This window comes from Oryzias latipes, chromosome 7 (assembly GCF_053564925.1).
Source record: "Oryzias latipes strain Hd-rR chromosome 7, Olatipes_Hd-rR_3.1".
Classification (NCBI taxonomy): domain Eukaryota; kingdom Metazoa; phylum Chordata; class Actinopteri; order Beloniformes; family Adrianichthyidae; genus Oryzias; species Oryzias latipes.
The window spans coordinates 10870026-10992075 of record NC_136243.1 but is presented as its reverse complement, the minus strand read 5'-3'; the positions used below and the strand labels follow the sequence as shown (position 1 = coordinate 10992075).

The following is a 122050-nucleotide window of genomic DNA, read 5'->3' as shown; positions in this document are numbered from 1 at the left end:
TGCATTTGTACTAGAACGAAAATATGTCAGTGTCAGCTGTGCATATGACAATAAATCTCCTTGAATCCTTCTACTTTTTCCTAATATTGCTATTTTGGGTTAAAATATTTGGTCATACTTCACTATATCCAAATTCTCTTTTTTCTCTATTTTACTTCTAGTTTATTTTATGATAAAATAACCATGTTCTTTTATTTAAAAGTGTCTATACAAGTAAATTTAGTGTGTGTTTTTAAATTAAAGGGCCTGTATCATCAGTGTAAACTACATTGATATGATAAGAAATTACCTTTGCCACTCTAAAGAACACAGTTTTTGTAAAATATGAGGTATTTTCACAGCTCATTTTCCTACCCGGAAGTAAGACAACTGGATCTTAGAGGCTCCACCTTTTGCTCATTGTAAGTGCCACCCATTTCATGATGTCATCCTAGAGCCGTCCGCAGCAGCGTGTCTGTGTTTTTCCCCACGAAAACAAACAATATCCGGACTTTTGCAAAGATGCATGTGCATGTTGTGCATTTGATATAAAAGCGTTTAGCCGATCACCTCTAGCTCCGTAAAGAAAGTGGGTGTGGATGTTAGATTGGGGAGGGTGTTGGCAGCGCAGACTCTTCCTGGAAGGGGCTGTTCTCACTGGTCTAACCCGCTTGTTTTTTCATGGATTGGGAGGGGCTCTTTTAGATGAATACTCAGAAATACAATAATGGGTCAAAATATTGCTTTGGGGTTGTTTTTAGTGAGAAATGAACATTAAAATATGATCAAAGCTCAAAAAAGAATTAAGTAGAACCGATGATATGTTGTGAAGGTTCACAATTAGTCAATGGACAAAGATCGGCTTTCTTGCAAGATCTTTTAATATATATTGTTTGTTGCGTTTTTTTTCTTCTTTTTTTGTAAAGGAGGATGAAAAAAGTACAAATGTATAGTTGCAAAACTAAAGTTATTTGGCCCCAACTGAAAAACATGCCTAAATGACACAAACAAGTGGGACTAAACTGAACAGGCCTGACCAGACTCAGCCACCACCTGACACACTGAGGAAGCTTTATGGACAGGGACAAACCAGAAAAAAGAAAACAGAAAAGTAAAATGTATACAATATAAAAGTAGTCTTCAACAAAAAGTGGACCAAATACTTTCTGTTAAAGAAGCAAAAATAAAGTCCATGAGGAGAGTTGGTAATCCCTGCAGTTCCCAGGTAGAACTTCCCAATCTCCTCTGTTGATTACTATGGATGGCTCTCCTGGGATGGAAACTCAGAAAACAAACTAAAGTGAATAAACAAATTTTTTTCTTAAAAAAATAAAAGTAATCAAATGTGTGCACCCATTGTTAATTTATTTTAAGTAAACAAAGTAAATGTGAATGTTTTATTTTTATCAGGTTTTTCCTCTGAGGGGTCCACAGTGGTGCAGTGGTTAGCACTCTCGCCTCACATTCTAAATTGCTCCTATATGTGAATGTGAGAGAATGTGTGTGGCCCTGCACTGGACTCACAACCTGCAGGGTGTACCCTGCCATCACCCAACAGGATCCGGGATATCCCCCAGTAATCTAGTGACCCCAAAAGGGATCCAGCAGGTTTGAAAAGAAGATGGATGGAGGTTTTTGCTCTTTATTGCAATTAAGTGAAATGTTTGGGTCAAATTTGGAAATAGAAGGTTTGGGCCAAGGTGAAAGATGATTCGCCTATCTCCAGGTTCATAAGAACAAGTTCAGGTTGGAACACAACTAAATTTACGACATTTCATTTTATTTATCAGACTTTCATGAAATACACACCTTTATGTCTTTTAACTTTAAAGACCCACTCCAATGAAAATCATGTTTTTGGTGTTTTTAACATGTCACTGTGGCATTTCTCTCATGTTTGAGGACATATATAATGAAAATTAGGCTTAAAATTGAGCTACAAAAAAAAAATGGTTTTCAAAACAAAAACGTCCATTTCCTTTTATGAACTTTGTGGAGTTTGGACAATTACAGAAGAACAGTGGATAAAGGCTCAGCAACAAGTTCACTCCTCATCAGTGTGCAGCAGACTTCAAAATTCTTCACAGACTGCACTTGTCCAGAAAAAATGATCAATGTTTCCAGGAGTGGACCCTTCATGTGAACGTTGTGGACATGTTCCAGTCCCACACATTTTGGGACAGCAAACAGATCATTCCCTATTGAAAAAAAAAAACATTTGAAATGTTTTCCCTGATTTTTAAGCTTAAGCTTCCTTTGGACCCTATAGAGTCTTTGGAGTGCCAACTACTGGATTATGTTTAAACAGTAAATAAGAAAACGTCTTAATTTATGTTACCCTATTGGCTAGACGTCTAATCCTACTTAATTAGAAAATAAAATTTCCCCCAACACATCTTCATTTGGTAAGAAAAATAATGCAATATTTACATTTAGAAAAGATTAAATTGTCATTTAGACAGCAAAAAACTTTGTTTATGAAACATGGCAACCCTTTATGGATTATTTCAACAGTATATATACAAGCCAAACATTACTTACTAAACATTTAATTGTAAAATCTGCGGGGTATTTTTTTTTTTGTTGTTTATTTTTTTTATTTTATTGTTTGTATTGTTTGCTAAGAGAAGAACAAAAAAAAAACTATGTCTGCACTATGAATCCTTCCTTCTAATAATCCTCGTTAAATTAGGAGTGCTCTACTCTAGATCTGTAGGACAAACAGCAGGAAATATAGACCAGAACATTATCAGCTCTTTTTACTGGAGATGCTAATCCAAGAAATGAAGTGGAACTAATCTGCGTCAGCATAAAAATCACCCCTAAAATCTGCAATTTTTTGTGTGTCTTGCTAATTCATGTTCTGTCAACAGGGCACATCTTTCTATTCATGGAGGCCAAAACAAGCGTACAGTAGTCTGGAAAGTGACATCCCATGAGCTCTGGATTCACTGTTTTGCTTGGCTGTACCCGTTCTCCAGAGAGCCGCAGTCAGGTGCAGGCCTGCTCCTCTGCAGGGAAGTGTTGCCGCCACTGAAGAAGGCCACCCTGACAACATCTCCTTCCCCGCAGAAACGCCTCCCGGCTCTGGGATTCGGTCCTGGGAGGGTTCCGTCAGATGGCGAGCAGCATCCCGCAGTCTCTCACGCCTAGGCTTCGGTAGAAGTTCAGCCCACATGAGACACCATCATTTGAAAAACATCTGTCACTCTGACAAATAATAAGTGCGCGGTGCCTACAGGGAAACGGGACGAGCGGGCTCCATATTTTATTCCGTTCTGTACGGCGCTGTGACTGACTGCTGTTTTTCTCTGAGCTGATGTGTGTTTTACATGCAGTGCAATGCAGGGCCTTCACCGACAATTGACATTTTAAGGACATTACCCTTCATGAGCCGACCTGGATAAAAGGCAGGAGGATTTGTCTTGGGACGGCCAAAATACATACATATATATATATATTTTACATAATGCACTTATTTCTGTGCGCTGTTTGATGTGTCTGCTGCAGTTCCAGGCTGCACAGCCTCTCTGCAAAATAACCCGATGACCAGGGATCAGGTAGGGATATGTGCCCCCAGGGGAGGCTTGAGAAGCCAAGACAGCACCGCTCTGCTCTCCTTTTTCTAATTCTACCGGATCCTCCCGGCTTAATTGAGGATTTGAACAAACAAATTAATCACTGCAGCCCATAAAAATGACAGGATTCATGCAGTAGCATTCTTCATTCTCTCTAATTTGTTGTGTTGTCGCCCCCTTCCAACCCCCTCTTCTTCTTGTGCCTTTTCTCAAACCCCTACAGTATTTTTTTTGTGCTGAATCTGCTGGTTTACCCCCACCACCACCACCACCTCCACCACACCACCCTTACAAAAATTACAAATACTTGTCAAGGTTAACGAGTTAATATTCTCATTCAATATTTATTTTATGGGCGAAAGAAAAGCGTCTCCCTTCAGCGCGTCCTCCTCCAATGCAAGGATGGGTTTGTTAATCAAAATGACAAGGACAGTGTCCTTTTGATAATCCCCTGAATCATCGGGAATAAAAAATGAACTTTATTAATCAGCGGGCTCTGATTAATTGTTATGAAGTGTTGCTCATCCATTTCCCCTGCATTTCCGTAATTTTCGCAGAAGCCTAACAATCTCCCAGATGATTTGGAGCCTTTTGAGCTGGCGTTGCATTCAGCGGCGCGGCAATAAATAGCCAGGCAGCACACTTCCCCTCCAGAACGAGGCCCTGTTACAAAGCACAGCGCCTGCCTGTGTCGCTTCTGTTTACTGAATTGCTCCTTCACATGACTTTTTAAAGTCTTTAAGTTTGTCCCCCCCCCCCAAAAAAAACATCAATACTGACACTAACAGCACTGTAAGCAGCCATAAGGCACCCCATGTTTCTACCATGCATCAGTACTGCAGCTCTGGCTGCTTAAATGCAGTTAACCCTTGTGCCATCCAAGGCACTTTAATGTTGGGAGTTGGGTCATCTAGACCCACTAGACAGTGCTCTGAACCTTTATTCTTCAATGATTTGTGATCTTCACTGGTGTCCATGGATTACATGAAATCTTTCCACCTTTGTCATGGTAGGAAGAGCACGTCAATGTGAGGATCGGGTCATCTGGACCCCATAGGATAGCACAAGGGTCAATGCTTCTGCACCAGGTTAACACTGAACGTTAGAACATAGCGTCCTCCATATCTGTTGTTGCGTTTGCAACTCATTTGCTAAAACTGAATGCAGTGCCTAAAGTGACGGGGCACCACCCAGTGTTTTTTTGTGTGCCCGTCCTAAGCGTGTTTACATGCAATGGATTGTGTCAGGAAAGGCATTCAGCATAAAACCAAATCCATATTAATCATGTATATCCGACTCAGATTGGTTAACAATGACCACCACCACTTTTGTTGACCCACCGCACAGGTGTCAAACTCCAGGCCTCAAGGGCCGGTGTCCCGCATGTTTTCTAACCAACCTGCCATTGAAGCTCCTTATTGGCTAAACACACCTGACCCAGGTAATCAGCAGCAGTCCGGGATTTTGAAAGCAATTCGGGCACCATGCTCACTACTTTTGTTTTGTTTTTGAGCGGGGACATCATCAATTTCACAAAGTGAAAATCTCAGTGATATGAGCGTTATACGACAATTATTTAAAAATCCACTGTGTTCTGAAGATGAAAACGTTGATGGTTTATTTAAAAAATACATTTAAATACATTTTCTTTGGAAAAATTGTTCAAACGCAATGCATTGTGGTCTTTATTCGCCAATCTAGTGAGCATCGATTTACACTGGTTTTTTGCAGAGACTTCTTCCCTTTCAGTTCACGGAAGTATTGACGGTTTAGAAATTGATCATGGAGGAGAATGTAATAATTCCGGTTTGTGCCCGGCTGGAATTCTATGACACCAAGTCTTTCATACAGTATATCGGAATAGAACTGTAAAAGCAAAAGATTGAAGCCCCGCTATGGAATTTCGCACTAAGCCTCTTCCAACTGTAGGTGGTAGGAATGCGCTGATAAACAGTAGCAAAAAAACAAGAACAGGCCGCTTCCTGCATGTCCGCGTGTTTAGTGGGTTTATGTGTGCGCGTCACATGACCAGTGTAAAACACTAAGAGAACAGCAAACAGAAGTACAAGGTCATGGAGCATAAAGTGAAGGTGGCAAAGACCAGACAAAGGTTGTATGTAGACTGGGATGGAAGGGGGATCTGTTAAGGTGAAGGCGAGAAACAGATGGGATGTTGTACTGTAGATTATGGTGAACAAGGGATGGAAATTTGTTGACAGGTCCTACAAGTTGTTGTGTTGAATGAGGCTGGCCCCAGAAGCAGGACAGAAACAGCAGGTGGATGCATTAATAGTCTTTATTGAATCCCAGTAGTGGTGGAGGGTCCTGGCTTGGATGAATGACAGAATGGAAGCGCTGCTGGTCTGGTTGAGGTAGTGACGACTGAAGAGTGGAGCCTTGCTTAGTGTCCCGATGGATGGCAACCGGTGACCAATGGTGGAGGTGAAGCTGGTAGCAATCCCTGAAGGGGTCAAACATAGAGCGGATAAGCGTGCAGGTAGAAAGTTGCACCGAGCAGAGACCTTGGCTCAAGGCTTGGCTTAGAGCTTAGCATGAGTCAGTACTCTACCGCAGCAAACCAACGGACTGACGTCGGCTGAGAGGTGAGGAGTCCTAGATGAACGCTGCAGGCGGATGCGCTGATAGATGGCAGGTGTGCAGATCCGGAGTGGGAGGAGGCCAGGATCCTAACACAAGTGTGATGGAAAGATGGAAGGAGAACTTTGAGGATCAACAGATATTATCCAAAGACTGCTAATCATTAGGATGCTAAATCAATCATAGCAACGATTTGCAAACTTGGAAAAGAAACTACTTATCAATATAAATAAAACACACCTGTGAGTGTAAACTTTGCCATTGTTGGTAACATTAAGGGCTACACAAACACTGGGAGGTTAATACAGGTGCAAAAAGAGCAGCAGAGCACACACAAGTCTCTCTGTAGAAAGTAGGACAATTAATAAAGAATATATTGATGATGTTTATGATTAATACATAGCAGTAAATGTCATTTTCCTAGTGACTGGAGTAAGGCTGGGATTCTGATGTAATTTACATGAGCATGTGAGACACGTGGTGCTCATTTTCTCTGAAGTGATGGTCATGAAAGAGAATAGACAAACCACTAGCAAGTTCCTTATCAAAGAGGGGAGGGGGGTCTATTCTTTTCTATTCTATTTGTCGTTTCAAGGAAGGTTAATGAAGAGAGGATATTTCATTCCACCGTCATTCCACAGAGGGCATCTTATACTGTATTTACCTTGAGGTTATTGCTTTTATATTCAGGTCAATATTTCAAAAGTCCAGTGCATGCATGCATTTAACATCATGAATTTCAGTCTTTTCAAGAGATTGAAGGGGGCTGGGCGGCACGTGTTCAATTAATTGTGGAGGTGTTTTATCCATCAGAATGAATAATTTAAAGGGAGTGTTAATAGGTATCCTGGACTTGGCCGAGGAGACAAAGTGTTGTTGAAAGACGTTTCATTACTTTCTGTCTGATGCTGCTCTCCATTTGGTTTCCTCTGCCTTTTTTGGGAAGCAATCAAAAATGAGTAGAAGTGATCTTTTTTTTTTTCCTTTTTGTAAGATGAGAGGAATTTTTAGATTCGAGCCATTCATGACCATCACATTTTTAAAACTATGATATTCGAAACATGTAATTAGATTTTTTTTATTATTTTATTTCAGGAGATGTAAAATAATTTTTGTTGTTCAAAATAATTTACACTACACCACTGTAGGAAAGACAGTAGGAAAATAATTCTTAAAAATGTGTTTTCACTGTACATAAACTTATTAAGGAACAAGACTGTTTGTTACAGTAAAATTAGATAAGAAAAAATCACAGAACATTGTTGCATATTAGCTATAAAAAATTATTTTGTCTATTATCTTATCATATATTATTTATATATATATATATATATATATATATATATATATATATATATATATATATATATATATATATATATATATATATATATATATATATATATATATATATATATATTCGTGTAGTGTAATATCCATTACAATTACCTGCTGTCCATCCTGTTAAAGTAGTTCGGACATTTGTAAACATTTGAAAATCTAACTGATGTGTCCAATGACAAGAATTTTGAACAAACAATTTTTCTGATTCCCCAGACTTTTACAAAAAAGAACGTCATTGATTCTGACAGACTGATCCAAATCCTGTCAAGTTAAAAGCAATTCTGGAACTTTTTCAACCACTGCGGACTTAAAATGTTGTAAATGAAAAAAATGCTCAGATTTATTGAATTATTTTGTGTGATTACCTGTTTTGTAACTAAACCATGGCTAATCATGTCAACTAAAAATTCATTTTTCAACACGGATATACAGAATATGTCAAATTAGGGGAAAAGAAGACATTCAGAGGCCCAGTATCTTAAGGGAATTTCTGAAAATGTTATGAAAAGATATTTTTGGCCACAAGACATCATCTGCAGAGGACCGAATGGTCTATTAATCTGGCAGTATTTACAGTGGGGCAAAATAGTATTTAGTTGGCCACCAGTTGCTCAAGTTATCGTACTTAAAAAGAGGAGACAGAGCCATAAATTTCATCAACCCTCAACTGAGAGAAGAAATGGAAAAAAAAATCACAAAATTTCATAGTCTAATTTTTAAAGAATTTATTTGTAAATTATTGTGGAAAATAAGTCTTTTGGTCAATAACAAAAGTTCAACTCAAACTTTGCTATATACTCTTTGTTGGCAATAACATCAGTCAAACATTTACTCCTGGTTTTCACACTATTCCTGGTATTTTGGCCCATTCCTCCATGTAGTTCTCCTCTAGAGCAGTGATGTTTTGGGGCTGTCGATGGACAATGCAGACTTTCAACTCATTCATTCATTTGTCTTCTAAACCCGTTTTGTCCCTTTCGGAGTCACAGGGCTGCTGGAGCCTATCCCAGCCACTTGCGGGCGAAGGCAGGGGACACCCTGGACAGGTTGCCAGTCTGTTGCTGGGCCACAATCACACACACTTATTGTGGCAAGTGTGGAAGACATGAAAACAACAACCCAACCCAAAGGCGCTTTGACAACAGGCGCGCAGATCATTTTTCAAAATGAGGCCAAGATGCAGTACCAGTTAAAAGTGATTTTATTAAGCTAAAATATATGAAAACAACAAGGGACACAATTACACTGGGGGACGGAAGATTGGGGAGGAGACCCTTCAAAGGCCGAGGCTTACCAGTGGAGCACTGGGCCAGAGGAGCGTGTCCCAGGAGGCAGACCCAATGAACAAATATTAAAAACCAAAACAGGCAGAGGCACAGACAAACTAAACTAATCACCTGAGTAGTGAGGAGAAATCATCCACACCTTAAGCTTGCTTGGGCATAGAGGGGAGCTCCAGATGCCAGAGCTCTTGCTTTTTCCAGCTGGAAACACAATTTGTTTAGAAATCCACAGCAGGTTCACAGGGAGACGGCATCACCACACTTACCAGGAAGCCCAAAGGGTTAGCCACCAGGAAATGGGCGGGGTATGAGCACCGAACACCAAGTGCTCAAGTGTTGGGCCAAACCATTTTTATACTGCTCCCAGGTCAGGGGGATTGCCTGCAGCAGTGCAGCATCATCCTGCTACACTATGGACAATTTAGAGAAACCAAATAACCTATGAAGCATGTTTTTGAATGGTCGGAGGAAACCGGAGTCCCTGGAGAAAACCCACGCGTGCACTGGGACAACATGCAAACTCAGTTATGTTTCAGGTCCCACAACCGGGACTTGAACCAAGGGCCTTCTTGCTGTGAGGCAAGAGCGCCAACCGCTGTGCCCCACTTTCAACTCCCTTTTTTCCTGTGGGCTCAGGATCTGGAGACTGGCTTGGCCACTCCAGGACCTTGAAATGCTTCTTATGAAGCCATTCCTTCGTTACCCGGAAAATGTGTTCGGGATCAATGTCATGCTGAAAGACCCAGCCACATTACATCTTCAGTGCCCTTGCTGATGGAAGGAGGTTTTCACAAAAATCTGATCATACATGGCCTCATTCATTCTTTCCTTTACACGGATCAGTCGTCCTGGTCCCTTTGCTGAACGTAGTTTGCTGCTTACCTATTGCAGATTCAGTCTTCCCAGCCTGGCGTAGATCCACAATTTGGTTTCTGGTGTCCTCAGACAGCTCTTTGGTCTTGAACATAGTAGAGTTTGGGGTGTGACTGTTTGAGGTTGTGGACAAGTGTCTTTTATATTGATAACCAGTTCAAAAAAAGGGAAGGACAGAAGAAGTTAGGTCTGTTAGAGCCAGAAATCTTGCTTGTTTGTAGGTGATCAAATACTTATTTTCCACTATGATTAACAAATAAATTCTTTAAATATCAGGCAATGTGATTTCCTGGATTTTTTCCTCATTTTGTCTCTCAGAGTTGAGGTAAAGCGATGATGAAAATTACAGGCCTCTCTCATATTTTTAAGTGGGAAAACTTGCACAACAGGTGGCTGACTGAATACTTCTTTGCCCCACAGTAACTATTAGCTTAAACCATGATAACCGTTATGAAAACCAGTCTAGAACTTTTACAGACAATGTGATAAAACAAATTTGATGTACAGAAATTAAAAACAAAGTAGTACCTAGAGTCTTTTGTTGACATCCAATTGGCGAACCTTAAAGTGAATATTCAAAAATTAAGTGTAAATTGGAAAAACAAACATAAATGTTGAGGAAAATAGTAAAAACAAATGTTACTTTTTATAAACATTGCCTTTATATTGTAGCTGAAAGGATGTTGACAAGATGAGAAAATTTCACTATCTAGCATTTTATTATTTAAAAAAAAAAAGAAATTCAAATGAAACTGTGAATGATCATTAGTCTTCACTTTATTGTTATTTATCAATTATGTTTTAAAACCCATTTTTTAGCAGTACCCCAAACCATCGTGTAGTCCTCCCCTCAGCAAAAAGTAGTCTATCTAAGTGTACTACAAGTATACTTCATCTGTACTAAAAGTAAGTCGGCATAAGTGACATATACTTTTTATATACTATTTTAAACTTAAAATGTTCCAATTTAGTCTGAAGAAGTATCAAGTTACTTTTTACATTACATATACATGGTCTACAGTACCGTATATCTTCCAATGGTCGCCCAAGCGTTTATTCCAAAGATATGTCAGCCGGCACAGCATTTATCAGAAACTGCCGTCTATTGGAGACCGGCGTTTATTCCATCACAGAGAGAATGGTGATGGCTAATTTGTTCATTTTGTGGAAACATTCAGTCACAAAATGCAGACAACACCAGATGAACATTTCAGGACTTATTGAAACGATGAGAACAATGTATTATGTATTAACGTTTCTTTTCTCTTTGAAGCGTCATCAATCTCTGTACAAAAAATCCTCCTCACTTTCATTCCGACCATTTTCCTAAGATACGTGCAACTTTCCGTCGTCCCTCAGTAATCCATATTATAACCATTTCTTCAAATTCGTCGCTCGCTTGCTTTGCACCTCCACCAGTAAATAGTTTGCTCTTATTTCTGCAGCTTTCTTCTCAATATCATCCATCTGCCTGCGCCATTCTCTGAAATGTTTAGGAGCCACCCCAAAACATCGTGCAGATGTTCTTTCTCCTGTGCCACCTCGCAAAGTTGAAATCCAATGAGCGTTTGTATTGTTTTCCAATACAAATACCACAGACACCTGGAGTCTGCACGACTGTGAGCAAGGGGGGATTTTATAGGAGCCTGGCCACTTCTAGGGACTGGTCTCTAAAATAACAAGCACCTCTTAGACCCGATGTTTATTAGAGACCAACCACCTTTGGAAGACATGCGGTATACTTATACACAGTAAAACAATACTTTCTGCTCGGGATCAAGGTGATCGCCTTTAATGTTTACAGAAGTGAAAAAATACTACCAACAAGTACCTACGCCTTTAAGGAGTAGGTACTTCAGAATAAACCAAGCTTCACAAGCTCAAAGTTTTGCAGATGGTGGCACATTTATCACACTGACTGGATAACATTATCTCGGCCCGCATTACCATCCACTCTTCTGACACAGTTCCCGGTGTAGGAAACATTAATTCGATGCTGCTGGAGACTCCCGTCTCAGCGTTGACTGATCCCTCCTGAGCGTGTGTCTGCTCTGGTGGGAAACAACCTGAACTTCACAGACTCCCACATGCACGCAGGGATGACACTGGAGAGAAATCGTCTCTGTCAGATGCAATAAAGGAACGTCCACATGTACGAACCCCCCCCCCCCCCCCCCCCCCCCCCTCCACCCCTCCAATCCTGGGCTCTTTGTGCACATCTAACCCACAACATGAATTACCTATGATGATTCTCCTTATTTTAAGAGCCATCCAAGACCCTCCACAAAACTACCACATCTGAAAAGGTCATTTAAATGAGACCAAAAGGAATTTTCCAACACTGTGCGTTTCCCCTTTGTAAAATGTTAATTTTTTACAAAAGGATTCACAAATACACCAGTCCTTTTGTACGGCTTCCTCTGATGGAGATCTGTGGCACTGTGAACAAAAAGGCACTCCTTCAATGACAAGTGCCAAGTGCATCAGGCAGGCCTTCTTTTCAAGTAATTCCAAACCCGGCTATTCAGGGTTTGCCCTGTGGCGAGACTGAGCACTTCGTTCTCCAGAAATAGCCATAGCTCATCTTTCACAAGGACTCAGGTCGTCTTATCACAGGCGGAGAGGTTCATTTGAATTTCTGTCTCTTCAATATGCCTGGCAATCATGAGTCCCCCTTTAATATTGAAGTTTGGGGAGTGCTTGTGTTGTTCTCCCTCCAGGCTCTGCAGCAGGCACAAAGAACTTGTAACTTGCCATCAAATATCTCATCACATGACTTTTATCTGGCAGAAGTGGCAGACAGTCCCACCTCAGCAGATCTCAATCTTGAGCAAAGTGTGTTTACTTTCCATGTGTCCTGATGGCACTTAACCTAATTTGATTTTTTTAACCATAAAAAAAAACCTTTAAAAAAAAAATATTTTATGCTAAAGACAGAATAGTTCCAAAAAGACATAGGCATGTGCTGCTTTGTTGAATTTGTATTTATTTTTTTGCACTGCAGCTCATCTTTTGTTATGCAGAAGGGGGGGGAAAAATGGAAAAAAAATGACTTCTTACATCTAATTAACACCCAAATACACCTTGACAACTTTGCCTGACACTCATTCAGCTAAAATCTTTTTTAGAATCTCGAAGAAGAAGAAAAAAAGGAAAAGCAGACTTGGAGTAAAAAGAAAAGCGTTTTTCTTGATAAATTTCAGATAAAAGATGTGGCAGTCACTTCCTTGCATGACATATTTGTTCTTTAACAACAAATCAATGGCTCTGAAAGCTTGGCACCTGAATACAGAACAATGGGGAGATGAAGCGAAGATTGTCTTCATTAGGCACATTAATATTCATAGAAAGTAGAAAATCTGACACCATGGAGGACTTGGTAACCTTTTCTCATATTAGATTTTTTTTTCAACTTCTTAACACAATTAAAGTCCAGCAATGACTTAATTAATGCGGCTTTCTGTCAGGCGCTTTAAAGAACTGTCAATTTGGCCCTGGTCTGCCTGTCAGCAGGAAAGAAAGACAGTCATCCCACTCGAACAGGAGACAGTCGGAATCACAGCGCTGCATAAAGTCACATTCTTAGACACCTTGCCAAATTGATTCTTTTAAGGGTTTTCAAGCAGATTACCGTTTTTTTCTCTCCCGTCTCGTCTTCAGCACAATTGTCAAACGTGAAAGAAAATCTGAACCTAGTTTAAAGCACTTCTTACTGTCATTTCCACTGCTGTTGTTGATTTTTTTTTTACTGTAAATTGGTGGCTAAAATACTGACAAACTATAGATTGGATGGTGCACATGGTGTTAGAACATCAACCATTTACACAATTAATGATTTCCATGAGAACAGAAATTGTTCATCTCCTTACAGGAGATTTTACAAATTAAGACCAGATGAGATGTGGCCTCATGTTCTCCTATTGTGAGGAATTTGTCAACATCAAAACAGCACCGGAATAGTAAGGGAAAAGACATAAAAGGTTTAAGAAAATATTTACTGTAACAGAAAAGTGTAGATGTATAAATGTGCCCTTAATTATCTTTTTTACTTAAATGTGTAAATAAATGGCAAAACTGTAAATACATTTTAAAAAATTTGGAAACTACAAAAATACACAACAATGTTTTTACTCCCATTTGTCATGAGATCTACTCAAAGATCAGAAACATTTTCTAGAAATGCACACTAACCATTTCACTCTAGGCTTCGTCACACAGCCAGTGCGAATATTTGGCGCATGTTGCACAGATGGAAATTGGTCATATAAGGGATAATGGCCAATGAACGCACGCCGTGGAAGCCTGCTTCCGCGAATACACCTGCCCATACCATAACCCTGGCACCACCATGCTCACTTAATCAACTGTATGAGACAAATGGTGGTCACACCAGGTACTGACTGGTTTTCTGAGTCCCCAGACCCCCCCTAATTAAATAAACAGCATAGTTCAGAGTGGCTTTTTATTGTGGCCGGTCTAAGGCACACCTGTGCAATAATCATGCTGTCTAATCAGCATCTTGATATCGCACATCTGTGTGGTGGGATAGATTATCTCAACAAATGCTCACTATCACAGATTTAAACAGATTTGTGAACAATATTTAAGAGAAGTTGTTGTTTGGTGTTTGTAGAAAATGGTTCAGATCTTCAAGTTCATCTCATGACCAATGGGAGCAAAAACCAAAGAGTTGTGTTTCTATTTTTGCTCAGTGCACACATTTACAGCAAAAGCCTTAGTCACATGCACCCGTGACGGGGTTTGACGGGTGCTGTGGGTTTTTGGGTTGTCTGGGCCCACGGAGGGTCGTAGAGAAGAGTGGTTGCATCTCATGGGGTCCAGATGACCCAACTCCCAACGTTGACTTGTTACACAAGACAGTGCGCTGAACCTTTTTTCTTCAACGATTTGTGATCTTCACTGGTGTTCATGAAATCTTTTCACCTTTATCCACCTTTGTCATGGTAGGGATAACACGTCAATGTAAGGGTGGGGTCATATAGACCCCACAAGATGGTGCAAGGTGTGTCTTGCAGTTCCCTTGAGGCTCATGCTGCCACCCCTACAGGCGTCATGAAAATGGAAAGTAGCATTTTCGTACGTGTTGTAAATGTATCGTTAGGTATCCGTAAAGATAATGTAAGCGACACGCACTTATGATGTACTGGTGATGCTGTTGTACAGTGCCCTTACGCCACACTTATTCATGAGGAGCAAGTAGTGGCCTCTTACTGATTGCGCACAAAATGCTGCACACACGGGGTATGCAGATGATACGCAAGTGCCCGTAGGATGTTTGTAGGATGCCCGTACAGACTACACTCTGATTGTCTAAGTTCCTTTATTCTAACACTCATCACTGGAACAGCACTAATGGACTGTGTTAAGTGTTTGCTATGACTTGTTGTCTGCATGCCCACAAAAAAATAGCATAAACGTTTTTGCTCTTTGGGCTTACTGACCGGTCCACAACTTTAATTGTTTGTGCGGGCCAACTGCGTCCCCCATACAGGTTTGCCCATTGTTGGTTTGTTGGAATGCAGATTTATGTCCAGACAGAGCTGCAGTCTGGTAGCTCCAAAAAGGGACTCCTTTTTATCAATTTGTTATCAAAATTGCTCTACCGAACATGTGAAGACAACAAGGAAGCCAGGATTCAAAAATGTTAAATGGAGAGTTTTCGGCAACACTGCCCCAGTTTAATCAGTAACTTACTTACATACACAAGAGAGACAGAAAATCACTGAGACAAATTCGGGATTTCACGAATTTCGTGGTCTTGCAAATTTAGCCGGATGGATGGCCCTTAGAGCTGTTGGCGTAGCAAAGCCCACCCGGTGTGACTTTCAACTGAACAACGCTGCTCTGCACACGCTACGTCCTGAAACCACAGACGGTGTGTTCCAGCTTTTGCACTTTGCGTGTTTAGGTTGGCTGCATTGCTGCTCTCAGTCACTGTCACAGCCGCTTTCGGTGAGTAATCCCAGGTGTTTCTGCTCTGAAGATTTTATTCTGTAAATATTCAAGTCCATGTTTTCAGTTTCTCTGTAACTCTGTTGATGTGCACTTCACGATCGAAATAAAGCACTACCTCTGCATAGCATGGAACAACAAGACCATTAGTATTGACATGTTTTCAATCTTATTTTGAGAAGTTTGTTACGTTGAAAGACCACAGCTGCAGTCTCTCTGTGGAAATCAAGCAATGATAGTCAAGCCATTGAGTTATACCAGTGTCTTCAGACTGACCCACAGTCTCCTGCCCAGAGAACACACTTCTGTTTATAGTTCAGGAAAACCATTAAAGTCGCATTGCAAGCAATGTCAAGAACTTTTTCTGGCCCATAATTCACACCCAGATCGCCCAGAAGTTTAGCTTTGCAAAAAAAAACTATACATTTTGTTCAGCAAACTTTGACAGCTGATAGAAAAATATTTTAAAAAATCACTTGAAAACAACAACAAAAAACCCTTCTGTGTCTCCTTCAAAGGTTATTGGAAATGATTAAAAATGACAAATTCTACACGTTTTATCCAAATGACCTCATTCCAGCTAAACTGATCAGCATGAACTTTTCCAGTATATTAGATTATTTGGGATGAGGAAGGGATATTTGTGGTCATGTAAACATGGTCAGTGTTTCCTCATGCTTTAGTTTAGTCACATTTAGGCTTGGAGCAGCAGTATGTATTTGTTTGTTGGGTGAAAAATAAGGTTTCTGACTGATGGAAGGATCTGTGCAACATCAGCAGTTGTGAGACCTTTGGGTGGCTGGACTGATCCAACTATTGCTAGTATCGAGGACGCCATAATTGCGAGTGAGTGGGTGTGAAATTCTTGCACGAGTTGATGGTAAACATCAGCAAAGCACAACACGCAACTGCTTTTTTAGATAAGCTTATAAGTGGATATAGTTACAGTTTTTTTTATTCGGACCATAAGGTGCACCAGAATAAAAGACACATTACGTGAAAACACTACACTACCCAGAATGCCTGGAGAGGCCAAACAAGCAAGTGATTGGTCAAAGGGTTAGATGGGAAGTTTTTCTACCAAACTGTGTTTTTATTCATGTCTGCCTCTTAATCTGCAGTAATCAGCCTTTGCAAGGAGTGTCACACAAAAAATAAATCAAACTTTATTGACAAATATCTCTAAATATTTTTCAATTGTAACACATAAAATACAAAAAAAATTACTTTTTCAGTGCATTTTGTTGTAGTGGAGTGTGTATCATTCCACAAGGCTCCTCCAACAAATGCTCACTATCACAGATTTAAACAGATTTGTGAACAATATTTAAGAGAAGTTGTTGTTTGGTGTTTGTAGAAAATGGTTCAGATCTTCAAGTTCATCTCATGACCAATGGGAGCAAAAACCAAAGAGTTGTGTTTCTATTTTTGCTCAGTGCACACATTTACAGCAAAAGCCTTAGTCACATGCACCCGTGACGGTGTTTGACGGGTGCTGTGGGTTTTTGGGTTGTCTGGGCCCACGGAGGGTCGTAGAGAAGAGTGGTTGCATCTCATGGGGTCCATGACTACGGTACCCATAATGATCCAACATTCCACCTAGCAGTACAGCTTTGTTGTTTACCAAAGTGATACTAAAACGTTTTGACTGATTGTACAGCGCCATGTACCACAGAACATTGGGTCCAGATCTGAAAGTAGAACTAAAAATCATACATAAGAAACACTGTTGATTTCTTTTTAAATAAAGGATTTTAGGAGTGTTTTACGTCCAAAAATGTCTGTTTATCTGCTGGACCGTAGCAGGCCTTGTTAAACTCTACAGAATCATTTATTCAGTGCTGTTGGAACGTAGCAGGGCAGCGTACACCAGTGGTACATATGTGTGCAGTGGGCTCGGAATCCTTTAGTGTTGAACTATTAATATTACACCAATCAGCAAGCAAGCAGTCAGAAAATAAGCTTTGTCTAAATGCACTGTAGGCCAAAACACTGAGATGCATTAGGGGCATGGCTGAGTTGCCAGTATACCTGAACAGTGGACTATGAGTCAGAGAAGTGTGGCTTTTGTCAAAAATAATTGGATTAATTTCAATGATGTCAGGCTGCAGTTACACATTCACATCAAGTAGAGTTGGGTGGACACTTGGCAAGAGTACCATCCACCTAATTTCTCATTGAGTTGTTACATGTCTAACCACAAAGAGCCCTCACTGCAGACCATACTGAGAGCATTGGTTAACCAACCTAGCCTGGGAACCTTTCTTTATACTCATAGAAAACTGGAAGAGGTGGCCAAGAAGAACAAGGTCTTCATACTCCTATGCTACATTCACAGCAGGCATGTGTTGCGCATTCTTGAACGCACATTTAGTATCTGGTGTTCACATTGGACTGTTGCTGTTCAATACTAGTGCATCTGCCTGCAGTTGAAAGAGGCTTGGTGCAAATCTTGTAAATCTTGCTCCAGGGTTCTATTTCGTTGTATGAAAGACTTGGTGTCATATAATTGTGATCGGACACAAACCGCAATTTCTCCCTCATGATCAAGAGTTAGCATTTCTCCCCCATGATCAACAGTTAGCACTTCCAAGAATCGAGTCCCTGATTGGTCATTGGTGCATGACCAAAATGGACTTGCATTTTCTACGTAGAGCCCAAAATGGCTCTACGTGAAAACTGCGCTGTGAGTTCTGAACGCGGAACCTTAAAAGGTGCATACTGCATACTATGCACGTTTACACTTGAAGTGGTCGCTTGAACTCGCAATGCCGAGCCTGGTGTGAATGTAGCATTACAAACACTCCTCCCCCCATATCCTGAGCCTTTTAAAGACAATATAACAGAGATGTTAAGGTTTGCCCTGCAACAGACTGCACCCTGCCTTTGTCCAACAGTAGCTGGGATAGGCAGCAGCAACCCCATGACCCCTACAGGGAATAACCCTTCAACACAGTGTCACAGTGTCACCGGTGTTAACACCCTCTTTAAACTACCGTAACACCCAATTAACATAATTCCAATAGAACCTGACGTGGAGAAAAGCAACTTTTGCTTATCAGTTTTGCGCATACTAACACAAATTGCACCACTTATCACTTTAAAGGTTCAACAGTCTTTGATGATAAACTTTTATAATAATAGTTGGAACAAAAAATTTAGTGTTGCATGACGGCACGAAAGCTGCTTTTGGTTCCATGACAGAATCCGCTGATTTATATTTATTGCGTAAACGGTTGAAAGTTACGGTGGTCAAAAGAACGTCAACACTAGAGCTGAAGGTCTGCAGTTAAAAGGTTAAGGAGGTTTGGAAGATGGATGGATGTAAATGTTTAGTTCTGTGGTTTTGAGGTCTTCTTAGTCTTTTCCTTTGACTATTTGTGTTTCCTACCTCTGGGTTTTTATGCCCCCACACAAACCGCAGTCCCACGCAAATAATAATACAAACTAACACATACTATGATTTAAAAGCATTTAAAGAAATGAGTGGGTTAGCATTTGTTAATCATTGTGTCTGTATAGCAGAACAGTTAAATAAAGCTGTTCTCTGAGGGACAAAGTGGGTGCCTTTTCCTCTGCAACACAAGCGGTTCGCCGGTGGAAGCCACAGGCTGTCCAAACAGGATGACACCATAAACATGTCTTGCTAATGACTGATTCACTGCCTGTTTTTTGATCAAAAATAGCTTCTTCTCCTCCCTCCCTTTGAAAATGGCAGCATTCAAAATTGAGGTAATGGCCCTTACACTTTGGAGGGTGACGCAGCTGTGGGATTTATTATCGCGTTCGCTGACATCAGTCTCACTCTAACAAGAAGGAGCTGGAGGTTTTTGTGCAAAGAAGAAGTGTAAGACGGTGTCGGCGTTGTGGTTCTCAGACGTGCACCCCCCCACACACACACACGCACACACCACACACACACCTTTACCATCCGGCTGGTTTATGGTGTAAAAGCTGCAGCCGGGAGACAAATGAAGCCAGAACCAGATTATAACGTTCACTTTTTCATCTATCTACAAGGTGTGACCGGAGGAGTGTATATATATACGCTGGCGTTCTTTGTATTAATGAAGCAGTAGCTGTGATCATTCTGCAGGAGGTGTAACTGTCTTGGCAGGTGCGCTGCCACTGGGAAACAGATTAAAATAGTCAGGGTTCCTTTCGAGGCTTGTTCAGAAAACAATGGAAGCTTCACAAGGTAATCATGCCATTATATGAGACGGAGGAACTAATTGGAATTATACTAGAACAGGCAGGGAGCTCATTAAAACCTCGAGCACTACCTCATGATAAACAGTCGCTTTAAGGGCTGGCACTAATATGATGAGGCAAAGTCTTTATTTCTCGCTTTCCAATGAACACAACTGATGTTTAAGCTCCCTTATACTCACTCAGCAGGTACCGAGTGGAATGTAAGACTGTTTAATTGCCAATGGAAATTAGCGGCACGGCTGTGCAGTCAGCTTCGTCGTCACGCAGACACACCATTTTTAAACCTTCGCCTTTTTCTCTTTCGGTGTGTATTTTTGGTGAACTTTGCTTGTTACAGCCCAAACACAGATTCACCGACAGATAAGCATAACAACACAGAGAGCTAGTTATAAACGCCGACAGCCTGCGATTAAAATCAGACTCATTTTTGCTTGATGAGAGATTGGCTTTACCCAAAATAACTTTATATCCCTGTGCTTTCCAGCCTCACTTCATTAGCTCCATCTTGCTCCGGCAGGATCCTTTCTGCCATTTTGACTGTATTCAAATCTCTTTAATGCCATCTCATGTTTAAAGACTGGCCATAAATCCCATATCAGTTCTTAATGACCACTGCTGGCCAGCCGGTAATATGTCATTGTTCACAGGCGATCACCCAGCGGGGAATAGACCATGCCAGTCTTTGTAATTGCACACCCAGAAAGATTTATACTGCCATTATGTGCACCCATAAGAAATAATTCAAACATATCATTGAAAAAAAACACAGCCGGCACTGTGCTGATCCTCAGATTTCCACTCAGCATCTAGTAACTACACTGCTTCTGTGTTCACCATGCTCCTATGCTGTTCAAAAAGGGAACATTTCTGTTCCATGTTTCTCATTCACGTCTAAATTGGCCGATTAAAGAGATTGAAGACTAAATACGCACCTTTGTGAGTGTGTGTGTGTGTGTGTGTGTAAAAAGAAGATAGCAGAATTTTGATCTCCTTAAGGAACATTTAAATTTTTAAAATTGCTCAACATATTTTACTACACTCTGTATGTAAAGTATTGCTTAGAGGTGTAACAAATACTCGATGAATTAATCCATATTCCAATCATCCAACCAGATCGAGTTGTCTGAGGCAAGTTGTTAATCGATTTAACTTATACCAATATAACCAATATATACCAATATTTCAGAATAAAATAAGTCGATTATGTTAATATTATGAAAATACCACTTGGGTTAAGACACGGTAGGTTTATTGGGTAGGTTTATTTTACTACAACGTAAAAACGCCACTTATTATCTTACAAGAAATACAAGGGATCTGGAAACCTTCACCTGCACTGTTCAGTACTCAGACATTTGTCTCTGAGTCACACTGGTTGATTGTTTGGATGGATCGATTTCTGGTCAGTGAATCTGATCGTTCAAAATGAACCAATATCGACTATCAGCGAGTACAGATTATGACATGTATAAAACCGTTGTTTATATATGCGTGAGTGCGTGTGTATATATATATATATATATATATATATATATATATATATATATATATATATATAAAGCATGGAAAGTGAAGGTGACACTGGTGCCTGTGGTAATTGGAGCACTCGGGGCAGTAACCCCCAAGCTGGAGGAGTGGCTACAACAGATCCCTGGAAAGACCTCAGACCTCTCAGTCCAGAAAAGCGCAGTGCTAGGAACAGCTAAGATACTGCGCAGGACCCTCAAGCTCCCAGGCCTCTGGTAGAGGACCCGAGCTTGGAGGAGAAACCACCCGCGGAGGGTGAGAGGGGCGTTTTTTATATATATATATATATATATTGGTAGAAGCAAGCTCGTGATAGGACGTCGTTTTGTCTACATCACACGCACATAAGGCAAAGTTGGTAGAGACACAACAGGAAGAGACACTAAAAAAGTTTACCAGAAATGATCATTTACTTCTCAGTTCATATGAACAGCATAATCTTGTTCCTATCTGTGGTTTTTTTAACCAATGCAGCTTTTACTCAAAAACTTTGAAACACATTGCTTTAGTTTTGGCTTTCACTGAACTTACTTTTTGATTTGATCAAGCAAATGTTTTGCCAGTGTGTGTTCAGTTCAGTTCATTTCTATTAGCAGTGACAGGTGAGGTCATTCTGTTAGGTACAGAGCGGCACTGTGGTGTAGTGGTTGGTGCTTTCACCTCACACCAAGAAGGCCCTGGTTTGAATTTGAGTCCTTTCTGTGTGGAGTTTGCATGCTCTCTTCGTGTGGATTTTCTCCGGGAACTACCAAAGTCTAAATACATGTTTCAAAGGTTGATTGATGTCTACACACTTTGTCTACATTTGAATGTGTGTTATCGTGTGTCCCTGCAACAGACTGATGACCTGTTTACTGTATACCCCACCTAGCTGGGATAGGCTTGAGTTGACCCCATTGAAAGGCCTCCGGTTAAAGATCATTGATGCTTCTTGTTTTTGTTTTCTGTGTGAAATCAGATCTGTTTTAAAAGTTGTGGGTCCCTCTGCCTTTTTTGTTTTGCCCTTAGAAAAAGCTACCATAATTCATAAGATGCACAAAATTTCATTGAAAAATAAGCACTTTCTACCCAATAAGTATCTATAAAATACTGACTCCTAAAATAACTCTTGGTAAACAGGAAGTAAAATTAATGAAAAACATGGCAAGGTTAGTTTTTTCCAGACACTTTACTTTTTGTTATTTTTATTGCTTTTTCATGGAAAGTAACTGATAAAAAAGTCGATATTTGGCACATGACTGAACCGGCAGCTGAACAGTTCTCACTTCAGTCAGCTGGCACAGCGTGTCCACAAACAAGCCCGTCTCTTGGATCTTCTGATTGTTCTGAGATGTGATGATGGAAGGCGCCGTTTGCTGAGCTGGCATAAGTGCACCTGCGGAGCTTTTGTGTCGGCCCGTCTGTCCCGCCGACTCGTGAGAGGGCAGGGCAGGTGTTCTCGAGCTGACGCAGGTTTGATCACCTTGGTGAATGTGGACCTCAGTGGCTTCTCGGTGTCCGCAGGGAGGGTAGCGGCATTGACTTGCTTCTAATGAATTGCCTGGTTGAACAGAATTGCATCATGCTTGTTGTCTTTAAAAGGGTTTGACAGGTGCTCAAATGTGCCGGCTGATGTTGTAATTTATGCTGCGGCGACAGAATGAGGACGGAAACGGCGGCTGCAGATTGAGAGACGAAAACTGTCTTTTTTATTCATGAACAGCAGAGGTGAAGCCTTAAGATGCTTGCTTTTATTTTTCCAAACAGTGGCTCTAACAATGGACCTCACTGGCTGTCTTTGTCCTTGGTTAGCGAGCCGGAGAAGTGAAGGGGAAGTTGAAATGCCCCGCTGGAGTCAGCCATCAAAAGCAGGCCGGTCATTCGGAGTCCTGTTTCGGAGTCCGCAGAGACCGCTCTTAGGGACTCTTTGTTCCCCTTTCAAGCAGACTGCTGCTGTCTCCACGCTCAGGGGGCTCACTCACCAGTGACAGCCCCCGTCAGATCATACCTCCACAATCAAATACAGTTTTATTAGATCTGTCTTGCAGCGCGGCACTCCTCAGCAAAAACATGTTTTGTTCTCTTTAACCTATTCCACCGGGGACACAAACCAACAGTGACACTGTCATTTGTGAGCAATGCGGTATGACTCCCTTGTGGTACAAATGTCAGATTATACCGCACAGTACTAGTTATCCTCCCTAAATATAACCTCGCCGGTATCATAGACTGTCGCAAGAAATTCATGGCTTCACACACATGGCCTTTAGAGAAACCCCAGACACTGTCACAAGCCTGAAAAAGTCGCCCGGATGAGACTAATTGTAAATTCATATCTGTCTGAAAACTCTCTTTGTAATTCGGAGAGGAGAGGCACCTGCCCCCAGCTTGATCCCTGCTCGTAATATGTGATGTGCACTTTTCAGTCCCTGTAGATATCAAATTGATTTGCACATGGAATTGCCGTCTTTTATTACGCTGGCATTTAAGTAGCGTAGAAGATTAAAGGAGGCATGTGTGTTTTGAGAAGAGATGCTTGGATGCTGGTCAGTTTCACTCCTCTCAGAGGTTACGGGAGATATTTTTAAAACCCTCAAAAGCATATTCAACTGAACTGCTGCTGAACTGGGTTGCTCCGGCAAACCTCTTTGGAAAAATGGGTTGCACATCTCCAAATGCACGGTTTCTTTGGGAGTGAAGGTTCCTGATCATCAGGACATCCCATATTTGATCTGAGAGGTCTCCATCTGAACCCAAACTGCTCCGTCCAAAGTTCTGATGAAAACCGATCATAGAAATAAAGGTTGTAACGAGTATCCGAAAACTCGCATATTCCTGAGCTGTCAGCGAAAAATCAAGTATGAATATTAGTGATGTCCGAGATCACAGATTCACAATCTTTATAAATATAGTACAGTATAGTAAAAATACACTTGACACCATGTACTTATTGCTCTAAAAAGTGCAAACCAAATGCGCTAGAAATTTCAGAAATGTCGAAAAAACACCATTTTGCAGTTACACTGTTTCCATTAAATTAAAAATATGCGAATAAACACAAACCAACTCGTGCAAAAACATGGAGACGAATGTGAACAATATTCTTTGATTTACAGCAGATACATTTTAATTTCTGCACTCGTCATCACCTATCAAAGGAGATGTCGCCGCCTTTTCCAGGCCATGGAGTGGCAAGATTCTTACACGTGGGATGAAGCCATTTCAGGAAATCGTAGTTGGTGGTTTTACAGAGGAGCTATAGATCCAACAATTCCACTAACTATAAAAAAAACACCTGACAGCACTGATCTAATAATAAAATGTAGGCATATTAATCTACCTTCACACTTCCGCCAATAACCCGCGTTCAAGCGGACACTTGCAATGAACGTCTATGTAAACGTTGGTGCAAGTTTTTACAACCGGTTTAGGTTCTACAAACAAAACATGGGGCCACTGAAAGTGCGTTGCCTGTGAAACCAGGTCGACCTTTGACCAATCAGGGACACCGATTTGGTAGTGACGAATGGATCTAGTTAATCTGGTGAACCCAGACATGGTGATGAGCCTGACAACTTTTGCGTTGAACCGCAATGAACCAAACGTTTCTATTTTCTGCCCAAATTGCGAGAGTTGAACTACTTTGACATTTTGCATGAAGCCTCATCCAACTGTAGTTGGCGGACATGTGCTAGTGAACACTAGGAAAGGAAGAAGAGGCCCCTTCCTGCTTGTGTATGTAGCTTGATGGCTGTTATCCTTGCATTTTGTTCACCTTTTGGCACAAGTGGTTTAGCAGAGAATCTTCTTCCTGGCAGAACCCTGTAATTTATCCGTTCTCGGGACTGGCACAGGGAGACCCTGACTAGGGCCCCCTTGTGGCTTAATAGTTAGGCAGGAGTTCACATGGTCTTACCCAAGGACCCACACTGGATGAAGCTCATCACGCCTCCTGGGGATTGAACCAGGGTCATGTTATTTATTCATGTTGTTTATTTTTTCCTTCTCAGTACAATACTGATCCCAAAACAACCATCTTTTTGTCTGACATTTTCCAGCAGTTTGGTCCACTCTCAATGATGCACAGCGAGGGCAAACTAAGCCAAAAAAGAAGCAAATGTGATATTTGTTTAAATTTCCTTGCAATCCATAGGAGTCTGCTGGACTATACCTGTTAGAAAACACTTTAACAGCAAAGTTCAATGTTTTAATTTTATATTTATGCAAACTTTCAAAATCGAAACCTTAAAGAAATTGTGAAAAAATGTCATTTATGACAGTGTTTTGTATATTTTGAATGCTGGTTATCTTTCTCTACTACTATTATGCATTTTCATTATAGCTCTTAATTTTAAGAAAACATTGTATGACTTTTCTTTAATTTTTCTTCACACTTAGACCCGTCAAAATCTATACAGCATTAAAATAAATTCACATTAAAATAAGTTTTGAAGCACAGGTTTTCACACAGACATCATTCAACAATAAAGATGAATCCTGACAGAAACGCTTCTGAAAGCTGTATTTTAGTTAAGTTATTTTGCCTCATTGTCTCTTTGAGACACTTAAAGTCTGATTATGAATAATTTATTAGACTTTGCAAACATGTTTTTACAAATCCCTTCCACTTCCCAAATCAATCACAAGCAGGGATGTCAAGGATTGTCACTTTCTTCCAGGACGAAGGTTACCTGGTAACAGTCTGTGATCAAGTATGAAAAACAGCAATTAAAAATTACCTGACAACTTGACGCAAAAAGAAAGAAAAACTATTTCAGAAGTTCTTTTTTTTTTCATGTAATTACAGTCGACCTTGCATTGTATTTACTTTTTGGATGTTTATTTATCAACGAATATTCATTTTTTTTAAGGATGATTTGAAGTTTTAGCCTCTTGTGAGGTGAGACAACAAACCCGTTCAAGGCTGCTTCATCTTTTTACATTTTTTAAGGATTGGGGGAGGGGGGATCCTGATTACACAGTTTGAGGAATCAAAAGAAGAATTAATGAAACATGAATATTCCAAAAAAACTCATGAATAATTTTTTTTCTCTTTCATTAAACTAAGAACAAAATATTTGACAATCAGCATCAAGGTGAACTGAAACACAGACATGCGTGTCTCACAGGTCAGATCACATCAGGATGTAAGATTTGAAATCTTTTTATTATAGAATGTGGTCTTTTCTGCCTGTAGAAAGCAAGAAAAGTTATATATATCACAATGTAAACTGAAAACATCAACATCCTTACAAATAATAATCTATCCATTTACTGTATAAATGTAGCCTATATATTTAGTTTATATAAATTTATATGCAAAGTTCAATTTTATTTTTCTTTTACTCCTCAGACATTCGTCTTATAAATTATCGAGGCCTTTTCTGATCCCTGAAAGTAATTATCTGTGTTCGCTGACAGCCAGGGGCAGCAGCAAACTGACAGGCCTCCATGAGGGAGATGTTGTGTAAATTTTATGAGTGACAAAGGAGATTAGAGGAGTGACTTTTTACATGCAACTTTGACCTCCCCAGGGCCGCGGGAAGGTGACGGCAGGAGAGACGGATGCAGAAAATCTACCGTTTAAAACAAAATGCGTAGAGAATCAGTGATTCCGATAATGAGGAGGACTTTTTCTGAAAATGTTTTCCTCTAAATTCAAGTTCTGGTGTGTTTACTGTATTATCTGCACTAAAGGGCAGGTCAGGTCAATGAATGGTTTATTGTTTAATTTATGTCAAATATAAGGCACATTAAGTGAGACAAAAGAGTCAGAGCTACAGTAAATCCATCTGTAAATCAGACATTTTTAGCTACGTTCAGGGTAATTCTAGAATTTTAACAAGCGAAACGTGTTATGGATGTGGGTTAATTTAATTCCTTACTTAACTATTACCAGGTTCTGTTTCATCAATTGGAGACGTATGGCAGAAGTTACAGCACGAAAAAAGTCTCCTGACAAAATCTAAAATCTGTACTGATTTGAATTCTGATTCTTATTGTCTTCAAAATGTGATTTTATGAAGAAAAAAATAGGTTTTATTTGGATTGACAGATGCCTATGGATGCATCTTCCAAACCTACTAATTCCCTTTTAGGGTAACAGGGTTGCTGGAGCCTATCCCAGCTAAAGTTGGGCATGACCCTGAAGAGGTCCAAAGTTGGTTGCAGGGCCAAAAATAATCAACCTAAGACTATGGGACTGTGGAAACTGTAGCTCCCAGAGAAAACTCCAACCAAAAAGATCATGGCCGGGTTTGTGTTTTTGAACAGAGGCCTTCTCACTGTGCCCACCATGCAGTCGCTTCCAGACAAAGTCTTCTGACAAAACCAATAACGCTTATACTGAGATGGGTTTTTATTGTTGTCATTTTATTTTTGATTGACAGATTACAGGATTTTCCAATTTGGGAAAATTTAGTTTTTTTCTATGTTCTATGTTTTGAAAGGTCGTGTTGATGCAAAAAAAATCTACGACTGCCAATTCCTTCACATACCGCCATGATCCTTTTGGGGTTGGAAGGAAGTAAAGACAGGATGAGACGGACACAAACATATGTGCCATTCAATTCACAGTTGACACATAGTGGTTTATTAGATGATGATCTTCATGTTTCTGGTCCTAAAAAGTGTCTGATGTTTTCTAACTGTGCTCCCATCCTGTCATGTTTTGGCATATCCCTCAGATATTGTTGGATTTGGAAGACAGCAATACTTTTTCACAGATAAAGTGATTCTGAAGAGGCACTTGTTGGTTGAATAGCAACCTACCTCAACAGTTTCGGCGTGGGAACTCCCCCTTCATCTCACCCCCATTGTGTGTTTCTGTAGACGGAGCGACCCTAGGCATTCTTTGCTCAAATTTTTTTCATTGACAGTCTTTTATACGGTGAGTCGGCTCGCGGAGGGCTTTGTTCCCCGTAATTACAGGGACTGTGATGTCGGCACGCACGTATGTCTTTGCCTCCAGCTCTGTGATTGTCAAGGAGAATTGATGAGGGGAACACATGTGAGTGAGGCGTAGGGGGGGAGTGGGTAGTGCGGTCGTGCCATAACACCCTCAGAGACAAAGCAGAGGAGGTGGGCCTCGCCAGATTCCTCCACGTCCCTCCCCGTACATCTGCCTGTCTCTGTGGGCACGTTAGCGGAGGTGACGATAACTGCATGGCGTGTGGAGCTGGGGCGGCCACACGGCGCCGCGAATCTCCCTGGCCATCTTGCTCGGCTCACGCTGTTCAAACAGGTTCAGCGCCGGCTTGTGTCTTGTCTTGTCAAGTGGCTGACATTCTGATTTAATCAACATCCACGCCTGCCAGATGAATTAGATCACTATCAAAAAAAAAAAAAACGCACGGGGAGCACACATGTCCCTCAGTTGTCAGCCGCTCATTCATTTATTACAGCCTCCATGAGAGGAGTGGGGGCTGCGCTGTGTGGTCTTAAGGTTGTCGGGTGCGTTGTCAGACTTGGACGAACCCCAAGGACACAAGATCATATCTCCGACTCACATCTATTGAAAACACATAACGGTGGTCTGGAGAAGGAAAAGCAAACACGGCATTCCTTCATCCTGTCTTCTGAGCATCCGACTCCAAGAGGGCAACCAGAGTCCACATTAGGTTTTGATTTCCAGCCTCTCCAGAAAACAGATAGATAAACGCGTTCCTTGCTGTTATTTGATGAATGACTTGGAAATGGAACAGAGCACTCGTTGGACTTGGTGATCTCAGCTGATGATTAGGACAGGACCGGATCACGCTGACTAAACAAATGGTTTCTGTCAGATTTGGAGCTGAGAAGGAGTGACGGTGTGTTTGCTTGATGGTATCAAGGTCGAACGTCTCATCCTCTGAGTGGGGATCATTTCTCGAGTTGAGTTCTCATAGAGAAAATGCTCCTTCTCTTTCCCTAACTCAGGCTTTTTCATTACATTCCCAATTTTTCTTTTTGTTCAATATTTGAAAGGAGAGACTGTGCCAGGGCCCCCATTGGATTGAATTAATGCTCATCGTGTGCATCAGTGCGATGGCCGAGTCTGAGAAATAGCAAAAAGAAAGAAATCCATTTGATCTGGAGTTTAACTGAATTACTGAGCGTGATGTTGCTGGTGTATAACCACATGAAGGAGTGGAGTGTGCAGCGACGGTTCGCTGTGCTCCTAATGTGAGTGTATGTAGCATGAATTATCAGTGGGAGGACGGCTGTGCTTTAGCTGAGCTGAGGAGATTCAGATTGAGACGTCCACTCACGCCTCGCTGGTTTGATATTTCCATCATCGACAGCAAAGGAGACTCTGACAGTTGGGCTGCACAAAGCCAGCTGTTTTCATGGTTAGAAGCGTCCCGAACGAGCACCCAAGTTGAAAGATCGGTGGGAGATTATTAACCAAAGTGACACCCAGAACGCAGGCATCCACAGTTGGAAAATCACTGGGTGTCTCTCTCCCTCCCTTCCCTCCTGCATGTTTTCTGGCTCCAATGGAGCACAAGTGCATTTGTGCTCGGAGGCTCAAATCGGAAAACTACCATACTTAAAAGTATTTTAATGTGCTTCTGCTGACTAAATCTATTCACACACAAATAGAGAAAACAGAAGAGCTCTCCAGTCCACTGCCAGACCACACAGAAGTGGGTTTTCTCAGTCTTGCCATGCATGTTTTGTGACAGAAATGGCCCCCTGGCTGGGATTTGAACCAGAAAACCTTCTATTGTCAGGTGAGAGTACAAACTGAATACAAACAGACGCAGAAAACTAAAGCAGCTGCCTTTTCCAAAAGTCACAGTCCTCTGTATCGGTGTCACTGCCTGAGAGGAACCCGTTCAGTGGTTGGCATCGGCATTTCATTGGTGCCCACTTCCATCAAAACGATAATGTTGTTGTTTTTAACATGTTCTTCTGGCATTTTTCTGATGGGGGACATATACAAAAAATTCATTCATTCATCATCTTCTTAACCGTTTATTCCCTTTCGGGGTCACGGGGTTGCCGGAGCCTATCCCGGCCACTTGGGCGAAGGCAAGGAATACCCTGGACTGGTCGCCAGTCTGTCGCAGGGTGGAATATCCTCAATCACACATCCATTCACTCTCACACTCACACCTATGGACAATTTAGAGTTGCCAATCAACCTATGAAGCATGTTTTTGGACAGTGGGAGGAAGCCGGAGATCCCGGAGAAAACCCACGCATGCACGGGGAGAACATGCAAACTCCACACAGAAAGGTCCCCCATTGATATTGTTTTTCATGTCCCCCAGCCGGGACTTGAACCGGGGGCCTTCTTGCTGTGAGGCAAGAGCGCTAACCACTGCGCCACCGTGCAGCCATATACAAAAAAAACAAGCTTAATATTTAATTTCTGAGTATTTCTTTATTCAAATCATTGTGAATCAGGAGCAGATGACAAAATGCTCTTTGAAAAAGAGTTTTCAGAGTTTCAGATTTTTGCTCTAAAAAAATATTAGCACAAGTCCACAGTAATCTTCCAGCATCATCAATCACAGCACCACTGTCCAATCACAGGACACTTGATTATCACGCCCAGCATACAGGTTCCAAAAGGCGCAAAGCCTTTCTGGTGGCTTTGGCATCATAAACTGGAAATCTGATTGGCTAATACAACAATTTCCTTTTGGTGCTCACAGAGCACAGCAGCCTGCTCTGTAAATGTTGAAGGCCTTCGGCAGATTATATTATACCTAGCAACACAAGTCAGCTGAAATATGATTGGATAAAAACTCAAATGGATAATATATGACACAAAGAAAACTGAGTATAAATTATACTGTACATTATATACCCTTGTAATTCCTGACCAATGAGTGAAGAGATTTTCATTTTCTTGGTTTAGTTTTCAAGCTTTGGTTTGAATCAGGAAAGCCCCATTAATGGCAGTCTGAATACAGACCAAACATAAGGTTCAGTGCTCGACTCGGACCAAATTAAGTGGACTGCGTCCGGAACAAACAGTTTTCCAAGTCTAAATACACCCTAAAAGACCACTGGGATCACTTTTACATTAGATCAAAAGATGATTGGAGTGAGACATTAACTTTTTTTAATTAATTTTTTTAGGATTTATTAAACTACACCATGTACTAAAACATCTAACAAAAGTCTGTTATTAGACCAATCCTCTCTGTTTTCCAATAATTTTGATCACCTTTTTTATCACTTAACCCTTTATCAACCCAACTAAGAAAAAAAATCGTTGTTTCTTTATTTGTCCATTCCCTCGGCTGGGTAATACACACAATCAATGTTTTTAAAAGTGTGTTTTTTTCATGTGTTCCACCTTCTAGTTGAGCAGGCGGTTGAAGAGTTAGGTCATACAGCCTGTGCTGCTTGGTTGTTTTGCTATGCGGGTCAAGTTTAGGTCATCCCTGAATGTGATCTGAGAAATGTAGCACTCCTCCATCCCTGGTGTGTACACCGGGGGGGAAAAAAAAGCCATCTGGCTTCCACTGATCTGCATTTTTTTTTTTTTTCAGAATACAATATCCTTCTTGAAGATTCATCTCTAAACCGGCATTTCCCCTAATTCACAGTTTTAGCCGCCTCACAGAAACAGAAGAAGGGGAAAAAAAAAGTCGTAAGGTTCAGGAGGAAATGAAACCCCCAGCGCTGTTCACTCATCTAAGAAAAATTAAATGTACAGTTTGTTTACCCGCATGTGCACTTATGAATCCCAGGGGTCCCGCAACCTGTGTATAACTCACTCTCAGGGCCTTGGAGTATTTTTCACTATGAAATGAAATTTTATAGCATGCGAGATTAGCCGACACTAATGCAAGGTCAAAAATAATAGAATCAATAGGCAGGCCTGGCGATGTTAACATTTACAGAAAATAATGGGCTGAAAAGGCAGCGTTGAAAACAGAGTGAAATGAGTCTCTGCAGAATTCTTATTGATGGCTTTTCATTATTTCTAATAATTTGACTTTCTTTTGTGTGCTGTTGCCAAGGGTATGGCCCAAGCTCTCGTGCACGGTTCATCTCCGTAATCGTGTGTCTGCTCTTTGATGTAGACAAGCATTCTGGTCAGCAACCAGCTCTTTTGTGCCAAAAGCTTTCGGCTGCACATCAGATCGCAGGTCGTAACGATGCACTATGTGGCTTGGAGGGCGGATCTCTGCAGCTCGCCTCACGTTGGAAATGATTTCCAAAATGCCGGAAGTTTATTGCTTCAGACAACTTTTATTCACCGCAGAGAGCTGGCCAACACGTAATGAAGTGTCCAAGATAAACCCAAATAAGTGTTCTCTGTGACCCTGTACTTTACAGTCTTTTGAAGCGCTTGCTGTATCTGCAGCTAATTCAAGTGTGATTACAAGGAGGTCTGAGATCCCTCTTCAATATAACCCCGCTCACATGCTATTGTCTTCCTCTCAGACTAATGAAAATAATGGTTATGAATGTTTTTGGTGCACTTTGATTGTCACATCAACTGTTTTTATTGCTGTCATTATGGTTTAACATCGCACTGTTAATTCTGTTAATTAAAAAGCTGATTGCTTTTGCCAGTCTGTGAACTCCATTTGGTGAGTCCATATGGTAGAGATTGCTTGTTGTAAATTTCAATGAAGCCTTATCGCGGCGTCGCTGCGTATAATCAAGCAGTACAAGAGGCGGAATTGCCCAGGAACCTCCATCTTCCTCCTCCTCCTCCTCCTCCTCCTCCTCCACAGCTGTAGTCCCATCTTCACTCAAAATGCCCTTTTCTTTCAGAAGTTTCCTTTGAAAATCAGTGCAGAAATTACCGGCTCATTGTTTGTTAATGCATACAGCGGAGTGCACAGTACGAGATCTATCTACATAATAACTTCTCTGGTTTTATTGGAGGAACAGGAATGCAAATGGAAAAAAGCTCCATCCAACTGCTTTAATGAAGTCAAAGTTTAGATTACTTCTGGAAAATAATAATTAAAGAGAATGCTGCACAGTAACTTCAGTAAAGGCGGATTTCCACTGGTCCGTCTGAGGTGCGTTGACACAAACACAGAACATATTATTGATCAATCATAATGTTTACATCGCTTCCATCATGTGTGCGTTCCACGTCTGTCCCACCGCACAGAAAGCCAGCTTTTTGCAGTAGTCCTATTTCCAGTCCCGTGAAAAAAGTCAGAGAAACAGGAAACAGCTCCGGGTTTCGAAATAAACACATCCGTTGTACTTTCAAAATAAAACTTTATTTTCTATTTGAGGTAACGTGCCCACACAATGACGCACGTGAACACTGCAGATAACACCTGCGTCTATTTTCCACTTAGACAATGACAGCGACGTTTTGGATGTAAAAAGACATACATAAATGACTTAAAACATGCATTTGACAAGGAACCAGTGAGGAAGGAGTGGGCATCAGACTGATTGCTTAGGTTTTAGACGAGCGAAGAGAGCGGGATGAGCTACTCGACATGATTCAATTCAAATTCATGAATTAGAAACAAAACTAACTTCCAGGTATGCCGGAGAACGAACCACTCGGCACGGGAATGTTGGGAAAAAACACTCTTCCGGGAGCCAGGGGTGAGGGGGGACGGGCCGCAGACGCAACAGAGTCAACACACGCTAACGGACGGTCGTGAAAAGGACTTCCCAATGGAGATGGACCGCAGACGGACCAGTGTAAGTTCGGGGCAAGAGTACAGAAATATTTTTCTAATTAAAAATAAAGTATTTATTATATCAAAATGTCAAAGTGTATTTCTAAAGCCCAAGTGTAGAGAGTAAGAGTTGCTGAGCAATAAAAAAAAAAGTTAGCTTATAATACTGAGACATAGCAGGCTAAAAAGAATTAAAGCTAGCTAGCTAAAATAGCTAGCACTGAAAGAATGTCAGATGTGGTCAAATGTAACGGGGAAAACACAGTAATAATTTTGCTTGTTAGCCATTTTACACCGAAGCTTTGGCGACATTGTTGGCATTCTATCGACCACCAAAACTCTTCAACCATTTATGTAATTAATTCCAGCTGAGTAAGAAGCAGAGACAAACTGGACAACACCAACATGCAACAGAATAATATTAACGTTAAGTCAAAATCGGCTCATTCGCTGAATTCATGTAAACGGTCAAAGATTTACGGTATGTCAAAGAAAGTGTATTATTTGGGTGTCAACACAGTGTTCGAGTTCAAACGCACATTAAACTTAAGTTACTTTTTTACTTAAATCCTAAAAAGTAAAACAACAACAACAAAGGTTAGAAAAAACGTTGAGCTAGCTAGCCCCTAATAGCTAATAAAAGCACTGCTTGCTTTTTTTTGTTCTTTTATGAAGTTTCACTGTATTTAAATTATAAGAATTATCATTAGGCTGCAATGCTCATTTTGATATTTTTAGATTAAAAAAAAAAGAAAAATGACAAAACGGCTATAAATGTTTTTTAGAGGACTACTGAGAAATGCGTGAATGGATCAAAATTCCACTTTGGGGTTATTTATAGTGAGGAATTAAAATTTGAATACACTTAAAAGCTCCAAAAAGTTGATTTTTGCATGATATTGGCCCTGAAATGCCTTGCTTTAGTGTAATGCTAGACTTTACTAACTCTGTCACTCATTTTTATCACCATTCCAAGTTTTCTCCTTTTGTGGATAATGGTCCAAAACCTCAGTTATGTGTTTGTGATCCATTCCAGACTCGAACAGAGAAAAGTCAGAGTCAAAAGAGCAATGTTTGTTATATTTTATGTGGAGGAATAAAAGTATTACATTGGTCATAGAAATAGTGCTGAAGTAAAGTACATAGATTAAGGAGTTGAACCAGTACTTTGGTGCATTCACTGTTGGCCTTTACTGATAAGTACAACCTCCAGAACAAGCGAACACCACACCGGGCAGCTGTGAAGAGCTATGGGGGCGATGACCTACTTCAGCTGGATCTTTGTTTTTCTGTAAAGTCTTTCCGTCTGCTTGTCTGTCTGGAAACATGCTGGTTGCTCTCATGGCAGAACAGATTTGCTTTGGGTTTAACGACAAAAAAAAAAGGGTTATATTAGAGCCAGACTGCTTTCTTTAAGAATTAGCAAATATGCATGAAACACATTTTTACAAGTTGTGTGCTTTGGAACACCCCAGACACAGGAACAGGACATGCTGTCATTAAAACGATTGTCTGGATCATTTGCAGATATAACAAGTTCAGGGATAACGACTCCACACAGCTTTACGTTAAATCTAAAGTATGCACGCTTTGAGTTGATTACTTTTATTTCTAAAATATTTCTCACAATCCATACCACCCTGAACCGCAGTGTTCTGGCAGAGCAGCATAGCAGCTGTCGCTTCAGGTCTTTGAATTCCTGACAGATCTTCTGCTAAACGCTGCTCTCATGCGCCGGGAATGTCCGTGTTTACAGAGGAGGCTGGGGGCCTGTGCACTTGGACACGCCTGCCCTCATCAGGCCTGCTCGGTGCTGGACACCCGTCACTTCAGAAGTCATCGACCTGCTCCGGTCATCCATTCCTCACTCTCATAGCCCCTGACAGGGCCCGGCTCTGCGTCTTGTCTGCTGTATTTACAGTGGTGGAATCTGTTTATGTCACGCTGATGTAAATGTTTAGACTCAACGAACGCTGACTGAGGTTTTGCAGCACAAAAAAAAAAAAAAAAATGCGTACGATTTTGGGGACGTGAGGAAACACTGGAGCTTCATTTACTGTCATCAGCGAGAACAGGAGATCCGTCACCAGCAAAGTTATTAGGCTCAAAAGCACTGTGCCAGGATTAATCACTAAACCAGCTGCTTTTCTGTTAGGCTCTTATTTGCAAATGCCAGCTGGCACAAAATAAGAATTTCTTTTTCTTGATTGAAAAAAAAAAGTGGTTTAGAGCGTACAGTATCCTGAAGTTCAAGAGAGAAGAAAATAAAGTGAAGGCTGAATGCTGCAGTTTTCCTTTCTAACAGCCATTGTCCTGGGCTCCGTTCAAACGATGAGCTATTTATCATTCAGGCGGCCATTATTTTTAATGAGTCTGTTATCATTCATTTTAGGGCATCGCACCTAACTTTGACACGGATAGTATTTCTTTTTATATAGGACACTGGATTTATGTCTCTTCCCTCTGACAGCCTCCTGTCCTCTCTCCCCCCGGCGGGGAGCTCTGAGCTGCTCGGCGGTTCAGGAGGTGCTGCAGTCCACCTCCACGCGGGATCAGACTGTAATCTGCCTTTAAGGAGGACTTATCCAACACCAGGTTTAGTCCCTTTGTGAGTTAACCTATGTTTGCTGCCAATCTTTAAAAATATCACATTAATCCTATAAAATCCATGGAACATATGATTTCATTATGTAAAAAAGGCCAACTATAGCAACCGATCCTCTTAAAATAAGGTTAAAATTGGCTGCTAACAAAGTTTCCCCCTAGTGGTAAAGTTGCATATTGCAACCAAATCAAATTGCTCCTTAACCCTTTGTTATGCAAGGAAATGAGACTAAGCAATAAAATAACACAAAGAGGAAAATTCTTTTTTAAGTAAAATGTTTTAGAAAAAAAAAAGTTTCTTTTTGGATAAAGTCTTTTTTTTGTTACATTGAAATTAATTTTTATCATATTATTTTTGATGAACACACTACATTATGTTTAAAGTTTGACCTAAAAGTTGACTTTACTAAAATGCATCACAGCAGGAATTACAATTTAAACATCTATTTATTTACTACAGAACATTAGAATACTTTCATTGCTTAGGTATTGATTAAATGTTTTGACCTTATTTCGTTTACCGCACTATGGGGCGCTCTGGATGAATGTCTTCATACTCAAAGTTCTCATAAAGCAATACATAACATTTGTCAAGACCAAGGTGTTCGACCTCTGATTGGAAGATTGTAGGGTTTATTACCTGCTTGCCCTCCCAAGTGTCCTTGGGCAAGACACCGAACCCCACCTTGGTTTTGGTGGAAGGTTGGCCTGAGTGTTCGGCAGCAGAGTCGCCACCAGTGTGTGAATGTGTGTGTGCATGGGTGAATGGGGCTGTGACTGTAAACTGCTTTGGGCCAATGAGGAAGGTTGAAAAGCGCTCCACAAGTATACACCATTTACCTCTCAAATTCAAATAAAAACAACCAGAATGAATCCATTTAAGGCACTCCTGATTAAGAAAAACTTTGAAAAAATGAAGGCTTTTAATTGTATTTTATGGTGTGAAAAATATGGCACATAATGAAGATACAATTTAGATACTGCACAGGTTTAGTGTTCTAGCAGTTTAATTGTGGCATTCCAAGACATATTTCTTAATAAGAAGAACCTCATTTTAGATCTGGCCTTGATTTTGTTTAAGCCATCACAGTATGGAACTCTGAAACTGTGGAATAACAGTTCAACAAACCCTTACATCTGTATACACTTGGATTGTGAAAAAAAAACACTTTTTTTGTTTAAATTATGACTATGAATCTATTCCTCACAGAAAACCCCATTGTTTCTCTCCTCTGATTAAGTATTGCACAAATACAAGTGTGTGAAACAGGTATTTGCTGACTCATCTGAGATTTGATGCCTTTCATTAATTGATGATGAATCATTTTCGTGATGAACGACAGGTATTCGGCACGTTTGACCTCATAACAAGGTTAAATATATTTTACATTCCTCAATCCCCTTTATCTGTAACCCCACCTCCCTTCTTTCCTCTTCTTTTTTTTCTGTCTGGTCCACCAGGAGTTGTATGCATATGCAAACATAGTTAATAAAAATAAAGTTTGGCCTTAAATACAGAAGAGGTTTATACAATTATATACCTCACGTATCAGATGATTCATAATTGTCGATTGCAACAGTAAATCCGTCCAACACAAGAAGCTTTAACTGCTTTAACATATATATATATATATATATATATATATATATATATATATATGTCACACTTGATCAGTTATTTTTAAACGTGTTATGTTAGGCAGAGTAAATACAAAGTGCATTTTTCAAAGGCAAACGAAAGGAAAAGAAGATATTAAACCTTTGTGGAAAAGTAATTGCTTCTCTACAATAAGTGCCTCCATTGTGATGGCTGGCCTTTGATGTCTGGGGAACATTTCTTTCTTTCTTTTTTGTAGAATTGCTTTTATATTTGGTTGTATTCAATTGGTCATACACCAAATGAAAGACACGCTATATAACTATGTTAGCAAAGCTAACACTACGATGTTTACAAAGAACAGACTGTTTTTTTAAAGGAACAGAGATTTGAAAAGGTTTGTCTTTACTCATATATTTGGTTCTGTTAATGGACTCCCATGCAAACCAGGATTTTCCAACGCACAATGCTTTCTCTTTTTCCTGTTTTTTTCTGTCCAAAAGCTGTAGAAATGTTTCTGTAACTAGTTCCAAAGACACAAATGTTAAGGACTTGATGTTTTACCTTGTTCTTGACAAATGATAAGTATTGCTTTATGAAAACTTTGAGTAACTGGAGATCCTTAAGCACTGTTTTCCACCTATCTTGTGGATGAGTAAATATCTAAATGTACATGTTTCTAAAACCTATTTTTGAAAATTGCACTGATAATATTAAGGATTTCTATCTATGGTCAAAAAACGATCATCTAGGTTCAAGATGTCTAAGATTTCCCAAAGTTAGTTAAAAATAAAACCCTGTTTGAGTTTTTCGATAATCTGAGTCATGAAGTTTTTTGAGCTCATGTTTGGGTCCAGATCATCCTGGGACTTTGAGTTGTGCACTTATTCTGGATAAAAAATTTTGATTTGATTTGAAATGGTTTATTTCAGTCAGACAACTCTTGCAGAAGAATATTTATTTCACAACATCTTTAGGTTGACATTCACAATTTAATTCACAACTTCGTTTTGGCATAAGGCTCCGTTCAATTCCTTGAGACACTTATTTTTTCCCATACACTTTCGGGTAACAACCCCCGTAACGGAGCCCACAGGTGGAAGCCGGGGAGGAGGGAGGGGCAAAGAATGAGCGCTGAAGGTAAGAGAGAATGAACAATTGCACACCTGACTTAAATAGGACGCTAAGCAGGTGGGTTAATTAACTGACCCGCCCTAGGGGAGTAACCTGCAATTCTGCCGAGTGTCTGCCCGAAATGCGACAAGTCGCTATTTCAGTCAGACAACTCTTGCAGAAGAATATTTATTTCACAACATCTTTAGGTTGACATTCACAATTTGATTCACAACTTCGTTTTGGCATAAGGCTCCGTTCAATTCCTTGAGACACTTATTTTTTCCATACACTTTCGGGTAACAACCCCCAACACCAAGATCATCCAGAAGAAGAAAATGTAAATGTGAATGTATAATCAGTGTGTAAATAAGATGAGGTGTGTTTTCGGCATCATTCCATTTTCACTTCATTTCATTTCATTTTCCAGTATGACTGCTATGTGTTTACCCGGCACCATTGACCGTTTGGCCGATCCCTTCGAGAACCACTCTACGAAGGGAACATTCTATCTAGTGTATCTGCTATGTGTTTACCCGGCACCATTGACCGTTTGGCCGCTCCCTTCGAGAACCACTCTACGAAGGGAACATGCTATCTAGTGTATCTGCTATGTGTTTACCCGGCACCATTGACCGTTTGGGCAGCTCCCATACGAAAACCACTCTACGAAGGGAACATGCTATCTAGTGTATCTGCTATGTGTTTACCCGGCACCATTGACCGTTTGGGCAGCTCCCATACGAAAACCACTCTACGAAGGGAACATGCTATCTAGTGTATCTGCTATGTGTTTACCCGGCACCATTGACCGTTTGGGCCGCTCCCATTCGATAACCACTCTACGAAGGGAACATGCTATCTAGTGTATCTGCTATGTATTTACCCCGGCACCATTGACCGTTGGGCCGCTCCCGTTCACCAGGGGAGCATACTACCTAAAAGAGAAAGGGAAAGAAATGAAATGGGAGCCGACAGAAGAAGTACTCATACCTGATTTTAGAACGTAAAGCCCACGTCCGCAAAACGCTGTGCGGAACTACAATTGTAGCCGCCATGAACGACCCTAGGATGACACAAACTTACATCCAATACATGACATTCTATGCCATGCTGAAATAACCCCATATACGAAGCTTCCATCTCATACTATGACGGGGTTAACGGCCATAAACATTTCATCTGGCATAATATTCACACAAGCTCAGTAACATCCATTAATCTAAGCTGCCATCACACTATGACGGGCTCGACGCCACAACATCCATTAGGCATGCTACTCACGCAGGCTTAGTAACTTCCATTATTACGAACTCCCAACGAAAATCCCACAACGAGCCTAACGGCCACAAAGTTCTCCCATTTGGCATACCAATTAAACGCCCTCAAACCTCCATGAAGTCGAGTTCCATTACACTAACATATAAATAAACTTACGAACCAATTTTGTAGCTCCATCGCATACCAATACAAACCCAGAACATCCTTAATTTTTAGGCTTCCACCTGACAAATAATTTTCTTTCAACATTTATAATCCAAGAATTTCACACTCATTCCGCCGCTGACATAGATTGATTCGAGCCAGAAATGTCCTTGGAACGCAGAGTAGGTCCACCACCTCTTCACTTTCAGTGCAGCAATAGGTGCGTTGAGCAGTCATCGTTGCAGCACCAGACCAGGGAATGCAGGGGTGACAATCGGCAGAAATGGAGCAGCTGACCGGGGAGTAGGCGTTCGCAGGCTCAGGATGCGATGCATAGATAAAGACAAAACCAGTATTAGTCTTGGCAAAGAACATACAAATAACCCAGAAACTGATCAGTTTTAAAATGCTTGAGACAAAATGGAATAACACTGCTTTTAAAAGAACAATACTGAGAAGCGAAATTCGGTAGAAGTTAAGAAAAAGTCCCATTGTGGAGTCATCGCACAATGGAAACCACCATAATCAAAAATTCCAACAGAGAAGTGACAGTGAAATACAGAACCTGCACAAAAACTTAACACCAAATTTTATGTACACCAGTGGTAAGAGAAGTAACCTTCAAAAGTTCCAAAGGGACGCACCTGCGGAAGGTCACGGAGGAGCAGGCACTGGGAAGTATAACCGAGAACCAAGGAGATTGTAGATGAGGAAGGTCAACATCGCACGTAGCAACGGAGTGCGGCTCGGCCGGATTTGATTCTTGCATCCGATAATAGAGGTGCTGGAATAGGTGGAAACAAAGCACGGACCACTGAAATGAAGTAACCAAGGACGTCCGGATACTCCAAAGACAGGATGAACGACATGCAGCACAACACGAAGATTACATAGGGACAGAGAGGCGCGCATCAAAACCAAGATCCGAGCAGAAACAAATGATCTGGATGGCGGGGACCCATCCGTCTTCCTTGAATAAAGCGGAACCGAAATCCAAAACGAGTGTCTGACAGAACAACTTATAGAGATGGCATAGTCAGCCGAGCGAAAACGAAAATCAGAAGGAACACGAGGAAAAAAGCTGCCGATGCCAAAATCAAAGCGGAGGAACCGAGGCGCGACAGTTCCCACACAATCGCGTCAACATGAACGTCCGGGTGTCACCTTAGTGCCGATCCAAAACAGAAACGGCCCCAGGGAAAAACCCATCATGAACCCCCCCACGACAAATCCCCAAACAACCAAAGAACACACAACCAGAACGCCAAAAAACACAAAAAACAAAACAAAACACCAGTGTGCGTGAGTGGACAGGCCATGCGCAAACTGACAGACGCACACACAACAGGGCAGAATTTAGTTCCGCCGAAAGCCAGGGGAACACTCGCCACTTTACCTCCTCTCCCCCTCACACTAAAGAGACCTACCAATAAACCAACCCATCCAAATACAGGTCAACTAGCAATTGTACACAGCTTCAAAGAAAGCAAAACAAATAGCCGCCACTGAATAATGGCCCAGACAGCAGAAACCGGACCAGAGTCTGAAAACGCACTGTGCCTTATAGAGAACAGCAAGTCCCAGGGTCCTTAGGAGCGTGACGTCACAGACGACAGCGACAGCAGGAAAACCCGGAAGAAAACACAGCACAGAAGCCAAAGCCAACGCACGCCGCTCACCAAGCATTCCGGCGACTACGGCACCCAAAAACGCCGAGACATCTCCCGATCGATCGCCACAGAAAACAGAAAAACAGAAAACAGAAAAGAAAGCAGTGAGTGTGATTGTGTTCAAATCCAGTGCACTGGAAAGTCCTGCACTATAAAAAGTCTCTTAGGGGTTCAGGAATTTGAACGGAGCCCTAAAGTGCAGAGAAACTCCATGACCACGTTGCAGTCCAGAGGAGCATTCTCATGACATCATCATCATCAAAGGACGTATAAAGGTCTTGAAGGATATTTCCTATGATGTAAGATAAGAGTCAAAAATAAATGTGCGCAGAAAGAAAAAAATCGCTTAGACGCACGTCAACTAATGTCTCGTGACCTGATATAAAGACCTGTGACCCCGTGACGTATTTTTGACCCCATGCACATTTTGAAAGTACTCTAACAGGAGCAATGTTGTTCACAGCAACGAAAAGTCGTATTCAAAACAGACATGTCAAACGTAAATCCAACTGTTGTATTCATATTTTCTGCAAAGTTGTGCACAAGGTATTAATTTATGCACAGTTTGGCCTTTTTGCATACGTTTCTTTTTGACAGTCATCTTACCCCTTAATTTCCAGCCTTTTGATTGTTTTTTTTAAAGCAAATTCATTCAAAAACAGCATGTTGTGGCACCGCAGAGTGGCCCATCTGTACACACCTCACAGACGTGTTCAAACTCGCACTTCCCTTAAGGCAGGACTTCGAGGCCCGTTCCCCGAAGCCTGGAAACGGGCCATTTGCAGAGCTGGCACCAAACTGTAACGGCAGGTGAAAGAATGTGCACTTGGCATCTTTCTCTCCCCCCGACACACACATATTTGGACAAACACGCTGTAACAGAAATGACCCGACAGGTTTTTGCGCAGCAAGATGTTTTCCGCTCTACTACTCTTTTGGGAGTCGGTATCAGGATGTCCAGTCAGCGCCAACACTCGGTCCCACATATGCCTTCATTATCCAGCACGTCTCCATGCAGGCCTTCACCCAGTCCATGTTTGCAGCACTTTTATTAAAAAACAAAATCCGAGGATGCATCAACATAAAGGCACCCTTCAACGAGAACGATTGCACCGACAACTTGGAGTAATGCAGTTTGGTACGGCGACAAAGCTCCAAAGCTGAATCCAAGTACAGATGCATCATAGTTGCTCAGCGAGCATTTTGTTGCAAATAATGCTGTCATCAATTTTCATCTTTTGTTTAAACATATTAGTCTTTCGGACAAGATAGGTCATATTTCAGCAGGTTGATAAATTCTCTCCCCTCTCCTCTTCACAGAATGTGCACTTAATTAATTACACAACCTTTAATTGGACAGATTATTCCTAATGGTGGTACAATGCTAAATGTACAAACTCAGAGAGGGCTCACACGTAATTATTTTAATGCCACTTTCTGGGCTCGGAGCAATCAGTATGTTTCAAATAATTTGTATTTTTCACGGATAAGGTATGGACGCTCTGAATTAGACAAATTACATTTACATTTGCGCGGGTTTTCCAAGCAGCTGATGCCCCCTCGACTGCAGCGCGTGGTGTTAAGAGGGCGGATCACCCCTTGATATTTTACGATATCTGGCAGTATTACCTCCCGTTTAATTACCTCAGTAATGTGCATCGATGTAGATGATGGATTTTCACGGAAGCGCACTTCTTAACTATCGGATGCAGCGGCGTGAATGATCATCGCCTGCTGAAAGTCGCCTTAAAAGATAAATTAATAATTGGGATGGAGGAAGCAGGGTACAATTAGCAAATGCATATGCGGTCGACTAAAGAAGACAAACACGACGCCGCCGCACCGCAGCATCATTTAGATGGAGCGCATCACGGAATTGTTTCGGTCGAGGCTAATTTAAAGGAATGAATGTGAGCCGTTTCATGGATTTCAGGCTAAGATGGTCCAGGCGATCATTTAGCTAAGGGCTAAATCAGTCAACAAGCGTGGATGATTTACCCCTTCTCGGCATCCGTAGTCTCTGCCGCAGAGGTGCAACAATTTGGAGAGGCAGGAGAGAATGATAGGGCTGCTAAGACTTCACAGCTTGACTCTGAGATAAGGAGAACGCGGCTGAACTAATGTTTCAGGCCCGAATTGCGGGTGCCGAGGCCTCAAAGTCATATAACTCAAGGCGTGCGCGTCAGCCGCCTTCTCATTACCATGACTGATCATACTGTCTGCCGGCATCCTGCCCCGCCCGGCACCCCGGACCCGCAGGTGGTACTTTATCTAATATCCACGTCTTGGAGAAATTTTTTCCGCCGCTAAGCAGTTGGAAATCACGGCGAGGAACGATGATGCGTCGAATGAAGAGCCGAGTTTGTCGGAGCCGAAGACAAACGGCAACACAATGCGCTCATGCTCTGGGACATCGATTTGTTCTTTTGTTGTAAGAAAACAACCACCGCTTTTCTCTGATCTGCTGGAGAATATAGACATGCTAAATCGTACAATTTTTGATGTACATTCATCAACGGTGCTCATTTCCCATCTCAACGTGCTAAAAACCTCTCCAAATCACGCGACAATCACTCTCCCCAACGCCGATGGATCTTTCTGGTTTCCCCTCTCTGTCTCTTGTCCTTCTCTTTTATTGCTTTGTACAGCAAAGCACCATTACTGATCCCTTCCAAAGCACAAACTAAAAATCTATCCCGTTGTCATTTGCTGCACCGTGCCATCTATCATCGGGGGTGCTTGGCAGCGTCTCCATACGAGAGAGGAGGTGCTGGAACAGGAGGCAGAGTCAAGGACTTTCACGCGCAACAAAAAACTTGTCACAATTATTTATGGCTCTTGCTGGGACACATAATAGGACACATCAAACTGCTGTTTTTTTGTGTGATGAGCGCCCTCACATCGCCGGCTCCCTTGTCGAAGTGGGTCACAGGCATCTCTTGCCTTACACATACAATTTCCAAGACAATGGCGGAGCACTTGGGGAAGTGACAGTGACAAATACTGGAGCCCCCACGGAAAGCTGGGCAGGCTGTTACATGAGTGATTGCGCCAATAATCATGCGGAGTCGTCACGTGTCTCTGGAGCAGGAGGGAGATGGGCAGCAGGGGTGGCGGGGCGGGGGGAGAGCATGTGTGTGTTTGAGCCGGACGGGGAGGAGCTGGGATTGGCGCAGGCCTGTGCAGGGAAGTGGCTAACAGGTCCTGGCAAATCATTTTTTATTTCCTTATCATCCATCTCCCACTTCCTCCCCTCAGATGAGTTGCTGCTAAATGACTGTCACTTTGGACGGCGCTGTGATGTGTTCTGCTGTAGCGCCCGTAATTGGGAAGGGGTCACCAGTGCCTGTTTCTCTCTGTGACCTTTCTTAAACTCGGCCGCCCAGGGAATTGGACAGAGCCTCGGATTAAATTACTTCTCCAGCGCCTCGGCCCTTCACCTTAAGTGCTGGCACTTGGCTCCAGTTCACGCCAAAGAGGCTCCTTGTTCTCGCTTCAACACTTCACGCACCAAGCATAGACTTGCCCAGCTTGCCAGCCTGAGCTAACAGGAAAGAGATTGTTAGCCTGTAGTCGTGTGCAAAAAACATGGCTTCAAAGGGAGACAAAACTTACAGAAATTGAACTTTAACTTGTTACAGCAGTCCTGGACTGCAAGGACTAGATTGTTTTTACACTTCTTCTATCTTACTGCACCTTTGAGGAAAAATTTCACCCCCCACCACATACTCAAAAATGTACCAAATTGTGAACGCGCATTTAAAAAAATAATGATGACATCCCATCAGGCCAAAATGAATCGATCAATTGGGGTTCAAAAAATATTTCAAAACCCAATAACGAAACCAAAACACACGAGTCGAGGATTTCCAAAAGAAAATTTGGAATTATTATGGGATGGCTATATGACCTATGACTTGTTTTTTTTTTTTGTTTTTTTTTTTCAAAATGTGGGAAAGCTTTTGTTCGAGGGATCTTCCTAGAAATTTTACACAAACGCCACTAGCTTAAGTCTACAACCAAAGTTTTACTGACCTTTGAACCCTGCGAAGAGGCCACCCTATTGAATTTTCAAAGAGTCCAACACACAAATTGTTCCTAAGGGTATCGAGCATATCCTCGAGCGTCAATGGGAAGCTACTTGGGAAAAATGTTCGAAAAAAAGTAGTTTTTTAATGGTGTTAGCATGATTAGCTTGCAAAAGTGGTGTTAGCCTTTTGTTCACACTTTTCTTTTACCTGAATATTGTGAAAATCTAATATGCAAATCTCAATAAAATCCTATTTTATACAACATGAACATATTAGGAAAGTGGGCGTGGTTAACAAAAAACCTCAGCTGCCAAGGAAATCCAAAAGTCTACTTTTGCTCATTCTTCTAAAACTTACACAGACCTGTTTATCTACCCCAGGGGACGAAAGCATAAATTGGATGAAACCAACAGAAAAGCCGCCATTTTGGAAGACGAAAAAAGTTTTTCTCATAAATTCTTCACATGCAACATTGACAAGTCTGGCAGGGGCAGAAGGGGAGAGAGAGAGGGGTGTGGCAGCCATTCAGCCAGCGAAGGCATGTCAGAAGGGGGCTTCCAAAGCAGAGGCGGGCAGCGCCATGTAACGCAGCTGGAATTTTTGACTGTGCTTACTAAAGAAATACAAATGGTAATAGTTAATGTACTACAGACTCATAAAGAAGTTAGACAGAAAGCCACATTTCAGATTATTGTTGCTAAGTGGAGCAGCAAACTGTTGAAACAAGAAATGCACCTTTTTTTTTAGCATATCAAACTATACTTGAAGTTAATTCGTTTCTTAAAACGTCTCACTTTTACTCATTTTAAGCAATAATCAGTGTTAACCAAAGCAGGTCTGGGCTGAAGCATCATGCATATCAAAGCCCATCCAATCTACACCTAATACTGAGAGCTGCAGTTACTGTAACTAGTCTATAACTGCTTGTGACGAGTGATGATGGACTGATGGATGGTGTTGTGTAAGCACAGATTTTCTTTAACCCTTGTGCTATCCTGTGGGGTCCAGATGACCCGATCCTTACATAGACATGTTCTCCCTACCATGACAAAGGTGGATAAAGGTGAAGAGGATTTTATGTAATACATGGACACCAGCGAAGATCACAAACTATTGAAGAAAAGAGGTTCAGCGCACTGTTTTGTGGGGTCTAGATGACCCCACTCCCAATGTTAAAGTGCCTAGGATAGCACAAGGGTTAAAATGTCACAGAGAAACAGAACATGTGTGCAGAGCTCCTTTCACACATTTAAATCATTGATTGAAAACCTTGATAGGAACAAGGAACAAGTGTTAATAAGGCACTGTCTCAAATTTGATTCACACATGGTGTAACGTTTAGTACAGCAAGTAGTCATTTTAAAAATACATGATGATAGGGGAGGTATTCTCACCATGAAATTGTAACCAAACCAAATGAAAATAGCCAAAGTGATTCCTATCTATAAGAGTGGAGACAAACACCAATTTACAAACTATAGACCTGTTTCTCTTCTTCCACAATTCTCAAAAAATTTTGAAAAAATATTCAATGATAAATTAGCTTTATTTATTGAAAAACATAACATTATAAATGAAAACCAATATGGTTTTAGAGGAAATAGATCTACCTCATTGGCTATCATTGATGCTATGGAGGAAATCACAAATGCTCTGGACAAAAAGAAATATGCAGCTGGAATTTTCATTGACTTAAAAAAAGCATTTGATACTCTCAATCATGACATCCTACTTGACAAACTGGAAGTGTATGGGATAAGAGGACTTTCGTTAACTTGGGTCAAAAGCTATTTAACGGGAAGAAAACAATTTGTCAAGATTGATGAATATACATCAGAAACCAAAGAAATAAGGGGGAATAATTACAAGAGCTCACTACATCCTCTCTTTTTACTTCAAAAACGAGCCGTCAGAATTGTACATAAAGCCGGATATCTTGATCATACAAACAATCTATTTTATCAATCAAGACTTTCAAAACTGTATGACCTTGTTGATTTTTACACTGCGCAACTTTTATACAGAGCCATTGGGAAATCGTTACCATTCAATATCCAAAAACAGTTCTTAGAAAATGAAGGAGGCTACAGACTGAGGGGATGTAGGAACTTCAAGATCAAACTGATAAGAACCACAAAAAAAGGTTTCTGTGTGTCGGTGTGTGGCACTAAACTTTGGAACGGTTTAAGTAATGAGCTCAAAAAATGTTCAAATATTCAAATATTCAAGAAAATGTATAAAGGAACTCTTATTTCAGGATATGAAGATAAGAGGATTTAAGGATCAACAGGTGTTTGAATATTTCCAAATCCATGTGTGAACTTGACTGTGGTGAAATAATCAAAGCTCTTTTAATTACAACCAATGAGTGTTACATTGTAATGTGCAATTATGATTACTGAAATGTTTGAAGTACAATCAATAAGCTATTGATTTTATTTACTTAATCTGCAATGTGTAGCAATAATTACTAGTTTGATGTTATCATGTGTTCTAATGATAATCAATTATTATTACATATCGGTATCGTTACTGTTTACTGAAATCATGAATGAATGTTTTCTGAAGATCATCAATCATTTCTAGGCACTGGATTTTGTTACTTGAAGAGAATCTATCTGATCAGAACCGGATTTAAAAACACTGTTAAACTATCAAATGAATGGACTCAGTAGGGGTGGGATTATATAAACTTGCTTCTTCCCACTCCTTTTCAAGCAATAAGTCAAACTCTACTTATACCTCAGTTAATTATCACTGTATTTAATTAAGCATATATGATTTAAGTGACATTTTTGTTTTGTTTTCTGTCTTTTTAATCTATGCATTTCATCATTTCTGTAATGAGTTTGATAAATATGTGTAAATTCTTTATTGCTTTGACTACAATGCTTGAAATAAATCAATAAAAATCAAATCAAAAATCAAATCAAGATTAGCTTAACTTTTCCCAAAGTTTTTTGTGCGATTTCATGGAATGAAATGTTGTAATGAGCAGGAAATGCCCTACTACTGCCCCCAGTGGAGGGATGAGGAACTACAGGGCAGAAAACATGGACCAAATTCTAAGTACTGGGTTTTTAAATAAAGTTTGGATGATGCTAATGAGGCTTAGAAATGAGTGTATGAAATATGATAGAAATGGTTATAGGGTTAAACTAAATAAGTATTTACTGAGTTTTCAAAATAAAACACCATGTGTAAGTGCAGCACCTGTGCGTGCTCAGACACTGCTGGAACTTAGAGATGTGCTGCAGATGAAGAAAAAATGCTCCACTCCTGTTACATTCTGTGACAGAGATCCTTTTTGTCTTATTTTTATAGATAAACAACTGAAGACGACTGACAACAATTAGCACCTGCCTTTAGCCACAGCACCATATTTTGATGCTTTTTAGCATCAAAAGCATTAAACTGGAATAGCTTTTTATATTTTGGGCAGGACAATTTAAGGTACGGACAATTTGCGGGATAAACTATTATATTGTTTTCATCCCTGTTTGCTCCTTTTTTATTGCTTTTATTTTGATTTTATTTTGGAAGCAACGAGTATTTGGATGCAAACCCCATCATCTGGCTGTCAGCATCCCCCCACCTCCCACCCCTCGTGTCCCTCCCCATCACCACTTAAAAATGGCACATTGACCTGACACAGCACTGTGGGGAGAGAGGCAGTATTCACTCTTCTGATAGATATGATATAATGAGACACAGCTTCTCCGCGAGACTGACAGAAGAAAAACCAGCACCCAATTGTTCTCCAAACATTGTGGGGACATCTAAATAAAAATGTCACATCCTGCTTGGCCATCATGCAGAATAACGGAGGATCTGGCGGTAAAATAGGCATTATGTGAAATCAAATCCCCTCTGAAGACGGGAAGATGCTCTGATCAAGCGCTCGTCCTCCCCCTTTGAAAACCCTCTGCAGCTCCACTACCTTCTAAATGACTTTGGGTGTCAACAATGAGGGGCCCGTTTTCCAGCATAATGACAACTGATGTCTGGTGTCAGACAGGTTACGCTTTTCAATTTATGCGTGGCAATAATGACAATTTTCAGCAGGCGCAAACCCTCATTACCTTATGCTGGGAATTTATTGTGCAGCGCAAATCTCCCAAAACAAATGTCAATCCATGAATAGCCTAACTCCTTCAGGTAAAACGGGAGAGCCGAGAATAAAGAAGCAGATTATCTCTGACTTTTTTGTTATTAGTAAACACTTTCTTGACATTTTCTGGGCTTTGTCTTCTTGTACGACCATTGATAACCGGATTGAGTGACCTCTCCCCGACTGGCGGTCCAAACTGGAAGCACCTGCTGGTCCCAAAGAGACAAAGTATCATAGACTTCAACTGAGAAATAAACAGCTATTACTCATTGATCCTAAATGTCCGAGAAGTCATTCTTGCTCTGATAGTTTTTTTCTCAACAGTTTCTTCTTCTTGATATTTTTTTCTGCACTTTTAGTTATTCAAGTTTTAAACTGACCAATGAGATGCCTCAATAAAAATATGTGGTCTCATGTGAAACGTTTGATAGACAGGAACTCCCGAGCCCACTTTCCAATTGTAGGGGTGTGGCTTTTCAACAAGCTCACTCCCGATTGGTGAGAGTGGTTGCTATTGGGGTTGGCGATACTGGGAATTTAGGTATCGATCCGATACAGAGTAATTACAGGGCCAGTATCGTCAATATCAATTCCGATACTTTGATTTTAGCAAATTTTGGGGAATTCACAATTTTTGTTCATTGAGTGTATATGTCAGGTTTTGAATAAGCTGGACCCAAATGCAGACTGGAAACAGATTTATTGAGAAGAGGATTGAGTCTTTAAGAGAGGAAACTGGCAGAAGATCCAGAAGGCGAGGCTGGAAGTGGTAGGCTTGGCTTGGGTTTGAGCTGCTTGGTTTGGTTTGGCTTGGCTTGGCTTGGCTTGGTGTGGTGCAGCTTAGCTTGGCTACACTTGCTTGGTTCGGAGCTGCTAGGCTCAGCTTGGTTTGGTCTTGAGCTGCTTGGATTGGCTTGGCGTGGCTTGGCTTTGCTTTTGCTTTTGCTTTTGCCAGCGGGGATCAGTGGTCCTTTTCCATAGAGGAGAACAGACGAACCGACAATGGCCGGAGGAAGAGAAGGACTTATAAAGGCAGACTAATCAGTTGTAGAACAGGTGCGGGAACCAGTGGCAGGTGTGCGGGGACGGCCTCGACACCTGACAGTATAATAAAACACAGGACACAGACTTTCAACAGATCAAAATGTTTGTTAACTAATTACAAAAATCTGAATAGAACATGTGTTAAAAATAGAACGTGTATATTGGTAATGGCATATTGCAATAATAGAAAGAAGGAAACAGAAACTTGTGCAAATGTTTTTAAAACCTGCAACGTGTAACAAAAATAACAAAAAACAGCACCACAAACATATTTTTAAAATCAAGCCAGCACAGCAATAAAAAAAACAAGATCACTGAATAAAAGAAAGGAAACAAAAGCACAGCTGTAATAAATTTAAGTTAAAGTCCCATTAGTTGTCACGCACTGAGGTGCGTGAAATGCATTCTCCACATGGACCCATCCTCTGGGTGGGCGGTGAGCTGCAGACACAGCCGCTCAGAAACCATTTGGTAATTTAAATACCAGTAAATACAAAAATGTAAAGAACACAACAAACAGTCCTACAATTACTGCAAATATTTGACTCTTTAATGAATCTCTCCACCGCCTGATGTAGCAGGGAGGGGAAGGGCACAGTGTAAGCAGCACCGGTGGGGGTGCTGTTTACGCAGACAGACACTGTTGCCATATTGGCAATCTGGTAACTCTAGAGACAGATATATATATGTAAATTCAAGCTCTTTACTATACGTAACACAGAAAAACTGTAATGCAAGTATTGAAAGTATCGATCTAGTATCAATATTTCACCTTGGTATCAATACTTTCATCACTCAGATCGATCCACCCACCCCTAGTTGCCATCGAAATGTTGATTCATTTTGTAGCATGCAACAACGTGAATCGATTTCACATGACCCATAATTATATCTGAAGGCAATGTTTTGACTTCACAGTCACTATGACATCACCACCACCAAATGGGCAAATATGAAAATATATTCCTTTTTATTTTTGTTTTGATAAAGATTGTTATAGATTGTTATAGAATTGAGGCAGATGCCACCTATTGAATACTTGGTGAACTGACCTGACTGTAGGCCTTCATTTACTTTTTGACTGGGCTTCAATCTGGAAGTCATGGAGTTGCTCCTGGATGGGTACAGGAGTTCAAAGTCAAAGTGAAGTCAAAGTAAACCTTATTGTCAATCTCTATAATGTTTTCACATACATAGAAATTGAAATTCAGTTTCTCTTCAAACTCCAATTTTATATATTTTAAAGTTACATTAATGTTTATGTGTAAATGTTAATATTTAGTTATAATTAATTATGTTTTTTTTGGTGTTCTCTACCAAATTTTCAATCTGTTATTTACATTTTACTTTATAAAAGCAATTACTCTCATGCTAGGTTTATACTGGGCATGTGACATGCGTAGAAGTGTGTTCTTAATGTATTCAGATTGGACAAGCAGGGAGGTGCTTCTTTATCTTATCCATCATTTATTAGCATATGTCCACCATCTAGAGTTGGAAGAGGCTTGGTGCGAAATCTTGAAGCGACGTAAATCTCTTGAATCTTTTTCTTTCAAAGCTCTATTCAGACATACTTGATGTTATATAAATCTGGGCACTAACCGCGTTTATTATTTTCTCCTTAATGATCATTGTTCAAACTGTTGGCACTACTGTGAATTAAAGGGTTGCTATCCACATGTCACTACCAAATCTGAGGCCCTAATTGGTGAAAGTTCAACCTGGTTTAACGATGGTTCAATGGACGTGTTTTGTACGTAAAGCCTAAAAACGGTCTAAAAATATGCGTAGGTACACGTGAACACGAGAGTTATTCAATTAAATTAAATTCAATTCAGTTTTATTTGTATAGCCTAAATTCACAACAACAGTCGTCTCAATGGGCTTCGTATCGGTAATTAAAAAAGTGAAACTAAAAATAAAAAGGATCATGAATACATAGAATACAATAGGAAAATACTAAATTGAACTAACAAACTGACTAAGCTATAATGGCATCCCTGCCATTAGACCCCCCTTCGCGGTAAGGAAAAACTCCTAAAAAGAATGGATTCCAGAAAAAAAGAAGAAACCTCAGGGGTGCCCACATGAAGGAGGGATCCTCCCCCAGGACGGACAGGCGATTTACCAGAACTCATAGAGAAGAATTAACTTATCTAACTCTACAACTACATATTTAAAGTCCAGCAGACAAGCTTCATCCAGCTGGAGTTGGGGGAACAGTCAGGGGCGCGAGTCGAACCGGAGACAGGAACCACAGCCAGGTTAAGAGCAGGAGCAGAGACGAGGTACACAGCCAGGTACAGGGCAGAGATGAGCCAGAGGCAGGATCCACAGCAGGGTGTAGGAGCAGTAGTATAGGCGAGCCAGAGACGAGGTACACGGTCAGGTACAGGAGCACAGATGAAACAACTGCAATCTGGAAGCACTCCCACTCCCCAGGAGGGGAGAGGGAAAGAGGGACAGTACATGAATTGCACTGCACCAAACAGAGGCATGGAGCACTAAATGATAAATAATGATCAAAAATAGAGAAGAGAGGGTCGGTAGAAGTAGAAGAGAAAAGAGGACAGAACCCCAGTGCACCATAGTTATCCCAGCTTCAACTTCTAGCAGCCTACCAACAACTAATTGTTATTGTTATTAAGTTTAATTTAAACATATTAACATTAAGTTAAATAATCTCTGAATACTAGCTAGTCTGACAATAAGCCTGTCCAAAGAGGAATGTTTTCAGTCTAACTATGAATGTAGAAACTGAGTCGGCCTCTCTTACATGAGCTGGGAGCTTATTCCATAAGACAGGGGCTTGGTGGCTAAACGCTCTACCTCCAACCGTACTTTTGCTAATTCTAGGAACCACAAGCAGTCCTGCATTTTGCGAGCGAAGTGTTCTCATTGGATGGTAAGGGACTATGAGGTCCTTAATATAGGATGGGGCCATACCATGTAAGGTTTTATACTGTAGGTAAGCATGAGGATTTTGAACTTGATTCTAGAATCAACTGGGAGCCAGTGAAGTGAAACTAACACAGGAGTGATGTGATATCTTCTGCTAGTTCCTGTTAACAATCTAGCTGCTACATTCTGAACAAGCTGGAGACTTCTTAAGGAACTCTTAGGACACGCTGCTAACAAAGAGTTACAGTAATCCAGCCTCAATGTAACAAATGCATGGATGAGTTTTTCAGCATCATTCTTAGAAAGTATATTTCTGATCTTAGCAATATGTGGAATTGGGGGCTATACTTATGCCATCCAGGGAGACTATCTGAGCAGACAAAGCATCTCTGAGGTTTTTAGGACCTAGTATAATGAACTCAGTTTTTTCTGGGTTCAAGAGGAGGTAATTAATTGTCATCCAGGTATTGATGTCTCTGATGCAGGCACTCAGTTTCTCTATATTGTCATTCTGGTCAGGTTTCATGGATAAATACAACTGCGTATCATCAGCATAACAATAAAAACTAATGCTGTGTTTCCAGATTATGTTTCCTAGGGGTAGCATATAAAGCATAAACAGGATCGGTCCCAAGACTGAGCCCTGTGGGACTCCGTAGTTAACTCGAGTGCACCGAGAGGAATGTCCATTTACATTAACGAACTGATATCTATCGGATAAATAGGATTTAAACCACTGGAGGGCAGATCCTCTGATCCCTATGTAATGCTCTAATCTTTGGAGTAAAATAATGTGGTCGATAGTGTCAAAGGCTGCACTGAGGTCTAACAGGACCAGAATAAAAAGTGGTCCCTTTTCTAAGGCCAATACCAAGTTATTAGAGACTCTAACTAGTGCAGTTTCCGTGCTGTGGTGAAGTCTAAACCCCGACTGAAAGTCTTCAAAGTGGCTGTTGTCCTGTAGGTGGCAGTAAAGCTGCTTAACTACAACTCTTTCTAGGATTTTAGAACACGGAAGCCCGAAAAGCCCAAATATGCATGTTTACATAGACTTTTGATTGGAAGTGGTCGCTTTAACAAGTGTTGCCGAGAGTGGTGTGTGTTGCTTTACAGTTGTGTAACACAAATATGAAATTGTGTTTTTCATTTGTTTTGTAAAAGTGAGGGCAACCCAAACGTTGTCATTAGAGATAACACAGATATGAACTGTCTAGACTAAAGAGCATCCTGAGAAGATGATGCCATTCTTTCAGACTTTTCAGATAAAACTTAACAAAAAAGGTCACATTTTTACATGTATGTTGAAACTAGTCTTGCTACTGAGAAAGATGCACAAACACAAGCAATAATAAAGTTTCTATGTGGCTTTAAGCCCACAGAGTAAAAATTATGTTCCTCGGTGAAAAAATGAACCCCTCGTGGTCTTAACCTTTCCGTCATCCTCATGAGCTGGATGCCAACTCTCTCTTAACCCATGAAAATATGATGCTATAGACTGGCAGACCATCTTTAAATGTGGGTCATTATAGCAACAGCACATCCGTAAGCAGTAAAGGATGGTTGAGTTGAGGGTCATTGCTTCTGTCACTGAGCTGCAGTCTCTCATTTTCTCTGGCTGGCAAGCAGCCTTTTCACTTGCTGCCCCCAGTCTTGAGACTGTGTTGTCTGTACAGCAGAGACAGCCATGCCTGGCTCCATCCAACACTCCCTGTCACATGACCGCTCCGAACAGTGACATAAACTCTGACCGTGTGGCAGATTTCTTCAAAAGCTTTGGTTAGTAGTTTAGTTCTATTCTTGGTAAAAGCCAAGCCCTGGTATTAAGAATTTCAAAAAAGTTGTTACAATATTTGACTTGAAAAAAATTCACCTAAACAACTTTATAAAGGCCGTGTCACACAGCCACTATGCACATTTTGCACATTTTCTACGTATGAAATTTCGGTCTTTCGTGATTTTTGCAAGATGGATACACAAATGTGTGTTTTTTCACGTATGTCTGATGGACTTTTCACGCATGTACCCCCATATAGCTATTACATGGTGTATAAGGCGCACAAAGCTGACAGACGTTCTCACCTCCATATTCAACCTCTCCGTCAGCCAGAGAGTCGTCCCCTCCTGCTTCAAGACCACAACCATTGTTCCCCTCCCCAAGAAGAGCCCTCCCACCTGCCTGAATGACTACAGACCGGTAGCACTCACTCCAATCATTATGAAGTGCTTTGAGAGAGTGATGCTGACCCACATTCAAAGCAGCATTCCAGACACATTAGACCCCCCTGCAGTACGCCCAACAGGTCCACCTCAGATGCCATTGCCGCAGCACTGCACACCTCCCTCTCACACCTGGAAAATAAAGACTCCTACATCAGGATGCTCTTTATTGACTACAGTTCTGCATTCAACACGGTCGTTCCCCACAAACTGTTCTCCCTTGGAATACACCCCCATCATCTGTGACTGGCTCCTGGACTTTCTGACTGGCAGGCCTCAGTCTGTCAGAATAGGGGACAGGACTTCAGCCAGCATCATCACGAACATTGGCACACCACAGGGCTGTGTTCTCAGCCCCCATCCTCTACACCCTGTTCATCCATGACTGTGTGGCCTCTCATAAGGACAACATTATCCTAACGTTCACTGACGACACCGCTGTGATAGGACGCATCACTGCCGGGGACGAAGCAGCCTACAGGAGGGAGGTGGCCAGTCTGGTGACATGGTGTGAGGACAACAACTTCACCCTCAAAACAGACAAGACAAAGGAGATGATGGTGGACATGAGGAAGGAGAGGAGGAACCCTCATCAGCCGCTTCTCATCTGGGGCCTGGAAGTGGAGAGTGTGAGCAGCTTCAAATATCTGGGGCCCACCTCAGCCAGGACCTCACCTGGTCACTCAACACCACGCAGCTGGTGGAGAAAGCTCATCAGTGGCTGTACTTCCTGAGGAGGCTGAGGAGGCTGAGGAGGCTGAGGAGGTTCGGCGTGTCCCCAAAGATCCTCAGCAACTTCTAAAGCTACATGGTTGAGTCCATCATGACCAGCTGCATCACGGTGTGGTACGGCAGCCCTACCGCCATGGACCGCAAACGCCTGCAGAGAGTAGTGAAGACTGCGTCCAAGATCATAAGGACTCCTCTACCCTCGCTGCAGAGCATCTACAAACGCAGGGTCTGCAGGAGAGCAGCTGCCTCCATCATCAAGGACCCCACCCACCCACAACGAGGTCTGCTCACTCTCCTCTGCTTGGGATGAAGGAACAGGAGGGTTAAGTTCAGGACCACCAGACTCAGGAACTCTTTCTTTCCCTCTGCCATCAGACTCCTTAACAGCTGACAGGAGTCTGGAACAACAAACTGCACCTTGCGCACCCTTGCACATCCTCATCATTCGCTACTGTTTATTATCCCTGTTTTTGCACATTTGCACTTTTATAATTTGCACGACATCTTGTGTTTCTGTGTATATGTTGTGTGTGACTTTTCAGTGTCCTCTATACTTTTTAGCATTCGGAGCAGACAGCAAAGAAAGAATTTCATTGTGCATATGACAATAAACCCTTTGAATCTTGAATATCATGGTAAAATGATGCAGTTGATGCGCAAATCCTTAATTACGGTGGCCCAGAAGGGTCACAACACATTAACTTTATACACAACACACTAACTTTACACACAACACACTAACATTACACACAACACACTAACATTACACACAACACACTAACTTTACACACAACACACTAACTTTACACACAACAGATTAACTTTACACACAACACATTAACTTTACACACAACACATTAACTTAACACACAACACATTAACTCACAACACAACACAATAACTCATGGCCCAGAAGGGTCACAACACAACACATTAACTTACCTCACAACACATTAACTCACAACGGAAGTAAAGCAGCAATTGAAGTGCTTTTATTCTGAAATTTCTACTGGGCTGAGCAGCTAACTACCTAACAGAAAGTAATGTCACAGTGAGCTGTGGAGGGAGCTGCCCGCGCGCTCCTCTCCTCTCCTTTTTTCCGCTGCTCCGTCCTCTCACACAGGCACGTGCAGTCCCCAACACACACGCACACACAGGACAGAGCGGAAAAAAGGAGAGGAGAGGAGCGCGCGTGCAGCGACAGAGGGGGGTGTCAGAGCGGAGGGAGGAGTGTGTGTTCATATTGTGTGTGTTTAGAGGAAGGAGAACTTTAGTAAAGACAAAGTTTCTGGCAACACTGCTGCTAGCTTCTCTTGTAGCAATAACATGCTCCCTCCACAGCTCACTGTGACATTACTTTCTGTTAGGTAGTTAGCTGCTCAGCCCAGTAGAAATTTCAGAATAAAAGCACTTCAATTGCTTCTTTACTTCCGTTGTGAGTTAATGTGTTGTGAGGTAAGTTAATGTGTTGTGTTGTGTTGTGACCCTTCTGGGCCATGAGTTATTGTGTTGTGTTGTGAGTTAATGTGTTGTGTTGTGAGTTATTGTGTTGTGTTGTGAGTTAATGTGTTGTGTTGTGAGTTAATGTGTTGTGTTGTGAGCTATTGTGTTGTGTTGTGAGTTAATGTGTTGTGTGTAAAGTTAATGTGTTGTGTATAAAGTTAATGTGTTGTGTGTAAAGTTAATGTGTTGTGTTTAAAGTTAATGTGTTGTGTGTAAAGTTAATGTGTTGTGTATAAAGTTAATGTGTTGTGTGTAAAGTTAATGTGTTGTGTTTAAAGTTAATGTGTTGTGTGTAAAGTTAATGTGTTATGTGTAAAGTTAGTGTGTTGTGTATAAAGTTAATGTGTTGTGTTGTATCCCTTCTGGGCCACCGTACTTAATGAATTGCATAAAAACAGCAAAGTAATTATGAATGATTCATACTCTACCAAGCATGCTGTCACTTTATGTTGATGCTACAGAGAAAGTTCAAACAGAAAAGTCAACATTATGTCCAAAAACTGTGGATTACCAATCTCAGATGGATTTGTCCCCTTGGTTTTTATTATAAAAGAACTTCTACCATTTCATAATGGCCCTTCAGAAAACTGTTCCTTAAAAACAACAAACCTGGGACATCAAGAAGTATATTTGCAAGGTTGTGGTTTGTGTTGTCCCATATCTCCAAGGTAGTGATCGGGGTGAGTGATCAGTCTCTCACTGTGGACGTTGCTTCAAAAACCTAGAAAAATTTGTAGAATAAATAAATGAAGCAAAACAGGGTAAAATGACTCCACTGTGGATATCTGATTATTAGTTTTTAATCTTTGAGATCCAGAAAGTAAAAAATGATGGCCTTTTAGTTTATCATGCATTATTTTTTTAAATTCTTGCTTAATTTTTTCAGGACAAAATTGGCATTACCCATTGACTGTATGTGAGAACTGGACTGAGTGGCCCCTCTCCCCTTGCGATACAAACAAGAATTACCCACTGGTTCCAAGAAGTCAAAATTCCAAGATTTCTATAGAGAAATAAACAGCTATCACTCATTCTATTTGTCAGAATAAACATTCTTGATCTGCTATCTGTGTGTTTAAGATGCTCTTGATAATCCAGATTTTTTTCATGATATTTTTTCTGTAGTAAAATTTATCCAAGGCTTAAATTGGCCACTCAGATGCCTCGATAAAAGTAAGTGGTGCCTGCTGCTCCCCCCCTTAAACGTTTGAAACCTTTGATTGACAGACGTCGGAGCAATCACTGCTTACTGACGATATTTGGCTCCAAAATGGCAGCATCCGTATCACACAAAAAAAAAATGGGGACTGAATTGTCTTCATTTGGTTGGAACCGGAAATTAGCCATTTCCTGTGGGTCCGTCAAATTCCCTCAGTACAGTTCTCATAAACAGTCAACAGCATTACCATTCCAAAATAAGTAATGTCTATTTTTAATATGAAATACAAAAAAAATAGACTATTTATCCAAAAAAACGTTAGATCCCAGGGCGGGACTGTGTGGAACACCACAACTAACTCTATTATCTGTTGAGCAGAGAGGCCCAGTCTCATCCTTTGTGTGTCCAGGTTTTTTGTCATTGGTCACTTCTTTTTGGGTGAAAAACCCTAATCTGACAATAGCTGTGGCAGAGATGCCTGAAAGAATAGCAGGACTTCAGTCGTTAGGGATTAGGACTGAACACTCCTGATTTAAAGGCTTCTTTGTTTGCATTAGCAACTATTAAAATCTGCAAAATGATTTCAAATGGGTGCACAGTGGTGCTGTGCATTCGCCTGACACCAAGAAGGTCCTGGTTCAAATCCTTGCTGGGACCTCTGGGTACTCTAGCTTCCTCCAGAGACCAAAAACGTGTTTCATAGGTTGATTACTCTAAATTGTCCCTTGGTGTGCACATGATTGTGTATGTGTGTGGCCCTGCAACAGACTGGTGACCTGATCAGGGTGTGCCCCGCCTTTGCCCAATAGTAGCCAGGTTTGACTCTGGATGGATGGATGGATGGATGGATGGATGGATGGATGGATGGATGGATGGATGGATGGATGGATGGATGGATGGATGGATGGATGGATGGATGGATGGATGGATGGATGGATGGATGGATGGATGGATGGATGGATGGATGGATGGATGGATCATCTCAAGTCTCAGATAGACAAGTTCAGGTCAAGTATCTAAGTCTCTGACAGAAAGCCCAGGTTTGTACCAATTCTCACATGGCAAAGGGACAACTCTGACTCAAGCTCCAAGTCTCTGAGCTAATTCAACTTCCAAGTCTTAAAAATGTAACTGCAGATCATAGCGAGACTCGCTTTATAGCATTGTTCAAAGAGCCCAAAAAGTATTTCAAGCCACTTCAAGTCCATCCATCAATCTCTTTCAAATCCACTGAATCCCTTTCAGGGTAGTAGGGTTGCTGGGGCCTATCCCAACTACTGTTGGGGGAAAGTGGTGTACTCCCTGAAGAGGTTGCTTTCAAAGAATCACACACACACACACACACATATTATATATCCAAGGGCCACTGTAGAATAACCAATTAAGCATGTTTTTGGACTATGGGAGGAAGCCGGAGAACCTGGTTAAGTCACAGGTCATCTAAAGATGAGTTTCAGTTAAGTCTAGTGCATTTGACACTACAGTCATGGTTTCTGCCTGTCATAAGACTCGTGTACTCATCCTTCTAAAAACAGGCAAATACTTTTAGTCTAAGTGCTTGTTCAAGTGGATTAGACAGGTTCCTAAAGACAAAGTTGCAAATGCAAAGATGGTTGGAAAACTTACAGGATGACAGCCTTTAAGGACTGCAGTTTGACGTCTACATGGTTAAATCTTAGACCTCTCAGGGAGGAGGAATCCTAATAATTATCATGTAAAATTGAGTTTTAGGGATTCAAATGGATTCTTACAAGGTCCTTTCTCAAATGTCGATGACGTCTTTTAGTTGACAGCCTGTGCTGCAGTGTCATCCATGTGTGATTGTCCTTTTAAACAGTGTTCATGTGTGGTCACAGACAATAATGCTGTGAATCTCCCTTAAAAGCAAAGCGGCTCTGTGATGAATCACATTCCATGGAGGGAAAATGTGTTAAATAGTACTTGGACACTGCAGCATGATAATTTTCTATCACAGCAGCCTATAAGTATCTGACAAGCCCTATGCTGACTCTGCAGTCGGTTACCAAATGGCAGGCGTGCCCTTTTATCTCGGTACATGTTTCACAGCAATTGGACAATCAGCCACTGCAGTGAAAATCTATAGTATTGATCGGCCTGTATCTTCTCTATAATTCTCCTGCAGGAAATCCCTGATGACAAATTATATCTGCACCAGTTTTTGATTGGTGCTTTGATGTAAGCGATCTCCAAGGGCAGGCTGAGAAACCGGTTAAAGCTTTATTAACTGAGTCTTACTTGGCCCGTCCTCATCTCACACTTGCCCCAAGTCAGACCTTGTGTCAGACGGACTGCAGGCAGCAAGTCAGTGCCGCTCTACTGATTCTTGAGTTTGCAGCTGCACGAACAGACCACCCAACTTCATCACACAGAGAAATGCGGGGACTTTAGAGGGATAGCAGGCTGTGAAGGTGACTGTCTGCTTCCTGTGTCTAGACATCAAGAGTACCCCCACACACAGATGCCAATACGGGTGTAAAAGAATAAATCCTGATCCGGGCAATGCAAAAACTTTATTCCGTTTCTTCACAGATCAGATGAAAGTGGTTGCTGCATTTCCTTACAGATTCCATGTGAACTGCAATTATTTACAATGCAATTTTGTAAATGGGGCTGCAGTTTTCACTTACTGTCAACTTGACCAATGGTTTCATTCAAGTTATTTCCTTGCATGTGAAAGGCAAAAGTCATATATATGACGTAGGTTGCATCCATTTCTATGCAAACGTTTGCAAAAGTTCACTTTTATGCATTGTGTTGTTAAAAAACATACTATATTCCATCACATCCAACACATTTTCTATTATTTTTACAAAAATGAATCATGTTAGCATTGCTGGTAGCATACAGTAGAACAAGTGACAGCTAGCCACAACACTGTAAAAAGCAAACAAATATGGCAGAATGGAAATGTGAAAAACGCATAAAAGAAAGACCAATTATTTGAAAAAGGGACATCGTAAAAACAGATAACAGGGTTTCCTCTGGGTGGATGTAGTCTTTAAAGACCCACTCTGAGGAAAATTGTGTTTTTGGTATTTTAACATGTTCTTGTAACATTTTTCTGATTGAGGTCAAACATTTAGAAAATGAAGATCAAAATGACATTTCTAAGTATTTCTTTATTTAAATCAGCAAATCAGTGGCAGACGACAAATGCAGTGTGAAAAAAATTGTTTTTGTGCCATAGAAACTATGCTAGGCGGCCCCTGCTTTGAGCTCTCAGCAACAGGGACAGCAACAGTTCTGCACACAAGGTAAAATTCTGAACTACCACCACTCTGCAGAAACTATGTCCTACAACAACATTTTCTTCCCGTTAAACTGCATTTTCAGGATTAAAAGATCAGTGGGAACGCTTTGAAAACAGATCAAAGGATGATGTAAGAGTGTGGCTTTAAAAACTAAAATATGCCTCAAAGCTTTGAGGCCTCAGAGGCTTTGGTCCAAAGCTACGTTCACACCAACCGAGATTTGGGCATCTGCCACCTCTATTTGTTCAAATTTGCTGCTCGATGCCTTTCCAAAAGTGCCTCATGCTCCCGCTGTGTGTGGGAGGAGCTACCGTCAAAAGTTTTTAGCCTCATCGCTACGTCATTGAAGACACAGATGATGTGGAGAGAGCCGGTTTATTTTAAAGCGCTCTACAAAAACATTGGTAATGACGTCTCCATGTCAGGGTTTATGAGATCATTCAGAGACTCTCCCAGTATAATGATGTTCACCATCTACTGCAGGAGCTGCATCTGAATGACAGCCGCTTTCAGCGGTACTTCTGTCTCTTTGTGATCCAGTTTGATGACTTTCTATCTTGCATTAGTCTAACAATGGAAAAAAAGAAAAATAAGAATAAAAATAGAGGATCTTATTATTATTTTCTCAATAGAAATAAGAAAGTATCATAGGAGAACGATCAAATTCTCATCCATGCTGGTTTTGGAGTCCAACTGCTGTTAGCAGTATCAAGGCCTCGCTACAAAAGCTGAGGTTCTGATTGGTTGATGCGTAATGTAACTTTGCCAATGTTCAGGTACTTCAACTCTAAGACTAAAGCACTGCACAGCAATAATTTTGATACATGTCAGAATTTTCAATGTTTCGCCGCCCAAAACGTACTGCCGCACCTAATGCATAAAACACGCTGCAGGACTTCTCACCGCATTTGTCCCCACTGCCTTGACTTAACATTGAAGCTGGGTGCTCTTGAACAAAACATGAAGACACCTAGTGGCTAATATATAAAATATATAATATATAAAAACGTTGTTGCGAAATTGATAAATCAAGAAAAATGTTTTGGTAAAATAAGTCCATAAAAAGTCATTTTTAGTCACAGACCTAAAACAAAAGCTCGTGTTCTAAAGTTAGCTCTTAATGTGCATTACGCACAAAATAAAAGTACCTTTTTCCCTCTTCAGCTGATAACTCTGACCCCACAATGCATTGCTGCGCACACTGGAGTGCACACATCTAAAGTCCTCTTCTGTAATCCTGCTGGGGTACTTAGCAGCCATCACAACTGGTGAGGAACTTTTCTGAAATCCACTGTCATAAATCCAATGATTTTTGAAAGGAGAGGAGGAGAGAGAAAGCCTTTTATTTGTGTGAGGGTGATGGTGGGGGGGGGGGGGGGGTAATGTTGGACATAATCCAGTGTCTGACAGAGGAATGGGAGGAGGTGGGGGCATCATTTATAGTGAGGCATATGCTCCCTCCCTTCACGCAGGCATGAACTACAGCAAAGCAAGCTTTTACCAGCCAGTCAGAGGAGGATAATCTTTCCCAGCACTCCACAATGCAGGAGATTACATGGAAAACATGTCAGTCTGCAGTGGATTTGCTAGACACTAGATCTGTTGTCCCCATCGATTTGCAGAATTCTCATTCATGTTTTCACACGGGTCTCAGAGGCCAGAAGCATACGCGTGAAAAAGCAGGCGGTATTTTTCTCTTCTTTTTTTCCTTTTCTGCTCTCCGACTCTCTTTGTGTGATTGAATGCATCTGTGTTGTGTTGTGTGTGTTTCAGTGTGTGCCAGCATTTGCCCATACATGATCACAATGGTGTCGGTGCAACACCTGCTCCCGGGGAAAAGTGTTTTATAATCACAGGACAAGTTAACCTCGACACCGCACGCTGCAGATGTTGTAATCCCCGGTGCTGCTCTGTCGCTGTTGATTTGCGCAGGCACAAGTGCAGTCGTGTCCCTCAATTTTAGGGGTTACAGATTTCCCTGAAGCTTTTGCATTATTAATTCATTATTACAGAGCACGCCCCGATACAAACAAGGGAAGCTGCAGGAGACTGCACGAAAACATGGCATATAAAAGCCCGTTTGTAAAACATAAGAGAACACAACACTGATTCCTGCTTGGCTCAGTAATAATTCTCCTGCTTTGGCTCCTCTTGTATTCATTTCACATTTTCTGTATGTTTCAGACCATGACGCACACTGAAAATCCTATAATATTCTCAATATTTGACAGACTACTTTTTAATCCAGTATGAATTTCGGTACTGTTTAATGTTTTGATGTGTCCCATCTGAACAATTTCAAAAATTATACAGTTTGACTCATTTGTCGTGTTGCACTCTCTGCGAAGGCTGATTACTGCAGATAAAAGAGAATAATGTGAAGAACAACTTAATTCGCTAAAAAGCTTGACATCAACCCTTCTGTCAAATCACCTGCTCCCTCTTCAGTCCTTCAGGCATTGTGGGTGGTGTATTCTAGATTTTCTAGGCTTTTTGTTTCATGCAGCGCTCCCTTCTATAAAGTGTTTTTTATAGTCCAAATAATACAGTAGTGTCACTGTTTTGCTTTATTTTATTTTTTTTTTACACTGCACTGCGGTCTGAATCCTGATTGGCTGTAGAATATGTCAATCAATCTCTTGCGTCTCGTGTCTCCTGAACAGAGTACGTTCAGTTTGGCCAATCTCGTAAATCGTTAATCCTGAGCAGATCTTTGTTTTCACTCTATGTAGGCTGTGTCACACAGCCACTGTGGCCATATTACACAGATGAAAACTGGTCATACGTGAATTTATGTGGAAAAAGTGAGGAAAAAATGTGGTCTTTACGTAAAATTTTCACAGATGTATCAAATGAACCATGTTAAAAACACGGAAGAAGTACAAATAAAACCACACATATAACACTGTATGTAATTCACTAGTGATTCGGTTATGTAATTGTTAGAGCCTTTGGATGTTTTATATCACTTTATACATGTGAGTTTGGATGGATGGGGCGAGTCGGCAGCTTTTGTTACACTCTTGCTGGTGGTCAGCTTGGCTATGGTGAAACCTCCAACTTTAAGCTCCAGTCCTCCACCTTTTGGACTTCTGTGGAGGAGTTTGTTGTTAAGAGTACATCTCTGAAACTCCTTTGTGAAGTTTGATTGTTGGCTGATGTGAACAACTTGTTTAACTTTGTTTTCTGACGTCTGTCCTTTTGTTTGCCTGTTCAGCTAACAGCTAATCAAAAGCTGTGCATTAGCATATCGCTCCAATCTGAGACTTCCTTTTTTTTTTTTATGTCACACCTTCTTCTCCCTTCCTTTGGGTTGGGATCGTAACACAAGTTTTAGCGTGATGTGTGCGCCGCGTACTCGATATAAAAGTTAATGTAGCGACTGTGGGCTTGTGAGCCACTAGAGAGGCTGCAGCAGGTTCTCCAAAAAAAAATGACGAAAAAGTCCACTGGCTGTGTCATGATTTATTTACACGTCATCATTGACACAGATGACACATAAGATACAATACGAAAAGTGGTCAACAAAAGAATACCGGGACCTGTGCAACCTCTCTGTACCAAACCAAACAACCCAAACTACAACAGGTGACAGGTGCGCCTAACGACGACTCAAGTTATCACGTGACAAAGGAGAATTATAAATAAACATGACCATGGCGGCTACAGTTATACATTGGTGGTACTTGTGTATAAACTACGTAATTACACATTAACTGTGCATCACATTTTTCACCCTTATAACTGGGAGTTTAAACAAGAGAGAAAAGTGCAGAAAGTATTTAGTAAGGAGCTTTACAGCCTCAAAACATCGATTTCATCCAACGCAGGTTATTTTTAGAGTGGACAGTTACTCCCACGATGACCAACTTTCACACACAGGGCTCCAAAACCGAACACTAAAAAACAAAAACTAAAAAAAAACAATAAGTTGCAATCGTTTTGTGAGTCTTCACACCTCACCTACTTAACAAGCACATACACCTCCATACTGCGCCACGTTCACCCACTTTCATAACTTTTTCCTGATTTGTCCGTCTTCTCTTTAGTCATTTTTCCCCTCTTAGGTCTGCATTTACACGGAGGTAAACTGTACTAAAACTCATTTGGTAGTGAACTGGGATCATCAATCTCAAAGAACCAGAGTTCACAGAGTTTTGGCAAGCGTTGCCACCTGTCGGATTAACCATACATGAAAACCATATGATGCAGATGAAACGAGGAGCTTACCTGTTAGTGTGAATGCCCCACTAAGGACGCAGTCACACTGGTGGCCTTTATTTGGACCTGAGCCTGTTGGTCCCTTGAGAGCGATGATTGTAGTTAACATTTGGTTCAACCAAAGTGGTGAAGTGACACAAAGGCGGTAAATGACACGTATGCATATTTAGAGGAACGAAAAGGAAAAGGAAGAAGTGGGACTTACAAAATAGTTGGGACATGTCATCATATTGGGGAGGAAGACTTCTTACTATAGTCAGAGGATTAGCAGGATATTGACAGTTTCCTTCTTTTCCGTTTTTTCCTGTCTTCTTTGGGCAACACCGCCCTCAAGTGTTCGGCCATCGGAACTACATGATTTTTCCAGGCTTCTCTAGGCTACAGTATTTAATCCTTTTGCTGGTGACATCAAAATACCATATGCTCCTTGAAAAACCGTAACTCTTTGACCATCTACACTATCCATCCATCCATCCATCTTTCCATCCAACCATCTATCCTTTCAACCATTTTCTTAATCTGCTGTATCCCTGTTACGCCCCCTTCCGAGTCTAGGGGCACCGAGGCGGCATAACATAAAGTAAATAAAGTTTTGGCTGCTAATTTAACATAACAAAAACACCAAACGAATGTCTCCATAAAATATAACCAAATTTATTTACAAATAAATAAACAACCACCAACAAGAACTAAAAGTGAAGCAAAAAGGCTTCAGGGTGAACCAAGGCCAAAAATAACAAACAAAACCCCACCTAACTGAAACATGTCATCTAACCTGTAAAAAGGAAAACAAAGACAAACACTAACCTCCCTAATCTAACAAAAACATGTACTAAAGAAACTGGCAGTTCACCCCTACAGCTTCACTTAACATAACTACAAACCAAAAGACTAAACAGAGTGGGCACAAACCACAAACTGTAAAGAACTACGAAGGACGAAAAAACAAAGTGCAACACAAACTAAAACAAATGGAGAAGACAGAAACAAAATGGCCAGGCTGCAGTGGAGACTGTTGCTGCAAGGCTCCCTTCTCATGGTGTGGAGGTCCATGTGGTGGTTTTGAAAGGCTGCCTCCACCAGCTTATCCAATGGGAGGCCACACCCTTTCCAGCACACCTGAAAATAATCAGACACAAACACAAAGATGCACAAGAACACAGAGGTCCCACTCTGATACAGAAATACACAAAACAAACAGAACCAAACAAAACCAAATACGGCCACAGCCGTAACAATCCCTCTCTTGTCACGGGGCTGCCAGGGTCTAACCTGGTCACTGTTGCACAAAGGCGACAATTTAGAGTAATCTATTCACCAATGAATCTTGTTTTTGAACTGTGGGAGGAACCCTAACCTTTCACACATAAAGTTTGCTTTTAGGCTGTACGTACAAAGCGTTCGGCCATTGAATGCAGGTTAAAAGTTGAACTTTGACAGAACAGGGACGTAGAGATCTATGGGTGACGTCCTTTTCAATTCACTGAGCCAACTGTTTGAAAATTGACATGGTGACACAGTGGTGTAGCCTGTCTTCACCCAACAGTAGCTGAGATAGGCTCCAGCAACTCTACATTTTCAAACAGGGATTAAGCAGGTTTGTCTGGAAATTTGAAAGATGGATGGAGCGATGGATGGGTGATAGACACATTTTCAGATGGATTTTAGGATGGATGAATGAAATCTATATTAGGAAACAAGTAATTGGCGGTTGGAACATGGAACGTTAGGGTTTGGGTGAGGGCTTTGAAAAGTAGGTCAAATGTTCTCCCACAGACTGTTCCTTTTAAATGGGAGGTTTGTAACTCCCACAGATTACCAAAAGGAGGGCGAGCAGTCGACTGTTATCGGGGTCGTGTCAGGACACGCCAGGGCTTTTGGTTGTTCGTTCATTCAGAGATCCACTGCAGTGCAATTCTTTTTTGTCAAATGACATCAGATTTCATGTTTGCATGTGCTTGCTTTGTTTACCTGTGTGGAGAGCAGCCAGCGGGCAAGACTCCCAACAGTCGAGTGTGGCAGAAGGCGCTTGTGCTTTGACTACAGGCCTGACATGTCAGCAGCAGGTCCCAGAGCCCGCCTTCCTTCTCGCCTCTTTCCTCACCAAACTGCCACTTCAGATTTCACACAGAGATTCGAGTATTTACCAGCAGAGACCCGGTTCAGTCTTTTCAAGACAAAAATCTATGAAGCTATGGTGACCTAGTTGCTGGTTAACCTCAAAGTGAACAACAAAGGGATATCTCCTAAAATGATGATCTGAGGAAGCAGATCAGCTGCTCTGTGAGAAAGATCAGCCTTAAAAGATAAAAAAAAAATGTGCAAAGAAGAAGAAGAGAAATCATAGATAACAAGGTGGTGAAAGGTGTGCAGCTAGCAATGCCAAGACCAAGACAGTTCCACGTAGACAAAAGACTTTCTGCTATGTAAACTTGTTTATCAAATCCTCCAGACTCTGTGGACGGGTCCCCACTTGCCCTCTTTCATTCGCATTCTCTTTGTTTCTTAAAGCACCTGATAAATTGTAATCCAGGGTTGGGCAGGTCTGTCTTGTCGTCTGTTGCCGTTCACATGATCACCATGACGAGCGGGAATGTGGAAACAGGAAGTTCATTTAGATGTCACATCAAATACTGCAAATCAGACAAGAAAAAGGAAAATGTTAAGTATCTTCTTCATATTTTTACTTTTATGAATCTTTTTTGAGGAAAATCGTCTTTTTTCATTTTCAACTCTGTTCACAGCTGCTGATTTTAAGGGGCGGAGTCAAACACAAATGGGTACAATCTCTTGTTTTAAATTGTAAAAGATAGTGTGTCCAATTATTTGACATTTCTTATTTATTTTTGCATTTTACAGATTTTATTACATACATTTAATTTTTGTCATTTTCAATCTTTTACAGTCCTTTTAAAATAGATTTTTTTGAAAAGCTAAAAAAAATATTTTCTTTCCTTTAAATTTGATTTTATATTGATTTCTTTCAAACATCCAAATGACAATACTGAAAATAAAAGGAACATTCTTAACAAAAGATTTTAAAAAGCAATAAAAATAACCAAACAATGCTAATAATTATTCTAAATATTCATAATTAGTACTTTTATTTCCAATCCTTTGTCCTCTTTAACATCACACTATAAATGTTTTTTGAAATCAAAATCAAAAATTAAAAAATCAACAAAACACTAAAAGTGTTTTGTTGATTTTTTGATTGTCATTATTTAGTTTTTAAAACCTGTTGAGTGACACTAGTGACACAATATGTTGTCATGAATGTTAAACAAGAGTTGTTTTTCATTTATTTTCTCATTTTAGTCTCCAATCTGTCTCAACTTAGTTTCATATTTCCACAAAGATTTATTACAGTCTGAATTTTCTTTAACGCCATTTTCTAAACCTGCTTTTTCATATTCAGGGTCACTTGGTTGCTGGAGTCTCCCCAAATACTGTTGGACAAGGCCCATATGGTTCACCAGTTGTCACAGAGCACTTTCTGAATCCCTAAAACTAACCTGAGAATGTTTTGGGACGCTTTCTGATTCGCGCAAGGATCCCGTTAGCGTATTTCAAGAGATACGTTTGTGCTCCTTGCGTACAGTATGACTTGTGTGGACAGGCGTCCAAAGGTACATTTCAACTCCAAACTCAATGTGCGGCATTCTCACGGTCAGTAAGGGGCCAGTACTCTAACCTTATTAATGACTAGAGTGCAGCGTAAGGACAGCGTGCAAGTTCTTTTAACCTTCCAAATATTTTATAATACTCTTACCACACATACGACAATGGTACGTTGCATTTTCATGATGTACCTTAAGGTGACCGTACCAGCCTCAATGGAATTGGAGGACACACCTGCACTCCTCTTCAGATGCAGCCACTCTTCTTTATAAACCTTCACGGGCAACCCAAAAACCCACAGCACAGGTACAGATTAACGCTTGTACAGATGCACGTGACTAAGGCTTAAGCATGTGAGAGAAGCGCGGATTTAGTGGCCCCAACAAGGTCATGACATGTCTGGGATCTCTTCCGTGGAAAAATCTCGCCATCTTCACGTGTTTAAGCAAAAAAATCTTTAGAACGGCTCCAGGTTGTCCAGAATGTTGCTGCAAGGCTTTTAACTAATTCATCCAAGTTTTCACTCATCACCCCGTTGTTAGCCCAGCTGCACTGGCTCCCCATCCGGTTCCGAGTGCATTTTAAAATCCTGGTTTTTACATACACAGCTCTTAATAACGAAGCTCCGGTCTATATAAAAGACCTTTTGCAGCCGTACACTCCCAGCATGTCCCTTAGATCACGTGACCAGGTCTGCTGGTTTTTAAGAGAACCCGGTTAAAAACTAAAGGTGACAGAGTCTTTGCAGCAGCGGCTCCATCGCTCTGGAACTCCCTTCCTCTCAGCCTCAGATCTGCAGACTCAGTGTTTTCTTTAAAAAGCAGCTAAAAATCTTTTTCATAATTATTTTTTTATATTCTGTGTTTTACTGTGAAACACTTTGTGATTTTTATCTTGAAAGGTACTATACAAATAAAGTTTATTATTAGTATTATTATTATCTTGTTCTTTTTTTTATATGTAGCGAGTCTTTTAGTTTGACAAATGTGGAGAAATGGTTTCGGAGTACCAGACCTGTGTTGGTTCACAGTTGTGGGTGATCAGACTTCATAATATTACCTTTAAGAACTGAGGAAAAAAATGACCCCAGTAGGGTTCAACGCAAAGACAAAATGCCGCCTAACATGACTGGAGGAGTGAAGGAACCCAGTGAAGAGCAATGAGGGTCTCTCTGAAGCCCTTCACATGCGGTGCATCTGTAATGAGCAGCAGCTTTGGGCCTGCTGCAGTAAACTTTGACGGACTCACAACACCCATTCTTAGGAGAGGGAAACAAGAAGTCCTCACTCATGCGTTTCTTTCTGATCAATATGCTAACTCGGGAAATGCTAAATTCGTGGCGGATGCTTGACAAAGATGGATAGATTTGCACCGTCCGTGAAATGTCAGTGATTCAGTGGAGGATGTCACCTCCGGATCGCTCGGCTGTGTGATAAGCCTGACACATCAGCTTGGGGTGGAAAGTGGCATGACGCCACCCTCTCTTTTTCTCCCCACCCCCCACCTCCCTGTCAGCACAGAGGGATGACAACGACCAACCGCCGCTTGCAGGTCCGGTGGGACTCAGGTAAAAATGAACGCAATTAAAAAAAAATGGATGAGTTGCAATCTGTGGAGAAAAAGTCAATGTGCGAGGATTCGGGTGGCTGGCGACGGAGCGGTCGCAGGAAAACAAAAATCGTTAATTTCAAGAGAGGCCCGTCAATCTGCATTTGATAGAAGAAAAAAAAATTCAAAAGCAAAGTGGTTTATTTGCAAATGCGGGGATATTTCCGAGACTAGACTGACATGTTTCGCTTCATTTTCAGCACGTCAGACATGAGGCTTCACTCATAACGGGAACAAAGCTGTGTCATTTCACTTGCATAATGTAATTGCCAAAGGGAATGAAGCCGTAAAGACAGCAATAGAGCTTTAATTTGACTGCCTTTTCTACAGAGCCTGACCCCGTTCCGCGTCCACATTGCTTTCCGCCCCAAGGCAGGTGCGTTGAGACTCTTCCCTGTATTTGTTGGGGATCAAAGGTCTTTCCAACAACAAGCAGCACTGACAGCGTGATTTGGCATATGCTGGGCCCATCTATTGGCCCGCGGGAAAGGCAAGAGAGTGAGAGCTTTCAGGCTCCCTGTTTTTCCTCTGTCAGAGAGCCTCCTCTCCGGAGACCCCCGACCGGTTTGTGTGGTCAAAACAGGGCGAGGGGGGGCAAACAACAGAACGGTCCTTCGGGGTGACCCAAAGCTTGACCCTCTGTCAAATTCTTCATCGTATTTTACCCTGGCGTTCCCTTCTGGCTGATTGTTTTGCTTTTGTTGCTCTGTCTTCCCCGCTCTTCGGTGGCAGGCGGCTGGGATCACATCTCACCATGTTTCCCGAAGACTCTGATTGTAATCGGGATGCTCTCCGAGAGCAGAACAGCACGAGCTGACAGAAGACGGAGCACCATCCCCCCACAGGATCCCGGGTAACTAATAGCTCAGGTCAAAGTCTGTCCTTTTATTTATAATCCTCAACAGCGTGAAACATGAAGGAGTAGATTGAGACGCATAACTTCACCTCTTCTCTTTGAAGCAGGAAGCCCTCAGACACCAGGAATGATTAAATGCTTTGGCTGAGAGGTAAACTATTAATAGACTCCTCCACCTGAAACTGTCACCGTGATCCCGGCTCTGCAGCCCCACATCCACGCCAGGAGCACCTTCTGCGACCCTCCCCAGAAGGACTCCGGCACATGCCGAGGCGCGGTCCAGAGGCCGGCGGAGCCGCCTTCAGCACGTGTCACAAAGTCAGAAAGCAAAAGCGTAGCCGTGCAGACATTTCACATTGTGCTGATTCTGAGCACACATGATGGAACCGGAACGCCTGGACAACTAATTAGCTTTAGAAACACAGAGAGAGCTTTTCTCTGTGTGAGGAAAAGGTTCATTTCAAATGGGTTGGGGGACAACTTTTGCTATGTAAATCAGCCAGCAGTGAAATTATGTCAGAAGAGAAGTCGGTGCCGATCGGAGGCGAGCTCCACAAATGATCATTTATCACCCAACACTATTTTTAAGGGGAGAATGGCAGCCTCCCTTTGTCAAATCTAACAAGGGAATAGCTTTCAGGTGCTTATACCACTATTACTCATTTCAGTGACCTTTTGAGCAGGAATTAGGGCACTTTCATCCGCGCTCAGGTGCTTGTTGGAGTCCATTAGCATTTTTAAAAAGTGCTGCGGAGTGTAAAGAAAAAACAGGGAGTCGTTCATTAACAGACCTGCTGAACTTTTTAGTTGAATTATGAAAAATTGCCCAATAAATGGATGGATTTGGACTGGCAACCGAATCTTCCGAGCTTTTTTCACAAAGGAGCTGCGATCCGTGACGTCTCTGAGTGCTTGACTGTATATATTTTCACCGCCTCGACCATTCGGCACCTCCTTCTATCATTACTCTCCAATTCAACATGCTCCTCCTTCAGGGAAATTACACCGCCGAATCCCAGTTGTGTTGAGCGCTATTCTACGCTAGCAGGCCAAATTAAACATCTGACTGAGATTGCTGAGAGAGACAGAACGTGCGGTCTTCTAGCCCGATGCTTTTGAAGCCTGTAAATAATTCATAGATAAAACAAAAAAAAACAAAAAAACATCAACAAATACCTTGAGAGAGGCAACCCGGTGAGTTAATCCCACAAAATGAAATAGAACTTTATCTCAGATCTTAAATTGAGGCAATACTCTGATATTAAAGTGCAAAAAGAGAACACAAACACTGGAACAAATTACAAAAGGCCAGGGGGACCAACAACAGTATTACAGTAGTACAACCAAATACCGTTTCATTTTCTAGTGCAGGATCCAGTTCAATATTGTCATCATTGGCGATAAATTGTAACGTGTAAGCTGCAAGTGCAGCATCCACGCATGAGTTCTTGGTTCATCATAACAGCCAAGTTATGCATTGAAAGTTAGTAGATGTCACATTGTTTTGGTATCGTTATTTTTTGGAAATTCAAAAGTGGAGTTAAAAAGTACAATAGATGATGGTAGTTTGCGGTTCAGAGGGTGTTGAGCTGCCACACCGTCGAGTGTCTGCTTCCTGTTTGGTGTTTTTGTGTGATTTCAAGCATTATATCTCAAAAAAAAAAAAAAAAGGTGACATCCGAGTGCAAATATCATCTTTATGTGACCATTATCAATTTCTGAGGCCATGTCACCCAGATGTCCTCTGAAAGCGAACCACCCAACACTGCATATTGAATTACATGTTCCCCTGTTTACTGGAAAAGCAGATCTTGGAGATAGAACGGAAAGGTGATATTTGCAGCGGCCTGCAGCAGTGTCACCGGGACAGCCGAGTCACAGTTCAGGTGGGTGAGCTTTCGGCGTGATGGGAGGAGATCCACAGACATAAAGAGATGCAAAGTTTCATTTAGGTAAAGAGCGTACTGAACACTTTTATAGAGCTCCACCTTCTTAGAAGGCCTTTACGCACACACACATTCACACACTGATGGCGGCACCAATCTATAACTACCAGGAGTAATTTGGGAGTTTAGTGTCCTGCCCATGGATGCTTCAATACACGGGCAGGCAGGTTGGAAATCAAACCTTCCGGGGTCGACCGATCCTACTTCTGCACCACATCTGCCCCATGTGGGAACTCCTGCAGTTTGGTTTTTGGTGGCGTGTGTCGTCTGATGGCATCAGCAGTCATCCTCTCCTTTCACTTTTTTAAAGGCAGAGCAGTACTATCAGGGACAGTCTGGGCATGTCGTGCTTTCAAAAGAACACGGGTTCTTGACCGTGATTTTAGCATACGGTGTTCACACTGGATGGTTGCTACACAACACTAGTGCATGTACCCACACTTGAAAGAGGCTTGGTTTTAATGTTATAGCGGTGCAAATCTCGTGAATCTTGCTCCAGGCTTTTTCTCTCACAGCTCTATTCTGATATATGAAATTTATGATTCGGTGTCATAGAATTTCATCTGGGCACAAAACGCAATCATTACTTTCTCCTCCATGATCAATTTGCAACCATTTGGTACTTCTGTGACTTAAAAGGACACTATCCATACGTCACTATCAAATCCGAGTCCCTGATTGGTCAAACTGTGTCCTAACCTTCAAAGCCCGTTCAGTGGCCGCCCGTTTTGTATGTAGAGCCTGAAAACGGTCATAAGAACTTGTGCGGTGACATGTAAACGCTAGAGTTTTGAATGCAGAAGCCAGAAATGTGTTTAAATAGGCTTTTCATCGGATGTTACTGCTTGAACGTGCCAATGCCGGTATAAACGTAGCATTAGACCACTCAATGCTTCTATAGGAGAAGAGGAGACAAAACACTGAGAGAGCAAAGGGAGTCTGAGGTGCACTCATGTTCTGTCATGCTAAAATTTCATTTGGAAATTCTATTTCAACTGTTAGAGCTTTCAATGCAGCTAAACACTTTCAAGGCATAAGGGCGTCAGCTCATGAAGGCTCTGCCCAAGGCTGCAGCAACACGCAAGTTTGTTCGATCGGTTTTTAACTACTTCTTAGTCGGACACTTTCACCAGCGAAATATTAATAAATGAAGCCAAGCACACCTTTAGATCTAAAAGGAATTGGTTTATCATCACAAATGAGGATACGGGCGTCCATCTGAAAAAAATACCCAAAGATTCACCAATGACACAAACGCAGTCCTCTGGTGGTTTTAACGCCACATTTGCCCTCCAGTTTTGAAATACTGTATAACTGTCAAACTCTGACTATGAGCGTGTCACTTTTCTGAAATTTGCAATCCAGATATTTTGGCTGTAATTCTTTAGAACATGAACATTGTGCAAGTAGCGCTGGAGCAGTAAAAAGAATAAATCCCTATTGTGAACTCCTTTTTGACCTTCAAGTCAAAGGAGACGGTGTGGAGAATGACTCCTTAGTTTTGGTTTGTATTTCTGTTGTTTACTTGGTTCTTGTGTTGCTTGTCTTTTAGGCTTGCTTTTCTTCCTGTCACAATCTCACCTGGTTTCATTTGATAATGAGTTGTCTGTTGTAATGACCCTCAACATGTTTAGGTGCTTGGTTTTCAGATCATCTGTGTTGTCCCCTTTTGGTACTCCCGTTAAGTCATGGTTTTTGCTCTGTTTAAGTTTAGGGGTGATTGTATGTTTACTTTACAATTACCGGTACGAAGCCCATTGAGCCCATTGTTGTTGTGAAATTGGGCTAAATAAATAAAATTGAATTGAATTACCTGAGGGGGGTCACCAGGGCTGCTCTTCTTCTGGTGTCCTGACCCTGAGGAGGGTGACTAGGGCTCCTCCTCTTCATGTGTCCTGTCCCTGAGGGGGGGTCACCAGGGCTGCTCTTCTTCAAGATGTGCTTTGTACCTGAGAGGGGGTCACCAGGGCTGCTCCTCTTCAGGTGTCCTGCCCCTTGGGGGGGGGGGGGGGGGGGGGGGGTTACCAGGGCCAATTCTCTTCAAGATATACTTTGCACCTAAGTAGGGTCGCCAGGGCTGCTCCTCTTCATGTGCCTTGTCCCTGTGGAGGGGTAACTAGGGCTTGTTCTTCTTCAAGTGTCCTTTCCCTGAGGAGGGGGTCACAAGGGCCATTCTTCTTCAGAATGTGCCTTGTACCTGTGGAGGGTTGCCAGGACACTCCTCTTCAAGTGTACTGTCCCTGAGGAAGGTGACGAGGGTTGCTTCTCTTCATATGTGCTTTCACCGGCAAGGGTCACTGGGGTCGCGTCATATTCTGTCCCTGAGAATGGACACTGTTCCTTCCCCTTAAATCATGGTACCTGTTACCGAGGAAATTTGCAATTACTGCTTCCCTTTATGTTTCTTTTCCCTTAAAAGAATCATTCAGATTGCTCCTCTTCTTGCCTGCTCTATTAGGTTTTTTTTTTATGTGTGTGTCTTCCCCACCCAGGATTCTGTGCTTTATTTTGGTTTGTTTTTCTTTTTGTTTCATTTGTTCTACAGTGTTATTTTTCAGACTTGTTTCTCAAAATGTACAGTTTTTTCATTCATTTCAAATCCTGAGAGCCAGCGGACAAACATTGAAGATTACTTAACAACTGCATTCTGTGTGGACATTAATAATTAGACTTTCTCTTTCCAGTTATTTGGCTGTTTGTTGGTTAAATGTACACAATATTGTAACCAAACACAACTATCTATATCAATTATATAATAATAGATAATAAAGTTGAGGGTTTGTCCACCCATTTGGGTTTGAATTGGCTTTTACATTGCTGTGTAGCAAATTGGTACTAAAAGTCTTAAAAAGGTTAAGTTAATTTAAATTCATAGTGAAGAGGTTTTTGTTTTGTCCTGACAGCGAAACATCATATTTAGAATATTTCCAATATTTCATAAGATCGTGAATTGCTTGTGAATAATTTCTCATAAGTTAGCTTTAAAGTGTTCTAAAAATATATTATAAACAAGAAATAACTGGAAAATTGTGATGGTTTAGACCTGTCTGATCCCAACAAAGAAAATTACGTTGTTTACCAAAAGTGCTGTACCTTTACCGACTACCATATTCAGAATAGGAATTTCTTATTTTTCTATGTCTGCATTTTTACTCTGCTCATTTTACCATTTTTTTCTTTCATAATTCAATGCATGTAAACCTAGGTATAGCTCTGTTTTTTTTTTTTTAACAAGACATGATGTATTTTCTTTATAGTTTGAACTTTTATTTAGAATTGTATTAACATGTTTTATGTATCCTAATTTGAACTTACTTCAATCAGTGGACACTGGTTTTAGTTTGATAGATTCAGCTTCACTGTAGCTTATTTGAAAGCGTTACTATAGGAACCAAAATGTAGTTTATTTGCACATTCCCTCGTTTACTTTGTAGTTTTGTATATTTAACCTTTCAAGTTGTTAATTAGCGACACCTGGGCGAGGGGCAGGTAGCTTAGGGGTTGCTAAGCGACTGTAATGATTGCAAATTTGTTTTACATAAAGTTACATTTTCAATGAGGAAAATAACAGGAAAGCCTTTTAGTTGAATGCAAATTAAAACCAGATTTACATTTATTATCTTGTCAAGAGATTGCACTTTTAAAATGTGTTATACCATGGTCCGTGTGAATACTCGATTCTGATTGGCTGCTGGGTGTGCATTAAAAAGTGATATACCACAGGATAACCACACGGTGAAAAAAGAAGATCCGGTCACCTAGCTTAAATGTTTTGTATCACTGCGCTGGCTTCTTTAAAACAAGCTGTTGCTTCATCCTTTAGACAAAAACAAGCAGTAAGAGGTGAACTTTCTCTCTGAACTGATGCTTTATTCAACCCATCGGAAAGATCAGCATATATATATATATATATTGCTGAATCTTGACTGCAGCGGTGGTGCGGCGCGATGCAAACTATTTGTTACGTGGTTCAGCCACGTAACAAATAGTTCACTTTTTGTGAGATAAGCGAGCCAAATTGGAAAAAAACAAGAATTAAGGACTAAAAATGGGTTACTATTTATTTCTTTTGTAAGTGACCATGGTATAAGCGGGTTAATGGCCTTCGAAGTGTGCATTATCACTTTTTAACGCACTTCGCGGAGGACGGTTCAGGCTTCCACAGCGTGCGTTAAAAAGTGTTAATGCATACTTCGTCAGCCATTAACCCTTACTTAACTGTCAAAGTCAGAAGAAAGACAAGGAGATGTTGAAGTGTGGAAGGGAAACAAACGGTAATTTATATAAGAGAAGCTGTTAAGACTTTATGGAGGTACCGCCTCTCCTCCACTGCTTCATTTTTGATGGCCAAAACACCATTCTTTACGCCACTTTTCCGATTTATGAAAGCTTTTGCTTGCCATAGCTCAACGCCTGTCCAAAAATGTGTTAAAAGCTTGACGCCTCAGCTGCGTGTGGGCGGAGCTACCACTAAATGAGTCTGTGCGTATCTCATTTGCAATGCATGGAGGACAGGGAGGATGTTCAGAGCAGTGACGTGCACTGAAGGTTGCTGCTGAGACCCTGACTCTTTCAGAGCCACATTTACAAACATACGCGAGGCCGAATACAGGTCATGTTAGAATTGGTGAACATTTAATGTACCGCCCATCATATTTCAAATTATCCACAAACAAAATACTAACTAAAAAACTTACATGTAAACTTACATGTCTTGAGAGCAAATCTACAGAAACTAAGAGAAAGGAGTGCTTAAAAAAAAGATTTAAAAATAACAAAACAGTCTTGAGGACCCCCTAAAACGCCATTTTTCCCTTGTCCCCCTTCTAAAATCCAAATCGAATCAGGCACGTGCACTCATAGGGCCCTATGGGGGCTTGACAACCTGCCTTTTTTTTTTGTCTCATTTTCTTGTATTAACACTAACAAATTTCTGTTGGAGATAAAGACAAAAATGTGGCTACAAACACCCCCCAGTATTCTGCCGAACCTATTTTCTTGTAATACGTGGTTCTGATCTGCCACTTCTGTCTTCGCGGTTCCGATCGGATTCAGAGCGCCAAAGAAAGCTAGGACCAGCAGGGGACACGAGAGAAGCTGCTGACCAGAGCCGAACTGTAGTATAGGCAGTATAGGCAAATACTATAGGGGCTCTGCATCTAGGACTGCTCTGCATTTATAATATTTCATTTTATTCTTGAAATCGTGGTGATTAGACTACAGTCACATTCTCCTCTTCTGTCCTCAGATGCTGCAGTTTCTCAGTCTTTCATCTGCAGCACATCCCAGCACTGATGGAGCAGCACCAAGCACTTCTCCTCCTCCTCCTCCATTAGACCCAGCTCACTGGCCATCTCCTCTGACGGATAAGGTAACTGCTGACTACAGGTCCTCCTTTAGGAATCCTCCTGTCAAAGGAAACTTACTTGAAACTTACTTCTATGATGCAAGAACTTCTCAGTGGACTTGCCATCATAAGCAGAAACCATGTGGCCTCAAAGCAGTTGTTATATGAAGATGTTGTAAATGACTTTGCTGCAAGGAAAACCAGGAGAGTGAAGTGGTAGCAGGTTTGGTCAGATTGAGGAGGTGGTGGTGTCGTTTTTAAGTCATTCAAGTTAAGGCAATAGCAGAACACCACCTTGACTTTGTAAGATCAGCTTTTATTTAAAAAAAAATAATAATCATCCTATTTTTCTGTCAAGTTGTTGTTTTCTAATCTTTTTTTATAAGTCAGTGTCACTTGTTTACATGTTTTATTATATACTTTAGGCTATTCATATTGTATTGTATTAGTATTGTATGTATTATTGTTGTTTAAAATGTATAAAATGAGTTAATAATAAACTTAAACGGGACAAAAACTGAGGAAAAACAACAACAACAAAAAACACAGATGACCTGACAGCGTAAACTGAAAACCAGACACATCTACCCACTATGGAGAAGGAACAGAACTGAAGACAGCTGTGGATGATAAACATGAACCTGCAACCTGAACTAAACTGCAGAATCCTCACAAAAACAATCATGAAATGTTATTAATAATTTCAGCAGTCTGGGGATGAAAGCTGTAGGATGTCTGTTTAAAATATTACCATCTATATTAAGCTTTATTCATGTCGATCATGCCTGCAGCACATTGTGCCAAATAAATAGTCTCCAGTGTTTTATTACTTTGATGAAGTCTGTGATAAAGTGACCAAACTCATGTTTACATAAAATCAATGACAATTGTATCACTTTTACAGAAACAGGTATAGCAAAGTAGTTATCCAGTTAGTTAGTACGGTACTTTTTTTTAATTAAAAATTTGACTTAATTTGTGTATTGTTTAAAGGGCAAAAACTGTGTTTCTGTTGCACTTTTTCAACTTTGAGCCCCTGTCCCTCTAAAATCCTGTGCACGTCCCTGAACTGAACCCATTGTCTTTATACTCAGGAAGTGGGGTTTAAGAGCTCTTTGTCCAGTGGTCCTAAACCGGTACCGGTCTGAGGGCCACTTGGTACCGGACCGCAGACAGAAAAAAAATACACACGCTAACTTTGATTATTACCATTTTGTTTTTTTACTGATTTATGGAGGTTTTATTTTGGAAAACTACTGGATTCTGTTCACCACATCCGTCTGTCTTGAGGCTAAAAAACCAAACAATAAAAACGTATTTGGAAGGTATCTTCAGGGAGAAAAGAGCCAGTAGAGAAACCGAAGAAGAGCCTTCGACTTCAAGGAAACATAAAGCTGCTATTTACAGACAAAACCAGGAGTCTTCCTCCTAAGACAATGGAGACAGTTGTTCCCACGTACCAAAAGTCGCTTTGACTATATATGTAGCAACTGATTCTGGAATGTTTCACACATGCAGATAGTGAAATTGCAGACACGGTGGATTCATGTTTATAGTTATATTTAGAAAAGTGTCATTTTGTTTTGTCTCATTTCTCCGTCACACCTTAAAAGTCGGACGCAGCTGGAGTTAGCGTCCGGTTGTTTGCATCCACTGTGACATTACAGGGAAAATCTTCATCACAACGTTTCAGTTTAAAACAGCCGCATACATTTTTCAGAGAATGAAGATTCTATCAAATGAAGTCGCTGATTTATGTAAACTTGTAAAAAGGACATTTATGAACTTTTCCTACAGCAAAGGTGACTTTGACAGACATATGTTAAGAAACTTGATCACAGGAAATGTTCCTCTGTGTAAAAAAAAACACACACACAATGAATCAGGATTTATTTACTGTATATATTTTCATATTTAAACAAAATTTCTTCTAATAATATTTTAATTTAGAAAACCTTTATTTTCAGAAAACTTTGGCCACTTTCAGACTGGTTCGTAAAGGTGCAAACCGGTCCGTGGCCTGAAAAAGTTTGGAGATCATCCCTCTGGGGTAAAGTGTTAAAGAATTTAGTTCATCAGGAGATGTCCCCTTAGTGCCCTACTCGACAATTTTAACTGCACCCCCCTTAGTACACACACCCCTCCCCCTTGAACATATACATTCCAACATAAACACACACACATGCACACACACACCCTTTCAAACACACATACACGCACACACATTTTGCAAAGAAGGTGGGACCTGGGTCCATCTGTCCCCTACCCCTTCCCTGGTGGGGGGTGCGGGCCCCTTTGCGATGGCGGCCGTGTCCCTTGGGTGCTGGCTCCCTGGGCCCGGCGGTGCTCTCTCCGCACGGTGGGGGGGTTCATATTACACCTGAGCCGGGGGTGTTCGTGTCCCTGGGGGGTGGGTCCTGGTCCTTGCCCCTGAGCGCTGGGCCCCGCCAAACTTCCAACATGGCCGAGCCTGGTCGGGCCATATTTATAACACCCCTTGTGGGCCCTCTTTTTTTCCCGGGGTTCCCCCTCCTGGGCAGGGGCGGCGGGCCCCTGCCTTGCTCCTCCCTGGACCAACCGTGGGCCGGGCGGATGGCTGCCTGGAGTGCGGAGCGGGTCTCCCTTGGGGGGTCCTGGCTCGTACCTGGGGTGGGGGCGGGGGGATGCCCGGAACTCCTGGGTGGTGGTGGGGTGCTCGTCTGGGGCTGTGGGCGTCCTTCTCCGGTGGGGCCCTGTGTTGGGCGCTCCCGGCGTGGCGGGGGGGCTGCTCTCCTGGTTGGGCTGGGGCGGCGCTCTCTTTCCCTCCGTGCCTCCCTGCTCTCTGGCTCTGGGGGCCTTGCGGCGGTCCTGCTGGCCCTGGCTTGGGTGGCGGGCTTGGTCGCCCGGGCGGCGGTTGTTCCCTGCCGGTTCCCGTGTGGCGTTGGTGGGATTTCGGCTGCCGCTGCTGCTGCGGTGGGGGTCTTGGGGTGGGGATGGCTGGGCACTCTCACTCCTTCTTGTCACGTTCCACCATCCATTTTAGAAGAACATAAACACTCACCTGAGCACAGGTGTTAGCTCACCTTTGCACTAACAGTTTGCATGATTGAATGACTCAAATATTTCACACTAGTTGGTTTTAAGGCATAAGTATGCATGTGAACACTATCTGTTTTGTGTACATGTCGACAGGTGGACATTTTTGCAGCTAGCAGGTGTGCTTATAACATTTGAGTGTGTGTGTGGATAGGCCCCGCCCTTTTTGTACTACATTTGAGCCTTACCATGGTGATTAACAACCAGTAAACTTGTTGCTTTATGCTGCTTCATGGTCTTATCCCCCTTCCCCTCCTATTATCACCCTCCTACCCCCCCTCTCTCTAACGTCCCTCTCTCTTCTTCCCCTCTTTCCTTTTCCGTCCGGTCCAACACCAAAGATTTTCAAACATGATTGAAATTAATAAAGTTTGGCCTCAATTACAAAGGGGTTTATTCAGACATACCTTTGGTTTGTCTGAAGATTAATAACCCCTCTTGTTAAAGTAAAATATGTCCAACACAAGAGGCCCTCAGCTCTCATCTGTCTGCCTAGCTGTTGGACAGGACAAGTTAAAAAAAAAAAAAAAAAAAAAGAATTTAGTTGTGAGGTGAATTCTTCAGTACAGCCTTTATAAACATGGAAGGGATCTTAAAAACACATAAACCAAATGATCAAGACTCTTTCTTCCCGCTTAAAGCGCCTTAAAGTTCACCTTTCCGGTGCATTCTATTGTGCGGAAGATACGGTATTAAGTTGACTTTGTATAAACCCACCAGAAAGACAACAACGTTTAAGACTAATACATGTTTTTTTTGTTTATTTAGCCTTTTTTCTATGTAAAAAATCCATTGACTTTCTGAAATGTGCAGAGCGAACAAAAGTTAACCTTCAGGTTGTGTGTTGGTTCATGGGAATAACATTTGATTACATCTGCTAAACGACTCGGTGTGGACGTGTTTCTGACGGCGCCAGGGGCAGCGCGCCATGCTAGGGAGGGCACTTTATGGTTAATAAAGTGTTTCTGATCATCACACACAGGTCTGGGCGGAAAAAAAAACGGATGAAACAACTGGTGGAAGGCAGAAGCTCCGCACACCTGTTCACTTCCTGCTAAACAGCCTCGCGAGCGGATCGTCTCTGGAGCACTGAAATCGCTCCCATCTCCCCGTCTCAGCCGCCTGCACACATCCCACACAGAGCACAATGGCGAACAGACATTTGTCCCTTTTAGGGCCAATCGCGATGGTGATAAATGAAAGCAGGACTCTTTCTGTACGCTGCCGAAGGATCTTAATGTATTTTCCTCAGGTCTGTGTAGGCAGATCTCTCCACGGGGAGGGGGGGGGGGGGGGGGGGGGGTAACTATAGGAGGTGGTAATGGTGTTGGTATCGGTTGGTGTTGTTTGCCCTAGCTGTATTGAAGCGAAGGTCCCTGAGGGGCCCGGCGCAGGGAGCTTGGTTTGTCAACCTTGTCTCGGGGACTTAATATGAAAACAACACTAATGAGAGCCATTTCCATTGCTCTGTTTATTTTCAGAGATGCATTGAGCAGGGCATACGCACGGCTCACTGATCGCACGTTGCATTGCATTCATTACGGGGCCCTGGATGGGCTACTGATACATTACACACAAACACACTTATAATTGGGTTTTTTTATTATTATTCTTCGGTGCTACTTTTGATGCCGCACTAAATATCCTCCATCTGACCAAAGCAAAAGATTCATTTATCCTTTTTTTTGGCGTGGGGGGAGTTCTGCTTTAAAAATAAAAAAATTAAACAGCAAAGCATTTTTATAGACTCATCAGGACTGAACCAAAAGAGAAACATCCCATCTATAGATTCTATAATGTCTGAGGAGGAATTCTCTTCATCAATACATGACAAGCTTCAGCAGACAAGTATCATTTCCTCCAGCAAAATGAATCCTCCCGCGTCCATCTATTCACTCACAGACGTGCCATTTTGAAAATCTCTCTAAAGTAACATTACTCTGGAGATTGAAACCACTATTTCATTGAGCAGAAAATTGCTATTGAATTTGGGGCTGAATAATTGGAAGGCATGTTGCAACGAAAACCCGCACGGAAAAAAAAAAAAGTTATGTTTTATTGTCACACTCAAGCCAATGACATTCGGATGCTGAGCAAACGGTATGGGTATTGTTGGGAGGGACATTGCTCTCCTTTGTATATGAGCCACGCCATGCGAGGGGTTTGGAGGCAGTTCAGGGAAGGAGGCAATTCACTTTGAGCTGATGGAGGGCCGTGAATGGCGCCCAAGAAGGAATATCAGCATTTTAACGACACATACAGGCATTCAACCGTGTTTGTGGAAGCCCGAGCACTAGAAAAAAATGTCCCTTTTAAACAAGTTAACATATATACAATACAATATTTTTTTTCTGTTGTTATAAGTGAAAAAATCTGCTGAGGGAACAGTAAAATTTGTTGTGGTAAGATGTCTTTACAGGGGTTGACCAGTACAGGCGCTGCAGGTTTTTTGGGTTGTCTGGGCCCGTAGAGAGTGGTGCCCACAGCCTGAAGGGAGCGCAGGTGTGTCTTAAATTTTCCTTGAGGCTCGTGTGTCCGCTTTAAGAGCCGTCGTTGACAAAGGAACATCAATTATTGTTCATGTTTTTAGTGTATCTTGAAGTATTGGTAAGGTAGTAGCACACACTTTATTGTGCCCCAATACTGCTTGGGAAGGTGCGTACACTGACCCCTTACTGACCACACGCAAATGCTGCACACATTTGTGCAGGTGATACACAAGTGGTATCAGGACTAGTTAAGTTTCTGGTCATCACTTGCTGTTTTATTTTGTAGTCCTGTCTTTCCCCTGTCTCCCTTTCCAGTTCCTGTTGTGTGATCTACTTCCTAACGTGCTACACGTGTGTCTCATTGTCTTCCCTATATAAGCAGTGCTTCTTCTCAAGCCAGTGCCAGATTGTCTTTCTTTCATTGTGAGCAATCCAGCCCTTAATTCTCCAGAGTTCCTAGTGCTTTAGTTCCTGCTCTTATTCCTCTTTTTGGACGGCCTCCTGGACAAACACCCCATATCCAACCCTTAAGGGCATTTGGGACTAATGCCACGTGCACACTGGGCATGTGTGGCGTGTTCCAGAGCACACTGAACGTGGGTTTTTTAAGTCGATTTTAGCATTGGGCGTTCACACTGGACTGTCCCTACCCAATATTTGCGCATGTTCGGCACAACCAGTGGAAAGAGGTTTTGTTCGAAATGTCAAAGCAGTGCAAATCTTGTTAATTTTGAAAATGGAAGCCTAAAATGCGCAATTACGTTCGTTTACATACTCTTCATTGGAAATGGTCACTTGAACGCGGGTTTCCGAGCCCAGTGGGAACGTTTAGGTATCGTTGCATAACCCTTTTATTTTGCTTGAGTGTTCGCTACGACTTATCACCTGCAGAATCTCTGTAGAAAAAATGTACATGAACTTTTTTCGCTCCACAGGCTTACCAAATGCTTTACAATCTTGATATTTTGTGCCATCAACCAGCGTGGCCCTTAGAGATTAGTCCTATTTTTCTCACAGACAGCTCGTATCCTCCCATAAGAGCAGTTTCGACCAAGGCTTTAGTGACTCTTGAGTCTAGAGAGAGTCGTACTCAGTTAAGGAAAAACAACTTGGTTTGGTCTCCTTTTATTGGATCTTTTGGTTCAATCCTCTCTTCCGTTGATCAACCCATTATCCTGTCGTCTGTTCGGATGACCCTGTGCTTTTGCACCGGACTAATTCATCCATGTCTTGGCCACTGGCGATACAAATGACCATCAAAAGGACACACACAGACACAAGCCTTCCCACACTCTCAGGGCTTCACACACTCTGCTGTGGATGCTGGTGTAATGTGCTTTGTTGTGTGAAGGTATCAATCAGAGGGGAACAGATTATTAGAGTGTCTGAAAGAGATCAAACAATGTTGCCGTCTGCACCCACACATGGCTGATTTACAGGCAGGCTGATAAAGTACTGCAGCTCTCTGTCAGGGGCTACATGACGGCTCGCCGCGCTCTTAGGATAAATTATTGCAGGGGCCCGCGGTAATGTCTCCCCACCTAGCAACCAGCCAGCCCCGCCGCTGCCAGGGGAGCCCTGCGTCGTCTGCCGTAATGGCGCTGTGTCCAGGGTCAGCAGTTACTGTATGGTGGCGGGGTGGGGGCGTGAACACACACACATACACACATAAATGCAGCCATATTTGAGCGCGGCTTATCATTTGTCTCTACACCTGCCAAAGGAAGCAATGCCAAAAGACACTAGAGGAGGACTGAGTGGACACGGGGGAGGTGCTGATGGCTTGCTGCAATTTTTGCAGAGGAGCAACGTTTTCAAAAAAGTCACACCAGGGCTCCAAACGAGACAGTGCTGACAGAGCGAACGTCCAAAACATTACAGGAAGCAGGTTGTGAAGCTGCACTCGCTTTGACCGTCCCCATCTTACCACTAAACTTCTTTATTGGTGGAGTACTTTTAGAAAAATACACAATGTCTGTCTGAGCTAATCTTTTAGGTGGACTGAGTGAGTGTGACGTCACCCAAAGAAAATGGTTTACTTCCGACTCCAACGTAATTAAGTCAACTTAGTCTCCGATACGGATGTCGCCATGTTGGAACCAGCTATCGTCAGTCAGCAGCACTTGGTCCAAGTCGGTCTGAGTCAATGTTTTTACCACTCTTGCAAATCAGGAGTGAGCTTGTTGGAAGGCCACACCCCTTCCACTTGAAAGCACTTGAAAAACTTGAATAAATTAAACTACAGAAGAATATAAAAAAAAACCATTTGGATTCAGACGGATTCACACTGGTCCGTCTCTGATGCGTTGACACAATAAATAGAATGTTTACATCGCCTTCGTCGTGTCAGCGTCTGACGTCCATCCCAACCATTAAGCAACACAAGCTTTAAACAGTTCTATTTCCACCCCATCGACACAACAGGTTTGCGGCAAAAAAGGCAGAAAAATTAGATTCAGCTCTGGGTTTCAAAATAAAAACTTCTGTTGTACTTTCAGAAAATGTTTTCAAACATTTTATTTTATATTTTCTATATACCTGCCCAACCGATATAACACACGTTAACACCATGGAAAACACTGGCGTCCATTTTTTGAAATGGAGGACAAAAGTTTGGTTTTGGAAGTACAAAGACATAACATCATTTATGACATAAAACATGTATTTGACAAGGACTCAGGGAGGAAGGAGAGGGTGAGGGGACAACAAGCAAAGATGGGGAGAAAAACTCGATCTGATAGGAGAAACCACTCTTCTGAGAGCCAGGGTGTAGGGGTGACATACTGGAGACGCAACAGAGACTATGTCAACTAACTGACGGTCGTGAGACGGACTCCACACGCAACGGAATGGAGGTGCACTGCAGACGGGCTGCAGTAAATCAGGCGTTCGCAAAAACCTGTTGAAAAAAAATGTAGTAAAGCCTAAATGGTTATTCAGACTAACACAAAGACTGAATAGACTAATAGCTGTCCATTTCTTTTTAGAAGTTTATAAGATTTAGCCTTCTTGGAACCAGCGGGTACTTCCTGTTTGGAGCGCGAGGGGGAGGAGTCACTCCTCCCAGGTCTCATTTACTGTCCGTTGATTCAACATACAGAAGCAGTAGACAGAAGTACAGCATAGCAGAGATTAAACACCTCCAACATTACCCAAAGCAAGTCTGCCTGCAAGAGAACTGACGATCACTCACCTGAAAGACACCAGCACAAACTCTAAAGAAACCATTGCTTCTGCATCTCTAATAAGACAGTTTCTAGAATTATTTCTCTGTACTACGGAGTCCTTGTTCTGCAGCAAGTTGGAACATTTACTTCATAGATGCTCAGTTTCTTTTGCAGAATTGAAAATAAGTTCATCTAAGTTCATCTAAAACACAAAGATTTTGAAAGGAAGATTTGAAATGATAAAAAGATTTCTGTCAACTTCCTGCTTCACCTCAGCAGTAAACAAAACACAAACAGGACCTGGTGCAGTGGTAGGGCGGTCGACCTCTGATCAGATTCAGATTCCCACCTTGTCTGCCCAAGTGTCCTTGGGCAAGACACTGAACTTTTTTGAAAACGTTGTTCCTCAAGACACATTGCCTCTGGTGATGATGTGTTGGAGCCAGTGTTCAGCAGTGGAGCCGGATCATTCAGGGAACTTATTATTGGCCACAATTCCTTTTTTAAACTTCTTTTCATTCATATTGAATGAAGGACCATAGATATAGACCGTTTCCACTCTGCGATTGTCGATTCCAATTTTAAATCCAAGCATGGTGCAAGCGTTTTTATTTATTTATTTGAACCTATCCTGTCCAGCAGCTAAATAGATAAGTGCTTGAAGGCCTCTTGTGTTGGACAGGTTTTGCTGTTACAAAAGGGGGTTCTGAATCTCCTGACACGCGAGGTGTATATTTGTATAAGCCCCTATTTGAGGCTAAACTTTATTTTTATTTATTTTTGTTGGGACCAGACGGAAAAAAAAGAATAGAAAAGGACATATTGGTATAAAAAAGGGGAGAAAAAGAGGGTTAAAGAAGTATTATTTGGTTAAATCAATCCCATACCTTTTGGAAGTTGTATATGTAAATAAATAGTATTTGTGTCCAGAAAAAATGAGAACAGAAAGAAATGTAAATAAATAAATTACCACCCTGAAGTGGGTTTCACTTAAAGATGACCCATAACTATTTCATATGCCTCTGAGTTTCTGGCCTTTTATTTACTTAGGTTGGAGTTTGTTTGTTTTTCCTGAACACTGAGCAAGGTCACAGAAAGTGAAATTCACCCAAGAAATTGGGGGAGAGGATGTAGGTCTCCGTAAAAGGGAGAAGGCAAACCACCCGGAGATGGTAAAAGATACATGCTGTTGATGGAGTGTTATGAATTTTTTACCTGGGCTTTTTCCATTAGAGCATTTCAACAGCATCTCTCCATATAGGAGAAAGGAGAAATAAATAAATAACTGAAGGTAAGAAAAAGAAGAAGGAACCCCAAACAACTAAAAAATACATTTTATTTCCTCCGGCTGAGGTGTTTCATGCATTCGGGAGTTCAGAAAATGGCTTTGGCAAGCTGTCTGCCATTTTAGTTGTGACTGGGTGATTGCCCCCCCCACCCCCCTTTCTGTGTTATCTCGCTCAAAGCAGTGCCATCCCTCCATTGTAATAATGCCGCTTCCCAGCAGCCCTTGGAATGACCTTTCTTTAATTAACTGCATTTTGATGAGCAGATCTACATAGAATGTGAAGGTTAATTAATGAAGTATCACTGCTTAGTCTTAAAACCATCACCTAGCGGATGACAGCCAGCCCACCACTCTCAATTTTACCCCCCGATCTCATTAGCAAGGGAAGGCCAATGGACAGCTCGGCTCTGGCCAGTGGATATCATATAAATTGTATCAAAGACGGGCTCTTTGATATCCTTCATCTGCCTTTGTGAGGCCATATTCTGACTCTTCACTTTAAATAATAAATGAAAAAAACTCGCAAACACATCCGTGTGCGTCAGTGTTTTCCTATGAGGTTTGAATTTAGGCTGCATAAATAATTCAAATGAAGGTAAAATAATATTTCAATTAAGATCCGTGTAATCTGTTCCCTGCAAGCAAATACATGATGGATGGTGATGGATAATTCTTGTATTATTGCACAGTTTCATCTTGATAAGCTTTTGGTTTCCGTGTGATTTCATTTCACGGCGCCTTCCAGTATTGCTTATCGTTGCAATTTGGAAAGAGGATCCACGCTCGCAAACGTTGACCACACGGCTAAAAGTGTCTGTGTGGCGGCTTGAAAGGTGGAGGGACAAGGAGCAGGGGTCTTTGGTTACCACGCCTCCCATTAATTCCCGTCCCATCCTGTGGAGAGTGGAGGCCGCTGTCACCCAAGAGCATTTGTGGCACTTTTTGTGAATTTTTTTGAGCTAATGTTCTGCAGGGAGTTAAATCCTTTTAAGGTAAATCTGTTTGCAGAGTTCACTGAGAGGGAATAGTTTTACGTAAACATCTAAAAACTTCATGGCCCAACTGTTTTTTATATTTTTATTTTTTTACTCAAGGTTTACCACAATAGTTAGATTAAGCTACTAGAATATTCCCCTCCCTTTAAAGAGCGAGATGTCACCTTTTTAGGTACACCACTTATTGACCTTCCCGAGTTTGTCGATGAGGAAGAAAATGACAAAATTTAATGTAAAATGAATCTGTTTATTAAATAGTTGGTTCAAAGTTGTACCACACTCTGGGTTGTCATACAGCAATGTATAAAGGAACGACACCCCCAAATCTGCTTGTGCGGAGAAGACAATAAAGAATCTGTTGAAGAGTTTTCTTGACTTTTGTTGCTCTTCTGTTGTGCAGAATTTTGATCATAGACATAGACCTTTCATTTACTGTTTATAAGAACTGGACAGAGTGAGGGAGATCTCATCCATAGAAAATGACTCACTTCCGGCTCCAATGAAATGACATCAATTTCACGATATAAATGTCGCCATATTGGAGCCGGTCATCATCGGTAAAAGCCGTGTCACATAGCCACTATGAACCTTTTTGTGCAATTTCAATGTATGAAATTTTAGTCTTTTTTTGATACATGCGTGGATGCATACAGAAATTTGTGGCTTTCCACGACCGTTCCACGTATGTCTAACGGACTTTTCACACATTCACCAGCAATGTTTAACTTTTATATGGCGTATATGCGCACATATCCTCTTAAAATTACGTAACTGACACACGGATCACTGATAAATTGCATATAAACAGCACAATAATCATGCACGGTTTACTGTCTACGTGTTCTTTGTGTAGTTTCTTCGTACGTCTTCCGTGGTTTTAATGTGGTTCATTCATGATACATCTGTGAAAATTTCTCTTAAGACCACAAATTTCCTCACTTTTTCCGTGTATATTCATGTATGACCAATTTTTATTCGTGCAATATGCCCAAAATGTACATGGTGTGACCTCTAGCTGTGATTGGTCCGGATCAGTCTGAGTCTACATTTCTATGGCAACCACTCTCTCCAATCAAGGGTGAGCTTGTTGGAAGGCCACTCCCCTGACAAATATAATGACAAATTAGTAGCTGTTTATTTCTATTTAGAAGTCTGTGGGATTTTCGCTTTTTGGAACCAGTGGGTACTTCCAGTTTGGAATGCCAGGGGGGAGGGGTCTAGTTCTCTGTACCAGGGGTCTACAACCCGAAGCTCCAGAGCCACATGAGGCTCTTTTATACCTCCATTGGGGCTATTTGGCTTTGGAGAAGAAGGCTGATACCTCAGTAAATAATGGCTTTGTTAGTTAAGCTTCATCATTTATGTAAATTGTGGCGATCTTACATGAGTAAAAAAAAGTATTTATTTTTTATTTTAAACCACTGCTGACATTACACTAAATGAAGAGGCACTGAGAGCTTTACTGTTCTGCCAAAATTCACACATCAGACAAACTGAACGAAATGATGTCAGAGTGGTTTGTTATTAGAATAAGTTTTAACTCATATTCTGTCTAGATTGTTCTGAGGAAAGGTTCATGAAGTATAATTGCAAATCGTTTAACTGTATCAGTAGAAGTGCTTACTACTTATTTGATGCAGAATGCATTTTATTTTGAAAAGAACTAGCATCTGATGCTGTCAAAAGTAAAATGAGGTAAAATTGTTTAATACAGAAAAAAACAATACTTTTATAATTTAATATTGCAAAATTGCTTACGCTACATTTGGTAAATTAATGGCTTAACATAACTGAGTATTTTTATAAACATTTAAGTGGCTCTTGACCAAACTGGACCAAATGTTTTTCTTGCATTAAAGGTTGCAGACCTCTGTCTTACACAGTCAATGGTACCTTCACTAGATGGCTCATCACCTATATCACATGTGTCAAACTCAAGGCCCGGGGGCCAAATGTGGCCCGCCATGTCATTTTATGTGGAGAGCATAAACGTTTTTAATTTCTTAAAATAAAAAAATAAAAATTGGTGTGTATTTATTCATATCTTGGGAGAATTTGACTTGAAATATAAAATTGGGCAACATACATTAGGACTTAAACACTGTCCATATAACCTAACCTGACATAATCAAATGTAAAAAGGATTTATGTTAGAGTAACAAGCACACATGTTTTCTATGCAACTGCAATTGTCAATTTAAAAAGGTATAATAAATAAATAATGAGTTACTTAACATTAAGGACTAGTTACATATATTTTAATGTTATATACATTTAGTTACATGTATAAGTTGTATCTGGCCCTTTGAGGGCAGCCACTATGTGGCCTTCAGTGAAAATGAGTTTGACACCCCTGACCTATAGGGTTCTGGAAGGTGAAACTGGGGCCTGAGGTGGAGCGGACACACTTACCACAGTTTACTCCACCACTCCACCCATCTAAACAACAAGCTAAAAACAACCAAATTAACGGGACAAAGTAAAGATCAACCAACCAGATTTCCATCTTTTTTTCTATTTCTTTTTATTATTTTAAATCTTATTATTGTCATTGTATGTCATTATGTTGGATGTGTCAGGGTTTTGAGGGCATTGTGTGTCTTCTATTTCATCTTTCTTTCTTTTAAAAGTTGATTCTTTGTTTTCCTTTTGGTTTTTAATTTAAAAGAGGCTTATACTCTGTATGGCACTTTGTGGTACTAATGCATGAACCGTTTCTTTTATAAATAAAGTTTGCTTTGAATTTAAAAGAGAACTCGTTTTGATGTAGAAATTTAAAAATCCAAATGATTGATTAAAAATATTACACACCCCTAAATGCATACACACACACTCTTGTGAAACGAAAAAAACAAAAAATGTGGGGGAAAAAAGTTTTTGACACCAGACTGTACATATTTTTACAAACCCCACCTTTGACCCTCCATGTGGCTGATTCTAAAGACATTTTTTTTTCATTCGGTCAAGCTTTTTGCTAATTTTGCAACCACCTGCTTTGTATTTGTTTTGAATATTTACTTTATCTTACTTTTTTTGTTTTATTTAATCGTTTTATTGTAAAGAACTTCGTGAGTTTATCTGTAAAAAGTCCTAAATAAATTCTTCTTTTGTTTGTGTAAAGTAAAACTTTCAAATATGAAAGTTTTTGGGATATGTCCTTGTCACCAACCCCTAGTGGTCTATTGAGGAACTGCAAAATTCGACACTTCCAGGTTTGAGTCAAACTTTTGACTCCAAAAAAGTGTCACGACGCGTCAGACTCACGAGTCTCTGCGTTTCTGCACAGCCTGACGGTGCACAAAATTTCATCAGTCCGGTCGTTTTGGTGCGCTCACCGCGGCACGAACGTTGACAAATATCATCGGGCTGTTGGGGTGCCGATAACCTTCCAAACAAAGTCCCCGCTGTCCACCGGTCACTACCGGAGCCAGAAAGTTATCAAATGTTTAAACAGCAGACACGTCAGTTTTTAAGGCTGTTTCTATTTCTGTCATCGCCAGATTTTCCTCCGCTTGTTTTGTTTCTTTACCTAATTTTCAAGCCCACTGACAACAGTTTGGGGGCGGCAAAGTAAACCCCCGTTTTGTTCCTCATGAATGTTTCAGTCGGTGTCTGTGTAAACTCGACCGCTAATTGGTGTAACTTTTTTTTTTTTTTTTTCTGCTGCCGGTGCGTCGTCTTCAGGGATGACTGTCAGGTAAACTTTCCATACAGAAGTGCTTCTTCCCGCTCAAGCGTCTATCTGATTCCCCTTTCAGCTCTCCGAGTGACACCCCAACTAAAAAGCCGCCACAAACGCTTTCCCGCGCGCGCCGCTGTCACCAAAGACAACTGGGGAATGTTTTTTGGGGGAGTTTGAAACAAAATAGCTGGTGCAGCATTTCCCCGTTTGCGTCTGAAATCTTTGACACTAGAGGATTTTTTTCCCCCTTTTTTATAAACGGGGTGGTGGAAGGAGGTGCGTGGAACGAGCTGTTGGAGGAGGGGGCCCCTGCGCTACGCTCATGCTGACAGGGATCCTCCCTGTAGCGCCTGCTTTTTTTCCCATTAGTTCCTGACTCACTTTCTTGCCCTCCAGACCCGCAGAGTGAGGAAGATTTAAGTGGCCAGTCAAGTGAAATCCCTAAGGTTTGGCAGGTGTGAGGTCTGGCTTCATTATCTACAGACACCTCTGTCCAATTATGAGCCTTGCTCCCTCTGTGACGATGAGGATGCTGTGTGTGTGTGTGTGTGTGTGTGTGTGTGTGTGTGTGTGTGTGTGTGTGTGGGGCATGAATAAGCCAGCCCCTTAGTTATCTCACCAACGCCCAAGATTTCCACCGCCATCATGACATCATTGACAATTTCACCATAAAAAAAACAAAAAAAAAACAAAAAGGTGACTTTTGCGCCTGGCGTGTGCATCGCACCACCTCTCCTTTGCATTGCCACGCTCCAAATGAGCAAAAGCCTCTGCAAAATTCCCAAATCTGCACGACTCATGACAGGAAGTAACTACCAAAACCGTCTTTGCTCCAATTATTAGGGCCTGCAGTATGAGGAAGCGCCTCAAGACCTGCAAAAAAAAAAAAAGAAAAACTGGAAATCCAGAGATCCAAGGATCAGACGCTGGTTGTCATATATCCCAGTGACTTCTCCATTCTGCTGACCCACTGGTTCCAAAATGCCATCCACCACAGAAACTGGAGCGGTGGATTTTATGCTGCTTAAAATAAGCAAGTAGAGGTTCTCTCCCTCTGAGCTGATTTTGGACTCCCCCTGCTGGTGATGCAACAGAACACAAGCAGGGAAGGCTCTGACCGCAGGGGTCTCCGACTCCAGGCCTCGGGGACCGGCATCCTGCTGGTTTCTAAGACATTCTGCCTCACCTGCTGCTGATTACCTGGATCAGGTGTGTTCAGCCAATGAGGAGCTTCAATAGCAGGTTGGTTGGAAAACATGTAAGACACTGTTCCCCAAGCGCTGTTCCTGCAGCTCAAAAGGAAATATGCTTCAGAGTTTGAAGCATTGATGGCCACATTTGTACATGAAGCATTAACCCTTTGACACCAGAGCTATGTCAAAGAACATATTTTGTTTAGATTTTGCCAGCAACATGTCAGTTGTTAAAGGGTTACTAACTAAAGTCACTAATGACATCCTGATGCAGAGTGATGCTACTGATCTGTGCTACTGCTACTGGACTTGACCGCAGCCTTTGACACCATCACGTCCTCTTGGACAGGTGTGAAGGAAATTGTTTAATTATTATCATTGTTTAAATATATTTGTTCAAATGTTAACTCAGATTGACCTTTTTTACCTTTTTATAAAACAGTTGTGTGTTTATTCATCTGCTTCTCATCCCAGCAAGGATGAGGGGGTTTTACGACACACTGTCCTGAGCTGATAAGGAATACTGTTTGAACTTAGAATCCACCAAAAGGGGTCAATATACGACAGCCCCGAATGAACTTTTCTCTTTGTCTTGAAATAGTAACCCCCTTCTTGTGTTCTTAATAAAAGCAGCACGAGGAGAGGCAGATCCTTTGAGAAGAGAAGCGTGGTAGACGTTTTCTGTCACACTTGCTTTTCTCCCTCGTGCATGAGAAACCTGATTCTTGTTGTGGTCTGTTGTTTATAATTGTGTTTTTCTTTAATGTCTAGATGCATTTATCTGACAACAGGATTAAAAAACTGGGTTGGGGTTTCCGGTTCTGCTTTAAACTGGTTCTCCTCTTAACTGACTGGTAGATCTTTTTCTGTCGTTTTTCAAAGTTTTAGTCCTCTTCTGCATCCCTCACTTCAAGGCTCAGTTTTGGGACCTTTATTATTTGTTTTATATCTGTTCTGTATATTAGTTCTTGTAATGATATTTCTTATCATTTCTATGCTGATGATGTTCAGCTCTATGTGTCTTTTAAACACCAGGATGCTTTTAAAACAGGGATTTTACGCAGGTGTCTGGATTCAGTCAAGAGTTGGATGAATGATAATTTTCTCCAACTAAATGAAGCCAAAGCTGAGGTCCTAGTCTGTGCTCCTGACAGTTGCCTCCCCCAGATAGTCCAGTGGCTCGGTCCACTTGCTTCCTCTATCAAGCCCTCTGTCAGGAACCCTGGGGTGACTCTCGACCCAGTTTTATCCCTTGACTCTCGTGTCGGGTCAGTGTTCGTTCTTGTTTTTGTTATTTTAAAAACATTGCAAAACTGAGTCCAATCTCCTGAGATGGAGATGCTCATCCACGCTTTTATATCTTCTCTTCTGGATTACTGCAACTCCATCCCCACATGTTTATGTAAAAAATATCTAGAACGGCTCCAGGTTGTCCAGAACGCTGCTGCAAGGCTTTTAACTGATTCGTCCAAGTTTTCACACGTCACCCCGTTATTAGCCCAGCTGCACTGGCTCCCCATCCGGTTCCGAGTGCATTTTAAAATCCTGGTTTTTACATACACAGCTCTTAATAACGAAGCTCCGGTCTACATAAAAGACCTTTTGCAGCCGTACACTCCCAGCAGGTCCCTGAGGTCATGTGACCAGGTTTGCTGGTTGTTAAGAGAACCTGGTTAAAAACTAAAGGTGACAGAGTCTTTGCAGCAGCGGCTCCATCGCTCTGGAACTCCCTTCCCCTCAGCCTCAGATCTGCAGACTCAGTGTTTTCTTTAAAAAGCAGCTAAAAATCTTTTTTTAAATTGCTTAATTCTTTTATATTCTGTGTTTTATTGTGTTTTACCATGTTTTACTATGAAGCACTTTGTGATTTTTATCTTGAAAGGTGCTTTACAAATAAAGTTTATTATTATTATTATTATTAAACACGTTCTGTCGTGTCTAAAAGAACACAGTTTCTTTTGTTCTTTTTTTTTTTGAGCAGACTGCATTTTCTCACCTACAGGATTCCTGGTACGTCCTTGTTTCTCCAAAACTGCAGAACCTTCAACCTTAGGTTGACCCGGGCGACCCTGGTGTCTTTATCCGTGCGTGTCAGCATGAACTGGGGGAAGTTATTCACCTTTCTCCTCTCTTCATCATGCATGGATGCCTTTGTTATGGTTCCAGTCATGAACTCGGTTCTCTTTTGACTAGAAATTGATGTTCTTGATTTTGACTTTGATTCCACTTGGGGGCAGGTGGTCGCTCTGATGAGTTCTGCTGATTTCCTCCCATTAAAGGGAGTTTGTTGGAACACAGTGTGAAGCAACACACAAAACACAAAAAAATAATCATCTACTGGCCAACAAAAAAATAACTCTAAAACTAACCCAATCTGAATAGAATTAGCAGATTTTCCGCACTACGAGGCACAACTAAAACCTTTCAATCTTTTTTTTAAAAAATGACGGAACGCCTAATAATCCAGAACACCTTATGTATGGACTAATTCTGCAGCGAACGAGGTTGGTTGTTATTGTCAATTAGCTAATGTGTCTAACGTATAGCAGTGTCAGACTGTGGTGTTTTTTTTTTTACTAACAAGATTGGGAGTTATCGCAGTCACAATGGCGTTTGTTTTAGCGGTATCAGGTTGGGCGTTCTTGTGTATTGGTTATACGCTAACACGGCTAACGTGTAGCGTGTTACAAACAAAACCTTGAGTTACTGTGAATGCAGTTAACCCTTGTGCTATCCTAGGCACTTTAACATTGGGAGTTGGGTCATCTGGACCCACTAGACAGTGCGCTGAACCTTTTTTCTTCAATGATTTGTGATCTTCACTGGTGTCCATGGATTACATGAAATCTTTCCACCTTTATCCACCTTTGTCATGGTAGGGAGAACACGTCAATGTGAGGGTGGGGTCATCTAAGACAGTGTTTTTCAACCTTTTTTGAGCCACGGCACACTTTAACCTTGACAAAAATCCCGCGGCACACCAGCATCCCAAAAAAAAAAAAAAAAAGGCAGAAACTCATAGTCTGTTTTGATCTACAGCCGCCGCCCCCCCCCCCCCCCCCCCCCCCCCCCCCGGCAATCTGACGTGCATTTTTGTGATAATTGTGGCAGAAAAAGCAGGAAGTTGCAGATGTTTTTCTAAAAGATGTAATAAAAGTTAAGTTACATACAAACTGTATGTTCGTTGTGTTTTCACGACGCTGTCCCTTTAAGCCAATGCATCATGGGAGATGTAGTGTGAAAACTGCGACAAAACGGCAGAAAGACTCGCGTCTCTGAGCTTCATGGTTTTGTTCACTTGTTCCACGGTCTGATACCGGATTCTGTGGAAAGCTACACCGCTAAAGACGAGCTTTAGCTGGAGTTTTTGTCGGAACTGACTGAGTTATGAGCTAAATTGGAACAAGGAAGTGGAGACTTTAACCACTTCTGATTGGTCAGACTGATGACATGTGATTAAGCCTTCAAGAATGATTGGTGGAGTCGTGGAGACAGTAAAAGCTGCGGGACTTTTCCTTACACAGTTATAGCTGCAGCTATTTCGCGTTACCGTCATTCTTATGAAAATGTCTTTAATAGAATCAAATAAACACAAAGAAAAAAGTATTTTATGATCGTTTATAGTCCTAACTACTCAGTGTTTTATCAGGACCTGTTTGGATGAACAAAGAGCTGATTTCCTGGAGATGGGAAATGCTTTTAGATCAGTTAATGAGGGCAATTTTCCACGGCACACTTGACCATCTCCCACGGCACACTAGTGTGCCGCGGCACACTGGTTGAAAAACACTGATCTAAGATACCACAAGGGTTAAAACTGTTCAATTTACTGACGGACTTGTCTCTGACTCTTTTGTCTTGCTTGATGCACCTCATAGTTCGGTGCACCTTATTTATGATTATATATATACATCAGAACATGCAAAGTTTGCCAAAATGTTGTTTGTTTTTTTTGCTTTGTTTGATGTTCTGCTTGTATATATAACTTGGAAGCTCTGGAAAGGGAAGTGACCGTATGACCGAACGGTTGAAATCTTGATCTGTAGTGCGGCGTGCGTATCCCTTGTGCTATCTTGTGGGGTCCAGATGATCCCACCCTTACATTGACGTGTTAATCCTACCATGACACAGGTGGATAAAGCTGAAGAGGATTTCATGTAATCCATGGACACCAGTGAAGATCACAAATCAGGTTCAACGCACTGTCTTGTGGGGTCTAGATGACCCCACTCCCAACGTTAAAGTACCTTGGATAGCAAAAGGGGTATTTGAGACGCTTGCCGTCCTTTGCCGGATTCCCGCAGCCTCCCCTGCGGTCAGCCTGCCCTCTTCTGCAGCCTTATCATCTGCATCAGTTAGTGCATACAAAGACCAGGGCACTGATTTGTTTGTAGGCGAGCACGGGTGCTTTTTTGTGGTGCCTACCCCTCCCCACACCCCCTTGTGATGAAGTGGGAGTGTCAGAGTCTTCCCACAGTTTGGCTCCGTTTTATCCAACGCTGAGATGGCAGCTGTTTGACCAAAGGAATTCATACATGTGTGCATGATTTATATTACAGCTGCAAACAAATCTGGGGCATCTTTGGCTGCTTCTATTCAATGTGACACAAACATAAGGCGGTGCTGCCTCCTGAGCTAAATAGGATGTAAGAAAGGGATCTTCGTCGGCTTTCATTTACACACAAACCCAGATAACTTGAATAAAATGGGTTACTTTCAACGGGATAAAATGTGTTTGGAACACCTTTGGTGAACAAATTTTGTGCTTGTCAATTGAAAAAATGTGCTTAACTGTTGGAAATCACCTGCCTATAGATGCTTTTTTTTTATCCCTGCTTTCAAAAATAAGATTCAAGTGAAATCAGTAAATATGGCAATCAGGACAGTCAGGTTCACAGATCAGGTTCAGATGCAGCAGCCAGCCCCTGGTTTCTGCACGGGGACCGAGTGGACGGTGTTGTTTGGGTGCCCTCAGGTGGAAGGCTGCTATAATTGCTGTTGACATCCTACAAGTCATTGTGCAATTAAAGCATCTGCCGCTCCTGTGCGGCAGCGGCCCATGATGCCTCGTGACAGCTCGTAGCCATTAAGCAACTGTAAGCAGCTGGCGTGCCACCCCACCCCCACCATTGTTGCCCTTGTCTCAGAGGGGAAAAAGAGGGACATTACATCACTCCCTGAACGCAAAAGCGTCCTGATGAACAGCAGAGAAACATGTCTGAGGATCTGATGGAAGTCCAAACCAGAACTTCTGACTGCAGGAAGACCTGTGGCGCCACCCAACACGCTAACTGTGTTAGCTTCATGAAGCTTTTTCTGTAAATTAGGAATTAGTCACCAACCTGAACTGTATGAAACTCAATATCTTTATTCTTTGTAGATGCTTCATTCATGTCTGTGAAATGAAAAAGGGAAAATTGGTTTGTAACCCTTGTGCTATCCTAGGCACTTTAACATTGGGAGTTGGGTCATCTAGACCCACTAGACAGTGCGCTGAACCTTTTTTCTTCAATGATTTGTGATCTTCACTGGTGTCCATGGATTACATGAAATCTTTCCACCTTTATCCACCTTTGTCATGGTAGGGAGAACACGTCAATGTAAGGGTGGGGTCATCTAAGATAGCACAAGAGTTAAATGCATTTAGTCAAGTTGTGATGAAATTATTTACTTTAAAGTTGGATGACTTGGATTTTTGGAAACAAATTGTGTTATTGTCAGTTGACAAACTTTTAACTGAATTCAAATTCAATTTTTTGCTTTTATTTAGCTTTTTTCTTTCTGAAAATGTTGATCTTATAGAGCAAACTAATCTTTTTATTTTAAAACCAATGAAATTACCAATTATTGTTAAATAATGTCCGATGTACATCTGCATTGGTTAAATGGGTCGGAAGTGTGTTTATGTGTGTGAGTGTGCTTTTTGTTTGTGTGTGCTACTATTTATAAAAAGTGCAAGATTGGTTTGATTTGATTTGATTTGATTTAGAACTCCCAGTTTACCTGACCTTTGAACATGTGAAAAGGTCAAAGACAAGTGTGTCAGCAACAACTCAACAAGTTTTTTAAAGCAATCATTGATTTTAAAAAATTAAGTTAGAAATACAAATAAAATCTCAAGAATAAAAAAAAAATCACAAAAAAGGGAATTAAAGAGTAAAAAAACTGTAATTGATTTACTAACCACTTCACGCCGTCTGTCTCTAATTTGCAATGTACCATTTATTTCATGACTTCAACTAATTTAGCATAACATGCAATGGAAAAACTATTAAAGTATATTTTTTATTCATTCGTTTTCTAATCCATTTTGGGATCACAGGGCTGCTGGAGCCTATCCTGGCCACTTGCAGGCAAAGGCAGGGGACTACCTGGACAGGTCACCAGTCTGTCGCAGGACCACAATCACACACTCATGCACTCTCACACCAATTTAGAGTAACCAAGTAACCTATGAAGCATGTTTTTGGATGGTGGAAGGAAGCTGAAAGCTGGAGCCGGAGGAAAACCCACGCATATACAGGGAGAACATGCAAACTCCACAGAGAAAAGTCTCCCATGATGTTCTGTTCCAGGTCCCCCAGGTGGGGACTTGAACCATGAGCCTTTTTGCTGTGAGGCAAGAGCGCCAACCACTGTGCCACCGTGCAGCCACATTTTAAATATATATATTATGTATTTTTATTTAAATAATTGCAAATAAATCCAGCTATGAAGGGGTTAAGAAAAGCCTTGTGAGGCTGTCCTGTCAAATATTCAGACAGCACAAAAAGAGGATTTTCCTGTTAGCATGACCTTTCCTGTAACCAGCGGACGTCCCGCCGTTCAGTATGTGAACCATCCTGACAGCTTTTGCTTCACAACATCAGTAATCAATGTGTGACAGAAACCAAGACAGACTGTAAAAACCCCTGCATCTGGATGAGTGTGAGTTTCTGTGTGTGTGTGTGTGTGTCAGGATTTGCTGTTTCAGCAGGGAAGGAATCAGTCCTGCCTTTGCCGTGCAGGAAAGTCGGCGTAAGGAAATTCCTGAGCCTCACAGTGGCAATCAGCCAGTTAAGGAGCTGCCACAGATCATGGAGCTGGATGTCAGTCACTTTCATGGCTTAGTCACACCAGCACCACTGCTCCACCATAAACAGAGGCGTTCTCATTCATTCACCCCAATAACTGAGCGCCGCTTGATCTCCTTCACTCCGCTCTGCTGAAACAACTGAAAACTCTCGCACAAGACGGGACTCAAAGTTATGGCAGACGCTGAAAAGAGAGATTATGTGAAACTGCTGACCAAAAAAAAAAAAGGCAAAATTTCCCTTTTTTGGCCTCAAAAGTGATTTAAGAGCTACTGTAAACCTGCTTTCCTTGGTTCTTGTAAATCTAAAAATTGCTCTATTTGAAAAACAAATACATTAAAATATGTGGATATTGTGTATGAAAATTTTTTGTAAGTTTTTTTTTTTTTTTTTTTGTGCTTTTAGAAGTAGTTTGCCCCTGAGGGTTGCAGTCACTTTCAAAAGAAGAGAGGAACTTTATCATTTGAGAGGTATTTTTTATCTTGAATCATATAAGAACTAATGGGAAAAACTGAGATGTCCTGTTTTTAGAACACAACTTTGGAATTATTTGGATTAAGATCTTAAATCAGTAAAAAAAAAAAAAAAAACAGTTATTTCAAATAATTGGTCAATTCTAGATGGTAAATGGTAAATGGCGTATACTCATATAGCGCTTTTCTACCTACAAGGACAAAGCGCTTTACAGTCCCATTCACCCAGTCACACACACACATTCATACACACATTCACACAACAGAGAGGTGTATGTATCCGTGAATAATGTTTTTGTCATTTTTGTTGCACCGCACCAAAAATGTTAGGTTGGGGTTGTGTGGGGCTGTAAGGTAGTGGGAGAGTGTGTAGACAGAGAGCTCACAGCAGGGGAAGGGGGGGTTAGGACATTAGAAGTGAATTTCTTCCTACTGTTGCTCTGTGGCAACCATATCCTAGACAACAATACGGGTTCTTTGATTTTGGCTACAAACTGCATAATCGTACCTAAAAGACCCCTGAGAACTCTTTCTACGATCCTCCACCGGACAACCCCCAAAACCGCAGCACCTGTCCGGGTGCATGTGAAGACGGCCTTGGCGGTTAGCTCCCATTTCCAAATGTTGCTACCTGCACGTTGTAGTTTCACAGAGGCACATAAATGTGGCTTTCAATATTTGCATAACAGAATTTCTTTTGTCCGCTGCTGTTTTGACCAGACTCCATGAGCGTACAGGTATTTGTTAGCGAAGAACAAACTCTGCAGACCTGCTTTTTCTTTTTTAAATCCAGATCATACCATGTAAAGCAACACTGCCACTGGCTTGTTTTTTGTTTGTTCTGATTAAAGAAACAAAAACACATGCATTCATCCACATGCAATCTTTAGGCTTTGTTTCACCAACGGAAAGTTTGCTTTTGTTTTACATTACTTTGCATCACACTGCGGGTCATCTTTGCATCTCGTTGATTTTGGATGTTGTTTTAGTTTAGTAATGAGTATCTGGTTTGATATTATAATCACACTGATTGTGGAGGAGGCATTGAAAGCATAAATTTGTGCAGTTTGACTTTGTTTGATACCATGTTGTATCACATTTTTGTCCGATTATCGTGTTCTGGGTGACTAATTTTAAGTTTTGCATCTTAATTAAATGCGTTTAATGTGTATTAGATGTTAATATTTATTTATTTATGGCTGAAGAGTTTGTAATAAAATCAGGACTATGAAGAGGTCATTTGTCTGTTTGTAAAATCAAACATTTTAGAGTCTATAAAGACTCAAAACTCTTTTATTATTCATATTAATATTATTGTTATTGAAGAATTTAAACAAAAGTTTGTGTTGTACTTGAACTTATTCTTGATAGCAAAAATTTTCTCTATTAGGACTGTTTGGGGGCCTTTAAAACCCCTCGAAAAACTTCTATGTTTGATATTAACAATTATATTTATTCCTGCATACAAGTTGGGTGAAAAACAACGGATTCTAAATTCATTAAATACATTTAATATAAGCTGTTTTTTTATAGTTTCTAAATATCTATTGTGTTTTCGTCACCACTTCGACGTATCATTGGGATTTCGGATGGTCAGAAACGCAACATGAGGCGTAACGTAGAAACGTGTGCCGTCAACCCGAAAGATTGTGTCGTAAAATCCTTCTGTATTTTCGTTGCAGTAGAGATCAGTATTTCTTCAGTATCACAGCTTTAAATGTGTGATTTTGTGGTTTACTGTATTTATTTCAGTTTAATGCCATAGAGAAGGAAATGTAAAATAAAAAAAGCAACAAAATGAGTTGATTTGAAGCTAAACGGGCTGAGAAATGGCTAAATTCACCGAAAAGGGTGAGCAAAGGAGCGGCTGCTGTTAGTTAGCAAACAGTTCAGAGGTGAGTGTCTGTTTGTTTGCAGGGGTTTGTTTTTTCCAAACTGGCTCCTGACGCGCCGCGCTTCCCCTTGTCGGCTCCAGCAGACGCGGGTCAGTGTTTGGTGATGGAGGCCAGTCCAGACATCCACATTTGCGGCTTCTGCAAGCAGCAGTTCAACAACTTCGAGGCGTTCCTGGCCCACAAGCAGGGCGGCTGCTCCCCGCCCGCCCCGGAGCCGGCGGGTGAGGCTCCGCCGCGGTTCTGCTCAGTCAGTCTCCCTGCAGGAGCCGCGTTCACTCCTCCTTTTTCTGTCTGTTCCCAGATCCCGGCAGCGACTTCGTGCTGGAGGACACCCCCCAGAGCTGCGTGCGGAGGGGGACTAAAAAGATCCTGAGCAAAGCGCAGAAAGCACCTGCGAGGAAACTGAAACCCGCCGCGGCTTCCAAGAGACACTCCTGCTGCTTTTCAGGCTCGGTCCTTTTTTCTTTTTTTTTAATGAATCCAAATATGAATAACGTTTAAATTTACCCCCTTCCCCTCCCACATTTGTCCCTAGGTTGCACCTTTAAGACCCAGTATGGCCAAAAGCACATGGAGCGGCATCTCAAAACACACACCGGTAAGGGGATGCTTTCATCTCGCGCATGCGCCGTTCCGACAAATCTTTAAAAGCAGTTTTTGGAAACAAAAAGCTGAACTCTTCCCAGTTTGGGAACATTCATTGACTTTATGTAATGAAATAGAACTTTTTAGGTCAATATTAGAAACCAAAGTACTATAGAGATATAAACTCCAGTTTGTGGTGTTTGGTGAAACTGGATCAGGGTGGATTCAGACAGATCCAGTCCAGGCGTTTGTTCTGTTTTCAGACTCCCTTCAACCGGATATTTCTGTTATGAACCAAAGCTTGTAAAAACAGGCATGTGACTAAAGTTGTCTTCAGTCATTGGCCTGGAATGACAAGGGCGGGTCAAAGCAACGGCGTGATAATTCACTTATTGAAACGTCCTCTTTCACTGACCAATTCTGGATGTCTGTATCAAGACGGTTACCGTGGTTACGCTAATACATGTTTATGATGTATAGATTGTTGGGAAAACGGTGAGCAGCGATGTGGATCACGTTAAAAGTTCTTCTCGTGAGTCTGCATTCATCCGACCACATTTCAATGAGTTGCTGTGTCTCGTCGTCATGGTTGCAACCTCCCTTCTCTGCTTACATCCCATAATGCCAGGCTAGGGTGACCGTTTTGGTCCAGTTGTTCCACTTCAAGCACGGATTGTATTCAGACTAGGCCTGCACAATATACCGCAAATTTATCGTTATCGCAACATCAAGCTGTGCAATATGCATATCGCAAAAGACAGCAAATCTGCATGGCAGCTTGAAGTGTTTAATGGATTGAAAGAATCCCTTTCTGCATTTGACCAATCAGATGGACCCCTTCACGTTGTTAACTAATCGGATGGCGCCCTATTATGTTGTATGTTCGCCTCCTATGTCAACAAGGGTCATTTGTAGTATAATTTTTAAGCTGTTGTAATGGAATGGGAATAATATTTTTGGTTGTTTTGCTAATTGTTTATATACCGCAAATTATATCGTTATCGCAGTATTAATTACTAATATCGCATATCGCGAGTTTTCTTCATATCGTGCAGCCCTAATTCAGACTGAGGAATCTGAGCGAACCGAAGCTCAGTCTGATTGGAAACGAACTGAGACCACCTCCAAAGATGGGTGAGAGAGTGGACCCTGGTCCACTCTCTCACCCATCTTTGGAGGTGGTCTCAGTTGGGTGTATTCAGACTGAAAATTGTTCCAGATTATCAAGGGAAATGATATACGATGTGTCCAGTCTGAATCCAGCCTGAGTTTCAGTCTGTAGATGATCCATCTTGGAGGTTCTCCTGTGTTGTGAATGACTTTGGGTCCATTCCTGTGTCTTTTTGAAGTGTTTGTGGCATCACATCTGTCTTTGGGTCTCTCTGGCTGACCTAGAAAGGGAAGGCTCTGACAAGTACTAGCTCCTGTCCTTTTATTTTTACCCACTTTCCCGGCTAACAACAAGAAAAAAGGAGGAATTTAATGGAAAAGATGCAACATTTGTGGGAACGCGAACATGTTTCTGCAGCTCAGCGTTCTCCTGGGAAAGCAGAACGGTTCTGTAGTGAAGCTCTGCATGGATGCTTACAGGAACAGCTGCAGTTTTTCTGTGTCCGGGACTCCAGAACTGGACTGGAGTCCTGGATGGACCGTTGATCTAGGTTTGCTTCAGTTCCTGACCTTTTGACAGACGGGTGTCCCCAGAGGACATTGAAGGGAGGAGCTAAAGGATTTTCAGTTCCTGTAAGGATGGAAGATTCGCTCCAAACTACCACAGACTGTTAATAACAACACATTCTAGTTAGAATAATCAAAATCAAGATTTGGAGCAACAGCCAAGTTGGTACAGATGCCGACGGATACGGTGGTTCTGGTCCCCTTTGGTGTTGCGTTTCAGACATGTCAGTCACTTTAATCTGTCAAATTTTGCTGTCAAATTCCAGCCAATCATTCTACCGTTCCAGTGATTGTCCAGACAGCATAAAGGCTCTCGTTTGTGTTCTTCCTGTCATCAGGCGAGAAGCCGTTTGAGTGCGAGCTGTGCCACAAGCGCTTCAGCCGGCGGGACAAGCTCAACATGCACAGCCGCTCGCACACGGGGGAGCGGCCGCACAAGTGCAAGCTCTGTCCGTACGCGGCGGCGGACAGCAGCAGCCTGAAGAAGCACCTGCGCATCCACTACGACGAGCGGCCGTTCAAGTGCCAGATCTGCCCGTACGCCAGCCGCAACTCCAGCCAGCTCACCGTCCACCTCCGCTCCCACACCGGTAACCGCCGGCGTGGCGGGGGAAAGAGCCGCTCGCCAACGCGCCTCTCAGGAGAATCATCTGACTTTTCCTGTCCTTTCTTAGGCGACGCGCCGTTCCAGTGTCAGCAGTGCGACGCCAAGTTCAAGATCAACTCGGACCTGAAGAGGCACGTCCGGATCCACTCGGGGGAGAAACCCTTCAAGTGCGACTTCTGCGAGTACCGCTGCACCATGAAGGGCAACCTGAAGTCGCACGTCCAGATCCGCCACAGCAGCGAGGACTCCCTTCAGTGCGCGCTGTGCGACTTCAAATGCGCCGGCAAGGCGGTGCTGCGGCAGCACTCCCGGCAGCACCGGCCGGCGCAGCCGCTGCAGTGCTCCAAGTGCACTTACTCCTGCTCCAGCAAGGGGGCGCTCAAAGTCCACGAGCGCATCCATTCAGAGGATCGCCCCTTCAAATGCCACTTCTGCGGCTTCTCCTCCAAGCAGCTCAGCAACCTCGCCATCCATAAGAAGAAGTGTCACTCGGAGGCGCCGGACAACGGCGGCGGCGGCGGGAAGACAGCCAGCAGAAGCGGGGTTAAAGGCACAGCCGCCGACCCTCCCAAGCCCGTCAGCTCCAGGTATCGGGCCAAGCTGGAAGCGGCCCGGGCTTACTGCTGTGACCTATGCGATGCGTCGTTTGTGAGGGAGGACTCGCTGCGCAGCCACAAGAAGCAGCACCGAGACAACCAAAGCACGCCGCTCGCCGCAGATCCAGCCAGCCTGCTTCCTGTCGCCGTGCCACACGACACCCAGCTCCCCATCCAGACCGGCGTGGTGGCGCCTTTCACAAACGCGCAGCTTAAAATCCTCGTGGCTCCACAGGACGCCTCCATCCCCGCCGCCGTGGACGCTCAGAACAAACCAGGCATGGTTCTGCTCAGCCCGGAGAACCAGGACATGGTCCTCAACTCCGTTATCCACCAGGTCAACCTGCTGACACCCCTACAAAGCCTCGGGTCGCCCCAAACCGCCGGCGAACCCCACACAGTCCTCCTGACCCACCTGAGCCCCGAGGACAGCAGCAACCCCCTCCACCAGGCTCTGCTGCAGACCGCCATCAGCCCCCACGACCCCAACGGCGCCCAGACGTTTATCACCGCCTGCCCCGAGCTGGACGGCCTCAGCTCCCTCATCCAGGGCGGGGGGACGGAGGTCACAGTGGTGACGGAGGGGAGCTCAGCTTTAGTGACGGCAGCAGCTTTGCCCGTCTCCATGGCGGCGGCAAAGGTGGAGGACAGTGCCTTAGCGTGCCAGGAGGCCTCCGTCCTGGTGCCGGGCCTCGGAGGCCAGAACGTTCTGATCCACGGCCTGCCGCTGATCGTGTCCGGTCAGCTGCAGCAGGGCGCCGTGGACCAACGCACTCTACACAGATTCCCACACGCTGGACGGACTGCAGCAGTGAGCGGGACACGCCCCTTTCTGCAGAGGACATGACCCTTTCTGCAGAGGACACTCTGCTCACAGTTGTCAAAGGTTATATTTACTTAATTCTAAAGAACTGGAGGCTACGAAGAAAACATTTTCCTTCATTTTATAAAATATGTTCATTAAGAAAAAATGCTTTTTCATACTTACATGTTATTTTTTTACAAATTCATAAGCCATCAACAATTTTTACATCAAGTAGGTAATTCATTTATGTTAAGACATTTTGATCACGTTTACAGCAAATGTTATATTTTCAGCAAAAATCAATCAAGCGTCAAATGAAAAAGCCGCTGCAGTTTTCCAGTTTGTCCACTAGATGGCAGCAGAGCGACGGGGTTCATCTGCTTCTGCTGTTAATGGATTTGTTTTGAAATCATCTCTGGATGTTTGGAAGAAGACATCAATCGAGTGTCATATCAAGACCTTCGTTCTTTAAAAGCTGAGTTTGTCTCGCTATAGATTTTCCGATAAAGTGCCTGTTCTGCCTCGCCGCCTTTTGTTCCAACGCACTTAAGTCTGCTGCACCTGAATAGGAGCCTCCTTTCCAACGCTTCGCATTGATCCCTTATCCTCTTCGCCTGGCGCTGAGGCACACTCAGGCGCAGCAGGAACACCCACAATATCGGCAGCAGCGGTCTGCTGTCCTCGACCTCCAGGGAGAAACGCGTCAAAAATGCTTTAGAGGTTGTTTTGTCTTGTTGCAGCATCTTTAAGTGGAATTGGTTTGTTTCATGCAAACATCAAATGGGTCCATTTTTGTGTTCTGACAGCTGTGCAGACTCCAGAATCTGAGCATCTGGGGAGCAAAGCACCCTGGGATACAATTGGGTTTTTATACTTCCTCCTTTCTAGCTTGGTGGCCCCGAAGATCATCTATTTGCAGAGATGGAGGCTCTGCAGGAAAACCATGAAGTGGCCTCTGGAGGAACCCTTTGATCTATTATCTAACATACTTCCAGGCCACAATCCTGAGATCCCGCCCCCTCCACTGCCACGCCCCCTCGCTGCCCTCTCCTCTTACCTTCAAGCTCCAGACATCAGACTTGAGGTTTTCCTGCAGAAAAAAATCTCTATCAGATTTAACTTTTATTTTCTTTACGAGTTCAGGAGAAATCCTGATGGTTTAGGCTGTGTCTGAATTCCCTCCCCGCTCCTAGACCCTAAAACCTTGGATACCGGTACCGGTCCGTGGGACAGTTGGTACTGCAGAGAAAAAAATAAAACCAACACCTACACTTTTCCTGTTTTATTAAGTTTTATTTTGAAAACTGCCGGATTCTCCACATGGTTCTCGTCACACATCAAGTTGCTCATTAATGTTTTGAAAATCCATCCGCTAATTCTTTTTAAAGGCCTGGACCAACCGCTACCTTGAAACCTCTAAGCTAGCAAAATAAAATAAAAAACATGTTTGGAAAGTTTGTTTTCGCAGAAAAGATCCAACAAGGAAACAGAAGAAGAGCCTTCAACTTCAAAATAAAAGCATTAAAGAAAAAACCAGGAGTCTTTACTCCAAATTAGTTTTAATATGACAGACCATAATAATAATAAAGCAGAATATTCAGCAACCGACTATGTAATGTTACGAGGATGCTGCCGATAAAGGTGGATTCATATCTTTATAAGATACCAGTCTTACTGACTCATTTGTTTGTATTTGTTCGTAAAAGAGATTTTCCAGAAGTTGAAGAGAGACTTACTCCAAAATTTTAGGGAAAGTGGAGGCTTAAAAAAAAGAAATAGGGCCTGAATTCAGCCTGGTACAGACCAGTCTGGCCTGAAAAAGGTTGGAGACCGCTGATCTAAAAGGCGGTGTCTAGTGCCCCGGATTTGAATGCTAAGTATTTTCTTTAAACCACTAATATGATGTCACAGATTTCCCAAAGTAAAGACCCAAGAAATATAAACATTTTATCAAGACTTTTCATGAATCCACTGACTTTATAAAAAATGCATCTTCAAATGACAAATTGTTCAAATGCAATGCATTGTGGTCTATGTTTGCCTAATTAGTTAGCATTAAATTACACTAGTGTTTTGCAGAGACTTCTGGGAAATTTACAGGGCGCCGGATTTTGGAATTGTAAAAACAAGACAAACGCCCTAAAAAGTGCCTTAAGTGGTGAAAAGTGAGGGAATTTAGACACAACCAGAATCTGGAGAAATGTAGCCGGACTCTACTGTACGACCCTTCCTTCCTCCCTAACTTCCCTCCTTCCTTCCTTCCTCCCTAACTTCCCTTTTTCCTTCCTTCTTCCCTAACTTCCTTCTTTCCTCCCTAGCTTTCCTCCATTCTTCCTTCTTCCCTTACTTTCCTCCTTCCTTCCGTTTTCCCTAACTTTCCTCCATTCTTCCTTATTCCCTTACTTTCTTCCTTGCTCCCTTACTTCCCTCCTTCCTCCCTAACTTTCCTCCTTCCTTCTTTCCTCCCTAGCTTTCCTCCATTCTTCCTTCTTCCCTTACTTTCTTCCTTCTTTCCTCCCTAGCTTTCCTCCATTCTTCCTTCTTCCCTAACTTCCCTCCTTCCTTCTTTCCTCCCTAGCTTTCCTCCATTCTTCCTTCTTCCCTTACTTTCTTCCTTCCTTCCTTCCTTCCTCCCTAGCTTTCCTCCATTCTTCCTTCTTCCCTTACTTTCTTCCTTCCTTCCTTCTTTCCTCCCTAGCTTTCCTCCATTCTTCCTTCTTCCCTTACTTTCCTCCTTCCTTCCTTCCTTCCTCCCTAGCTTTCCTCCATTCTTCCTTTTTCCCTTACTTTCCTCCTTTCTTCCTTCCTTCTCTCCTTCTCTCCTTCCTTCCTTTTCTTGAGAGAAATCCTGGAAAATTCCGGACTCGATCCTGAAGGAGAACGCGGTTCTTGTTAGGGACAACTAGAACAGATTCTTTTTGGTCCGGATTTCTGCGATCGTCCAGCCGCTGAACGTCCGTGTCGCACAGCCACTTCCTACATTCTACATTTTTTGTAAAACGTGTGATACACGTCAATCATACGTGTTTCTTGCGTTCTTCATCCGTCGATGTGCTCAGATGTCCGTTGAGGGTTTCAGCCAACGGGTCTTTACATGAATTCTGTCTTGAGCTGTTGAAAATGTTTGCTGTTTATGCAAATTTAACGTAGTTTCTACTCAATTATTACGTAACTCTTACACAATTGTGGGTGAGTTTTGTGTGATGCTTACACTAATTTGTAGCTTTGACCTTTGTGTCACATAGCAAATGGCATCGGATGCCGTGAGAAATGAATCGGCGGCGCGTTGACACGTGTTGGTTTTTCCTCTGCAGGCCTCTTTTTTGCCTCCACCTTGTTTAGCCCCTTTCACTTTGTGATACAAGTAGAGCAACACAACCATTTGTCTTTGTTAAGATTGTTTCTTGATTAGTTTGGAGGAAGTCTTTGGTATGTGTTTTTTTTAAGAGTTTACAGCTGATCCTTGGGGGGGGGGGGGGGGGGGGTAAAAGATGGATCAATTTTTGACTCCAGTCATCAAACCTGTAGGGGTGGACAGCAGGACGCTGCAGTGTCTTCGTCCCCTCAGCGGCGCCGCTTTTGCTCTTTAGCGTAGAGGCTGAAGCGGTGAATGCAAACAAGCAGCCATCAGCTTTTGTGCTTCAGAAACAATGAAACGTTCGGCCATTGTTTCCCGCGTGCCACTAACCCCAAACAAATGGGATGTTTGCTATTTTCTGTTTTCTTCGGCCTGTTGATGCCAGAACAATCCCTGGATTGTGTAGGTCGTGTTCGGTGTGATGACGGTGGGATGCAGGATTTGTTCCTGCTGTTAATTTTAATGCTGGCTATTGTTGCTATCTGTTTTTTGGTTTTTGTTTTGTTTTGTTTGTTTGTTTGTTTTCCCGTGTCAGCATTTTGTGTTTCCAGCTCTCACAGATCTGCCCAGCAGGACGGCGGCCTTTTCATCCGCCTGAAATGGTCCCAGCTGACGCAAAGCGAATGCAGATCAAACCATCATGAAGCTTTTTCACAGTTCAAAAATGACAACAAACCAAAATTAATGTTTACCATCAGACTGTAGAGAGTAAAAAGGAGCAGTCATCAGATTTATCAGGCCTTAAATATAAATTTAAGTTATTTGTGCTTATTTTATTTTGGAAAGCTGAGTGAGAAAACACAGAAACCCTCACACTTTTGGAAAAAAATAAAAGTGAAAAGAGGAAAAATAAACGCTAGTTTTGACAGAAAAAAATTACACTAAGACAGCAAAACCTTTTCTTAACAAAATTTTGGAAACTGAAACTTTTCTGATAAATATTTCTGTTAACAAATCAAACATTTGGTGGGTTTTCTTTTAGAATTAGGCTCCCATGGACTCATATAAGTAAAGGCCGTGTCCCACAGCCACTGTGTACGTTTTACGCATTGTGTCTTTTGTAAAACGTGTGATACACGTCATTCATACGTGTTTCTTGCGTTCGTCATTCGTCGATGTGCTCAGATGTCTGTCGAGGGTTTCGACTGGCAGGTCTTCATGTGAATTCAGTTTTGGTTTTTTATGCCGTTTATGCATATTTAACATAGTTTTACACTATTATTACGTAATTCTTGTACAACTGTGTGTGATTTTTGTGAGATGCATTCACTAATTTGTAGCTTTTTTCATGACCGTTCTACGTATGTCTAACAGACTTTTCACGATGTATCGCGTTAAGATAACATCATTGACGCACTAATCACTAACAGACTGTATATGACAGCATGATCGTCACGTTTTACGTTGATTCACGTCTTCCTTATTCGGTTTATTCCTACTCCTTCTGTGGTTTTAACGTGGTTCATTCGTGATCCATCTATGGGATGTCAGTCACATGCCATCCCACATCGAACGTTCTCCAAACGGTGCCATTTCAAAACTCAGCATGAACAAACTGCAGAGACGAGTGGAAAAACCTTCATTAACGGCAAAAGTCTGCTAAAAATCAAAACGCTGTTTGATAACAGAACCCTTCGACCGTTCATGCCAATACCGTGAATCAGCTGATTCTGAGGGGGAGAAAAGGACCTTCTTATATCAGCTATAGTATAGTATAGTATAGTATAGTATAGTATAGTATAGTATAGTATAGTATAGTATAGTATAGTATATGTATAGCCGCACATTACTAACATAACGCTAGGGACACAGCTGCTGTACTATTCTGTATGCGTAAACGGTTGAAAGGTTACGTTAGCTAACGCTCCAATGTTAAACGGGTTAAAGGATCGTGGATAAAAAAAGCAGAGGAGAGTGCACACCGCCACCTGCTGTTCAGTTTATGTAGGAGCATCGTCCACTTATGGAAGGAGAGAAATAAATATTTTTTCTTGTTGATTTCCTTTATTCTATATCAGTGTTTTCTATATCAGTGTGCCGCGGAGCACTAGTGTGTGTGGGAGATGGTCAGGTGTGCCTTGGGAAATTACCCATTTTCACTGATCTAACAACATTTTCCATCTCCAGGATATCAGCTCTGTGTTCATCCAAACAGGCCCTGATAAAACACAGAGTAGTTAGGAATATGAAAAATTGTAAAATACTTTTTTCTTTGTGTTTATTTGATTTTATTAAAGACATTTGGATAAGAATGACAGTACCGTAATATAGCCGCATCTTCAGCTCTGTTTTCGGAATAGCCCCGCCCCTTTAACTGTCTCCACCAATCATTCTTGGAGGCTTAATCACACGTCATCAGTCTGACCAATCAGAAGTGATTAAAGTCTTCATTTCCTTGTTCCGATTCTGCTCATAAAGTCTCTCAGTTCTAACATAAATACCAGCTAAAGCTCGTCGCGGTGTAGCTTTCCACAGAATCCAGTGTCAGACCGTGGAACAAGTGAACAAAACAATGAAGCTCAGAGAAGCGAGTCTTTCTGGCCTCGCCGACAGTTTTGTACTACATCTCCCATGATGCATTTTGTTAAAGTGACAGCATTTCTGCGATACAATGAGTCTTCCCTGTAAAACGTCTTGAAACCACAACGAACACACATCAAATGTTTTTAAATCTTCTTGATGAAATCAGAGGTCAACAGTTCAGTTCTCCTTCAATGTTTGTGTTTATTAACAGCCAAACATCCCAGAGTTTGGTCCATGTCATCTTTCTAACTGAAACACTTTTCTGAGAATGTCTGGATTGAAGAACAAATTCAGTTTCAGACTTCAGTCACTTTTGAAAAATTGAAAAGTTGAGCTTAAATAGAAGTAATAACAACATTTAAGAACCAGGATTAAGGTGAAGTGGCCAACAGACGCAATTAAACTAAATTGAAACAATTTAATCGTCTAAAAAGAAATACAACTTTTTTTTCCCAAAGACTTTATTTTTGATTAAGACGAGGAAAGCTAATAAAACTTCAACATATTCACTTTTTGTGTAGCTACAGAAAACATTAATATAATGTTAGTTTTTTGTGTAAATTTTATCAAACATATTGTGATCATATAATTGTTAAAAAAAAAGTTGGTTTTGCACTGACATAGAAATAAATATAAAATGAATAAATCACTTTTTAGAAAGAATACATTTGTTTTTTTGTGAGGTTACATAAAAGTAAATGTTAATAAACTGAAGGGAAAAAACAACTACCAGGGTAAATCTACAAATATATTAGTTATTACTGAAAACCAACTTAACTTTTATTACATCTATTAGAAAAAAAAGCTGCAACTTCCAGCTTTTTCTGCCACAATTAACACAAAAATGCACTTTAGATAGCAGAGGGGCTGTACATCAATACATACTATGGAGTTTCTCCTTTTTTAATTTTTAGGATGCTGGTGTGCCGCGGGATTTTTGTCAAAGATAAAGCGTGCCTTGGCTCAAAAAAGCTACTTAAACGCTGTGTAACTTTTTAAATCTTTGACGTTGAAGGTTGGGCAAAAGGCGAATTTAAGGGCTTTAAACTGGATTTTCAGGTTTTCTGTAGAAATCCTGATCCAGTGAAAAAAAGGGGCATTTTAGTGCTTAAAAAAAGAGCAGCATTTCAAAAGAAGCTGCTGTTTTTTCCACTCCTTTGTTTGGAGGAGGTGCAAACAAAGAGTCCATTTGACAATTTTTGAGATTCCTCAGGTTTGAGCAGATGGCTATGAGCAAGCAAAATGTTTTCTTTGTTCACACATGCCTTATCCTAAAAAAACAAACAGGCTGGAAATCTGATCTTTACACATACAAGCCATTGTGGTGACTGTGTGTGTGTGTGTGCGCACACACATGCAAGTCTGTGTTTACCTTACCTGCTTTCAAATTGCTGTAATGCACAGATGCTGCTGCTGCATTCATTCTTGCAGATCTTGCAGGAGTTAGAAAGTTTTGTGACTTTAAAAGTTGTTTCTTTTTGTGTGTGTGTTGGGGGGGGGGGGGGGGTGTTGGGATGACTTTGCTTTATTTAAAAAACTGAAATGAAAAAGGAAGCTCCATCTTAGTAAGTCAAGCTCACCATGATATCCACTCAACCTTAGGATCTGCGTGCTCGACCAGCCCGTCCATATTTGCTGTTTGTTTGACCCCATGAGGGCACGAACCCGGGCTGATCCTTCATCTGAGGACAAAGCTTATGTTTGCAGTGACATCATAAATGCCTGCGCAGGGACAACATTGGCTGTTGAATTCAGCGGGAGCCGGGCACGCTGGACAGAAACCCGTCCGGTGCGGTGGAAACTTTGGGATTTTGTTTTCTTTCTTTTTTTTAAGGTCCACGCCTTGGCCAAACAAAGGAGTCTGCCAGGGTTATGAAATGTTTCAGTGTGGCTGCTGGAGACAGTCAGGGATGGGGCGCTACTGGTGGTGGTGGGGGGGGGGGCACTTTGTTTTATAGGCTGCCTGGAATGTGTTGCTGACTGTGGACATCTGCTTTGTTAGCATATGTGAATCCATCCCGACCCCCAGCTATGAATCCACTGGTGGTCTGATAATGTATCATAGTCTTCCTGATACCTGCAGGCCCTCTGGATCTTTACATTCAATGCATGCTCTAATGCAAGCTCCAAAACCTGTTTTTTCAGTTGCTTAACCCCACAAATGATGACGACTGCTTCTTTTTTTTGTGTGAGTGAAAATACTTCTGAGTCCTTCTTAGGTCATTATAGATGCATCTCACCCATACTCCTCCATGGATTTCCATTTTCTTTGTTAAGCTAATTACATTATTGGGGCTTTTTTCCAAAAAAAAAAAAAAGAAAAATCAAGCAGGGGGTACGGTGGAGAATTTTTCATATGGTAATGTTGAGTTTTTACTACAAAGTAAGTTTTTAATACATTCATAGTGTAAAAAGACCAGATAAAGCTTTATTTATAGTGCCATTTTCATACACATGTAACACATCAGTAAATATACAATAAGAAACCTTTAAACACACAGAACCAGATAACAAGAAGATAAGCTATAACCTTTGTTTTTCTATGTTAATGTCACCCAAAAAAAGAAAAAAAGTGATAAAAATGAAGTGGCAAAGTCCCTTCTGACAGATATCCTCTATGAGGGGAGCAGGCTCATGTAACCCAACACCCTTGAGGGAATGCACTCAATCAAGCCCATTGTTTCTGCTCACATACAGTTCCCTCTGAGATAAGTCCGGCCTGGCCTGGCTGATAACAACAATGCCTTAAAAGCAAAGGATGAAGCATTGAGTGACAACTGCTCTCTCCGTAGGACCCCCACGCAGCCACGGCCACCCCCACCACAGCGCAACGTCATCTGCATAAAAGACAACCCGGAGGCCGCAAAGTGACTCTTTCTTTTGATACAAATATGGCTTCATACCATCCTCTGTATGCGGTAAGGTGAGCGGGGGACCGGGGTGTGGGGGTGTCTCCCCCCTCACTGTGATTCATGAAGCATTTTAATGAGGGCAGCTTCTGAATGGGCCACATAAATATTATGGGCGCAGAGGATGTGAGTCAGGGCCGGGAGAATCCAGCTCACCGGGCCATTACTCCAGTTGAAAGGGAGAAGAGGAAGTTTGGTTGGAAGATTTGTCACCATCAGATCTGTTTTAGAAAAGGGGGAGGGCCCAGCACAGAGAGGAATGTGGAGAAAAAAGAAAAAAAAACAGGGGAGGTGGCAACTCCTCCTCCCCCCTTTTTTAAAAATAAATGTCACATTTTTCTTGTCATTTTATTTTGTGTGTTGACAGCAAGTCGTAGGAACTAAATACTGCAGCAAATCACAGAATTGATATTCTTGCCTATATTTATCGAAAAACATTAAAAACCTTGGAGATTAAAGGGTTTTCAGTCTTTAAGATCAAAACACAATAATTATTTTTAATGGATAAAAAATCATGAATACAACAAGAAAAATTGCATATTTAGTTAATAAATTCACAAAATTATTTTTCATGGCTTCAACTAAAAATAAATTTTTTGTAATACTGGTAAAAAAAGAAAAAAAACTATTAAAAACCTTAAAGCCCTAAATACAACTGAGATTTCCAAAAGGAAATGACATAAAAGCCCCTTCTAATTAGAAAAATTGTTCAAAGTTAATATGGATTCTTGGATTTTGTGAAGCCAATGCATGAGATATTCATGCATTCGCATTCAGAATTCAAAATGTAATGAAGCAGCTACTGTATGCATGTATTTTAAATTTTCTACATAAATACAGCAAAATATTTGACTATGGTTAGAGAAATAAAAATAGTAATTCTTAATAGTCCAAAAGAGTAGCTTTTTTTAATGTCTAATCTACTTAAATACAAGTGAAAAAATCAAATCAAACTAAAAGTACTTTACCTTTTAAACTGTATCTACCTCTATGTTCATCACAGTTTTTTTCTTTATGTTTCCTATGTTTCCTGCATAATATCTATATTTTCAGGCTTTGGTTTTCTTCTCTTTTTTTTACTAAAAGAAAAAGTTTACCAAAAAAGAAAGATGTAAAAACTTTGGTGAAAATGTCCCTAAAAGCCTTTAAAGACCTCAAACTTCTTGTTGTGAAGATCTCATGTGATGATCTCTTTTCCCACCTTCAAGGACCCCCCCCCCCCCCCCCGATCATTTTTCAGGTGTGCCAAAAACCGGCTCCTGTCCGCTCTGCTTTTATAACCCAGACCTGTCGTCATTTCTCAGAAACTTGTCGCTGAACAATGCATTGTGTACGTCTTGACCAGCAGGTTTAGTCAGAAAACAGAAAAATAGCAGAGCAACAGGTAAACCAGAAACTGACCCCTCTGTGTCCGCTGGCTAACACGCTCTGCTTGTGGGGGGGGGCGGATAAATCCATCCGCGGCTGTGACAGGGCTCTAATCCCTGACAACTGTGGCCCTTGTGGCACCAGATCCTCTCCTTTGCTGCTTGTTTGGTACAATAGACGCCCCTCCTTTGTCCTTGAATTTCTATTTTTTTTAATTAGCCTTGTGGATGGGGGTTGGGGGTCTGCAAACATAAGACTCACTCAATAGGATTGACAAAATCACGAGTGCAACACTCGAGGCCTGGAGATGACAGACAAGAACGCAGGAGAGAGCGTGAAGATAACTGATAAGATGGATGGATGGATGGATGGATGGATGGATGGATGAACAGATGGATGGATGAACAGATGGATGGATGGATGGATGGATGGATGGATGAACAGATGGATGGATGGATGGATGGATGGATGGATGGATGGATGGATAGATGGATGGATGGATGGATGGATGGATGGATGGATGGATGGATGAACAGATGGATGGATGAACAGATGGATGGATGGATGGATGGATGGATGAACAGATGGATGGATGGATGGATGGATGGATGGATGGATGGATGGATAGATGGATGGATGGATGGATGGATGGATGGATGGATAGATGGATGGATGGATGGATGGATGGATGGATGGATGAACAGATGGATGGATGAACAGATGGATGGATGGATGGATGGATGGATGAACAGATGGATGGATGGATGGATGGATGGATGGATGGATGGATGGATGGATGGATGGATGGATGGATGGATGGATGGATGGATAGATGGATGAACAGATGGATGGATGGATGGATGGATGGATGGATGGATGGATGGATGGATGGATGGATGGATGGATGGATGGATGAACAGATGGATGGATGAACAGATGGATGGATGGATGGATGGATGGATGGATGGATGGATGGATGAATGGATGGATGGATGGATGGAAATTTTCTCCCGAGAGTCACTTTTGTCACTTTTTACAAAACTCCAAAAACCTGTTGCGCCTGCTGACTAAACAAACGCAGTGTAGGCGTGTGAGCCCACGTGTGGGCATGGGTCACGGCACCTTGCCCCCCCCCCCCCCCCCCCCCCACTAGCAGACATCCACGAGGTAGCCTGGTGGCAACGTTTTTGGCTTGATTCAAAAGGGGTCATGTGACCAACTAAACCCCCACCAGTATAATCCCACCACCCGAGCGCTGCATCCCTTTTTTGTTTTTTTTTTGGGACAGGCGCTGGCAAAACAGTTCTGGAGAAAAGTCGAGGCCAAACAGTGAATTTCCACAGAACAACAAACGGTGGTT

General features: G+C 41.8%; 1 protein-coding gene and 1 long non-coding RNA gene across 4 annotated transcripts; one reads left to right on the top strand and one right to left on the bottom strand.

Moving 5' to 3' along the window:
* Positions 1-66511: 66511 nt before the first annotated feature.
* LOC144993900 (uncharacterized) lies at positions 66512-97401 on the bottom strand. Its single transcript, XR_013657194.1, has 2 exons — positions 96248-97401; positions 66512-70187 (listed from the first exon to the last, which is right to left on the bottom strand). It is a non-coding gene; the product is annotated as an uncharacterized LOC144993900 (long non-coding RNA).
* An 8610-nt stretch (positions 97402-106011) lies between these two features.
* Positions 106012-111807, top strand: zfp64 (zinc finger protein 64 homolog (mouse)). 3 transcript variants are annotated; one of them, XM_004071025.5, is made up of 6 exons: positions 106012-106262; positions 106346-106483; positions 106564-106710; positions 106798-106860; positions 108863-109114; positions 109199-111807. In XM_004071025.5, exons 2-6 carry the CDS (start codon positions 106366-106368, stop codon positions 110572-110574), a joined length of 1956 nt encoding a protein of 651 aa, XP_004071073.1. In that variant the 5' UTR covers positions 106012-106262; positions 106346-106365; the 3' UTR covers positions 110575-111807. The 3 variants fall into 3 exon arrangements, with proteins under 3 accessions (XP_004071073.1, XP_011475894.1, XP_023812670.1); XM_011477592.4 differs by having other exon boundaries at positions 106343-106483; XM_023956902.2 differs by having other exon boundaries at positions 106017-106218; positions 106285-106483.
* Positions 111808-122050: the final 10243 nt, after the last annotated feature.

Bases quoted from the DNA above. Each gene is read 5' to 3' on its own strand.
- zfp64 (XM_004071025.5), top strand. From the start codon at position 106,366: ATGGAGGCCAGTCCAGACATCCACATTTGCGGCTTCTGCAAGCAGCAG. The intron at 106,861-108,862 runs GTAAGGGGATGC...TCCTGTCATCAG, and splicing joins GCATCTCAAAACACACACCG to GCGAGAAGCCGTTTGAGTGC. The intron at 109,115-109,198 runs GTAACCGCCGGC...GTCCTTTCTTAG, and splicing joins CCACCTCCGCTCCCACACCG to GCGACGCGCCGTTCCAGTGT.